The following is a 122,013-nucleotide window of genomic DNA, read 5'->3' on the forward strand; positions in this document are numbered from 1 at the left end:
CTCATTCTGCTGCCTCTAAGTTGTTTTCACCCTTGCGCTAAAAGTGTCTTACGTGGATTACGACCAACACCGCCCAACGGCAAGTCTCACTGGAGTATATTCCCAGTGCAGGCAGGCGTTTCACGGTCAACTTCTCTTTTTCTACAGAGGAGGGATATGTTTATCAGGGCGGTCCATCGCCTCGCTCTCAAATGCCATCCTTGCACGGTGAAGCCAACGAACGTCATCCATTAAAACATGATCGATGTCTTCATCTTTCACCCTAGCAACGAAAGCACGCAAGCTACACTGCGTGATGCGCGGCTCGACTCAAAAGTGAGACCCTGTTTTATGGTCCTAGTCATTCAAAGATAAACAAAAAATAGGTGAAAAGGTAGCAAACACTTCGATGAGTGCGGCGACCACCTCCCGCCGACAACGTGTACAGATGAAATAACTACCTCCGGTGTGGCCATTGAAAATAGACCGAACTCGTAACATTTGAGCTTTCCGATCTTTCTCCGCAGCGTCATCAAAGGCTTCGTGTCAGAGAGGTATTCGTAGCGCGGTATTCATAGCGTGTATGACAAGGTTTCTGCACGTAACCTGGTTTTGCACTGCCTCCGTGATCGGCCCACCTTTGACCAAGAGACAATGTCCAGTGATGGCGTAATCGCGTGACGGCACGTTATCTGACGTCATGTTGACCCCACAAGTTTTGGCGATCTTTGACGTCATGATGACGTCCTCTCGTGACGACTTCTTGCATCACTCGTGTTGACGCCGCCGACGCCGTCGGTCAAATTTCGCGTTTGATGAGGCATCGCCTTAATAGAGCAAATTATGGGCCCATGGCCAGTACAAAATTTTCCAAACAGTGCTGCACGCGCATTAGTGGAAGTTTTGAAGGAAACAGAAATATCACTAGGATACTAATTCTATAAAAATATTATTCGCATTGTTATAACCAGCCGGTACTATTGACTACATGTTTCTTGTATTTTCGGAGGCGGGGTAGATAGATGCTTTTGGCTTTTGCGTTTTTTGTTTTTTGGTTTTTGTTGGCTTACCTTGTTGCTGTCTATCTAGTATTATGACGGAAGAATGTTTACCTATCGCTGTTTCTTGGTTCTTTTTCGTTTTTTTTTTGCCCTTGCGCATGTTAGCATGATACCCACGTGGCGGCGATTGCACAGATCATTTGAGTCACCTTCTGTATGTTTTCTTTTCCTTTGTTCTTCCAATAAATCTGCCAGTTGCGAGTAAGCGTTCGTCTGTGAACTTCTTCTCCTTTGTCCCGTCTTTCGCGCTGCTCTTAAATATTATGGAAGACAGAAGAAAACAGAATAGGACAGGACAAGACGGAATAGAAGAGGACAGAAAATAGCAGTACGAAACAGGACAGGACAGGGCAGAACAAGACAGAAGAAAACAGAACAGGACAAGACAGAATAGAACAGAACAGAAGATAGCAGTACAGAACAGAACAGGACAGGACAGGACAGAACAAGACAGAATAGAACAGAACACAACTTACTCGAACGGAATGGATCAGCCCGCTGACCTATTTTAACGTTAGACAGAAATAAACGCGCGTACGAACGTTTGCATGCCAATTTCATCTTAATGGTATACCTTTGACGCCTTTGAACCAGGCAATATACCGTACGACCCGAGAGCAACTCAGGAAACCCCGGAAGACATTACATTACGGGTGTGCATATACCTATGCTCGGCAATGCGACGACAGGTCCAGGGAACAGAGTTTTTCTTCTTTTCCGATATGCTGATTACCACGCATTAACGACTACTCGTCCAGGCTTACGTCCGTCGGAGAGAGAGGCCGTTAATTTTTTTTTTAAATCCTCACTTGCCTTACTTTGCCTTCATATCGCCGCTTTACGGGTGACGGTCGTTAGCAGCTGCTATTTCGCACGATCGGCCCGTCCCGGACATAGTCCAAACTGGCACCGCCGAGCACTTAGAGCTAGGAGGAAGTGAGCATACTTGAGAAAACCACGAGATAAGCTATGTGCCTTATAACACTAGGAGGAGAAAAGAATTTTATTCTGTAAGGCTGTTATATACAGCAATATAAGGTAAGCCAAACTAAAACCGAATGTTCCAGATGAATTACCTCGCTGCATAGCACACGAAGAAGTTCGCCAATCAATTGCTACGGTACGAGCATTAAAAAGAGTTACATGTATTCAGTCGATGTCATTTTTTTTTCAAAGGGTGCAGTACATATTCCTTGTGTAGAAATATCTTGAATGTAAAAAGAGCATACAGCTTTGCAAAAAACGTATGCCCCTGTGCAGAGAACAACTCAAAAGCGTTGCACGGTACAAAAGGATGAGGGTAATGATGAGATGGAGAGGTTGCACCAAGGCACATCGGCGTCAATTCAGTGCCAACGAGAAGGAAGTCGGCGGCGTGCGTGTGCTGTGCACTGTCAGTTTCTATTTATTTTTAAACCAATTTCTTCAGCAATCTCATTAATTTCTTAATCAAGGCGCTGTCCGATTCATGGCCGATCCCCAAGGGTGGATTGCGCCAAGTGTCTGAGGAACAGCAACATCGACGACGACAACAACAACAACAACGAAGACAGATTCTGTTTGCTAAGCATGTTAATTCTGGCTCAATGCTTGAAACATGAAGATAGGACAGGGAAAGAGACAGATGAGCGCGAGGGAACTATTAGAAGCGTTTAACAATAGAGGGAAGGGGTCCGCATGTGACAGTGACTTATCAAGTGCGCTATATGGGGCTGAGTTATCTTTTTTTAATAGACAGCTTTCGTGCTAACGTCCCTGTTTCCGCATCTGCGCATGCTCGGAAGTTCTCTCGGTTTGCAGCCTTTGCTGTCAATAAACAGTCGGTAGTTTGGCGCTCATCTGCCTCTTTCCCTGTCCTATCTTCATGTTTCAAGCATTGCGCCAGAAAAAAATCGGCAGATCCCACGCATTGTGGGAATCGATGTAATGCGAAGCAGCCAGCAAAGAGCTGCATACTTCGTCTTCTTTGTCATTGAGGCTAATGAAGTCATTCATGTCGTGACATCTAGTTTGCCATATATCGCGAGATTGTCATACATGCATGCGTGTACATTCTGGTATATGCCATGCTAATGAAATATATAGGATGCGTGACCTGCTATTCCAGCGCACCATGAGCGTGGCACGTAAGTCATGCTGTACATGACATACGTGTCATGATTTTCATGTTAGCTCCTGTTATTTAGGTTCGTGACACAGTCACGTCGCGCGATACCAATTTTGGTATATATCAAGCTAGCGAAACGACCGCCAGCGCACCATGAGCGTGGCACGTAAATCATGCTGTGCATGACACGCATGTCATGATTTTCATGTTACACATGCTATTTGTGTTCGTCACACAGTCACGTCGCGAGATACTAATTTTGGTGTATATCAAGCTAGCGAAACTGCCGCCAGCGCACCATGAGCGTGGCACGTAAGTCATACTGTGCATGACATGCGTGTCATGATTTTCATGTTACCACCTGTTAATTGTGTTCGTCACACAGTCACGTCGCGCGATACCAATTTTGGTATATATCAAGCTAGCGAAACGACCGCCAGCGCACCATGAGCGTGGCGGTCATGGTGCGCTTGCGATTACCGCCAGCGCTCCATGAGCGTGGCACGTGAGTCATACTGTGCATGACATGCGTGTCATGATTTTCATGTTACCACCTGTTAATTGTATTCGTCACACAGTCACGTCGCGCGATACCAATTTTGGTATATATCAAACTAGCGAAACGACCGCCAGCGCACCATGAGCGTGGCACGTAAATCATGCTGTGCATGACATGTGTCATGATTTTCATGTTACACCTGTTATTTGTGTTCGTCACACAGTCACGTCGCGCGATACCAATTTTGGTATATATCAAGCTAGCGAAACTGCCGCCAGCGCACCATGAGCGTGGCACGTAAGTCATGCTGTGCATGACATGCGTGTCATGATTTTCATGTTACCACCTGTTAATTGTATTCGTCACACAGTCACGTCGCGCGATACCAATTTTGGTATATATCAAGCTAGCGAAACGACCGCCAGCGCACCATGAGCGTGGCACGCAAATCATGCTGTGCATGACATGCATGTCATGATTTTCATGTTACCACCTGTTAATTGTGTTCGTCACACAGTCACGTCGCGCGATACCAATTTTGGTATATATCAAGCTAGCGAAACTGCCGCCAGCGCACCATGAGCGTGGCACGTGAGTCATACTGTGCATGACATGCGTGTCATGATTTTCATGTTACCACCTGTTAATTGTATTCGTCACACAGTCACGTCGCGCGATACCAATTTTGGTATATATCAAGCTAGCGAAACGACCGCCAGCGCACCATGAGCGTGGCACGTAAATCATGCTGTGCATGACATGCATGTCATGATTTTCATGTTACCACCTGTTAATTGTGTTCGTCACACAGTCACGTCGCGCGATACCAATTTTCGTATATATCAAGCTAGCGAAACTGCCGCCAGCGCACCATGAGCGTGGCACGTAAGTCATACTGTGCATGACATGCGTGTCATGATTTTCATGTTACCACCTGTTAATTGTATTCGTCACACAGTCACGTCGCGCGATACCAATTTTGGTATATATCAAGCTAGCGAAACTGCCGCCAGCGCACCATGAGCGTGGCACGTAAGTCATACTGTGCATGACATGCGTGTCATGATTTTCATGTTACCACCTGTTAATTGTATTCGTCACACAGTCACGTCGCGCGATACCAATTATGGTATATATCAAGCTAGCGAAACGACCGCCAGCGCACCATGAGCGTGGCACGTAAATCATGCTGTGCATGACATGCATGTCATGATGTGCACGTTAGGACCTGCCACTTATGTTCGTCATACACTCTTGTCACGCCAAACCAATTTTGGTATATAGCAAACTAATGAAACGGCCGCAAGAGCACCAAAACAGTGGCATGCATATCATGTCGTTCATGACATGGATATCATGATTTTCATGTTATGACCTGCCATTTATGTTCGTCATAAAGTCATGTTTCGCCATACCAGTTTTGGTGTAAATCCAATTAACGAAACGGCCAGGAGAGCACAAAGTCGTAGGCGGCTAGATAGATAGATAGATAGATAGATAGATAGATAGATAGATAGATAGATAGATAGATAGATAGATAGATAGATAGATAGATAGATAGATAGATAGATAGATAGATAGATAGATAGATAGATAGATAGATAGATAGATAGATACGCCCAAAGTCGCAGAAGTTCGCTAAGAAATGCTTCGCATTTAATAACACGTTTGGCAAACTTAGGCACCAACGCGCCCAGGAAGAAATTTTTCTAGAGTGCATATTCTGTGCTGAGGCTGCCTCGTGTTAGTGGCCGTTTACCATGCGCCGTGCCGACGCCGTTTTGAACTCGCCTGTTGCATTTGGTGCAGGTGCCGGGTGGTTCTCTTTCTAGTCCTGGAGTTCCGCACCGGTACTTTACCATCTTTCCCAACCAAGACCGAGCACTTCGATCCCTCGCAAGCCCAACCTACGCCGGCATCTGTCGCGCGGGCTTCGTCGACGTGATCCTCCGATATCAAGCGGGACGACCGAATCTCGAAGACTGGCTGACAAAGCATGAGGGTGTTCGACAGCGAGACAAGTGAGATGACTTAACAAAATTCGTTGCTGGGCTAGTTGGTTCATAATCTTAAATACCGGATAGCTCGGACTAAACACTGGACATATAAATAGCCCTGATGCACAGGACAAGCGCTACTCGCCACTAAGCTTTATTATGAAAGGCTGCCCTACATATATACACACCCGCGTTATAATAAGATGGATATAATATGTATTTATCTCGATCTTCCGTAATCGATGATAGCTGTGTGTCTGTAACGGGCAGTGCGCCTTGCGCGTGCTAGCGCGGCTGTGAATACATGTTGGGAAGCTCTTCAAGGTAAAGATTACTTGCGAGTAGCGCTTGTCCTGTACACCGGTGTTCTTTCCCTGTCCTGTGCCGAATCCGCGCGATCCATTATTCAGATGGGACGACCAGGCTACTTAAGCTGACCAATGTCGTCTTTTACGTGACTGATTTGACCAACCAATGGTTCGGCAGCCGCGAAAACGATTTTAGCACATGTGCTGCTTTCAAAGAAGTTTCCCTTGCTTTGTTCTTCGGCGGTGTGCCAGCCTCGCGCCGCACACCACCTGCTGCTCAACTGCAGTCTTTTGAAATACAAACACACGAAAAACATACATAAATCAGATCACAACGGCAGTGGGGTAGCTGTTCGCCGCCGCCGCTATCGCGCGAAATAAGAAAAAATGAAATAAACAAACAGCTCCGCCGTTCGTAAGATAACAAATGTGTTTCATTTTCTTTTTATCGCTGAAGGCAATATTTTTTAATTGGAAGATCGTTTCCTCAATATAAAAAGTGTTGTCTTTTCTTCCTGTTGACTCGAAGTGCAGTTCCCTTGTTTTGACGTGATTGGTTGATGTAAAATAACTGTCATCACCACGTCGAACAAATTGAGATTTGGTGTCCCCATATTAACCTCAATTAACAGACTAATCTCATTTGTATGAGCCGATGGTAATGAATTCGTGCAAAAGTAATAATTAAAAAAAAACTCGCCGGGTCCCTTTTGCATCCGCCTCAGTCGACTCGAAGGCGAAAGCCACCTTCTTCTATTTTCCTTTAAGTCGGTGTATTGAACTTCCCGCGCTCCCATACGAAAGCTTTCTGCAACTAACGTGGTTTTGCAATGCCCCCCGGAACGGAGGCATCGTAAGCTTTCTGCATTGCCTCAGGGATCGGCCCACCTTTCACCAAGCAATGATGTCATGTGATGAGGTCACAGTGCCATCATGATGGTCTCACAAGCTTTAGCGATCTGTGACGTCATGAGGGCGTCATATTGCGACGTCATCACGTTATCATGATTTTTTGCATCATTCGTGTTGACGCCGCCCACGGGGGACGCCGGTCAATTTTCGCGTTTGATGAGGCTTCTAAGGCTTTCGCCTTAAAGGGAAGCTGAAACACTTGAAAAAAAAAGAGAGACTTTGAAGCGTATAAGGGTAGTTTGATCCCTGCTGAATTAAAAAAGCGATGTGAGGGTTCTCAAAAGTGAACGGAAATAGCACTTTTTCGCAAAAAAAAAAAAACAGAGGCTGTGGCCGCAGGGCTTCTTGAGATGTTGAGCGAATGCGGTGACGTCATCCTCGGTATGCCGCGTTATCTGCAACAGCAGCACTGCTGAAACGTGGCCTCCTCAATTAGCTCCGGCAACGGCACCTCACGAGTTATTCACGGAGGCCACAGTTGAAGATACGAGAGACGCTCGTTCACGTAGCGCTCGGTTGTTTGTCGTTATTCCAGATATCGCAATCCAGCTGCAGAACTTTCGGCTTCGCTATACTCACTTGAGCCTTCGTCACATAAACAGCGCTCTCGTAGTTTAGATCAGTGATCAGCGGGAGCCTTCCGCCGGAGGGCAGCACGGCTCTGCCAAAGGAACCGAAGATGACGTAGGTTTCCACGCCCCCACTGTCGGCGCGCTCGTGTGGGCGGAGCAAGACAAACTTTTCCTTCGCATATTCTAAAGCTCCGGCTGCAACAACGGCGGAAAAAATTAGGTCATCGTCGACAATAATGTCGATGCTTGCTAACCACGAAGATTTGTCGAATTCTAAAACCTCTTCAGCTTCCCTTTAATAACGCAGCTTTGGTAATGTAAAGAGCCGTGACGGACATGCGTCGAACGCTACGTCGAAAACACGTCACATTACACCTCGAGCATTTCAGACGTCAAATGTCAAGGAGTATGCAGTGACGTAGCAAAAGAAAAGGAATAGATCAAAAAATGACCCCTTTTTGTTTCCTTCTTTTCTGTGTGAGCAGACATTCATTCCTGGCGGCTGTGGCTTCGATATCATCCTTCTGACTCTACGCACATGCACAGTATCCCAAACACATTAGCCTTCTTTTTTATATTATTTTTCAATGGCCATAGGCGTTAACGCATCGCTAATGAATTCTACTGACCTCAATCGGCGGTCAATGGCAGCGAATTAAATCAAACCGCCTATGCGACACTTTCGAGAATTCGAGAAAGGTTGCTTGTCGTGTAAAAAGAAGAAAGGAAAGGAGTCGAGCATTTCGCGATACGAAAAGAAAACCGGCTGGTACTTTTTTTTCTGTTCTTCCCACAGCTACCGCTTCAAGTATGCCCAGGCGATGGGCGTAGCTTCCTCTCCTTTACATAAACAACACATCTGTTTTCCACCGCATTATAAGTAACCACCCGAAGCGCCACGCTTCACCTGGTCCGTTACCACGTTTAAAAAGACGTCTCAATATTCAGTAAGGCGAAAGCCTTATAGACCTTATGCAAAATTGCTGCCATCTATCGGAAGTTTGACGAAGCTACCCATTCGGCGCCATGTTGGAGGCTTGTGGCCGAATCGTATTGCTGTCGCTGTTATAACTTCTTGCTCGTATCTGCTTTGATAGTGGGCAATCGGGGCATAAAAACGTCAGAGGAGTGTGTAAGGGCCTGTACACGTTACCGGCATTTCCTAGCTATTACGTTGACGGTTATTACGTGTAAAGAACTGCCTCAAAGCGAGAAGAAAATACAAGTTTGACACCGCGAGTCACATGTAGACCTGTCGTCGTCGAGAATGAAACTTTGCGCTAGGTTACAAATTTGGTCTGTCTGTTTTCAATGTAGCGAATAAAGCGTTGTTAGCTATCTGAATATCATGTGTGTAGTGTAGGATGGTTGGGAGGAGGGTTTAGCTCGCGACACGACTAGGCGCAGCGATGACAGTAAGAAAGTGCTGTGGACCCAATTTAAAACGTATTTCGTAAGGGACCAGGGGCGTAGCCAGGGGGGGGGTGTGGTTGGAGGGGTTCAACCCCCCCCCCCCCCGAAATTTTTCAGTTTTGCCTGCGTATATATACACGCGCACATACAAACGCACGCACGAGCATACATAAAGTATGGTTGAACCCCCCCTCCCCCCCCGAAAAAAATTTCTGGCTACGCCCCTGTAAGGGACAGCCTATGTCGAGATGATGTGTTGTGCATCTAATTTTAAATTAAAGCCGTTGTCCTCTTTTTTATTTTTTAAATATAAAAATATTTCGCAGCTTTAGTCACCGACGTATGTTATGTATAAAATTACTGCACGATTAAAATGTAAGATATTTGCGCATCTCACGCACGTGAAAAGTGAACATGAAAAGTGTTGTGTCTCCAAGCAGTAGATGCCAATTAGCTGGTGTTTTATTAAATATCCTTCCGACATGTGTTCTTATATAACACGATACGCCAAAATCACGTGCACATCGTCGCTTTCGGGGCCTACTGGTGCCTTACAATGTCAACCCGTAGCGGCAAGGCAGTTTTGCGTCGCCGACTGAACGCCTGCGAAACCACCAGCAGTAGCGCACCCACGGTCGAATTCAGCACATCTCCCGGAATAGCATTTCTTTTAGTTTCATAAGAAAAGTGCCACGCACTTGAAGCACCTGTTAAAATTCCCTAGCACACAGGGGTGGATACAGGACTTTTCCGAAGGGTGATCAGCTTTTGGGAGCAACTGATGTGCTTTCTGGGGGTATAAATTAAACAAAAAGAAGTAAGGGCTGGGGGCGGTCAGGATATCCGGGCCACCCGTCTGAATCGGGCAGTGATACCACATTAAATGCTTGAAAAATACGCATAGTGAAGCAATACGCGCGCAAAGCATCCCACCAAACGCTACCTTGTTAAACTCCACAATCGAAAGCAAACCACAAACAACGAAAATCGGTCCGTTCGCTGAGAATCAATGACGCGCACGGGCTACCTGTCTAACATGTAATTGTTATCGTTATGCAATAAACAAGGCAATGTCAACAGCAGCGCAGGCATGCGCGAGTAGCCGCGATGCAGCTTTGAAGCTCGTGCACGAAGCGGGTTTGTCTGTGCCTGTAAGCACACGGCGCGAAAACTGTCTCGTTCCGGCATGACATGAAAGAGTGTTCTCTGATGAGTGCCGATGCTGTCACATACCGCATATATTAAGAACGGTGAGCGTAAACACGGCGTTAGTCATAAGCAGTACCCGTAGCAACGAAACAATCTGCTGATTCTCGTCGGCCGTGAGGAAACCTAATAACATGAAGGTTAGTTTCCTGCAAACCTTTTTTTCAGCACCGCGATTTCCTCAATCTGAGCAACACGGCACAAGAAAATATGGTGGCATTGCCGCTCCTATCAGCTGCCACACGTTGATACGCACGCTCTGCGTGTGCACATGCGGATCGCGCTTAGCCTTGAACATGGCGGAAATGCGCACGGCGGCCGCTAGATGGCAGCAATTTTGCATAAGGTCTATATATCTCGTATGTCCTGAAGTTTTAGAGATGTGGCGAGACTTGACGATACAACGCGAGACCGGCATCGACGTCAGTACGAATGACGCAAAAAAACAAAAAAAAAGAAAACGAGGCATTGAAAGTTGGTGAGAAGTCACGTGATACTGAAGCGAATGTGTGCGCGCAGTCGGCGTACCAAAAGTCACATGACCTCAATGTAGCATGACGCGACTAATGATGCCAGTCTGTGACGTCATCACGATGTCACAGATCAGCAAAATGTGTGGCGTGATTGTGCTGTCATGATGACAGCACACGGTGACGTCAGCGCACGGCGTTGTCGCTTGGCCAAAGGCAGGCCGATCACGGAGGCTTTGCAAAACCACGTGAGCTTTCAAGCTTTCAGTTTCTCAGATCACGGAGGCAGTGCAAAACAACGTTAGGTGCAGCTGCAGCAAGATTTCAAAAGGAGGGGGGGGGGGAAGGTTACTACAGTAGACTCACATGAAACAGAAAGATAAAAGGACATGGCTTTCGCCTTCCAGTCGCCTTGTGCAAATAAAGGACCGTGGGACTTTTTTCTGTCCTTCACAGCATCGCTAGGCGCTAACCGAAGAATGTGATGTTTACATCAGTAGCGAGTGTGGAAAGCTTGCGCGGTGGCAGACATGCCGAGTTGCAACACGCGCGAGGCGAACCGCATTTAATTTTCCAGGCGCGCGCGGCGCAAGCTAGGTCGTACGTTACACGTGGCCCACCGCACCAGCGTGGCGCAGCTCGCCAGGCGGAGCTACGGGCGGGTATTAATTAAGCGTCGGCGGCGCTGGAGCCGCTTTGAGCGCCGGCATTGTTGCGAAGGCACGGTGGCCGCCAGCGCTGTCGTCAAGGTCACCGAATCTACCAACTTGATCTCTCCGGCGACGACTCAGTTGGAAGGGGTTGAACACAACGCCGCACTGCATAGCAATGAAGCGACTCGCTCGCCAATGCAGATCACAGCCCACGCTGAGAGCCGTAGTCCTGAAACTTTGTCTACAACTTTTTTTAATCTTTTTGTGGTCTCCTAAAACGGAATGCCCACCGGCCGCAGCAAAGTCCGAACAACAGCGCAGCCATCGCGACGGCCTCCGTAGTATCGACGTATAATCTGATCGCGACAGATCATCACTCAGTCTCTGTTACCATTTCTTTTTCCGCACGAGGAAGGTGCGAAACGCGTTGCTATGCCACGCCGTCGACATGATGAACGGTTTCATGGGGAAGTCTCGGCAGCGTTGTCCTATATTATAGCGTTTACGCTGTCATTTCGCGACTCTGTATTCCTTTCATACAGAGCAGGCCTGCTGTTATTACGGATCACGTGACGCAGAGGCTTGGTTAGCAGCTTCGCGTGGCACAACGTGTGGCGCCGCATACGCTATGTATGCGAGTTTGTTATTCCATTCAGGTTTCACGCGAGCGCGTGGTAACGTTAGGTGACAAAAACATGGTGAAAGATGTGCTCGCTGAAAACGCCACGAATCGGGCTCCGCATTCCAAATCCTTTTCTGTGTGCAGCGTCGAACACATCGTCGAACGATACTCCAAGGTAAATTCCAAGGGCTATAAGGAGTTCGACTTGGTTCTACAGACCCGCCGCCGTGGTAAACTGGTTATATAGTGCTCGACTGCTGACCCAAAGGTCGCGGGGTCGAATCCCGCCAGCGGCGGCCGCATTTCGATTGAGGTAAAATGCTGGAAGCCCGAGTACTTAGATTTAGGTCAGTGGCGTACCAACTCGTTCGCGAGTGGGGGGGCTGGCGTCTGTCACTCTGTCCGCCTCCGCCGTATATATATATATATATATATATATATATATATATATATATATATATATATATATATATATATATATATATATATATATATATATATATATGTGTGTGTGTGTGTGTGTGTGTGTGTGTGTGTGTGTGTGTGTGTGTGTGTGTGTGTGTGTGTGTGTGTGTGTGTGTGTGTGTGTGTGTGTGTGTGTGTGTGTGTGTGTGTGTGCGCGCGTGTGTGTAGAGAGAGAGAGGGGGAAGTAGATTTTCTCTGAATTTGACGCGATTTTTTATATTCATAGAGATTATTAGATGATTTGCTTTTCAACACTGTTTTCAATTTTCAATCAAGGAAGAACCTGCACAAACAGATTGTGCAGGCTGGGCCGTCCTATACTGCGACTACACAGCAGTGTTTAATAACATTGTGGAAATATCACCAAAAAGTACAGCCACATTTAACCTGTAGTTCACCTGAGCATTCCATCTGCAAACTTCACAGGCTCAGTTTGGCGTTGTAAATACGATAAGTATGAAGAATCTGCTATGACTGTAGTACCTTACGTTCTCACTTATTAAACAAAACATATGGCTGACAAAGCAAGGTGCTTCGCAGAAGTCTTCAGGATAATCCGGGTGTCAATTTCTTTACTCTTAGAGCCCTCTAATATTAAGTCTTTCTAAAGAAGAAGATCAAGTTCAGTCGATAATTATTCATGGAAACCACATTGAGCTGGTTGTGCATAGTTATAAGATCATAAATGACTACGAATTTATATACTAGGTGTCGTTCCTTGCCCTCCTATTTTTCCCAGCTTGGGTGGGGGGTCGACGGGAAAGCGGTGAAGTGGCCCCTTTACTCCTCCCCTCCTCCTCATGTGTAAGCTCAAACTTTCTTTGAAAAAATGTGGGTGATTATAACGTTAAACCGCATTGTCTCCTTCCGTATAGGTCGTTACCTGTTAATGATTGGTCGAAATTTTCTGGGTGACGCTCACAGCACCTGCTCATAACACGACGCAACAAATGACACGCAAGTGATCCACCGCGTCATTATAAGTGAGGATGACTGCGTGAAGAAAAAATAATAATATACTATTTTTAATATGGTGTAATATTGGTAACTGGTTCTTTGCTATTCGTCAAAAAATTTCAGCGTGCCATGATATTGCCTCCTCGTTAGGCGGCGTCACGAGTATGCGAGAACTCGCGACGTTAAAATGAATTCTGCACAGTGGGCAGCGCATTACTGTGCTGAACAATATTTTTTTTTCGGAATAGCCACACAGTGTCTCCTTCTCAACGTAATTCAAGAAGGCTACCCACCAATCACATTGGCAGCGGCAACTTATAGCAGCGGGCGAGATGCATTCATATGTGTATAATAGATGCTTTCGTAGTAGTAAAACTATGTTGAGCTTTTATTGCGCGTATAAAACTTTCTGTGAACTCATCGTTGCTGAAATATATGTACAGAGGGAAATAAACATTATTAGGAACCGACACAATCCTTTGCAGGTGGGCAGCCTTCTTAGTCCAGAAAACCGTAGACGCTGATCCCCTCCCTGGTGAGCCCCGCCACGGTGGTCTAGTGGTTATGGCGCTCGACTGCTGACCCGAAGGTCGCGGGATCAAATCCCGGCCGCGGCGGCTGCATTTTCGATGGAGGCGAAAATGTTTGAGGCCCATGTACTTAGATTTAGGTGCACGTTAAAGAACCCCAGGTGGTCGAAATTTCCGGAGCCCTCCACTACGTTGTCCTTCACAATCCTATCGTGGTTTTTTTTTTTTTAACGTTAAACCCCAGATATTATTATTATTATACCTCCCTGGTGAGGTAGATCAAGTTACGGGGCAAACTTGAAAGCTGTGCGTCTCAATGTACTCGAGTCCACTGCCTTGTTACAAGCCGCCACGATCGCTGCAGGCTACCATATGATAACCCAAGTGAAGCAGGTTAATCGGAGACTAATGTGAGAATCTTTGTTAGCTCTCGTGGCTAGGCACGACTAAAATACTCGACACTTCTGCACACTCATCACTCACAGCAGCTTGAATATGGAGCAGTGGCGATGCTAATCATTTTCAAGGAAAGAAACTAAATTTCCTGAAAAAAAGAGAGCGTTTGATCGGGCTATAAAACGTTCACTGGTTCCCACCCGTATTTGCGTCGCCAGTTACGTAAATTTCAGGCCAGGCATAACAAAATAAAATCATGACAGATTGCTCTAATGCTATAGAGCCTCAGCTGAGCGATAGCCTCCTCTGCAATGCTCGAACGCAAGACGCGAAGGGGTGGAATAGGCAGCCCACACCGCAGAGAGCCTACAGTACGTGGTCATGACACACGGAGGACAGTCGTCACAGTTGAATCGGAGGACAAATTTTATAACATATTCACATTATTGCTGCGTTCAAGTGAAATTTTGCCTGACTTGTTAGTTTCCCAGTCTGCAGCCGACAATGACCACTGTCGAAAGTGGGGGGGCTCCGCCCCCTAACATTTCTCAGTGGGGCGGCTAGCGCCCCCCTTGCCCCCCCGGTAGATACGCCTATGATTTAGGTGCATGTCAAAGAAACCCCAGGTAGTCGAAATTTCCGGAGCCCTCCACTACGGCGTCTCTCGTAATCATATCGTGGTTCTGAAGCGTTAAACCTCCACAGTTATTATTATTATTATTATTATTATTACTAGGTGCCACAGAATTATTACAATGCGTCTTTCCCGCTGCGGGTTAAGACCATAGGAAGGTGTAGGCACCAGTGATAATGCAGCTCCATGCGCAGATCCAGGGGCAATATCCGGATGTCCTGATCAGCCCGCCCACCTTGAGGTACGTTTGCGCGGTGCCAGCCTGCGGCACGTGCGTGGCAAACTCAGGAAGTCGAAGGTTGATGTTTATTTGCTTCCATTAAAGAAACAAGGAGCAGCAGCAAAAGGTTACAAAGGCCTGACAAGGGGCTCCCGCTCCTGCTGGCATTCAGCAATAGCGGTACAAGTTAATACATAATACATTATACAGTTCATATCAAAATATGCCACATCTGCAGCATAGAAGTAAACACATGATAAAAAAAACAGAAAAAGAAACATATATACCCTAAATCAATGCTAGTCGGTAGCGTGAAATGCGAAAGAAATGCTTGGATTATACGCTCTAAGAACTGTGACTCTCTTTTTATAAATGTGAGAGTCATATCTGTAGCACTCCCTTTAGAGAGGCACGTTGAGCCTTTTAGGAGAGTTGTGGAACGCACGGCTTTTTAAAAGATAGTCAATGCACGACTCTCCTAAAGAGCGTCAACTTGCCTCTCTAAAGGGAGTGCTGCACATGTGACTTTCAGATGCATAATACCCCTGACACACGGCCACTCTAAAGTCCTTTAGAAAAGGGGACATCTTCCGGAAAGGCGTTCGAGCGCAGTGACACACGACAAAGGAGTAACTCCCTTCCAGAAACGATCCTTTTCGGAAAGGCAGATCGCGCATCTACTTTTCGGCCAGGAAGGGAGTGCTCTCGCACACAGTGTGCAGAATTTATGAATAAAAGAAAACATGTTGCAACACTAAGGTGCCTAGTGACTTTTTTTTTTTTTTGCGAGCGAAAATGTTTTAATTTTCAGCAGTAGAACGATTTGTCGAAAAGCGAACGTTTATACTTTATAGCTTTACATACTCTCAAACGCCTGCACCACATCACTAGAAAACCGCCATGCCACCATTCGCTGATTCATAACAGAACCACGAGGAAACACGCCTCGCCTTCGCACAGTGAAGAAAAAGTACAGCAAGAGCACGAACAGCAAAACAACTGTTCATAGTTGCCAGACGAAGTTAAGTTGCTGCTAAAAACGGAAAAAATGAACGGAAATTGCGAGTATGCGCGTTATAAGCCGCCAGACAATAAAAAAAAGTTTTCATGCTTTAATATCGCGAAATATGATGTACATGTGCATTTTTTGAATACATTTCCTATTTTGTTGCTTGCACAAACAGCGCCATTTTTTTCTACAGCGTTTTTCTGAGGAACCACTTAAAGCAGTTGTCCGGTGCCGTGTGTCATCGGCACAACTCCTTTCTGCAAATGGTCCCTTTAGGCGACAAAAGGGGTTTACCTCAAAGTACTTTACTATTGCCCGTGTGTCAGGGGTATAAAAAGAGAGTCAAAGGACACCTTTTTTTCTTGGAGTGCACAATAGTTAAACAGATTTACCTAGAATCTGTAGAAGGGATTTCCCGTGTCTGGTATATAAAATAACAAAGAAAACGCAAATGAATTGCATTATTCAATTCGAAAGGAATCATAACAGTAGGTCACGACACAAATTATAAGAAAAAGAAAAACTCACAGGGTTCCTTATGCATCCGCCTCAGTCGACTCGAAGGAAAAGGCCATCTTCTTCTTTTTCTTCTAAGTCGGTGTATTGAACCTCCCGCGCACCCATGGGAAAGCTTTCTGCAACTAACGTGGTTTTGCAATGCCTCCGGGATCGGAGGCATTGTAAGCTATCTGAACCTCACCTTGTTTTGCACTGCCTCCGAAATCAGCCCACCTTTCACCAAGCAGTGATGTCGTTTGATGACGTCCCTATGTGACGTCACAATCGTTGGCGATCTGTGATGTCATGATGGCGTCAGATGGTGGCGTCATCACGTGATGATGGTTTGTTGCCCCACTTATGTTGACGCCGCCGACGAGGGACGCCGACGCGGAACGCCGGTCAATTTTCGCGTTTGATGAGGCATCTAAGGCTTTCGCCTTAATATATACGCATCATGCATATTCTATTTCATGCTATACAACATACATTTTCACATATTTATTCGACAAAGCACTGAAATCAGGTAAACTTAGGTGATTTAAAAATTGAGGAACCTAGTAGTTTAAATACTGTCTATCATTAACTGTTCTGAACTTGAAAATTACCCTAGTTTCATTGCGTAGGGAATAATGACATTTTGATTCAGATTATTTTGGCGTAGGTAATACAGCTTCTTAGTGCTTATTTGTTGAAATAGCCTATAATAGTATACCTGGTTAGCTATCACAATAGTGTGTTTATTGATTAAATTATGCGTTCTTAAATATTGAAGTCTACCCCTGCTGTCGAAGCATCTAAGGACTTTTTTGTAATATTGTCACTCGTTCATGGCTTTTTAAGTATTTCGTCCCTCAAAAAACAAGCAAGCAATACGTAAGTCGACAAAAGAACTTCGTAGGTTTTAATGTGACGTTATAATGCTGAATCGGCTGCGAAACTTACTATAGGTATTATTGTGGTTATAGTGAAAGTCCGTGCCATCAGCATGTCAAAGTGAAGCCCAGAAAAATAAGCAACTCCCAAAGTGCGACTATGGGTAAGGCGCATCGGTATTTATACGTGTGGCAGCGAGGATTCCAGAATATATATGGCTTGTGGCCGCGTTAGTTCCTGAATAAACTGGACCATTCGCCTTGTGCGCACTATTTTATCAGAAGAACGAAAAATAATCGGGAAGGTTCAAGACATTCCGATGCGGCCTGTGCAAAGCGGTGGTTGCACGTGCAACAGGCCAGTTACACAAGAATAGAAAACTCGCGTGACCTTATCCAATAACATCCTACCTCTATGTAGAAAGACCACGTAAGTGATGACACTCAGAACATGCATTGGTTCATCGTCAATAGTTGTGTAAGTCACTCATGTTCTATTCATCGAAGCGAGTCTGCGTACACCAGATCACGTAAGTTTTTTTCTCGTATGCGGCGCAACAACCCCTGCTGTATTATTTCTTTTTCGTGCAACTTCAAAAACAAAAAGCAATAAAAGCTGGAGGAAAAAAGAGTCAAATTCGTCGTCCCATAGCTATCATTAAGCTTTATTTGTCTATCCACTACGTGCCTTCGTCTTCAGTGGAATTCACGTCGACTCCAAAGCCAAGTACATTCTAATGTCGTAAAACGACAGTGAACCGCCTTGCATGACAAGCAAAGTGAACTGCCCGTAATGCGCGTGCGGAAAAGCTAAGAGTAAACTCCCACGGTCCCTAATGCATTTGCCTAAGAACACTCGGAGGTGAAAGGCATCTTTTAACAGCGAAGTTGTTTAAGCCGGCCGTGAAAGCTTTGGTGTGTACAATGTGTACAAAAAACTATCATCATCATGAACTGGTACGCGCTCTCTTCATTCTCTTTATAGTGAAGCTGTGCTCCGTCGTGCAAAACTCCTCAGGAGTGGGTGAGTGAGTGAGTGAGTGAGTGAGTGAGTGAGTGAGTGAGTGAGTGAGTGAGTGAGTGAGTGAGTGAGTGAGTGAGTGAGTGAGTGAGTGAGTGAGTGAGTGAGTGAGTGAGTGAGTGAGTGAGTGAGTGAGTGAGTGAGTGAGTGAGTGAGTGAGTGAGTGAGTGAGTGAGTGAGTGAGTGAGTGAGTGAGTGAGTGAGTGAGTGAGCGAATGAGCTTGCTTATTTGATTATCCGGCGGACGAATATCCTAGCCCCGCGAGGAGAGGGTCATATGGGCCACTGGAATTGAGTAAGTCCCACTACCGAGTACGGCAGGTGCAAGCGTTAAACGAAAACACTGCTCGGCAAAGTGGAGCACGTGACACACGTGAAAGGGAGAGAGCGAAGAAAAGAGATAAAAAGAGAGAGAGAGAAAGAAAGAAAGAGAAAAAAAATGCTGAAGATTGCACTAAGTTGCACAAGGCTTGAAATATCGAAGATGAATGTTTCTGAAGTCTAACAAAACAGCCAATAACCTAGAAACAACCTAGCAAAAACTAGCTAAAGCCCAGCGACGACCTAGGAGCGACCGAGAAAACAACATAGCTAAGAGTCTAGCCGCTACCTAGAAGCAACCTAGTATGACCCAGCTGAAAGCCTAGCAACTACCTAGAAGTAACCTAGCGTCACCTAGCTAAAGCCAGGAAACAATCTAGAAGCAACCTAGAAACCACCTAGCATCACCTAGCTAAGACCTAGCAACAACCGAGGAGCAACATAGAAACAACCTAGCACAACCTAGCTAAAGCCTGGAAAAAACCTAGAACCAACCTAGAAACAACTTAGCATCATCTAGCTAAAACCTAGAAACAAGCTAGCATCGGCTAGGTAAAGCCTTGCAACAACCTAGAAGTAACCTAGAAACCACCTAGCATCACCTATAGCTAAAACCTAGCAACGACCTAGAAGCAACCTGGAAACAACTTAGCATTACCTAGCTAAAGCCTAGAAGCACCTAGAAGTAACGAGATTGGAACCTAGAAGCAACGAGATTAGACTTCGGAATCGTCCACCTTGCGCGACTTAGTGCAAGCTTCGCCATTTTTTTTTCTTGTTTTTCTCAGACGATTGTGTTGTGGTCAATTTCGGCGGCGATCACCCGTGGTAGCTTGGCAGGTAAGACGTCGCACTGCTAAGCTCGTGGTCGGGGGTTCGACTCCCGGCCACAGCGATCGGGTTTCAATGGGTTTCAAGAACACCGTGTACTGAGATTTAGGCGTACAATAAGGAAACCCAGATGGTCAAAGTTATTGCGGAGCCCCCCACTACAGCGCGTCTCTCAATCATATCGCGGTTTTGGCACGTAAAACACCAGAAATTATTAAGGCGATAATAGCCTTAGATGCCTCATAAAACGCGAAATGTGATCGTCGGCGTCAACACGAATGATGTAAAAGATCTTATTATGACGTTACCTTCGACTTCATCATGACGTCACAACTCGCCAAAATGTGACAATGACGTCATCACATCCCGACTTCGCTTGCGTCAAAGGCGGGCCGATCCTGGAGGCACTGCAAAACCACGCCAGGTGCAGAATTATTCCAATGCCTCCCATCCCGAAGACAGTGCAAAACCACGTTGGGTGCGGAAAGCTTTCGCAGCAGGAAAAAAAGAAACATGGCTTTTGCCTTCCAGTAAGTAGTATGAGGCAAATTCATTCAATTCACTGTGTGATTTTATTATTGTAATGTTCAGCGCCGTGCATGCCAAGCAAGATTACTTCTTCGTTCTTATTTACGTAGAGAAAAAACTGTTCAGGCAAACTTTCCTCCTAATTACAGTGCTTATATAGTCTTATGACTAATCGAGGTTCTTTAAAACTTTGACAGGAAACCATTTTCTTTTTCTTTTGAAACAAGGTTCCCTGGCGCCACGAAGCGCACGGTTGCGCACTGAATGCATGAGGCCCTCCGTAATTTTCACAGCCGATTTCGTTAACCATTATCTTGTTTTGAAGCGTGAGAAATGGTGCTCCATAGATGGGGATTTTCCTCTGAAGACCTTTGCAAACCATTTTTAACAGTGCAGCATTCTGAGAATTCAGTAATTCAATAAAAATATGAGCCCTTCCCACAGGGAAAATGGGGGGCAAGCGAATCCTGGCGTGGGCGTGACTAACCTTCGATTTTTCTTTCTTTCTTTCTTTCTTTCTTTCTTTCTTTCTTTCTTTCTTTCTTTCTTTCTTTCTTTCTTTCTTTCTTTCTTTCTTTCTTTCTTTCTTTCTTTCTTTCTTTCTTTCTTTCTTTCTTTCTTTCTTTCTTTCTTGCTGTTGCAGTGTACAATGCTCCCTCCCAGGGGCGTAGGCAGAAATTCTTTGCGGGGGGGGGGGAGGGAGGGGGCGCCTCCTTGATCTGAAGTGGAGGCCGGGCAGGCAGATGTGGCCGAGAGTTATATTGTGTTGTGTGTGCCGTGACATAAAAAAATTAAGTGTGTTTGTGGGGGAGGGGGGCACGGGCCTGGTGTGCCACCCCACGGCTACGCCACTGCTCCCTCCTAACTTTTTCCTTCCTCCATTGGACATTTGCCCGCGTGCGTGCAGCAGAGCAACACTTCTGTTGCTACAGCCAACAATGACGGTCATGCATGAAACAATGAAGTGCAAGGGTGAGAGGCAACAATGACGTGACCTCGATAAAAGATCAGATTGCCCTATCATAAAAGCGTGATCGCACACAAGCCCACGATCGAGATAGCATCAGCTATTGGAAAACGGTGCATGCTGATAAGCATGTGACTGGCGCGCCTTCAAGGGCCTCATTTTTGTACGCCCGCATTTGTGTACATTCGCCAGCGCCGGGTTTTTGGCGAATTATATGCCATCGCCAACGAAATCTATAAGTAGAAGCTTCGCTTAATAATAACAACTCGCGGAGTCCCTTGTGCATTCAAGCCGACTTGAAAGCGAGTGGCATCCGGTGTGGCTACATATATTTTGCCGTGCACTTTGTATCCGAACGCCGCTTTACCTTTCTTGTTTGTTAGTCACGCGAACGCCACTTGTTTTTTGTTTGTTTTTTTGTCTCGCGAACGGCACAGACGAAGTGAACGCGCAGTTGGTGTTCAAGGTAATACTCGCACCGGCTTTTCTTGCCAAGTCGAGTTCGTGTCACTAACCTCCTTGGTGTCACCTGTAACGGTGGTCTAGTAGTTATGGCGCTCGACTAGTGACACGAAGGTCGCGTGATCGAATACCGGCTGCGGCGACCGCATTTCAATGGAGGCGATAATGCTTGAGACCAGTGTACTTAGATTTAGGTGCACGTTAAACAATCCCAGGTGATCAAAATTTTGAGGGAGTAAAATACGTCCATAATAATGATAATATTATATTAATAATAATAATAATAATAATAATATTAATAATAATAATAATAATAATAAGAAGAAGAAGAAGAAGAAGAAGAAGAAGAATTGTTGTGCTTTTACGTCCCAAAATGACGATATGATTATGAGGAATACCGTTGTGGAGGGCTCCGAAAATTTCGACCACCTGGGGTTCTTTAGCGTGCAACTAAATATAAATGCACGGGCCTCTAGCATTGCTTCCATCGAAATGCGGCCGCCGCGGGCGGGATTCCATCCCACGACCTTACAAATACGTTGAGATTAGGGATATAATAAACTGATTTTAACAAATCGATACAGCCAGTCGATGGGATTCATAAAGGCGAGGTATCCTTACTCTACGGTGGGTTACTACTTCACATAAGTGACGTCCTTCATGTATTTGTTCGGGAACACGGTGACCTGTACGATGGCGATAGACTGTAGTAATTTAGATGAGTCTCCATTTCAGTGTTTTGCTTCATTAATACTTCAATATTTGTAAAGTGAAACACTTCGTTCGGAGCCGATAATCAATATTTTTTGGTGGTTCGGTTCGGGTTCAGGAACGCCCAGACAATATTGGTTCTTATTCGTGTTCACTTCAGGTTCGATTCGACACCTTACCCGCAACAATATTCCAATACAGTTTAACTCCACAATGTGGTCGCGGGATCGCATCCCAGCCGAGGCGGCAGCATTTCGATGGTGGCGAAATGCTGTAGGCCCGTGTGCTTAGATTTCGATCCACGTAAAGAAGCCGAGGTGCTCGAAATTTGCGGAGCCCTCCACTACGGTGTCTCTCATAATCATAGCGTTGCTTTGCGACTTAAAACGCCAACGATAATTAACTCCACGATCTGCAATGCCAGACAGACAATTGCGATTATTTACGCGACAGCGTTATAGAGCTCGTTTCGCAGAAATTCCCGTGTCCGCGCCGTTGGTTGTGAGCGAAAATTCGAGGTAGGAGCAAATAAATAATAAAAATCTTCGGTTCTAGTAGGAATCGAACCCAGGACTTTTGTGTGGCAAGCAGATGTTATACCAGAGCCACGCCAGTGCTTGGAACTGTTTCGAAGGAAAAGAAAGCCTATACTAATGTCATGTAGTGCGAGGCGTCTTCTCAACGCATGTGATATTGCGTGGAGAAGCATAGAATTCACGTAAAAACACGTGAATTGCGCAACTAGTGGTTAGATTAAAGGCCCAAGAATTAAAATTCGCACAGGCGTAAATATTCATCACCATCGGCAGCATCATCAACAAAGTGTGCAGTGGCGCAAGTGCGCGTGTTCCCTTACGGAAGCGTAGTGGGTACTTCGCTGATTCGCAAAAGAAAGAATTATGGCGCAGTGAACACTTCGCAACTGTACTCGCAGTAGGCATACTAGGATAGTTTGAAACGGCCAATTTTATGGGCACAGACGCTCCTTTACTCGCGGTTCGGTGTCAACTGAAAATCGAAGCCAGGATAGCAATTGAGAAGGCGATGCGCAAGGGGGCCCAATTGCGATATCGCGTTCTACTCTTGAAGGCGAAGCCCAAGCCTCCTTCAAGTTTTGTACAAATAAATAAACAGGTAAATAAATAAGTAACAATAAATTTGCAAATAAATAATTAAATAAATCTGAGCGTTTCGTTTTATTGCTGCAATCAGCAACTTCACAGCGGCGCGATGTCGCTGCCACAAAACGCCCGCTTTCCCGCCAACTCTCGCTTAACTTCGCATTGTTTCGAGCTTCCTCCGCAACTCGCTTTAGTCGCTCGGGACACGTCGCGTTAGAGTCGACATCAAGAACGCCAACTCTCCTCATTAAACACAGACAACACACGGCCGCACGTCTGTGGTAAGCATTCTTGCTTCTTGTTGTTTTTTTTTTCGTCCGTTTTACGACCGTCTAGAAAACAGCGGCTGAAGGTTACATTTTCTAGCGCCGGCGCTTCCCATGCCTCATTCCGCGACGCATGCAGGCGAAACTTAGGCGACAAGTTCCTAAGCTAGCAGGGGCGTAGACAGAAATTTTTTTCTGGGGGGGTTCAACCATACTTTATGTATGTTCGTGCGTGCGTTTGTATGTGCGCGTGTATATATGCGCAAGCAAAATTGAAAAATTTCGGGGGGGGGGGGTTCAACCCCCCCCAACCCCCCCTTGGCTACGCCCCTGTAAGCTAGTGTGCACTGCGAAAAGCAGAGCTATATCAACTCGAAACAATGACTGAGTTTAAACTAATAATTTATTCCTCGAGAACTTTCTTGTCTCTATTTTCATCGTCGCAGGTGTCTCCATATAAATGAATAAAAGAATGAAAGCCCTAGTTTATTATATTCCCTCTTTTTCTTTTAAATTTCAGTACCTGATGGTGAATATCTTTTCATTACAGCACCTGAACGCCACTGCGGCACCTTTTTTTAACTTGTATTGTAGCGCAATGGCTCAATGAAATTTCGTTAAACGTGGTACGTTGGGTCTCTGGCTTTCTGAGGCACAACGTAATTCATTTTCCCGACAAAGAATGTGGCATGCGCCCCAGTTGACAGCGTCAAAAATCTATGACGTCACGGCGAGTTGGTGCGGCAAACTCAAGACGAAACGATATGAAGCGAACAGATAACCAAGGAAAGCACTGGGGGTGTTATTTGCACTCCTAATTTCAGCTGCAGAAATTAGCCGTATTTGGCGTCCACATACTCGTGGTTTCCTCGAGAATCGCCAGCAACTTGAATGCACTTAGCAACAGCAACGAGCTGAATCAAATAAGACGCATGTCCTAAAATTCAGGCATTGACAGCACGGAGGCTGCGCAGAGACAACTTCACAAAAACTCACAGGGTCCCTTGCGCGCTCACCTAAGACGCTCGAAGGCGAAAGCAATCGTCTTCTTTTTATTGCGATAGCAATTATATGGACAGTCTCGGCTGAATTTTGCCGTCGCCGTCGTCCGTCATGCACCGTATATGTATAAGTATGTATATATATATATATATATATATATATATATATATAAAGCCCCAAAGAAAAATAATTCGGAAAAATGCTTCCGAAGCGCGGAATCGAACCAGGGACCTCTTGCTCCGCAGCGAGCGGCGCTATCCACTACGCCACGAAACGCAGATCCTCCACGTAGCTAACGGCGAGCGTTATATACACACCATTTACCGCTGGACGGACTCAGAGACGCTAGGCGCTTATAAGCGTTTCTTCATGACCAGCGAGATGGCGTTAGGAGCGCGACGGGTGGATTTAAATGTGGTCGGCGAGCGCGCTCGCTTCTTGTTATGTTTGCGCAGGGAGAACCTTGCCCTTCCGCTGTCTGCTCGCGCGGTTTTCTCGTGCTGAGGGGAAGAGGGATGTTTCACGCTTTCACCGTGATGTCCGCGCTCATGTTACGGAACGTACGAAAGTCACTCGAGCTCAAGGGACGCCGCTAAACGAACAAACAGAAGATGAGCGCGAACTATCAAGTGTCACAGCTCGACACTTGAAGCACTCTAGTTTCCTTCGCTGCTTCGGCCGCCTTTGCAACAGGAGCGCTGTTCAAACTGAGAGTATCCATTGGCGAGCCTCACTTCGTATAGCATTAGTTTCTTGCTATCGCATTCATTGCTTCGCCCTTGCGGCGAATCTGTGACTTTTTTCTTCTCAGTCGTTGTATTGATCCGGCCTTGCCACCCTCCGAAAGTGTTCTGCATCTAACGCGGTTTTGCACTGCCTCCGTGATTGGCCCACCCTAGACCAAGTTACGATGTCATGTGATGTCATCGTCATGTGACGCTACGTCACGATTACGGCATAGTGACGTCACAAATTCTGGCGATATGTGCCGTCATGATGACGTCATATGGTGACGTCATCGCGTGATATTTTTGCATCACTCGTGTTGACGCCGCGGACGGGGGACGCCGACGCGGGACGCCGGTCAGTTCTCGCGCTTGATGAGGGATCTAAGGCTTTCGTCTTAGTAAACGCTGAAGGAAATCGAAGACCATCAACAGCATTGGAAAGAGGAAAGCGCCCTCACCTCCGGACTCGATCACCGTACCATCTGACGATGACACCACGAGGCCATTGCACCGGGATCCACTACTTCGTAACGCAGGCAAAACTAAGCAAAAATTGGTGATTTCACCACCATCGCCGACCCTGCTCTGCATTCGACTGTTTAGGTTCCTTCACTTGCCAACTGCGAGCAAGTTTTCCGCCTTTCTTCTCATTAAACTTTCTTCTCCCGCTGATCGCGCAACTAAGAAATAAAATAGCCTGCCTGTACTTTCACCGGATTGTATGGAAATGGTGGTACGTGCGAAAAGTAATGTAGAACGAGATTAGAGAGGTGAGATGCCTGAAGTCGGAAAAGACGATGAAGCGCTGGCGCGGCGCGTGGCTTCGTTGGCGTCTTTCGATGTACGAAGTCGAATAGAGGAAGAAAAAAAATCGCCGCCCCAAGCACTCCGTGCGTATAGATGGTTAAACAGCGAAGCTGAAATGTGCAGCCCCGGTGTCCATCACTGGTCAATCCGGACGCTTCATTAAACTCTTTCTCAATTATTGGTTACGTGTATCCACAAATCCTAACTGGTGTTTGCCGTCCGTACGCTCCCTTCTTCAGTTTTAGTGGACCAGTGTTGAGTAGTGGGCCTTGCCCAACTTCTGTGGCGCGCACAGGATAGGAGTTCTTGAGCACATAGGAAGGGATGGATGTTGGTTTCACGTAACAATATAAAGAGTTATGGTGTAAAAAAGGAAGAAAAACTAAAAAAGAAAGGAAAAAGGAAGACGACTACTTATGGCACTTTTATTGCGCAGGGTCAGTAAAGGAGACCTATGGAAATACGTTTTCTTGGCTACACAATCTCATTAACGGCGGTGGAGTAAAAGTACAGCCTTGGGACGTTCTTTGCAGTTTTGAACAGCGAAGCTGCGGCGTCACCAGAACCGGCACGCGCGCTCTTCGTCCTCTTCTTCATCGTCGTCTTCATCTTCTTCTTTGCTCCCAAAACACAAGCGCCCATTTTGCCGGCGCGGGATTAGATAACTCGGATGGGCGAGTAGGGGTGGTAAAATCGATGAACGATTAATCGATTAATCGATTAAAGGTCCACAATTATTCGATTAATCTTCATCGATTTCCGCCTCTCGATTAATCGAATTAATCGATTAAAACTATTCGATTAATCGATTACGGCACCCTCCAATCCCGCCCCCTAACCTCGCCCCTTGGCCGAAGCGCATGACTGCGACGCGCGCTATCCTGAGACGCAGATGCCGTGCACATCGCCTCTCTTTCACTGCTTTCACTACAGCGCATATTTCTGCGCTAGCAGAACGAGCCCCGAGCTGGCGGCGGCCATACCCCGTAGAGAAAGATATGAACTCGCCCTGATCTCCGTCCCGTACGGCGTCCAACTCCAAGCATTCCCCCAAGCTTCAAGCCCAGGCAGGAGGAGGCTCCACCACATCGAGGCAGAAATGAACTTGCCCGCTTCTCTCCGGCTCAAAGTCTACTGCTGCTACTGCCACTACTGCCTTCACCTCCTCTCCCTTAAGCTGGTTGCCGTCGATCGCGCACCACGCGCACTTTTACGCAATTGCGTTGCACCAGTTGCACTGGAGGACGATCCGATGAACCAATTGCCTTCTCAGTTAAAGACATACTATAGTAACCCTGTAGTCGATCGCCGCACCAAAGCATGCGAACTGGCCTAGATCATGTGTTTGACGTTGCAATGGAGTATTTGCCAATTCCTGCAACGTCAGTAGCATTCGAGCGCCTTTTATCGCATGCTGGATGTATGGCGACCCAAAGGAGGTGTAGGTTGTCTCCCGAGCATCTCGGGCAACTGACATTTCTTCGCTCAGTAGAAAAATGCATGTGGTTCGGAGCAGCAACCCCATGAAACAAAACAAAAGGGGACTGTTGAGAAAGTAAGCAGCACGTGGATTCGCCAACTTTCAAAAGAGAAGTTTATTGTTTTCTGTAAATTTCATACGTGCCAGCGCATCGTCTTGTTGCTTATTTTGTTCGTGTTCGTTTTTGGCCGCGATGTTTCATCGTGTTGCTGCATAAAGGCATCTATCCTTACATTTGATAAACGAGTAGTTTTCGTCGCCTGTAGTGTCAGTCGCAACTTTCTTTGTATTTTATTCAACCCTCAGATTTTACTCGTTTCTTGTGTAAGTGCGGCATTGTAATATGCGCTGCTTATTTACTCACTGGTTCTTAGTGCCATTCTGTTATACTCTTTAGTAAATAAAATATTGTTTACCAATGAAAGAGAGAGAGAGAGAAAATATATTACAAGGCAGAGAGGGTGGCCTGAGCTAGCACGCCCCTGCCTTCTACTCTGCACATTGGAAAACGCAACGGGGGAAAACGAGTGATGAAGTACGGTGATGGGGAGAGGATTAGGTAATCCGTATATACATAATAAGACACGTTTGCTAGCGTAAAGAAGACAAGGACGCAAGTAACCATTTTTTATTATGCTATGTACCAACTAGCCCAACTGTCCGTCTTATAGGGTATATACCATTTTCATAATTGTTCAGCTAGCTTTCCTTCGATGCAGTTAGCCCAATTAATGGCAGCTAGTGACTTCTTCAAACAGAGTGTTCAAGAGCGGTTTGCTTGCGCTGGGACGCCGAAAATGTAGGCTCGGCTCTCTTGACACGAACACGCATAATAGACAAACGCCAGCACGTGCAACTACGACCTCGTCTCCACTTGAAGCACGAAAGTTGCTGCCATTAGTTGAGAGAAAATGTAGCGCACGAATGCGCACTCGCGAGTTGTGAAAAGGGTCTTATAGACCCTTTATGTAATCCGCAACTTCACGCGTCGGTTTACCGAACGTCTAGCATCCAGTGCATTACTATTGAAGAAGTGACCCTGTAGCCCTTTGTAATACTGCAGAGTCGCATATTTAGGGAGAAATACAGCTTTCAGCTAGAGGCCCTCATCTTCTGCTGTGACAAGAAAGAAGGACAGTCGCGAAATTTATGTTGTAATGCCTGATACACTAGATAGCGCTCACAGTTCAGGCTGTACGCACGATTGAAAAGGTGAAAAGGTGCTGTTTATTCTAGCCGGGAGGCAAGAACTCATGTCACTCTATTTCCCGCAGTTGCCTGTACCGATGCTCTGTTTGAGGCCAATATGTTTCTGTGCAATCTCTGCATGAGTGACCTCAAGGAAAATATCGCGTGAGTCCCCAATTATAGTATTATGTAGGGCTTCCACAATATCTAAACGACAAACCGAGAAAAGACGCCGTGCTTACGAGAGCGAGCATCTTATTTAATTCCTCTTCCTCCTCGTCTCTCTTTTTCCTTTCTCGAGATTTCCTCACCCTCCGCCACACTGCATGTTTCAGCTGCGACTTTTCAACCAGTGTGGTCCCCGAATTCGCCTCCGGTTTCGATGAGCTCGAGTAGGCAGGCTTCGAGAAAATACGACCTGCTGCCAAACAGTCCAGGGATGATGGCCACAGATGCTTGAATCCACGACATCAACCAACGACGACGGGCCCCTTGTGCCCAGTGTGCGAAAGTAGGAATTTTCGCACACTGGACACAAGGGGCCTGTTGGGGTCGAACTTCGTACGTTCGCCGAATACCTTCATATTGTTACCCGCCCCGCGGCCGGCGTGCCTGCGCCAACACGGAAGCGGTGGTACCGGATGGTGGAACGACGACTGTCTGCTGGTCACAAAGGACGCGAAGACCCACGTCTCCCGAAGGGGTCAATTATGGTGCCTTACAGGAGACCGTGGCCTAGCCGGGCTACAGGGACGGAAGGTACACTTGCGCCTTCGCTGTGACAGCCAAAGGCGGCGGCAGTGATGCACGGCCAATTGTATTGATGGCCCGTCAGCCCAGCATGGCAAGTACGTACCCGGAGGTGCTTTCCTACGACCCGTCAACGCATGAGGCCGAACATTCCGGAAACCGGGTTGAAAGGGAGCTGAGCGGTGGCGGCGAATCGACGAGTGGGCGAGAGGCGGTGGTTCCTGCGAGGAGGTGGCGAGGAGGAATCCGGGCCTGGTGTTTTCAGCGGCAGCCGACCGGGAGACAAGGAGAGAGTTACTCCTGCTTTCCGATTGGACTGTAGGAGTGTTTGAATGGGGAGACAGGGAATAAAAGCAGGGGTGCAGCGACAGTGGGGGGGAGAAGAGAAACGAATAAACGTCTCTATCCAGATGATGTCCGAGCGGTCGTTTCCTCAAGGTGCCAGCAGATGAAAGTTCTCGCCTTCGGCTTCCTTGGCGGCAGCAGCAAATGTCGCGCAACCAGCGAGGCGAGTGGAAGAAACAAAGAAGAACTTAACTGGCGCAGTCGAGCAGGATCTGCATGGCTGAACTGAGGAGGACAGCGGGGAGCGACATCGGCCGAGACTGACGACAACCACCTTCAACTGACTACCGCGCTGCGGGATCAACGAAGCAAGGCTAGTCCACCGGATTCCGAGGAGGAAGAGCGCACCGCAAGGCTACTGCAGGCGGGTACCTCTTGATTTTCTGTTGGGCGCAGGCGATGACAAAGCATTACAACTTGCGAGACAGAGAAAGGGACAACTCGGAAATGAACGGGGACGGGGCAGGAAACTTGCAGGCGTTGGGAGTCGCCGACAGCGGCTCGGGGGGTCATGGTAGTGGCACGTCAGATACGGCGTCGGAACAGCAGCTAACGCTGCTACAGCTTCAATTGAAAATTGCCGAGGCTAAGGAAAAGCCGGAGATCATTGAGGCGATCGAGGCAATTGGGGCAGGCGACGAGGAATGTTTAGAGGAACAGGAAAGGAAGCGCAGAAAAGAAATAGAGAAAGAGGAATGGAAGCGCAGGCAGGAAAAACTCGAAGAAAATAGGAGGAAGATGCAGGCATTAGACGAAGAGCTAGAAAGGTTGCACCGTGAGCTTGATGTACTGAAAAAAAGAGGCTTGACGTCTGTAGATGCAGCGCACAAACGGTGCGATGTAGCGGCGGTGCCGTTTGAGGCCAAAGATAAGGCTAGTGCTGGTGAAGGCATAGCTGAGGCCCTAACCCGTTCCGAGGAAAGAGAGCTCGCGGCCAAGTCAGGGTGTGAGGATTCCGTGGTGATGGTTTCCACCAGAAAGGAACCTCACAGCCCTGTAGACGATGTCAGGGAAGGCGCGCCAGCTAAGGAGGGAGTCGGGAGCCTAGAGGCTTTTCAGGTATCTCGCGAAGAGGAGTGCACAGGAGAGCTCATAGATGTAAGCCCTGCCGTTCTGAATGCCGAAAGTGACAGAGATTCCACTCTGAGAATCCAAAAGCCACAAGGGCTAACGGAGGATCTGAGTGGAGAGGACAATGCAGTTACGAACAGCTCACTGGTATGCGAGCTGCCTTGTATAGGAGTAAGTAGCGGCATTGTCCTAGAGAGCGTTGAGCTGTCCGCCAGTCTAGCGACTGAAATAGAGGATGAATTGCAAGGTAGTCATCAACATTGTGCGCGCGAGACAGGCGAAGCTTGTGACGATGTCGATGTGTGCCAGAGGCGGACTAAAGGCTCCCAAGTCGGCACAAAGAAACGTGCCAAAGGGAGAAAGCGTCCGAAGGACAAAGCGGCAAAGGTCGCGACGCGTTTGAGAAAAAGCTTCAAACGTCGGAGCGAAATTGCGAGAAAAGTGCCGTTGTCATCTCTGACGGGTATCTATCGCATGCGTCCGAGCAGCCGGAAAGATAAGAAAAGCGCAGCGCATCCTACGCGGAAGCGGCCGAATGTTGAATTGATAGGCAATCATCGAGACAGTACGCGCGTGACAGCTGACGAGCATGTCGATGCTGATGAGCATCGGAGGTGGATGGAAGGCTCCAAATTTTGCACCAAGAAGCGGGCAAAAAGGAGAAAGCGTCCGAAAAACAGAAATGCGGCCAAGATCGCGACGCGTTTGAAAAAGTGCTGCAGACGTCGGCGCGAAATTGCAAGAAGGGTGCGATTCTCATCGTTGACAGGTGTCTACCGCATGCGTCCAGGCCGCCGAAAGGAAAAGAAAAGAGCAGCGTATTGCGAGCGGAAGGGGTCGGAGGGCAAAACACCTCCCCGTTGTTTGTTTCGCGGAGCGTTGGCTCAGGTGCGAGTTCGCAAGGTCGGTGAGCTTCGCGAGGAAGGAGGAGGCGACAAAGGCGGGTCCGCTTCGAGGAACGTAGTGGGGTTCGACGAAGGAATGGTTAACTTTCATGTGTGTCTTACACCCCGCTTGACTAGAAAAGCGTTCTGGGCGCGACCACCGCGAGTGCGTCTGAAAAGTTGGTGAGGACAACTCTTAGCTTTTAATGGAAGGTCGACTCAGGATTTGTGGAAAAGGATTTTTTTGTTTGTTGATTTTAGTTAAGAGCTAGTTAGTTTACCTTGTTATTCCCGCGACTGTTGATAGTTTGAGGAACTAGTAATGAACTTTATTTTCGTTAGTGGCGTATGTTTTTTTTTTTTTGTTAACCGATATATGTGGTGCACTTAACTATCGGAAGGTTAGTGACACGCATTAGAGCTTGTCGAGGGCTTAAGAGATGAGCGCCTTGAATAGGGCTACGGCAGCTGACTGTGAAAAGAGTTTGTGGCGTTTCCGTTGCGTGTCATGCGTAGACGCAGGGGAACGTTAAGTCAGGGTGTCCCACGTGTCGGATAGCGGAAACATAGGAGTTAAGCTGGTAGCTTGCGGGAAAGATAGGCAAGGCTAGGCTTTGTGCGAGTTTCGGCTGAGCCACGCGAAAGTTGGTTTTGTTTGTTTGTTCTTTTCGCGTGTGTTCTGTGTGTGAGCGAATGAGGAAAGGTTATCGCGAGAATCGCTCGGTTGTTTGTAAGGGGTGCAACCGTAAGAGTAGAGCTAAGTTAGTCGTACATCCGCGGAGTGGAAGCTCGCAGTGGCACTAGTACGTGCAATTACGGATGTTTAAGAATTCGGTTCCTGATGTTCGTGCAACGTGACAGATTGCTCACGGGAACACGTCTAGCTTTAGCGAACTATCGACGACTGAGTCGTGGCCCTTTTGTGACGAAAGCCTCAAACCGATTCTTGTTTTCCTTGTTCGGCTGGAGCGTTATATTCTTGTTTGGCAGTTAAGTAGACTCACTGTGTGTGCGTTAATCGTGAGGCCTGGGTGTCTAAACGCTAATGCCGACGCAATGTCGCGGTTGGTGACTCCTAACGATGATGCATAAAAGGGACAGCGAGTTAAGGTGGGGTGCATGCTTTGTCAGCGCGTGCGTGCGACAGAGTCAATGGGGTACGAGTGACAGTGGTGCCTCACGTGTCGAGTCAGTGAACATGTGTGAATGTGCGGTTGTGTGTGTGTCGCATGTCATAGATACAGTGCAACACAGTTGGAGGGGAGGTGTTGGGGTCGAACTTCGTACGTTCGCCGAATACCTTCATATTGTTACCCGCCCCGCGGCCGGCGTGCCTGCGCCAACACGGAAGCGGTGGTACCGGATGGTGGAACGACGACTGTCTGCTGGTCACAAAGGACGCGAAGACCCACGTCTCCCGAAGGGGTCAATTATGGTGCCTTACAGGAGACCGTGGCCTAGCCGGGCTACAGGGACGGAAGGTACACTTGCGCCTTCGCTGTGACAGCCAAAGGCGGCGGCAGTGATGCACGGCCAATTGTATTGATGGCCCGTCAGCCCAGCATGGCAAGTACGTACCCGGAGGTGCTTTCCTACGACCCGTCAACGCATGAGGCCGAACATTCCGGAAACCGGGTTGAAAGGGAGCTGAGCGGTGGCGGCGAATCGACGAGTGGGCGAGAGGCGGTGGTTCCTGCGAGGAGGTGGCGAGGAGGAATCCGGGCCTGGTGTTTTCAGCGGCAGCCGACCGGGAGACAAGGAGAGAGTTACTCCTGCTTTCCGATTGGACTGTAGGAGTGTTTGAATGGGGAGACAGGGAATAAAAGCAGGGGTGCAGCGACAGTGGGGGGGAGAAGAGAAACGAATAAACGTCTCTATCCAGATGATGTCCGAGCGGTCGTTTCCTCAAGGTGCCAGCAGATGAAAGTTCTCGCCTTCGGCTTCCTTGGCGGCAGCAGCAAATGTCGCGCAACCAGCGAGGCGAGTGGAAGAAACAAAGAAGAACTTAACTGGGCCCGTCGTCGACACTTTCGAAAGTGGGAATTTTCGATCGTCAGCGCGTCTGATAAAAAGATTTGGGTCCATATCAAACACGAATGATGCCTCTCACGCAAAGAGATATCGGTTTTAAAGCACCCATAAAAACTGTCGATTAATCGATTAAAACATTCCACCGAAAGCAATTAATCGATTAAAGGCTAAAACAACTAGCGATTAACGATTAATCGATTAAAAATTTTAATCGACCATCCCTATGGGCGAGACGATGCCTGCAGAGAGTGAGAAAGAGAGCGAGAAAAACAAAGATAGAGAAAGAGAGACATTCTAGGGGGAAAATTTCTTCGTGAGATTCTAACCCTCGTACATACCATCTGAAGACGAGCGGCTAGCAGATCACAGCATAGCCTTGTACAGTACAGTTATAGCAACTTATAGCTACTAAACATCAGCGCTGCTATCAGCCTTATGTCGGCTGCTCGCGTTTATACTCACGTCTACGCACACATATTTCAACGCACTTGTGTTCATACGCCAGCTCAATATTTATTCTGACAAAAATTTGTGGAGGCACAAAGGAACGAGGACAAGAAATGACAGGACTCGTTCCTTTGTGCCTCCAAATTTTTGTCAGACCATGCACCAACTAGCCCAGAACGCGTTTTAGTCAATATTTATTGATCAGAGGCGCGAGTTACGGGTGGACAAGGTGCCTTGCCCCCCTCCCCCCTTGCAATCGCTTTCACGGGAAGTTCTTGATAAAAATATCTCGCGAGTTATCGCTTTCAATAAAAATGTCCTTACTGTATCGAAACCCCTAATCAATGGTATTTAAAAGTACGAGATCAAAAGGTGCCATGTAGAGTACCAATTATGTGACATATATGGCTGTTAAAGAGCACTGACACCATGTTCGAAATAGCTAAATATGCGCTTACGGACTCATGGGCCGACTCACTCAGGCTCAGGTCGAGCCGTGAGTCTGAGTCTGAGTGAGTCCGGCTGAGTAGGTGATATGTCGGTGAGTTTGAGTCCAAGGGAGTCTGGATGAAAAACAAATCCCCCCATCTCTCCGTAAAGGTAACTCTGAGTAGTATGCGAAGCAGCCATGAGTCGACTTAGATTTCTGCAAATGTTTTATTTTCTTCATCACTGTTCATGGTCCTTCTATTCGCGGTTCCCCTGATGTTGTTACTCGTCATATATGACTATAAGCTCAGGGGAAAGTTTTCCCTTGAGTATAACGGCCTTGTGGTCCGTAAAGTATAAAGTTAATGGCTCTTGCTGCAAAGGTTGCAGCTTGAAGTGTGAGAATGCGATGTCAACGCGCCCGTTTCGCTTCGGCTTCGCGAGCCCGCCGCTCCGGATCGGCTGGGGCACTGGCTACGTCGACGCGACGCCGGGGAGACAGGCCTCGTTCATAAGCTGCTTCGCATCTAAAAGGCAGTGGCTTAGCTCGGCTATGCCAGGATAGAGGTAGCGTTAGCTAAGGTTCAGCTGGTTATTCTTAGCATTCCTGGTTGTCAAGCTTCTCCGCTTTCCTCTGCGCATTCCTCTGGAATGCGCATACCGGCGAGGCGCGCGCGGCGGTGGCGGCGCGCCAGCTGTGCGCCGTGTGACGTCACTGCTCCTCGTGCATGCGCAGCACGGCTCTCGAACTGCCATGCGAAACTGCTCCGCCTCGGCCAGTGTAGCTAACGCTACAAAACGTTTTAGTGAGCCTGTGTCCGAGTGAGCCCTAAGGGCAAACTATACTTCATGAGCGAGTCTGAGTGAGCTCTGCATTTTTTTTGCCGACCTATGATAGCAAGGAAGTGGGAAAGGGAAATGAGGGAGAGGAGGACAGATGTGATGGTGATGAGGAGGGAAAGGAGGAGGGGAGAGTAAAACAGACCATAAAAAAGAGAGAGAACGAAAGGAATAAATAAAAAGATGGACAGAAAGAGAGAGAAAGATATAGAGAGCGAGGGAAAGAGATAGGAAGTGGAAGCGAGGAACACAGAGATCGAGAGAAAGAAATGGAACGTAGAGAAAGAAAGATAGAGAGACCGAGAAAGAGAAAGAAATAGAGATGGAGAGAGAGAAGTAGGGAGGTGAGGGTGAGGAGTAGGAAGGGAACGCCACGAGCTCCGCTGCAACCTCGGTCATCGCAGCACTAGTGCGGAGCTGCCCTACTTTTAATTCAAGTGTAGTAATTAGCAGATAGAGGGACAACGAATTAAAGTGAACGGGAGAAAGAAGAGTTGTCGCCTCAGGGACCGAACCCACAATCTCCGTGCGACGCGAGAAATTTAGGGGGACAAGAGATCGAAATGGACAAAAGATCTGCTTATCAAAAGTTTAGGGTTAAGCGAGGGGTGTTGATACACTTCCTCCTCGAAAGGCTTCTGCGCCCAACTACGTTGGGCGCAGAAGCCTGGGAGGAAGTGTATCAATACAATTGACTGAGAAAATAAGAGAATTTATTTATTTATTTATTTATTTATTTATTTATTTATTTATTTATTTATTTATTTATTTATTTATTTATTTATTTACTTCACTCGTCATTTTCTGGTCACTTGGACGCTTTATTCTCTGCTGATTTATCTTTCTCAGTTGTCTGAGGCATGCGTGGCAGCAGAAGCAGCAGACGTAGTAGGACGTCAGCAGAGCAGCAATCATCGAGTTGAACTTAACACATTCAAATGCCCGCATTTTAATTTAGCCGCGCATCCAGCGGCTGACCTTGAAAGCAGTGCCTGTGATTTTCCCACAGCTTAATCGTAAGGAAAAGGGGCTACGCGATTCGTCGGGTCATCAAGTACGGTGGATGCAGTGAGGGCGACCGTCGCCGCGGTTATTTATAGGCACTGCGGCCGATCGGGCCATGGGATACCCTGTTCTTCAAGAATCTGGCTCGTTGTTATTGTGGTCACCGTTGACCATGGTTTTCGCATACGCTCCCCGCAAATGGGAATGGCCAAGAACTGACGGAAGACTCGTAAAATGCAAGTAGGTATGCGAAAGAATGTTGCCTCCTATCTTTGTGTTTTGTTTTTTTTAACAGCCAAGCTATTTAAGCTATCGGTAACTTGTCCTCCATCGTGCAAAACTCCGTAGGTGGGTGTGCGCAGCGGGAATTGGGCAAGCCCCACCACCGAGTACATCAGGTGCGAGAGTTAAACGAAAACTCTGCTCGGCGAAGTGCAGTACCTGAAACACGTGAAAGAGAGAGAAAATAGAAAGAAAGAGAGAAAGAAATAACGAAAGAAAGAAAGAAAGAAAGAAAGAAAGAAAGAAAGAAAGAAAGAAAGAAAGAAAGAAAGAAAGAAAGAAAGAAAGAAAGAAAGAAAGAAAGAAAGGGGATAGAGGGAATAAAGATATGAAAGATAGAAACACAGTGAAAGACACAAACAGACACTAAAAAGAGATACAAAAAAAGAAAGAGAGAAAGAGAATAAAAAAATTTAAAATTATAAAATGAAGAGGAACAAGCAAGACCACCCAGCTGCGCTGTTCCTTCAGGCTTGGCACCACTATTTGCAAGTATTGCCATAATTTTTTCCTCATTTCGCCTGTAAGGTCGTTCGTCGGTTTAGGCGACATCTCAAGTTTGCCATCGCCGTGGCACAGGCATGCAAACTATATTAGAAAGGACCCTCTTTCGGTATTTTCGGTATGGAGGTAGGACACTTCATCACACTGAGGTGTGACAGCGTTATATGAGAGGAATGAATAGCGAAAAGACACAGGGTCCCTTATGCGTACGCCAAGACAACTCGAAGGCCAAATCCATCTAGCTTCTTCCTCTTTTGCTTCTCAGTCGATTGTATCTACGACAAACGGCAGACCTCAGCCATCACTGCTCTGCTGTAAAAGCCACAGTTGCCAGAGCCTGCTCGGTGTTTCTCATTGCATTCCGCGTTAGTTGTGCTTAACATCTGGGGAATTCTCAAATGTCGAGTCTGGCAGTTAATTCAACTAATGCGGCAAACCATTAGCAGCAGTAGCAGTTCGATGACGATGGAATCGCAACGACGGCGCTGGCATTAATACTATGGTAATATAGCGGTGACATACAGCTCTGGCACTACAACCTGCATACAACCCGAAAAATTATACAGCGCGGACACTAAGCCTCTGGCACTACACCTCTGGCTCTACCGCCCAGCTACTGCAATTCTAATGCTGTCATTATCTGGTTCTACTACTGTGATTCTACAACTTATTTTCCAGCTTTGGCACTGCTTCCTGGCCCAACGAGGAGCAGAGCACCCCGCCCCCTCATCACCACCACGATTTCGAATCATGGCCAAGCCCCTCACCGTCACATATTTCCGTTCCGGAAACAGCGGAGGCGTTTCCACCTACCGTGGATATGACGGCTACCTAGACCACGACGGCTTCGAAGAATATCCAATCGTGCAGTCTTATGGGAAACATGATTGTAATGTATGACATCCAGGCGACCTGCATACGTGTCGCTAAAAAGAAATACGGTTTAAGCAGAATTTGGGTAGGTGTTAAAAGATTTCTCGTGGTCTCTTAGGCACCAATCAAGAACACAACAGAAGACGACGGTTAACAGCGCCACTCTGAAAGTGAAACTGAAAAGCTGTTAAACCGAAAGAGAAAGCTCCCAGAAAACGACGAAATAGGTCCCCCTGTTGTGCGTACATCACCGTTGTCCGCCGTCCTTTGATTTTCAGCTTAGTTGTGCACCTAAGACTCCCAGTAGAAACGCTCCACCGCGCATACAGCACCTTACTCCTGTATACTCTAGACATATATGGTAGTCTGCAGCTTCGACGACGAAACCCGGAAGGCAAGGGCACCGCAATTTACGTGTCACCGAAGCGTGCAGTCGGGCATCTGACTTCCGCACACCTTGCGAAGGTCGTCTATACAGAACGAACACTGATCGGTAGGTCCGTGGGACAAGCACTTCCCGGCGCGTGCGAACTGCCACCAGCTAGCACCGTTATAAACGTAGATGCATCTGCAAGCATACGTCTCTCAGCAGAATACGCGAGAGGCGATTCCTCCTCCTCCTCCTCCTCCTCCTCCTCCGGTGATCGCGTAATAGTGGTAATCCTCGCGCGAGAAGACCGCGTTTCCGACAAGGGCGGCCGGGGGGAGAGGGCGAGGTACGACGTCGGCAGCGACGAGGAGGACGTCTTGAGCGCGCGTCGGCGCTAGCGGTCGATGACGTCCACGCCGATGGCCACCGGCTTTCATGGTTACGCCAGGCGGCGGGGTCCGCCTCTTCCCCTCTCAGTCCAGCGGCGGCGTGCTCTTGAAATCCAGAGGCACGGAGTAGAAGGCCAGGGTCAAGGCTGTCAGCAGTGGCGCTGTGCATCCTCCGGGCTCTTGCCGTGCCAGTCTGCTTCGCCGGCCGCCGCTGATCCGCCGCAGCTCCGCCAGGCTCTCCACGTCTCTCATCCTTCGCAGCCATGAACAAGTGAGTGTGGAACTGCTCGTACCGCGTGTGTGCCTGCCTGCGTGCGTGTTTTGTGTGTCGTTTGTGTGATGAGCACGGTGCCGCTCTCCTGGATGCCCAGCTGGACACAACCATTGGGATTTTTTCTCGCGACTTTTCTTTTTCTTCTTTACGTTCTTTTTCGCCTCTCTCTGGGGGGTAGTGAAGAGTTTGACGGAAGCTCGTCCGGTCAGGTTGCATGCTGCACATGTCGCACGTTGTGAACAAGGAGTCTTTACGGGTACCGAAACGTCAAAAAAATGTTCCTTTTTTTTACTTGGTCAGTGACCGTAATTCTATAGGGGGTGTTAGAAACTTCGATTTCTTTAGAGAAACCAAGCCGGTTCGGAGATGGGGAAAATTCTTTCGTTAGTGTTCCAGTCCCCGTGAGTAAGGGTTGGTCCTATGTCAAACCAACTGTACACTCGTAGTTCAGACTTGGTCCGTCGTGTCATTTTACAGCGCCGATGAAATGGAACTGAAACACGCGTGGCTTCTTGGAAGTACAGACCGGGAGTGTTGAATCGGCACCCAAAGGGGAACAGTAATCTCGGCCGCCAGTACTCTTCGGAAAGCTGCCACTTTTTCGGCGATCATTTTTTATATTATAATCTGGTGTTTTAGATGCAAAAACCCCGATATGTTGAGCAGGCACGCGTATATAGTGGGGGACTTCCAATTAATTTCACCATTTCGGTTTTTTCCAGAGCACCTCAATCTAAGAAAACGTTTTTGTTTTTTTCGGTAACGTGGACTCCCTTTTTCTTGTATTAGATATTCTTAGATTGACATTGTGCGTGAAAACGAACGCTATATCATGTGGAACGTCGTGTAACGAAAAAAAGAGAAGAGACAGCATACAGGGGCTCTCTTAGCGTGACCCTTTTCGTGTTTCGCTTCCTTCCTGAGTATACCGCTTATTTATTTACATATATTACCGCCCTATTTATGGCTACAGCAGGAACTGGAACGTTATATAATGCTAGTGAGACAACAAACAAAAAAAAATGCAAGACACTACTACTAATGGCAAAACAAACAAACACATCTGGAACCCTTTATCGGTGCGTTAATCAGAGTCGCTCGATCCTGTTAACCCCGAACAAAAACGATAGCACGGCATCACACGGGGACGTCCCCGGAAACTGCTTAAATCACGAAACACCGATGGCACAGTCGCGGTACGGAACGGTACGGGGATGACCGCGCATCTTCGAGGCCTTGGTGACCCACCGCGCGATGCGGACTCTCTTTCGGTCACCGGTTCTCGAGCTATCTAAAACTGAATCTCTGCAACGAAGCACTCCTAACCATCTTGACGGTCTTTACGAGCGCCGCGTAACAGGCAGCCGGTCTCACTTGATATAGAGAGGCAGTAAAGCAACTTTTCGTTTTTTCGATTCAGACAGGTGGGCTCAGATATGCAATAGTGTTCGAGCAGCATTCCGGTGGCTCTGGCGCTCGGTTTAGCTGGAAGTTAAGAACCGTGCAATGCGTAGGAAGCTTCCAGCACTCCAGTTCTTGTCTTTTACCGGTGAGCTTCCTCTTGTTTTAATTGCGACGGTGCTGTACTCAATAAAACTGGTTGCCGGGAGAGATGGTTCATAACATAGAAGGAAATAAAATGCGCAACTACTGTAGACAAAGACGAAGGGGCAACAAGGACAAGCGCAAACTTTCGAGTCTGTGCTCACTGATTTACCATACACGAGAGACCAGAATGACCTTCTCAAGACTTAACGAAATCAAAGAGACGCAAGAGTCGTTAAGAGGGAGGGAGAGGAAGAAAAGAGAGGAGGCAGGCAGCGAAGTTAATCCAGAAAAAAAAAATGTCATTAAAGCAGCGACACGCAATGAAAGCAGATTGGCTGCAAACCTGCGACGACTGCGTGAACGGGATGGCGATCGGAACGGAGCAGCCAGAACGAAGCGCGGCAGCTTGCAGAGACGTCGCCACGTACGGCGCAGTCGGGGCAGCCGTTTCAGAACGGACTGGAGCTACGCGCTTGACACTGTTGAAGAATATAGGCAGGGCTCTCTCCAGATATATCTTAGGGGTGGACGTTTCGAGGGGGGGGGGGGTGGATATTAAGCTTGAGAATTTCAATTTCTTAAACTTCCAGTTTTCAGTACACATCAACATTTCATTCCTGGTCCCGCATTTCAGGCATCTATGACGCACGTAGAAAACGGAAGCAAACGCGCTCGTGTTCTAGCGCTGGCACTGGAGTTGACGACCTTTGAAACCACTACTAGGCCACGTGTTAAGACTCATCTTTACATAACCAGGTGGCGGAAGGTACGGCTCGCTGGCAGTGCGCGCGCACAGTTGCTACTTATTTGTTCCTAAAGCTGTATTCCCACGACGGACGTGATCGCGGACGGATCAGTCACGTGACACGTGACGTGATTCGGATCTCTCCGCAGCCAGCATTCACACGACAGGGGAGAATTCACGCTACAAGCGAGAATTTCGGCATTGCTCCCCGAGGATCCCAACTGTGATTTGGGCCTCCGTCGTTTCACGAATCGCTCCGCGCGGACCGAAGCGGGGACGCGGGAACGGCTGACGTATGGTGACGTAGTACGCAATCCGCAGGCTCGAATCGCGATTTCGTCAGTCGTGTGAATACAGCTTTAGGCGTGCATTTCCAAAGGGTAAGTCGGAGCGGTGGGTGGTCTATCGAAAGCAGTGGGCGGTGAACCAGTGCGGTGGGCGCCATGTCTACCGCTCCGCGGGCACAGACTGGGAATCGAACCCGCGTCCTGGAGCTTATAGCGGCGGAACACATTACCCGCTATGCCACCGCGGCAGGTGTACGTGTAAGAAGGCAACGTAAAGAGGGGCCAAAAGAAACTGTGGCCCAAGCTTGCCAATTGGCCCTGCTGCTGTTTTAATTTTTTCAGTCAAGATCTCGCATAGCAGCAGACTTCTAGACCACTCGGTTTGTTACATTTGCAGTGACCACAGGACTTTAGCAACGCCGATGAGTGGAACAACACTTGCAAGAATACTACGCCACCTTTCAACAACTCGGTTGTATTTTTATAAATGAGATTTGTATACCCGAAATTACATAAATGGTAACCCATTAAAACATGCCGGACAAACTGCTGCACGTTTACTGCTCACGTACAACACTGGGCTAGTAGGTTCCAAGATATCCTCGCGTTTTATTTCAGGTGAACCTTTCCTCAATATAATGGGCTTGTTCACTTTCATATAATAATAGCTGGAGTTCTCCTTCCCAAAACCACGACATGATTATGAGGCACGCCGTAGTGGAGGGCTCCGGAAATTCAACCATCTGCTGTTCTTTAACGTGCACTGACATCGCACACTACACGGGCCTCTCTAGCATTTCGCCTCCATCGAAAATGCGACCGCCGCGGCCGGGATCGAACCCGCGGCCTTCGGGTCAGCAGCCGAGCACCATAAGCTCTGCTCCCCCGCGGCGGACTGTTCACCTCCAGAAGAGGGGAATTTGTCAGGTATCGTTTTTGAGGTGCCCGTCAGGAGTATGATTGTGATTTATTTGTTTCTCATCAACACTGACGAGTGTTTAAAGAAAAGGATAGAATAATAAGTTTTCTAGATTTTAGATAACCATACAGTTACATATTTTTGAATATATGTAACCCAATTGACTCTCGGCAAAGTAATAACGTTAGGGTAAAGCAAATATTCGTAAATTTAAAATATGGAATCGAAGAGTGCGCTATGAAATTCGGTGTTCAAATTGCACAGGTGTACTTGTAAACACAAATATTTTTCGGATAGCTTACAAATACATCAGTGTAGACAGCACCGCAATAACCAGGAAATCGACACATTAGTACGATGACTTTTACCTCTGCATGCTTAGTGCAGTCATAAAGCAGGTTTGACAACTGAAGTAGTGCAACTGATAACGTCGCTATTAAAGTGAGACACTTACCTGGTATGTGACAGTTGTTCGCGCTCTCTGGAAATTTCTGTGCACACGAAGAGCCTGCAGCTTATCTGCTCCTGGTGTTCCATTTGTGTTTACAATGCTGGAATGATCAATACCAGGATGTAAACAGAATTGTTGTTGATTGTGATAAACGATTGTTCGGCATTCGAAAACAGTCCGAAAAGTATTATATTTTCGATTCGATCAACTTCTACCACTATTCAATTTGGGTTTTATTCATTCTAAACATACTCACACACCCATGGATAATGTGATCACCTTGTTCCGTGAGTACATTGACGATGATGATGAGGGCCAGTTACGGCCAAAGAGCGCCAAAACAATGTATATTCTGTAAGCGATTATATATTTAATGACAATGGGTAAGTGCATGTGGATGCAAAGGGGCCTAAACACAGCGCTCTGAGAATGCCTAAAATATATATAACTGATAAAATCATGAGAGTAACGTGAAACATCCGTAATGATTATAAAATCTGTACGATGAAAACAAAATAATAAGGTGACCGTGAATACATTGAAAATCTCCTCTTTACGTATTAACTACACGTTAACGACGCCATTATTTTTATATCAGACTTATACTTCCTGATGGCAGTGCGCATGTAAAATACCTACCATCGGGTTAAAAAAAGGAAAAGAAAATGTCATTCCTACCATGTGCTTCATTGCATTCAAAGCTCGCGAAGCCAGCAATCGCGAATCATTTTCTCGTCAATTCGCTTTCCAAATCGCGTTCTCGCGTGATGCCCGTAATCTTTGAAAAGCAGCAACCGCGCATCTGTAGGACTCGGGGTACTTTTTAACTACCTACTCGTCTCAGCGGCGGAATACTCCTCGAGAAAGTTGAGACAACCGATCGAACATTAAGTGCCATGGCAGTGATGCATATAGAGCGGAGGTGCAGTTGTGCCTTATACAGGAAATCTTCATCATGTGAGTTCAGTGAAGCGGCCTGAAAGGTATACGAGTGAGTGCACGCTTTGTCCACGTCCCTTAAGTATTCCATTAGGAGTTTGCCCGGAAACATACACGTTCTCTAAGTTGTAGCACAAGATTGAGCGCGGAAGCACCAGTCTCATTTCATGTCCTATGCGAACAATACGTGGCGTGACACACTCCGTCCTGACGCACTGAATGATATTAAAGAAATATTGGGCAAATAATTGGGACCCTTAAAAACAATACAACGACAGCTTAAATCAAAACTTAAACCAACATATAGGAACGAGAAACAAACTGTAATCATCGCGATTGTGGACAAATTGCTCCTGGAATGATGTGTCTCGAACCGAGGCCCACGTCAAGGCCTCACGGCCTTTAGACCCGGCATCTTAGTTTCTAACAAAGGGAAATAACACGATTATATATAAAGGATATTTGATTGATTGATTGATTGATTGATTGATTGATTGATTGATTGATTGATTGATTGATTGATTGATTGATTGATTGATCAAGCGATCGGTTATCCTATTTATTTATTTATTTATTTATTTATTTATTTATTTATTTCATCGTCTGTGCAGAGCGCAATCATCACAGTCAGTGGGGCGGACGCGCCGCCACCCGCGCCGAAGCCGCGCCAAAAATGACTCCCGCCGATTCGTGTACTTACAAGGCCACACACCGAGCACCTTTGTCTTCACAAGATATATTTACATCGCGGTGAAAAGTCAACCGACCGCGCCACAACGGAGCGACGCGCCGCGGTGTCGCTGGAACAAAAATGGGCGCGCGCGCGCGCGCCATCATCAGCTGACGTGCGCCACTGTAGGGCAGCGGCGAGAGGAAGAGGTATTCGCGCCTGCGCAATCGCGAGCAACTCACGCTCTCGCAACACGCGCATCGAATGGCGCGAGAAGCGACACTTTCGCTACAGTGGCTGTACTTTCGCTTCTATTGCCCATGATGCTGACCCTCCTGCTCTCCATGTCGCCGCTTCGCGCTTGTTCGCTCTCCCCTCATATACGGCCGCCATAAATCACCCCACCACCCGGCAGGACGAGCGCTTAACTGCGATTGTGGTCATAAAACCTCCATTCTGCATACCTCCATCGCGCCGCAGCGTGTCCGCCTTCGTGTATATATACTTTTGCTTCGCGTATTTCTTTTATCGTCCGTATGGCTTCCGTCGATTTCGCCCCCGCCGAGGAGATGGTTGATAACATTCCAGATTCGAGCACCTGCTTGTGAATTCTTCTTTTTCTTTTGTATTTTTTTTCTTTTCCTCCTCCCATTTGAGTAATTCTCGTGCAATAAAGAACAACGAAAGAATAAAGAGAATAGATGCTAAATGGCCCGTGGCGCTTTTCTTTTTTTCGGAGCGAACAGCCTCACGATATCCGAAGGCAGAAAAAAAGAAGCCCATTAAGGAAATCCCTCTCAGTTTTTTGCGCATTCATGCGAGAGATTTCCTTCGCGTAAAAAAGAAAATAAAGAAAGTAACACGGAAAGATGCGAAACACTATAATCCACCCGCGAAGAGGCATGCAGTAATCGTTTTCTTGTCTCGCCGAGACTTCTTCATCTTCCGCGGAGTAGATCGCATTTTTAGCTCTCCGACATGATGTTCGTGTCATCTACAGGATGTTGAGACTATGTAATTCAAGGGAAGCCCTGGATATTCTCTAAACGACTGTTCCATCCATTTCACTGGCGTAGTCAGGGGCGGGGGGGTTCGAACCCCCTCCCTCCCGAAACTCCTCACCCGAAAACAAACGCACGCATGAACATACATAAAGTGTAGTTGAACCCCCCCCCCCCCTCCGAAAAAAATTTCTGGCTGCGCTACTGATTCACTTACTTAGAAACTTCTTAGAGATGGCCGCTATTATATCAGTAATGTTCCCTGAAGAATGGAGCGTAAAAGCTAAGTAAAAGGGTTCGTTTTTAATAGTAATTTGAAAATTACGCCCATTCTATTAAACAATACGTACTGGACATAGTATCCACTGTGGAGTGGTGAAGTAGTGTTCATAAAGTTACCATGATGTACGTATTGCCTAGATTATAATCTGGACGGTAAGATGCAGCTTTTTTTTTTTCGCTTATCTTGGTATATATTAGAGATCCTGCGTTGTCGCTTTGAATACTCTGTCACGCAATGTTGAAATATTGGAATAATAACTTTTCAAGATATTTTCTACTTTGTGAGTGTAACAGTAACTGCCAGCGTGTTTGAATAATATGTTTGGATTTCATAGACTGACGCTAAAAAGCAACGCTAGAAAGAGCTCCGCCTCAGTCCCTACCTCGGCACTTAAGCCTTGCTGCGAGTCGCCGTCACTTCGCCAAAGTCACTGTTCATCGAACAGGTCAAATTCAACACAATTCAAATACATGCAACTCTTGAGACTTGTTCAAGCCTTTTAGTGGTTCGTATGTTTATTTCCCACGAGTGGTACTGCCAGTGCTAGTGGCCCACGGTCCTTGCAAACACCTGTATTTCTCGAGAGCATCTGCGGTAATCTGGTTGACATTACCATTACCATCATCATCATTCTCTCTATGAACATTCAGACACTTTACAAGCCCATCAGGAACCACAAGTGCAGCTCAATAGTAAACTTGAAATAAGCTAGCAATGTTCATAAAATAATAAGACTGGTGTGTCCTCGTAGTGGTAAGGCTGTTAATATATTTGTGGATACGTAAGATGTTGATACCGATGGATGAAATCGGCTACTCACTTACGCATGGTTGGTACGGAAACATGTCGCACGTACCACAACAGTAAAGATCATTTTGCACAGCACCTGGAGTAGCATGTCAGGCGAATAGCCAGGCATACATCTCCAGCTTTTCATTAAAATATTTCTCTCTCTCTAAGTTTATATATTATAATGTGACTCGCTGTGAATCTCACATACTTTTACATACGCATTTTCGGAAAGTAAAACTACTCACGGAAAATACGACCAGCCGAAGTTCGTTTTCGAGACTGTAAAATGTCGACCAGCTCACCACTTTGCTACATTATTATTGATGAAGTACGCGTACATACACTGACACAAGATAGAAGCGTAAACGATAGAAGTACTCAGTATAACTGTTGCATACAATACAAGCGCAGTACAAATACACACACTGTTGTACGAGTTGAAGAACGCATACATTAAACGGACATACGATTTGGGTTTATCAATGCACAAGCATTACGTGACATTCTCAAGGACCGAAGGCTCGATCTAGCGAATTTCGAAACTTTTCCTTCGCTAAAACTGCGCCCAAGTTCGAGAGATTACAACGCTGAAATTCATTACGCCCTGCTGACTTAACGGTGCCTCGCCTTGGGTGCAATATTCATAAACGGGAAGTTACACCCTACTTTTAGCCACAGCTGCAGTCAGACATTTCTTTGTGAACTTAACGCGAATGGAGTTTATAACAGAGGCTTTTGCAGTCTAAGCTGATTAAAACCGGATATTCAGTGTCAATGTGGTTTTAATGTGTTGATGTCTTGCAAAACCGTGATACAGGATTATTCGATATTAAGCGCCTCGAATCAAGAGTCCGTGGTCACGCCCTTACGTACACACTACACGGCACACGAAATGTTGCCAAGTCAAGGCTGCTGGTGGCGAGAAATTAGATAAAACAAGGCGCGGAAGTATCGAGCGTCTATGGTTGGAGCTCTCGCATACAGTACAAGGCCATTTTATTTGAATAACAAAAGGAGTCAACGAGGTGTTCGAGATAGTAATGATAATAAGTAGAACAAATTAATAATGCGAAGGCCAAGAGCAGCGGGGTGATCATAGGATCGGCCGTGTAGCTCACGCCCACGGAATGCATTAACGATCGAGTGATTCCTGAAAGCCGCGTGTTGTAGCCAAATCCTGTTTATGCAGTATATCCTATAATACATTCAGGCTCGACTTTCAGCGTGACGTGTCGGAATATGTTTTAATGGCTACTGCTAGGTGTTGCCCTCACTGAATACATTCTTCGTTAGAGCTGGCACGCTGAACCCTCATCGTACGCGTACATTTGGTAGACCCAAATGAAGGCATTTCGCTGTTGCGCAAATGCCGGACAGAGGCGAGAATATGTGTGTCAGTATTTCAACAGCCCCGGAGCTGGGCGCTGTCTTTAACGGAAATTGTGTGACCTTGGCCTTTCAATTTCTTTCATTTATTTGGGTTTTTCCCAAATGCCCGCGAAGGGGGCAGAAGGAGAATGTCTATCTTCTGAATTGGCCCACTCTTCGTGAGGCACTTCACCGGGATATAAGACAGAAACAGAGAAATATACAATGAATATATACAAACAAATAAATGAGGAACATTGCAACAATCGGGGCATGTGAAATAAGTTTTTAGAAAATACGATTAAATGAGCAAAACTTGGCACATATTCAAGTATACGCAAATACAAATCTGACATGGAAGACAATAACTTAATACACTTAAAAAGTGCGACACAGGATTCTGCAGGTATTTCGAAGCAAGCATTAAATATTGAGCGGTCTTTTTTTCCGTTACTTGTCGTCCTCAGACGAAAACCAACGAACTGGGCGCATGCTTAGCAGCACGGAAGCTTGGGCGAGTTTGTAAGACATCATTGTAAGACAATCGTCTGTCCTTGTTTTTTGGCGCTTTGAAGTTGTTCCATGATGGGCGCATGCGCCAGAAACAACAAATTCATAGGACTCGTGTGTGCGCCTGGTTGACTAGTTTTCATTGCGCCATTTGTCAACTTGCTCAGAACTTAGCATCTTACTACGGTTACTTGACGAGCAAATTTTAAAGCACTGACAAGGCTTGCGGTGAACGCGGCGCGGTTTTTCTTTTTCTTTTGTTGTTCTTTTTCACCGAATCAATACCCGGCTGCTTCCTGCGAGCTATTGGGTGTCGCATTTTCTTTTCAATACGTTTACTTTCTCTTAACCTTAATCACTGACAGGGCCTCAACCGCAAACATTTTAAAACAATGACTGAAGCGTATTGAGTCTTTTTTTCCTAACTTCTACTTTTAATAAAAAAAAGTAATAAACCTGCCTATATATCGAGGCAAACCTTAAAGTGACGCTGCGCGCTGTTGATTTAAAGAACCCACCTTTTAAATGCGAAGCATTTCTTAGCGAACCTCTGGCACTTTGAGCGTTTCTATCTACGTATCTATCTATCTATATATCTAGCCGCCTACGTCTGGGTGCTCTCATAATCGCCTCCTTAGCTTGGTGTAGACCAAAATTTGCATGGGAGGGTAATTGGATTTGACGAATATGACTGCCGGGTCATGACATGAATAACGTTAAAATCCTGTCGCGTACGTCTTCAAACCCTTTCCACTAGTCACGTGTGGCACATACCCGTTTACTACGGGCCGCGGTGTACGGGTATGCGCCACAGGTGATTGACAGTTTATATCTACCTAGGAACGGCGAGAACATTGGTAACTTACATGCTAGAGCGTTAAGAAAAACCAACATCGGCAGCGTTGACTCAACGAATGGAAAGACTGAAAATTCAGATCGCAGCAGGAATCGAACCCAAGCATTCTGCGTGGCAATCAGGTATTCTACCACTGAGCCACGCCAGGTCTATAAACTGGTTTGCTAAAACAGCCTACCCAGGCGTAAAGCGGTGACAGTCAACTGTGGTTGTGGTGCTGGCTATCTAATTTTACAAAAAAGCAATGAACACTACATGATACTCCTACGATGGCTACTCCTACGATACAGGCGTCATATCAGATCAACGTCTGTAGTTCCAGTGTTGGCTCCGCTTTTGTAGCAGTCTAATAAAGATTACGTTTGTATTCTATGATTCAGCAAGCTATATTGAAGCATTGCTCGAGCCCGGAGGAATACATTAACGAAAGTTACATATGATATCCACATCACCGCACCGTAAAGTGCACTTCGTCCACCAGAACGACGCAGTGGCTTCTTTATTTCTAACGAGGCTGGGCGATGGCCTCATGCTGACCGAGGATGATGCCAGAATAATTGACAGCCGCATTCTAGACTAGGCTGCGTAGGCCACATACGCCCAGGTAGTCTACGAATAGGACAAACACCATCCATTGATGTTGGTCTACGTAGCACTATCCAGGCCTACCAGCCTCGACGGCCTATACCTCACCAACGCGAAGGGTGGCTTCAAGTTCCGACATGTCGCCGGCTCTGTCGACAGACAATTTGTCGATGAAATGACCGAGGCATCCACGAATTCCAACAACTCTACTATACCATATACTTCACCACACATGGACCCCTCGTCACCACGATCACGACCGGATCCTATAACAAGTCATGACCAGCTGCTGGTGCTCACTGATCCCGGTGATGACGCCCTTGTTCAAGAACTGTGAAGAACTTCTTGCACGCATGCACACCGGTTCGTAAAACGTGCGTGAGTTCTCGGGACACGTATAAGCACTACACATCAGCTTACCGCTTCTGATGTTGGTAATACCCACGTTGCCAGTGGCAGCGTTACCCAACCGTAAACAACTGGTTATATAACACATATGCGGTTCTTCAACATATATATGTGTGCGTATAAAATTTATGCAAGTCTTTAGCGTCATTTTGTAACGTGCCGCTCAGTAAAAAAGTTACGCCACAGTCACCTACCCGCCGCATGCTTCGCATAACATCGACTCCCACGGTGCGTGGGATCTGCCGAATTTTTTTTTCATTAAAGCGATTTCCCTTCGCCTAACGCCATGTTGTGGACTGAGGCCACACTTGCCTCAGCTCTTGGGTGACAGTCAGCCAGTCACATGCTTCACCTGTAGACTCAGTGCTCATTGAGAGCCCTAATCTACCATCTCGAGGCCAGCGAGAGACGTCGCTGTTGTTTTTCGGAGGCTGAAGGAACCGGCGATATCCCCGCCGAGTGGAGACATGAGAAATTGATTTCATCTTACTGAGGCTTAATTAATTTTTCGTGTGAAATAAAGAAACGACATCTTTGAATAGAAACGTAATGTGGGCCTACAGATGACCACGTCTAACGCCACACAGCTTTTTGTTCTTCCAACGCCCCGTGTATATTACACAATAAGAATGTATAATTTGCCGATTTGCTTCGGCAATGTTCAAGCCCCCCGATATAGTTTTCCGCTCCCTATAATGCTACAAGCCGGTAACTCGTAGTTCGGGTCAGCAATACAACTTTTTTTGTTAAAAAAGATCAATATTGCTTACTTTTATACTCTATCTCACCACTACCGCTCAGCACTACCAAGGCTACAGGATGTAAGCAAGCCACCCGCTTGCGCAGCAAAACATAGTTCCAGATATAATTGCCTTACAATTGGCAGGGTTGAGACATCTGCGCTTTCTTGGCACGTGTTACGTCACATCGATGCGTGATACGTTTATTCTTCTTCGCACTGAAGTCGTGTGCCTTTAATTGCTGCATTAGTAACCGCCGGTAACTGCGGTTACAAATCAACATGGCAGCACCCATGCAGACGCGACCGCCCGCTTCGACCCGAACTTGCGCTTGCTGTACTCCCACTGTGCTGGAAGCACCAAATAAATGGGGAAATGAGCCATCGCTTTGTGCCATGTAATGCTGATGACAAAGCATGTGGCACATTTTGCCGTTATTTGCGAGATCAGCTGTTTGTTTAGCCACGCCTGCTAAGCCTAACGCGCCGAGAATTTGATAGCGGGTCTTGAAAACAGCGGAACACAGTCGCGAATACATTGCTGTCGAAGCGTCAGCACATTCATCTGAAGCAAATGCAGGCGTCAGTTCGTAACTTACGGGTCACACCGCGTGCTATGAAGGCTCGATAAAATTGGAAGTGGAAGGCACCAGCTGAGGTGGGTGCAACCATTTTTTTTTTCAGCGTTGCTCTGTGTTCGCTTTACTCGCCCTACGCGTGCGAGCAGACGCCAGGCCGACGCTGAGCAGAAGACGCGATTCGGATGAATAATGTGGAGGGGCTAATCGCCCTTCCTATTGGCTAAGGGTCTCTGTAGCCTTCACAGTGCTGAAGGGAACTTCTGAGATGGAGTATAGTTCACAACAGGAAGAATAGCCAATGTGGCTGCGACGCTATGTAGGAATCGAAATGACAAAAAAAGACACGTTGGAATTAGAAAGCGGTTTCAGCTATAGTGGGACGACATTGACTGGCCCACCGCCTAGTCACCTATAGCTGTTAGCTAACTATCGACACTCAACGATGTCGCTTGGATGTCCCGACTGCTCCCACACACACGAAGTTTGGATTCGCAGTGTCATGCAGCGTACTACACGCGTTGTTAATTCGTATTCATTCCCAGACTTCACTGTGTGCGACGTGAACGAAGTTATTAATATGACTATTTATTGATTGCAAGGATTTGTACAATCATCATTATCGTCCTCATACATCATCTTAAATTCGGACCGCCCCCCCTCCCCTCCTTCTTGAAAGATTTTGGATGATCGCCTGGCTATCAGCGTCATGTCGACGAAGGTGGTTGTTGTCGAGCGAATAATGTTGTTCACTATGGTATATTACAGTATCGTGGAGGGCATGCAAGACAAGGCGTTGCAGTGGTGTCGCGTCTAAGCTAGCTGCAAATCTGGCGCGAGAGCCTTTCTCGTGATGAAGAAGTCAGCGACGAGTGGCAACGTGTGGGCGACGTGTCGTGATCCGGTTGTATCACGTGCTCATGCACACGGACCAATGAGAAGCGGACCCCGGTGGTGCTTGAAAGTGCTAGTGTGCAAGTAGGGCGTGGCCAGAAAGGTGTGGTGGCAGGCATGGCGACGGGAAGACGGTAGACGGTTGCCAGCCCTCATTGAGATCGGACGCAGCTGAGGTATTCCCAACGTTCTGGAGCCAGGCAGCCAGGCAGACAACCGGGCATCCTTTAGCATGAGCGCGGTCCAAGGCCATTGGACATTCCGCACCTACCAAAGCCCAGCCTGCTGAGGTCGAGGGCGGCTGTTTGGAAACGCCCACTGAACTTCCGGTTCGGTTGTGTATAGGTGCCTGGACTACTCACTAGACAGACCTGTCCCAGGGCTGAGCAGCCAGCGTCGCCCTCGTCTCCGCTATTCACGCCGTCACAAGCCTGTCTCCACCAGCCGGAATCAACAGCCGGAGAACAGACTTCACAGCAACTTCCAGCCGAAGCCGTCATGCATGGACCATTAGCACCGTGAGAACGCCTCTATGTTACTGACTTGTACGCGTTAGTGTTTACGGTGTAGCCTTCAAGGGCAGCTTTTGGTAAACTGAAAAGCGATGCTTAAGGGTTAAGGCCGCCTCATTTGTTTGTGGAGTTTGTTTTCGGGTGCTGGTAGACTTCGGAACTTTCCATAGAGGGTGAGGCCGCGTCATTCGTTTCCGAGTTTGTTTTCAACTGTCCTATATCGTTTTTCTTCTAACGTGCCTGTAAGTACACCTTTCACGAGATCTGCTATGGAACTTTTGTATCGCTCGTCCTTTTCTCAACACGAAGCATGTCTGCAAGCGTGACTAACCCCTTGATGCGCAATGTTCACATAAGTGGACGCAACTTGTATTTTTGCCAGTTCTTTGTACTAGTGACCAAGAAAGAGCAGGATACATTGCGCATAGGATGAACTTAACCTTCTGCATAGTCAATATGTCTAGACTTAGCCTTAGTGTGCGGCGTATTACTGCAGCAAGCACTTTGGTGAAGGCATTGCAGTGTCGGACAGGTTGTTCGACGCGCCACATTCCAGGAACAATGTGAAAAGTTTGACATTCCTTAGCTCGAAATGAATACAGCCTAAGATTTGGTTCTTTTTATACAAAAACAGAACATCCCTGACTGCAGAATACATAGGTGTTTACTAGCTAATTACTATTAACTACCGAAACTCGCACAAAACAATATATTTATTTCTTTTTTCGGGATGTAATATCGAGTGTCCTGGACTTGTGCTGCGCGAATTTGACACATTTGCAGACAGTCCATCATAATCCGTGCCTAAAGGGGGCTAACGTCCGCCTAACAACCACCCCGACGTTAAGTGGCGTCCGCGAGAGGATTATGCTGACAGACTCGTGACAGCCTCACTTTGCTGGCATTCGCTAATGGAGTGATAGATTTCAAGCTATCTCCTTTCAGCAACCAACGTCCGAAACATCCACGAGCGTGAGAAACAACAGTGATGGTAGCCAAGCATGACGCAATCCGCGTTAGCTGATCCCAGCCTTCACTGAAGCGCGAGACGGACTAGACATCTATATTCAATGCTTACGGCGTGTCACATTTGCTCAGGAATGGCCAAAGGAGTAATAAGCTCTCTCTCTCTGTCATTACGCTCTAAACCGTTTAAGCCCTTAGCGTTGTTGGACGTATATCAGTTGAAGGCGCAACAGAACTTGTGGAGAGGCAGTAGACATCACTCCTGCGGCCTTCGTAGACGGCGAAGGGGTGCAGGTGTAAGTTCTGGAATGCGACACCCGATAATGATGAGGAGGACACAGTATGTAGATCGGCTGCCAGAGTATTTCGACCACTGGCAAGAAATCGCGAAAATGACACGGACTAGTGATGGACAATACTGGAACATATGGTTTTTGGGCAGTTTTGGGCAGGACTAGAGAAAAAAAGTTTTTAAAGAAGGTGGTTCTTGGAAACGAATTGAAAGCGCACTGCTTTTTTTTTTTTCAGTGAAGACCATCACAGAGCTCAGGACTGTTGGTCTATAGTTCAAAAGAGCCCGCAGCAATTACCTGCAGAAAATGCAGGAAAAGCTGCACACTTAGCAATAGTTTGCCTTAATAAGGGAAAAAGCCACAGCTAGGCTTCGTGTTCATCGTCAAATAACTGCCAGTCTGGCCGACAAAGAAGATACTGACCCAGGAAAGGTAGACGGTACTGACCATGAACATTTCGCGAAAGCCACCCAGAAGCAGTGCTACAGCCAGAAAACCTAAAACAAATTAACAATGCGCCAATGTATTCATGTTGCTTCCGTCAGACAATAAGTTATTCCTTAAATAAAAAGGACATTTTATAGTACGAAACGCCGAATACTACCCATCCAACTTAAGCACCCCAGCTGCAAATCACTTTGTTATAAGCGCTAGGAGACGCAAACTAGGACGCAGTTTTACCCCAAAGCTGCATTGGCCATTAGCTCAAGCAAGTCCAAAAAGCACCTTGAATCAGGAAGACGTGAAAGCGGCCAGTGAAGTGAGTTGCAGCAGCAGTGACGAGCAAAGAAATCGCTGGCGTAGCTAGGGGATGCCTTGTCGGATGTCCAAGGGAAGCCGGACCTCCTGAACTGCCGATTCAGTCACCACTGATTCACCGATAGACGTTTGATAGCACCTCATTCCAACAGCGATTGAGAAGGCTACTGAAGACGAAGTGCACGAGACATTGAAGCAAGCCATCATACGGCAATCTGAGTTGTCGTACCAGTCTCGAATCGTGGTTACAGAAAGGAAAGATGGAACTGTGTGACTTTGAGTTGATTTCAGAAAATTTAACAAACGTGTGCTTATGGACAAAGAGCCGCGGGAGCACATAATATTTGGTGGGTGGAGGAAGTTGTCCATTTGAGGATCATAAGAATACGCGTGCATCCGTAGGGGCACATATGTATGCTAGGTCTAGCCCTGATGTGAAGTATACAAGGAAATATAAATATATTCGGTTGAGTATGGGGTGTTTATAAAGTAGTACAAAGACGATTTTGAGTCATCGCAAAAAAGACATTTCTGGTTTCCTTGTCATGGAGAGTTAAAGCTGTCCACACATCAAAGCCATGAAACACAAAAAAAAAATTATTTGAATTTGAGGTTTTCGTCACCCACCATCTGCAAGCCAGCTCCATCGCAATGAACATTATCATGACGAGTCAACGCATTCCACTGGGTTTGCAAACTCTGCGCCCTGCATGCGACCGAAATCGCTGTCGGAGTCACTTGACGACAGTCCGCTCATCTTCGTTTACGTGCACCATGTGTTATTGACAGCAGACAACAGAGTTGTTACTAGTACATCACGAGTTGCCGTACCCACGTGCATAGGCGTGCGCAGGGTTCCCCTACGGTGGAAGGGGGGGGGGGGGGATGGCGGAGGTTCATCGTGGCGCCCCCCTCCCTATGAAGTCAATGTATGGGGCAGACTTTGCGCCCCCCTCTTCTTAGGTGTCTAGGGGGGGAGGCCGTCCCCCTGCCTCCCCCCCCCCCCACCCTCTGCGCACGCCTACGCCCACATGATTTATACCTACGTCAAACTGTGTTTAGACGTCAGTGCGAAAGTGCCGCCTCGATATCGAAACCGAAAGTGGTTTTTTGAGATATAGGTATTAAAAATATGCTCCATGCGTTCCGAGGTACGACGATACTCTTTTCAGGCTTCTCAACACCCGTGTTTCTAATTAGAACAATAATACGAAATTTTTCAAATTTCGTGTCACTACTCCTTTGAATTGGAGTTCTGTGTGCGTTAGAGAACCCAGTGTTGCAACGTTATACCCTAAGTTTTGATACTCGTATTGATTATTTCACAGCGCGAGTTTATTGCTTCAGCATACTGACATTTATATTGCCAGTACATATTCAGCACTATATGTCGTATATTTGTGGAAGGAACGAACTTAGGCACGTATCCTTAAGCCTGAACGGGCTGGCAAAGAAAAGTCCGCTTTAAAACCGAATCACGTCTCTGCTACAGTTGAGTCGGTCGACCTTCGCATATTTCGTACTGAAACTCGTGTCCTTGGATTGCTATTATTATGTCGGCCTGCCTGTTAGCCTCTTTGTTTCTTTTTTTATCTTCTTCGTTAAAGTGGATAAAAAATTCTGTTACAACCTCCACCGCGGTGTAGCTCTCCACCCTAAATACAGACGGAACCTATTCCAGCACCACCCGTTTAGTTTTCCAGCAGCATTATTTCGCTACAAAGAAGCGAAGAATTCCACAGACGAATCGTTGCGACGTCAAGCAGCAGCCGCGCAATACATGTTCCTCTATAATGTTAGTTTTTTTTGCCAGGCATAATCCAGGCTGGATCCGTTTCTACATTAAGCTTGCGGGGTGCGGCCGGCATACTGATGGGAGTCCTCGTGTGGCGACACCGCCAACGAAGCTACATAAACCGAAGGAAAAATTTTTAAAAAGTCAGGAATGCGAAGTCGAAGGTTAGCGGAGGAGGAGATCGCTGAAAAGGCTATTTTTGATGACGCTGTCGCACCACACCTGGTGTCGCCGACTTTTGATACCTTATACGATGAGCATTGTGCCGGAACAGTCGTTGATTTATTTGGAAACAAAAAACCAAACGCGCGAAATATCTTTCTAAAAATCTCGGCGTGCCGTACTCTTTTTCTCTTTTATTTTTTAGACCTTGAGAAAGAGGTCTGCTGTGCGTTCGTTTTTCTACTATAAAATGCAGGCGCCCAGCGAAATTGCAGTGACGACTGCTATAGGGTAGGCAGAAAATGAAGAGGTCAAATAAACCGTGGTTTGACTTGGCTCCTTCTGTAATAAAATGTACGCAGAGCTTTTGAAGATTGGCAAACGTTTGAATCTAGTTTAATCACCAGCCTTTCGGTCACGCCTTTCGGCCTTAATATTCCTTAGGTGCAGAGGTATTAAAACCAAGGCTTTCCTGGTTAGGTCATATCACGTTATCTGATGATTATTTGCAGAATAAATTCGTCATCATCATATTCACTGCAGGGCGAAGGCCTCCCGCAATGTTCTCCAGTTTAACCTATTGTGTACGAGCTGATTCCACGGTATCCCTGCGAACTTCATTATGTCGTCACGCCATCTAACTATCTGCCTTCCTCGACTGCGTTTCCCATCCCTTGGTAACCATTCTGTTGTTATTACTGTCCACCGTTTGTCTATCCTATACATTACGTGGCCTGCCGATGTCCATTTCTTTCTCTTGATGCCAACTAGGATATCAGTAACCCCTGTTTGTTCCCTGACCCGTTAAATTATTGCTGGTCAAATGAAAGCTAAGAGAAAACAGGGGTCACCATTGCACGAAATCCACAGTTACATGCAGTTCATCAAGTTACAGGGAAGCGCCGGGACGAGCTTAAACGACTTGCGTTAAGGTCTAACTAGCGTTAATATATTCGCGGCGTTACCAGTAGACCACAGTGATCCGACGACACGTAACAGTAACGGAAAGAAAAGAAATCGTTCCGGGAAAACGTCGAAAGGAACGGTAACTGACGTAAGTAACTGAGGATTTTTGCTGAGAATCCGCCTTGGAACAAATATCTCAACGGGGAACACGCGTTGTCCTCCTTGGAATAAAAGAATTTCACAACGGCACAGCGAACGGCACAGTGACAGTCTGCTAGGCAAGGACATTTTAGAAAATTGATGTCAGGACTGCAAAATCTTAGCGCAAGCGGACGAAACGGTGCTTTTCAAGTATTTGCTTTTCACAGAGATGACAAACGGTGACAGCATAAGGTGAAGTCATCAATCCTAACCGCAGAATGTCAAACGGGATTGAACGTCACAACAGCTCTGAGAAGATTAATGTTTTGAGAGGCACTCGACAGCGCAATCTAGGGGATGAAAAGGACATCGATTTTACGTGTTGCCAGTGAAATTTGTCTTAATTTCTCTACATCCTATGGGGGTTTTTTTTCATTTTTCACGATTTTCGACGTTGTTGTGGCCTCGGTAGCTGGCTCCCAACCCACAAGAGGGATTGCCCGAGCTGGAGTTATTGAAAATTGCACGGAACAAAAGGAGTATTCGAGATGGCATGTACCTCAGTCTCTTCACGGCAAACATGCTATGACAGACGACAGCTGGAACAAAAAGAAATAGCGATAAATATAGCTACGTTGCGCAACTTTACTTGTAAAAGGTATCGATAGGGCTTACTTCAACGAAAAAAATCGATCGATCGACAGATGGATCAAAAGTCACACGGCCTCTCATTTATTTTCCATAGACTACTCGAAGGAGAAGGCCATCGCCTTTTTCTTCACGGTCGATTGTATTATCGACTGCCACGCAAAACTCCTGGACTGCATTCCGGCTCGAACCCCTGATTTTTATTTTGTGCATCCATCGCGATTATTCACTCAGGGACAACGCTCACTTTTCGCTCACAACCAAAGTCGCCGACACCGACATCAGAATCTCCGGGACGCGGGCTTGTTAGCGTAAAAAGTTCAGCAACACTTCCGTTGCATTGCATATCGGATGTGCAAGAGACCATGTTCTCAAGAACTCTTCGGTTAAGGGCTTGACATCCAAGCGCCTTAATGCTGTCCGAAGGACAATACTTTGATCGTCGTACGCTGGGCACTTACGCGGGTAGTTGCTTCTACACCCCAAGTGTAGCAGTTGGCAATATCCGGCATTCGAATAAGAAATGCGTATAGACGTTCGTAAAAGCAGCTCCTATTCGGAGACGGCATCGTGACACTCATTCCAGACGAGAAAGTCCTGGTAATAGTTGCACATTATGTATGTGCATATGGCATACAGCCACCGGTCAACAGATTCTGACGTATGCCTTCAGTGTAAGGCCACTGAGGTGCCGAGCTGCATACGTTCTCGACAGAGAAATCGAGGTGCATTCCTGGCCTTCTATGTGTGCTTCGTAATCAACTATAAACCACTTGCCGATGTTATACTCTGCTTCATACATTAGGTGCAACACTGCAGATGTTAGGAAGACTTCTTGCACTGCCATAGACTACTGAATGCGTCTGATAGACGACTGATAGACGACTGAATGGGTTCGCACCAAGAAATGGTTCGAGGTTTGACTGCCCAAAATGTGATTCCTTTTGCCTTTTTTGGCTGAGTTGTGCATTAAGATGTTTTGTGCCTTAGAAACGAACTGCTATACGGCTATCAATATGTTGTTTCACATCCCTTAGCGTTTCGTTGTTTTCGATTTCTGGTCTTTTATCTGTTGCCGGTCGCGACGCCTCCAGCGCAGGCTCGTGCTCGGCCCGCACGAGAATTTACAACCACGATAGAGCACACCACGAGACCCGCGGAGTTATGCATTTTGCGGACCGAACTTCTTGCATAGCTTCAACAGCGTTGTACCTGATGTGTGAAGCGGAGTATACATAGGAGACAGACGAAGAATTCACCGACGATTACGATACTGCCTAATGCGAATTCTGAGCGCAGCTTCGCGTTGGGGCAACGCCAATTGTGTTTGAAGTTGTGGCAATCTGTAGTTGGAGCAATGCAACATTATTTACATATTGCCACAGAAACTGCCAGCGCTCGAGTGCTACGCACACCAATCTGTGCATTGCAGGCGTCGAGAACAAAGCGAAACGCTGACAGCCCGTTACGGCAAGCGAAGCCAGTCGCAGTGCACGTGCCAGCCCTGCATGCGCACCAGCTCCCACCGAGGGGCCACAGCGCGTGACGGAGAAAGAAAGCGAGGTTAGAGGCCAGTCGCTCATGATATCGACAGACTGCGTGTTCGCTCTCTTTCGTCCTCGTTCGCTCTATCGGTTACGCCAACGGCGACGCCGCTCAACGCCGGAATGCGCGCCTAAGAGCTGCGCTATAAAAGAACAATGCATGTGATTTTGATAAAATGTATTTGACGGTGGGTGATCGCGGTGAGACGCAGCTCGCCCTTTCACCGTCTACACCCCATAGACATCAGCCGTAACCAGTTGGCTTCCGGCGGCGACCGGGGCTTGCGCGAGAAATGTTCGGCCAAGGGCGTAGAGGCACCAGTAGGCAAGAAAGAAATAATCAATTGTTTCCGGTGTTCCACACACAAAAAAAGAGAACTACCTCCCAGACGTATGCCGATCTGAGCAACTGCTGCATCTAAGACTGCGAAGCTGCATAAACGAGTTCTGACGCCCAATTCACATGAACTCCTATAGGAGCTTGTTGGTTTTTTGCCTGGGATGATTCATTACAAGCTCGCTGATCGCGAGGCCGCTTCGTGGCTCCCGCACAGTGTGTTTCTAGACTGTGGCGCCAGATTTCACTGCGGCTGCCGTACAGTCTCAATGCTAAACTCGAACGTACAGCCGGTGAAACGTTAACTGAGAAACGGTAACCAAGGGTAACAGGATAAAGAAAGTTATGCAATGTAGTAGTTCATTTTGGCACATCCAAATTAACGATTGGATTACAGTCACTGATGATTGTGTTTCTTGGCAGAAGGTTGTGTAGTATGCTTTAGGGAGCTCGACCTCTCAGATTATGCCGAAATCCAGATTAGGTGCAAATCAGCATTCCAGGTAGAGGCGCACGGTTGCCTCCCTCGGATTTATAATGTCGCAACGTTTAGAACGTGGCTTGTTGACTTAAACGTTCAAGTGGATTACTTACGTCAAGCTTGTCCTAGGTCATCGTGAGCTTGGTCCTACAATCTACACATAATCTACAGTAAGGACTCGCACGTAATAAATCTGCGCCGCATATTACGCAATCACTACTACCGATCTTCACATAATTTGTGGTAAAACACGGTCATAAAAACCTCGATCAGTTGCCTCATGTACGAATAAGCCGTAATTGGCTGCTTCCCATCAGCCCCACTTTACACCTCCCCCTCCCCCAGCTACACTCATCTTAAACGCAGATTAGTGCTAGTGCGCAGATTCTCTGTCCTCGCATTTAATCTAATCACAGGGCTGAGCATTCCGTTATTGACGCGGAACACGGTACAACACACGTGACACCGACTACACGAGTGAGCTATAAGGAATGCCATGCATACCGAACGGTATATATATTTTGCAACGGAAATAAGTGGGCCCCTTAACCACATGCCACGTCGATACCGCTACATTTCACTGCGACTACATACTACAGCCTCGCAAATTGCCGGGGAGTAATTTTGCGGCGCCGCTTTATAAAAGCCTGGCGACGCGAGCGAGCGAGCACACATTACCGAGACCAGGATGTAGTACTGGCCGACTTGAAACTTAACCCCCTCTTCTCTACACCGTAATGGTCGTTTTATATAATTCCGCCGTCGAAACGTGGCACATTGCGACGACGAAGGAACTTTCCGTTGCCCATTGGCACGCCTCGTTTATGGCTTGCAGTACCTTTTTCTTTTTTTGTACCCGTGAGAAGGTGTATTAAACGGATTCTCAGCCGGTGACAAGGGCTAAAAAAGCCAAAAATAAAATCCAGCGCTGTCGAGTCATTGCTATTGCTAAAGGGGGTGTAGCACCTGCTACAGTGAAAGGCAGAAAAAAATGCCGCGCCCCGTTCACAGTATTTGTATGCTCCACACTTTCGCTTCGCATTCCTGGTTTCTCTTTCTTTCTTTCTTTCTTTCTTTCTTTCTTTCTTTCTTTCTTTCTTTCTTTCTTTCTTTCTTTCTTTCTTTCTTTCTTTCTTTCTTTCTTTCTTTCTTTCTTTCTTTCTTTCTTTCTTTCTTTCCCCTGTTTCGATTGCACGACTTACATATCCTTGTGCACAGTGAAGATGCTGCAAACGCGCATCATCAGTATGCCATACGACTCCTGTGAGACCACAAGCACAGGTGGAGCCGACTTATAGCCCGCGCTGCCCTACGGACTTCGCACGCGTCGACTCCGCGCGTTTCTTTAGCGCCGTGAAGGCTCCGGTGGCTTCGTCCAAACGCAGCGACAGGAGGCGATCAGCAGATGGCTCATATAGCTTTGTACCGGTTGCGCTCTCGTCTACACGCGTGACACCTCCGGAACAAGCGGTAAACTCAAGTCCAAAACTAAACGTTCGCACACCAAAGGCGTGCAAGCAGGCTAATCAGAACTAGCATCCGTCATATGTAGACCAATCCGCCCCTATTGCACCGATAACGTCACGTACGAAAGAGTCACCTAAAAAGGCCTGAAAGACGAGTGCTTTTCTTCTTCTTTTTTTTTATTTAATACTTATCATGAGCTTGTTTGTTGCTCCTGTGAAGTGTAACGTCTGAACACGCACCACGCGGGGGAAAAAAAGCTTATTCGGCCGCCCCTTCCATTTCTTAAGGAGGGACTGTATGTATGTGTGTATGCATGTATATAGGTCGCCGCCCTCTCAGGGTCTCCCCTCCAATGAAGAGAGACTTTAAGCCCTGCCTCTATGGCGTCCTTGCATTTCGCCACTTATTAATTTTCGGGGTATAGAAGACATGGTGACTGCGGCAGAAGTATTCCCCGCAACTTCCTTTGTAACTTTCTTTGTAAGTGAGCGTCCGGTATCAGTTAGCGGAAGCGCATTCTATGAAGTTCTCGCCTCTCTATGCGTTAAAACTCTAACGCTTAAAATCCCGTACGAGAGGAGGCTGAGTGACACATAAGAGGCCGTGAGGTTAACCAATACCGAGCCCACTTATAGTAACCCTGCGTTGGGGATGTGCAAAGTGAAGCAAAAGATCAACAGAAGCAGATAGAACTTGGAGGACCATTGGGCTCGCCTTCAAGAGTAGAACGCGATAGCGTATAATCGGGCCCCGCTCGCATCGCCTTCTCAATCGCTGGCCTGACTTCGCTTGTCGGTGGACGCCTCAACCGCGCCGCCAGAAAGGAACGTCTGTGCGCGAAGTATTCGCCCCTTTAAACTCTCCTAGAATGCATGCCTGCTGAAAGTTAAATTGCGCAGTGCGTGCTACACTATAATTCATCATTCTGCTAATTAGCGAAGCACCCACAATGCGTCCGTAAGGCAATACGCGAACCTACGCAGCTGAATGCTTTGTCGATGCTGTTGCTGATGATTAATTATGCCTGAGCGCTTTGTAATGAATGGGCCTTTAAACCACCCACTCGTTGCGCAATTCACATGGTGTAACGACTGCTGCTATCCTACGCTTATGACACGCAATATTACGTGACCTGATGCGACCCTTCTCATTGCATGACGCCCGTGCAGGTTTTTTTTTTCTTTTCTTACCTCTTCTTTCTTTTCGCGCGGCTCTGTCGTAGAACGCTTGCTTGCCACCCAGAAGGCCTGAGTTCGATTCCGGCTCGGACCAATGATTTCTGTTATTTGCGTCCATCGCGATTTTTAGCTCGCGGCCAACGTCACTTGTTCGCTCACAATCAACGGCGCCGACGCCGACGCCGGCACCGTAACTTCTGCGACAGGGACTGAAAGGTAGCAGTTGACTTCAAGAAAAAATTTGTATGCCTGCCTTGTTGCAATTAAAGTTCCTTTCCCCTCACGAATGCCAGAGTCTAATCAAACTTGCATAATCATATTTCTTCTTGTTCTTTCGTCTTTCTTTCCATGTTTTTTTTCTCTCTATATCTGTTTGTTACCAAGTTGTTTTTCCCCTCTCTACTCGTTTTGTTTCTTTATTTTTACATGTACATTTCATACCTGTTCAGAAACGCGTTTTTCTGGCGCTTTCGCTGCTCTTCCTCTTCACGTTTTCTTTTTAACTCGACAGCGTTAAAGAGCTCGTTTCGCAGAAATTCCGGTGTCGGCGTCGGCGTTGTTTGTTGTGAGCGAAACGTCGGCGTTGTCGGTGAGCGAAAAAGCAAGATAGATGCAAATAAATTAAGTGATAAAATCTTCGTCTCGAGTGCGAATCGAACCCAGGCTGTCTGCGTGGCAAGCCACACGGCCACGTCAGTGAAGTTCGTGTATACCTATACACGAATGTGATGCGTGGCTGAAGCATAGTTTCACCAGGCGTCAAACCTTATGAATTGCGCAACGAGTGGGTCGTTTAAAGGCCTACCCATTACAAAGCGCTCAGGCATAATTAATCATCATCGTCGTCAGCCACAGAATCAACAAAGTGGGCAGATGCGCAGGTGCGCGTGTTGTCTTACGGACGCGCAAGCAATTGTGGCGTAGTGGGCACTTCGCAACTCTGCTTGCAGTAGGCAATCCATAGGGTAGTTTTAGAAGGCCTATGTAACGCACACATACGTTTGTTTCCTTGCGGTACGACTGAGGTGTCCACTAAGAAGCGATGCCTGGCTAGCTATTGAGAAGGCGATGCGCACGGGGCCCGATTGTGCTATCGCGTTCTCCTCTTGAAGTCGAGGCTCAAGCGTTCTCAAAGTTTTCTTTCTTTGTTTGGCCTACGCCCCGCCACGGTGGTCTAGTGGTTATGGCGCTCGACTGCCGACCCGAAGGTCGCGGGATCGAATCCCGGCCACGGCGGCTGCATTTTCGATGGAGGCGAAAATGTTTGAGGCCCGTGTACTTTGATTTAGGTGCACGTTACAGAAGCCCAGGTGGTCGAAATTTCCGGAGCCCTCCACTACGTTGTCCTTCACAATCCTATCGTGGTTTTTTTTTAACGTTAAACCCCAGATATTATTATTACTTATTGTTTTGTCTACACATAGATCTATCGCGTTCTGCTGGATTCAGCGTTTTGTAAATGCACACCCTAGTCTGTCTTTAAGGCACGTGTCCGCGCTTGGTGTTCCCGCGCCTGTGTTCTTGCGTGTCTCACACGGACAGCGCGACTTATACAAACGTGTCAGTTCAGCAAACAATGCTCTACCTGCACGCACGCAATGCTCCTCCTTTTACGCGCTTTATGCAAATACGCATGTTTTCCAAATAAGGACGAGGGTTTCCTAACCAGAACAATGGGCTTTAAACGCGCATCGCCGCGACGTTCCTACGGGGGTCACGTCACGTAGCAGACTCTCGATATCCTTAAACACACAACCGCCCCTGAAACACTCCAGCCTTCATAGCCCGAACGAGTGTTACAACTTATTCCGCTTAAATTATACCCTACGCGCAATTACGAGCTCTCGCAATATTTAATATGAATTTGTTCACGGGACGCGGTCGCAATCTCCGCTGGTATTAGTAATCCAATTAGCGGGACGCAATTCCGTCTACGGCGCCAAGTTTTTGGCGTTGGGGCGTCGATTTATGGTGCCTCTCTTTAGCCGTGTACATACTCACACCCCCTGCAGCTGCTAGCGCGTGCAGCCAAAAGACGTGACCGTTGGATTACGTCACGAAAAGTGCGGCCGGAACTTGCGCGCGGCCTTTGGTGACGGGTTCAAGGATAAGCGGCCAGCAACAGTCGGACCAGGAAGCCGGGATCGAACAATTGGTTCGAGGCCATCATTACGCGGCGCGCGCGACGGCGAGGAGACGAGGAAGATCACTTGCCCCTCGCTTACTCCAAGTCTCCCTTGATCGTCTCTAACGGCTCTCCACCCCCCCAACCTCATTTCGTTTTATGTTTGTTCTTTTTGTAGTGAAACTCTTACGTGTTTGGGAAAATGAGCGTGCCACATACAAGCAAGATCCGGCAAAACGGATGGAAAATCGCTCCCCTCTTGCCCAACGTTACGACAGAACGTCTGCGAGTATACGAAACCGTGATGACCCGCGGTATATAGTTGCACATGTCGTTACTGATGATACTATAGACAGCTTACGTAAGACACATGGGCGCCGCCATCTTGGGCTGTTAAACGAATGTTTTCTTATTTCAACAGCGGAGTTGTTTAAAGAGACACTAAAGAGCAAAAGGATTTTTCTCGCATTAGTAAAGTAGTCTTCCACGATACCAAAAACACCGCGCTTTCTGCGCAAAGACGCTTAATAAGCGAGAAAACGCGCGAAAAGAAAATACAGGTGGCGACGCCACCTTGAAATTCCCGCACCATTTGCCGTGACGTCACATATTTTTGACGGCGCCTGATTGGGCCTACGTAGTTCTTAATCGCTTAAATCGAAGTACATTGTCCTCTGAGGGGGCCAGAGACTTGAAATAACGAGTTTGTGGAAATTTCGTCGAGCCAGTGGCGCCAAAATACGTTAAATGCTATTTGAAGTCTTTTACGTCACGAATTACAAATTTCGACGCGAAATGTAAAAATGAAACTTTGAACTTGGTTTTCTCCTCTAATAATAAACCTATGGTGGTGAAATAAACTACACATGAGTTCTCCGAGCACACTTGATCAATCTAAACCAATTCATTGTTTCTCTTTAGTGTCCCTTTAAGTTTGGCAGAACTTGGGGATCGTCCGCGCAAAACTCGGCGGTTATGCGCCACAGAAAGCGGGTATGTGCCAAGCAGCTCCTAGCATAGAATAGCCATGGATAATATAGTATAGCGTGGGGGTTGGAAAGGGAACTGTAGGTGAGGAGGGGCGATGTGAGGGTGACGAAGAGGGAAAGGAGGAGGGCAGAGGGTGAACCATATAGCATAGCCACGAATAGTCTAGCTTAGCAAGGGGGTGGGAAAGGGTGAGGAGAAGTGATGTGCGGGGGAGGAGGAAGGGAAGGCTCCCGGTTCCGCTGTTTCCTCACTTTTCGCACCATTGGTGCGTAGCTGCTAAAATCTTTTAACGCGATAGCGTTAAAGAGCTCGTATCGCAGAAATTCCGCCGTCGGTGTCGGCCCCGTTGGTTGTGAGCGAAAAATCATCATCTTGTCCGTGACCGAAAAATCGAAAAAGCTGCAAATAAAATAAATAATAAAAACGTCGGGTCGGAGTGAGAATCGAACCCAGGCCGTCTGCGTGGCAAGCAGGTGCTCTACCACACATCCACGCTCCTGCTTGGAACTGCACTGAAAGCAACTGTCATGCTTCGCAAACAAACGCGTCCTGTATGCAGGTGTCACAGTACGAGATGTAATATCGCAGTAATATTGCGTGGTACAAGCGTGCATTGCCATCGAGCGTCACACCATGTCAACATCATAGCGACTTGGTGGTTTAAGACAGCCACCCATTACAAAACGCGCACACATTACTGCGCGTATTCCCTTAAGACCATGTAGTGGGTGCATCCTCGAAAAAGTTTCTCGCGCATAATTTCTCCTGGTTTGAAGCATGCTACCCATTACATAAGGCACACACCTTAGAAAACGCATTCTGTTAAACACTCGTAGTGTTCGAAGTGCGCATAGGGGTAGGATATCGCTATCGCGTTCAACTCTTAAACGCGAAGCTTAAGCGTCCCCCAATTTTTTTCTGAACTCAGTATGGCGCTGCTGGAAATTCCAGTTTTTTTTTTCTTTCTTGCTTTTTTTTTATCGCGACGAGAATTAGTGAGGTCACGAAACGTCGAATGCACCGACCCAACCGTTTTCATGCGTATACGTCTACCGCAGCACTGTTCGTTCAATTGTTAAAAGTAGAAAACGGCAAGGTTAACAGCCCAACTATGGCGGCACCGAAGCCCATCCGCAATATGGTCTATACTCGCCGCATTCCTTAAGAAAGAGAAGCCTCTCAGCTTCTTAATCTCTCTCTGTTATTACGATAACTTCAATACCTTTCCTGTCGGCCCATCGGTTGCGTATTCGAATCCGCTTTCTTCGTCCACAAAAACGCACCCGTTTATTTTATTTTTTTGGGGGGGGGCGGGGGGGGCGGGGGGGGGGGAACCTTGCGGTGCAATATCCACCCTCCCCTTCCAACTGCGCCGCATTCCAATGCTTGCTTCTGGCTTTTCGGCATGCCTCTTCTTTCTTCGCCATTTTTTTTTTCCCTTGAACGGGGGTAAGGCTGTAGTTTCGCCAGGCTATCCAAAGCATCTATTCGGAATCGTTTCTCGATGAAAGGGTGCATCAAAGCCTTGGTCGGAACCGGGAAAGGGGAAAGAGGGTTCAGAAAGGCTGTTTCGGTCGTCCGGCAGCCCACGTGACTCCGTTTAAGTGTATAGCGCGCCACGAAAGAGAAACTACGTGCAACCGTCCATCCCCGCTTATTAAGTTTGTCTGCGTTCGTTTGTTTTGTTTTGTCTTGCTTTTATTCGGTATCGATTGCACGCGTACCCGATACCCGATTCCCAACGATGACGCGAGACGACATCGCGGAGTGATTTCTGGGATCGCCCTCGTAGCCGTGATGACGCAACCCCTGTTACCCCACCGAGTAAGGGGGAGGGGGTGGTCATTCATGGCATCACCGGCGGTTTTTTAATATAGTTTATACCTCGATAGGGTATGCCGGCACAGTAGAAGGTCGCCGCAGCGCCTGCAACGCGTTCGCTTTCTTTATTATTTCGGGAAAAGCACCGGTTCCCTAGCCCGAAAATAACATAAACCATATATCAGTGGCCGCTCGCCGAGAGAGACAGCCGTCAATTTGGCCACACACCGACGCATGCCCAGACGCTGGCGCAATTACAGCGCGCGCAGAGGTGGTGGTCGTCCAAGAAGAAAAAGGAGAAGCCCTGGTTTTCCTCACGACCTCGTTGATTATGCGACGCGGCACGCACTCCGCGGAGCCTCGGGCGCTCCGTCCTTATACCTGCGGCCACCACCACTTGCCGTCGGCGTGCCGCGCGTAGTTCTCGCTCTTCACGTGTGGGGAGAGAGATGGGGAGAGAGCCTCGTTTCGAAACGAAGAAGCCGGCAATGTCTTTTCCGTGGATGGCCTGCGCGGCGCTGCTTTCGCTGTTGATGCGGTGGCATTCGTGATATTCTCCTTCATTACCAACAAAACTTTTTTAAGGTCCCTGACATTCTTTTGCTTGGTGCTTCGTAATGTTTCATCTCATTTTGCAGCAGTGGACGTGTGCATTTTCAGCCTCTCTCTTAGCTGCTTTTAGGGGCGAAGCTCCTTAAGGCGGCACCCGTTCGTCCCTCGTAGTTGTCGCGTTGTCGTAGTCGTAGTGCGTAACCAGTCGTAACGCTAGTACCAGATCTTGACCTCCAAGGTGATGCCGGTGGGAGATTTTTCCTGTGCGTTGTTGAACAATAAAAAATTCGCAGCGTGCGCGTTAACTAAAAGCCGAATTCTTCTGTCTTTCATTCCCCATTAGCAGCCATTGGCATGTTCCAGTAGGAAACGTTACTAGAAGTAGAAGTGTAAGTGTTAGCTAAAAGCCGACTTCTTCTGTCTCTCATTCCCATTAGCAGCCATTGTTTACCTCCAAGGTAGTGCCTGGTGAGATTTCTCCTGTGCGTGATTAAACAATAAAAATTTTGTTCAAAACGCCGTTGATTGATGAAATAAACCAACGAAAGACGCCAGATGTTTTCTAAAAGCAAAACGAAAGAACGCCAGATGTTTCTAAAGCAAAACGAAAAGACGCCAGCTGCTTAAGGAAAGACGCCAGATGTTTTCTAAAGCAATGGTTTTCTAAACAATGAAAATTCGCAGCGTACATGTAAAATTAAAGTGAGCTGCAAGTCGTCATAACTCATCGAACCTTTAGTACAAACGCGCCCGATCTCACGTCGGTGATGATGTACTGGGCAGAATTCACGGAAGATTCACGGTTTACCGATGAACCTCCGCAGCTTCGCCCAATCATCATCATTCACTCCGTGGATATGCTGTGATTTTTTAAACCTTGCGTTTCGTTAAGTGCTAACGGTTCTTTAGCAATTTTGCTGACTTTTAATTATTTATTTTCCCTTTAGCATGAACAAATTGTCTGTTAAGCATTTGTTCGTATATTTGCATTTTCCACCTATCTTACTGCGATCTCTATGAATTGTGCCTACTGCTAGTAATTTTTTTTTTTTGGGGGGGGGGGGTACTCACCCGTGCTCCACTCTTCGGACCCTTGGGCATGTTAAATACTGAATATTTTGTTTAACTGACTGACTGACTGACTGACTGACTGACTGACTGACTGACTGACTGACTGACTGACTGACTGACTGACTGATTGATTGATTGATTGATTGATTGATTGATTGATTGATTGATTGATTGATTGATTGATTGATTGATTGAACGAATCCGGCAGCGCTGCTGCATTTCATGGACGCCATATTTGTGCTCGTCGTGGGCGGTACGCTACTGTCATTTTGATGGCGGCGAAGCTGCTCGGTTCCGATTGAAATATTGATTCTAAGCAAGCGGCACTGAAGCTTTCGTTATGTACGATACAGTACTCGGCACTCTCCCCGAAACTGCCATAACTTGAATTTATAGCACACAGTTGTGTGCATTCCGCTAGTCCAAGATCGAATAAGTTGGTCCCAAAGGGATTCAAGTAGCACATTTCCTTTTCCACGCGCTTCTACACTGTCATTGGCCAGGCGCAATCACGTGGAACTACAAATTCCTGCAGTGAAGCCACCATACGTGTTTCGTACTATCACATTTCTCATGGCCGATCACACGTGCATGTCATTTATTTCAAATCATTACATGCAAATTATTCAAGTCATATCTTTTCATTCCTGTCTCATCGTGCAGGTCATCCGTGTAAGGCCATGCTATGACATACACGTGGCTCTGGTCACGTCACCGCTCTCATATGCGATGTCATGCGTGCCATGCCATGTCATTCGTGTCGTACGCATGCGGGCAAATCATGCGTGCATGCAAGTCATTAACGATCCGTCATCTTGTCCACATTTTGTCACTTACGTAATGTAGTTGTCACTCACGTCATAGCGTTTCATGCTTTGAACAACCCCGAAAGTAGCTCCCGCGCGTACGAGAGCTGGCTAAACCGCATCATATTATACCGCAAGATGGCGCGCCTTTCCGTAACACCAGCTCAGTTCGGGAGAACTGAGCTAGCGTTACTAAACTAAATGAACTGAAATTTCCCACGTCACCGATTACCGGAACCGCAGCGCATGGTGAATGATCACGCGATGGCCAAAATTCGGCATTGCTCATGCAAACGTTCATTCAATTGCAGAACTGGAACGGCATGCAATGCAGCCGTTTTCCTCCAATAACTGGCACGGCGTTGCTCCGCCTCTGTCGTTTCTTTTTTTTCTTTTGTTTTGTTTTTTTATCACCCCCGCCTTATTCAGCGAACAGTCTAGCGCTCTCTGCCAACTACTGCGCTGGTAACGGGTGGCGCCGAGAGCGGTCGTTGATAAGAAAAAAAAAATTACAATTACGCGAAAAGAACGGCTTCCGTCCTTCCCGCCTTCGAGGCGTTCGCGTAGAACGTATTAAGCTGGAAATTAATTTGCATCTGTCCGCTCGTCTGAGAAGAAAACATCCGCACAATGGGCATCAGGTGCCCGCTGGCTCAGCGCCAGAAGAAGGGTCGCTCGATGTGCACAGCTCGCGCAACCTGATAAGCCCACCTGATAAAAAACTGCATTGACCAAAACGTATCTCGAGGCTACAAATTGTGCGAACCTTACGCATTCGGTAATAAAGGACGAAGGAATGCGGTGCTATTTCCTCGATAAGTTGTCACGTAAAGCACAGACGCAATAGCGTCATCGTGTGGCGATGTCGCGTACCGACTGCGATAGACTTTTCGGGACAGAGTTTAAAACGAAAGGGACGATTCCTACATGCTCGTCAATGTTATACTGCAAACGTTAAGTTCCACTCTTGAAATGGCGTATTTTTATTATAATATAATAATTGTTGGGGTTTAACGTCCCAAAACCACGATTTGATCATGAGAGACGCCGTAGTGGAGGGCTCCGGAAATTTCGACCACCTGGTGTTCTTTACGTGCACCTAAATCTAAGTACACGGGCCTGAAGCATATTCGCCTCCATCGAAAATACGGCCGCCGCGGCCGGCATTCGATCCCGCGACCAGCGGGTCAGCAGTCGAGCACCATAACCACTAGACCACCGTTGAGGATACGCGTATTTTTATTTTATTTTATTTTTATTGGACGGCTGTCGACGCAGTATTTACGAGACTACATCCCTCCCAAAACGCGTCCACCTCGGTGGTACAGTGGTTACAGGGCTCGACTGCTCAGACAAAGGTCGCGGGTTCGGTCCCGGCCGCGGCGGTCGCATTTCGACAGAGACGAAATGCGAGAGGCCCGCGTGCTGTGCGATGTCAGTGCACGTTAAAAAACACCGCATAGTGGAAATTTCCGGAGCCCTCCACTATATACGCCGTGCCTCATAGTCATATCGTGGTTGTGTCACGCAAAACCACAGATATTAATATTATTATCCCTTGAGAACGCTCACAACGATATACTATAATCCGCGTGACATTTTCAACGCCCCATCTATGTAACGCAACGTCTGTGCGTGTGTGTGTGTGGGTGGGTGGGTAGGTTTGTGTGCGCGCGATCTTTCAACTACAGAGGGTACGTGGTTGTATGTTATTTAAGGTCATATGCAACTTAACCAATATACAAGCATCGGATACGTTTTGAATTCCAACATTTCGCTGATTTCTAAACTGCCATCTCCTCTGTACCGCAGGTGGCTCCTGCTGCTGCTGGTCGCAGAGGTGGCGGTCGTGCGGTGGGCCGACACGGACCGCTCCTCGAATGCCCGGATGTTGCGGCTCATGGCGCAGGAGGCGGCCAAGAAGATCGAAAAGAGGGAGGCCGCCACACCGCCCCCGCATCACCACGGTACGTCGAACGATAGCATACAGTAAAGCTGATAAGTATAGGGCTAGTCGATTTCCGTTTAAGTTCAGTGGCTCAGAAAACAAACACAGGCTAACGAAGTAAGAGACGAAGGCTCCGTTTTCAGCTACAGAAGGGAGTGTTAAAACCTTAAAGTACAAAAAAAATTAATGCCATTTCCACGCCTGTGAAATCTGAGTAAACCGGAGAGCTGACAAGCAAGCGCCACCACCTGGACAACGCAGATTGAGTTCTTCCTTTCTTCGTCATCTTGTTGTTGTTCTCTCTTTTTTTCTTTATCTCTTTCTATATTGCCATCTATCCTCATTTCCCTCCCCTTAACCCTCACATCACTCCTCCTCACTCTCACTTCCCTTTCCCATCCTCTAGCTATACTATACCATGCATGGCTATGTTATGCTAGAGCTGCTTGGCACATACCCGCATTCTGTGGCGCATTACCCGTTGAGTTTTGCGTGTACGATGCACGGCGCTACTCCAAGCTTAAAAAGATCCGCTGTAAACACGCAATCCAAAAACAGTTGAAACACACGTGACTACGCTTGCGAACCGCAAATGACTTTACAGAGGTACCGTGTTTTCCTTTCTGTTAGTGGTACTGAGCGCATGAATGTCGAGTCAGGCGTATGTTGTTGGCCAGTGAGCACGCTGTCTAACGAGCGGAGAGTACTGATGAACATGGGGATCGTTGAGAACCCAGTTTTCCTCATCAGTGACATCAAATTGGGGTGACGTAGCTGTTTTTGACTGCGACCTCTCTCTCTCTCTTTTAACCATGCACGTGGCTGTCCGTTGCTAATATGAGAATAACCCAGGGGTTTTGTGAGATCATAATAACTAAGTTGGACTGTATGCCATGTTCGTTTCAACGCTTCACTCTTGTCTCTTCTATTCTTTTTTTATTGTCATTATGGAGGTGCACCTAAGAAAAGGAAGATTAGGTTCGAAGCGAATGAAAAAGCATCTGATTATACGTGGCGCTTTAACGCGAGAGCGTTAAAGAGCTCGTTTCTCAGAAATTCCAGTGCAGGCGTCGGCGTCGACGTCGTTGGTTGTGAGTGAAAAATTATCACCTTGTCCGTGACCGAAAAATCGAGAATGACGCAAATAAAATAAATAATTAAAACATTTGGTTGAGTGAGAAACGAACCCAGGACGCCTGCGTGGCAAGCGGGTGTTCTACCACAGAGCCAAGCTATTCCTTGGAATTGCTTCGAAAAAAAACACTATATGAATGTCATGTTGTGCAATGAGTCTCCTTAACGCATGTAATATTGCGTGGCAGAAGCGTAGAATCGCGCCAGGCGTCAAAATATGTTAATTGCGCAACGAGTGGGTGCTTTAAAGGCCCACCCAATACAAAGCGCTCAGGACATATTTAATCGTCGTCAGCTGCAAAAGCATCAACAAAGTGAGCAGCAGCGTAGCTTCGCGTGTTGCCTTACGGACGCGTAGTGGGCCCTTCGCTGATTCGCAAAATGAATTATTATGGCGTAGTGGGCACTTAACAGCTGTACTTGCAGTAGGCATTATAGGATACTTTGAAACGGCCAGTTTTACGGGCACAGTCGTTCATTTTCTTACGGCACGGTTGAGGCATGCACCGAGAACCGAAGTCGGGCTAGCAGTTAAGGCGATGCGCACGGGGCCCGATTACGCTATCGCGTTCTACTCTTGAAGGCGACCAAGTTTTTGTGGCACAAGAACTAGCGGTGGCCGAAGAACGGCAAGACTACGTTTAAATTATTAATATAGTCACGAGTGCACAAAAGATGTCATTCCAATGCCCAGTGAAATAAAGAAAAATTCAAGAATAACGAGGCTAAAGAATGCACGTGAGTGGAGAAGAAAACACCATATACTAACGCAGGAATAGTTACGAAGAATTATCATGTCACGTTGTTCCGAAGTGAAATACACGCTTACTATGCAGCTAATTTTCTTTTTCGAAGTTCTTTTGGACAGTGCAGGATCAGGAAGGGCGTTCCATGCTTAACTGGCACCGCACAGCCACGTTCTCATAGATGATTCCCAAAAAGTTATAAATGTGTTTCGGCAAGGAATCGGAACAAGTGATTCCTAGCTTAGTTTGACACCGTCTAATTTCAATCAATCAATCAATCAATCGTTTTTTATTTCAAGTTCTTATTACATGAAAGTACACAACACTGATTAGACCCATAGCCACTGGCTAGTAGGGGGTCTAAATAAATATGTATTTAAAGGAACAGATTGTGTTACAAAGCAGATATTTTATAGGTACACTTCAATCATAAGAAAAAAAAAAGAAAAAATGGAGCAAAATATAAAACGGGAACATATTTGTGATAGGTAGATTGCAGTATCGTGCAATATGTTGCATGCGTGTAAGAGATTGTATGTGCAATACAACAAATATAAATACAGAGAAGTATGTAAAGCATGTCAAGTATGATTTTGGTTTACATATAACCAATATATAACTCAGCACAGATTACAACAAAGTGTGTGTTAGTGTTCCTGTTCATTTTTCTGCAGAAAGTATTTTTTAAGCGCACAGGAAAATCTTTTGCTTTCTTTTATTTCACACGGTATATCATTCCAGATCTTAACCCCAGAAAATTGTAGCAATCGTTTTCCATAAACATTATTTGTAGGCGGAAGATTGAAATTATGTAGTGTGGCACGTCTGGTAAGGCGGGAAGAGGATGAAAATACTGATATATGAAAGGGCAGATTATAAGAAATGACATTATGGACGGTAAGCGCAATTTTTTGCTGTCGTAAATTATCAAATGGTATGATTTCCATGTTATAAAACAATGGCGCGGTGTGTTCATCATATCTAGCATTGTTTATTATTCGAAGTGCTCGCTTTTGTAGTATACGTAAGGGTTCTAGGTACGTTTTAAAAGTCCATCCCCATGAATCTATGCAATATGATAGGTGACAATGAAAAAAGCGAAATAGAGAATTCGGAGGATACTAGTTTTAAAATAATTTCTAGCGGTTAATAACGTACTGCATCCAGATCCTAGTTTAGCGCATAAAGAGTTAATATGGCTTTGCCAGTTTAAATGGCTATCGAAAATTACACCCAGATATTTGAAATCTTTCGTTTGCTCAAGCACGCAGTTGTTTATTGTAATGTAAATAGACTCATTGCTTATATCCCGATAACGGGAGTGGAAAATAGTGTATTTAGTTTTTGTAGCATTAAGTGTCAGTTTGTTCGCTGAAAACCACTGACAAATATTTTTTAGTTCTGAATTACTTTTATGCTCTAGATCCCTCATATTGTCGGCAGTAACAATAACGGCTGTATCATCAGCGTACATTAGCATCTCCGCCGATGTCAATATGCTTGGTAGATCGTTTACGTAAAGTGAAAAGAGTAATGGTCCCAGAACGGAGCCTTGCGGTACCCCTGTGTGTATATTTAACAGGGTGGAGGTGAGATCACGCATAATGACCATTTGTTGACGTCCGCTCATGTAACTAGAAAACAAGTCAAAAATTTTGCCGCGGAAACCGTAGTGTTGTAATTTCATTAGTAATATATCATGGTCAACCGTATCAAATGCTTTCTTTAAATCAAGAAAAACTACTGCTACAAGGAGATTATTATTTAGTGCTTCGTTAATCTTTTGTGATAAAGATAGTACAGCAGTGGAGGTGGAGTGGTGGGACCTGAATCCATGTTGCTCGGCGCATATTGCATGATATTTTTCTAGAAATACGCGCATCCGTTTTGCTAGAATTCTTTCAAAGATGTTATTTATTATGCTTAAAACAGATATAGGCCTATAACTTGAAGGGTCAGAGCGATCACCATCCTTGTACACCGGTACTACTTTAGCATTTTTCAGACAGGATGGGTATGTTGACGTACGCAAGGAGTGGTTATATATATGGCATAAGATAGGGCCCAAGACGTCAATATTGTCTTTTACTAACCGCGCTGTAATCCCATCTGTCCCGCTGGCTTTATTGGTGGCTAAATTAGTAGTAGTGCTTTGAATTTCTTCGAGGCTAATGTTGTGTACCGCAAACGTATTCGGCAATGACGGCGAAAAACATTGAGCAGTGTAGGAAGAAAACTGCATTGCTAAGGTCGGACCAATTTTAGTGAAATACTGATTAAAGTTATCTAGAGTTTGTGCATCAATAGTATCAGGTAGCACGCGTTGTCGTGGTTGATTGCCAACAACTTCGTTTACAATCTCCCAAGTTTTTTTAGAGTTGCCCTGAGCTTGTTCTATTAGGCGAGAGTAATATTCCTTCTTTCGCTGTCTCGTGAGGAGCACGGACTTATTTCTGAAAATTTTGAACTGGCCAAGGTAATATTTATTATTTTTATGCTTCTTCCATTTATGGTACCAGAAATCTTTCGTCTTCAGCAAGTCAAGGATTTCTTGTGTCATCCAAGGGCATAGCGGGGTCTTATATGAGCGCGCAGATACGTTTGAGCGGCTATCTTCAACGGCTCTGATAAGGAATTTTATTACGTTTTGGAGTTCAACATTGACGTCATCGTTATATAAGCTGTCGGGGTCAATGGCGAGAATGATACTTCGTAGTAAATTGTAATCTATTTTGCCCTTTGTTGTGATACGTGGTGTGCTGCTTTTTCGTGTGTCATTTATGGAAACAAAAACAGGAAGGTGATCTGATATCGGTTCATCATAAACGCCAGCATTAATTTCAGATGTTATGTTTGTCAAAACATGGTCAATTGTTTTTGCTGATGTACTAGTTACCCTCGTAGGTATGTCTATCAGGTTACGAAAACTGAATGAATTCAGTAATTGTGCGTAACCGGTATACTTAGAGTTATGGGTGTCAATATTCATGTCCCCAACGATTACAACCGGGTTGTTGTAATTCGCCGACAGATTAAAAAAAGTTTCTTCCATCTTGTCTAAAAATCGGTCAATGTTAGAATTCGGCGGTCGATAAACGACGCCGATTATACCAAAAGAGTGTAATCTAACAAAAAGAGCTTCTATATCAGGAGAACTGCAATTCAGTGATGATAGTTCCGTGAAAGCGTAGCCACTTTTCATTAAAAAGGCGACGCCGCCGCCACGCGAACAGGAGTCACGCTGATGCGATAGGGTTACATATCCGGGAACATGCACTGTCTCTCCTTTCTTTAACCACGTTTCCGTGATCGCCAGTACATCAAAAGTGTGTACATGTTTTGATAGAAAAGCAATGAGCATGTTCACGTTTTTTCTTATACTGCGGATATTGCAGTGGAAAATATTAGTACGCCTATCACTGAGTAGTTGATCTACTTGAGGTATCGTGACTGCCATTTTATAACGAAAGGCACTTACGGAAGGCTATGCACAGGAGTATCTATACTAGTTTCCCGAGGTCATCTTCACAGGAGATGTGAATGACCTTCGAGTTCTCCGATTTCCTTGCCAATACCTTTCCTTCAGAAACCCAAACGAATCTCCAGTTTTTGTCTTTTTTCCTCTGTATGGTCTTACTTAGTAAAACCTTATTCTCGAGACACAAGTGTTCGTTCACGAACACGGGTGCATTTGTCGTGAAACCAAGCATCGTTGTGTTCAGCCTGTTCTTCCTTGCCGATTTTAGGACCTTATCACGCTTAGACCGCGACACAAACTTTACTACGACATTTGGTACATTGTTTACCTTTGTTGGTACTCTGTGCACTACATCCACATCTTGACTGGTCAGCTCAACACGCAGACAGTCAGCAATTTTTCCTACAACATTTTCTAGGTTTTCGTTTTCGGCAAATGGGATACCTTTCAGTTCAATATTATTGCGCCTCGAATATTGCTGTAGGTCGATCAGCTGTTTTCTTGTGTCACATAGCTCTTTTTTTATTTGTGCGTTTTCTTTTTGGCACTCGAGGTTACGGTTTTTTGCATCATTGAGGTCCTTGCGCAGCGATTTTATTTCGGTTTTTAGTTCATCAAAACTGTCACTTGTAAAGTTTACAGATGCCCTGAGAGATGTTAACTCAGCCTTTATAGCGTTGTTCATGGGACTGACATTTTCCACATGAGTCTTGATATCAGAAAGAGCATCAAGGAACTTAGTAGTCATCTCAAGCAGTACCTTTCCCAAATCTTTAACAGTACTGGGTGCTTTTTCGCCCAAAGCGTTGGCAAAATCTGTCAGGGCATCAAGTTTTTTTTCCATCCTGTCGTCTGGTACACACTTCGTTTAAAATTGGTTCAATAGCATCAATAAGGCAGGTTACATAAAGTAATTCAGGTTCAGAGCAAATCGGGAGCCGCAAATGGAAAAATTGTGCTTGCGCGCACTAGTGAAAAAAGAAATCCCACCTGCAGTGTGCAGAATAATCGGTTAGACAGTCGTCCAAAGGCGGCTGCCCGATCTGCTCTGAGTGATGACAGTCGGTGCTCGCTTGCTTATATAGCCGACGAAGGCGTCACCATGCGCCCCGCGGTGCTGTAGCCGACACCACGTGGTATGAGCAGTCGGTACGTGCAAGAATCCAGGTAGTGATGCGCCGGCGCGTTGTCCACTTGTCGGCCCTTGTTCACCGTAAATACGATGAGCCAGGTAATCGCTGCCGTTCTTACGCCTGCAGTGTGCAGAATAATCGGTTAGACAGTCGTCCAAAGGCGGCTGCCCGATCTGCTCTGAGAATTGATGAGATGCACTTTGTAAGAACATTTTGCTGTCTTTAGAATGCAAAGTAATCTCTCACTAATATGACCGATTAAAGGAACACAGCCATACACACGGCGATGACCGCTTAGCATCCGCTCGTTTTAATCAATTAACAATGTAACGAAGCACGACATAATATGCGGCGCAATCTGCTAAGCATACGGCCAAATAAACTGCTCAAATGTTTATTACCAGTTAAAAGTAACTGCTCAAACTGCTCAATCGTGTCGCTGCGACACTGCGGGTCGTGTGTGTTGCGTTCTTTCGTCCCTCGTCCCTGAAGTTTGCGCTGTAGTAGCATCGAGGGATTACCAACTAGCTCAAACATGCACAATGCTATATTGACTAGCTGAAGTCCAATAATTAACTTGCCCCTAAATTATTAACGTTTACGAGGGTTTCTCCGTTCCACGTATCATCGAAAAGCTACTGCTGCAGCGGGGAATCGAACCTGCGCGTTATTGTACTAACAGCCCAAAAACAAGGCTACTGCGCCACTGCAACGGGTGACAAACGACTGAACAATTATTTGCGCTCGCTGTTGTTATTTTAACCCGCATTACTTGCAACTTCTTGTCGAGTTACGCATGTATGTGTCCGTTTTTTTTCTTATATTGCTATTTTTAAATAGTTGTGTTTGAATACATTTATCTTCTCCGGTTAATGAGACTGCCCCCCTTTGTAACACCCAGAAACCTGGAGGGCGAGTTTAACAAAGCGAAAATAATTTAAAAGCAAGGCGTGGGTTTTTGAATATTTGGGTGGACATATTCAGACCAGCAGAGCGAACATAATACCAGATGAAAGAAGGGACAAACAGTGCGGCACGTTCGTCTGCTCTCTTCTTTTTTTTGTTACTTTGCCATTCAAGTTTTACAGAGCCAACTGACAGCTTGCCGAGATGGTAATGATTCCCACTGGATGCGCGACCAACACGCTGACGACGGAGGGAACAGGCGACACAAGCGCAGCTTCGCATTTGAGATATTAGTCTAAAGAAGGCAAATCATGGAACTATAGGTGATCCCATGAACGCCTTGTTCTGTCCATGGTCTGCGCAGTTCGAATGAGGGGCGGTTCGTACCAAGGCAGGCACCCAGCGGGCTGTCCGGGAGCGCAGATGCGTCACGTGACCAGCAGAGGATCGACGGCCAGGTCACGTAGGAGGGCTCGTGCGGCCAGGCTCTTCGAGGAGACCACCCGGCTGCTCATACCGAGGTGAGCAACCGCCAGTGACGTCACAAGTAGGATAACCAAACAAAGACTTAACCCTTCCAGGCGCCACCGGCAATCTAAGAGAAAAAGAGTCTTTTTACTCTTTTTTGCTGCACATGTGACTCTCACATAAGTGAGAGTCACATGTGCAGACAAGATGACTCTCTTTATGAGAGTCGTGGGACGCGCGAATTTCCGAAAGAGACTTAGCGTGTCTTTTTAAAGAGTGTTATTACATCCCAAGACTACTAAAGAGAGCCAAAGTGCCTCTCTAAGGAGAGTTATACATGTGAGTCACATGTGCAGCAAAAAAAGAGTCAAAGGCGTCCTTGTTCTTAGAGTGTATGAGGAACTGTCTGTAGATGCGTCAGATTTACACATTATTTCAAGGCACTCGATATTCTGTTTTAACAAAAATAATTTTGTAATACGTTGGTTTGTGAGTGTTATAGTAATTGATCCTAATTAAATGTAATTGAATATCTATTTACCCTCCAGTCATTCATGCTCTGTTTTGGCATGCATAGAATGAAATGTCAGGCTAGAAATACAGTGCAAATTCGTTTTCGGTTATGTTCATTCTGAGGAAAGAAAAATTATACTTTTCTCGTGGCCCGCGGGATGCGGCGCTTCGAACTATTCGTCGAACATGGTAGTGCCTTCAGGAGAGTGAATACAATCAACAGTACACTGCAAAATGAAGTTTAATGAAGGGACATTTATTACGCAGGAGGTTCAGTTCATCAAAAGGTCAATGTATGTTGCGCTTTACTAGCCAGACACAATTAGCAAGAACAGGTACTGCAGACAATTGTGTACAAAGCGTCTCAAAGGATTAATCTGGCAGTGCCTTTATTCGGTGCAGTCTCTCTTGAAAGGAGAAACACGCGCTTGGTATATGTTTGCCGATAATTAGTAATATTCTTCAGTACATACCACATGAATTATGGTCATACAGAGCAAAAAAAAATTGGAGGTGACGCTATTCTTTAGGTGTCTGGTAGTGGGATTCGCACGTGGGCATTAGCGTGCCCTCGTGAATTCCTTGGGGTAACTTTGTGCTTCGTTGCACTGCTGAAGCAGATCTCGGAGGCCTCGCAGAAAGAAGCGCCTGGTCGAGATCTGCTCCGCTAGCTGTCGCAACGATCGCAGCTGCTCGCAAGAAAACCGTCGGCTCTTTCAATGAACTCATTCAATTAATTTTCATCAACTATCCTGACAGTTTAATTGGTACTTAAGTAAACCTATCCTCCGGTATCATATGTATCCACTATAACTGTTAACCTGAACCAGAACCGTCGAATTTGTACCAGTTTTATTTTTTTAGAGACTTTCTGAATATTCGGAAAACCGGAAGTGCGTGCTTGACCGGAAGTACTTGGAAGAGAAACAAGGCTGCCAATCGGTGCTCGTGCTACTAAAGAGAAAAAGAAAATAGATGAGGACTAGCAAAGGAAGCGGTCATTGTTTGTCCAGTTCCCTTTTGTGTATAATTTATTGCGCTAAGTTAGCATAGCTTATACGGTATGTATAGTCAAGTCGAGTCAAGTTTATTTTTCGTTCTATAGTACACAAAGAAAAGACTGAGAAAACAAAAAACTGCGTATAAAACAGCTTGGCTAGTTCATAGCACCCCCCCCCCCTCCCCGAAGAAGGACAAAAAAAACAAGCAAAAGTCGTACTGGTAACAGCACCACGGCAAACGACATGACAATATGACACTTCATGGCCAAAAAGTATGAACCCACTAGCCGAGCTACAGGCGCCACTGTGTCATACATAATAGACAGCCATGTTGTGCAAGAGGGTACCCTTCGGGATTGCGAGGGGTCTGGTATTGCTACTACCCCAAAAGATGGCACGCGAAAGCTTCGCAAAAAGCTCGTTTTCATTGAATAGAGCAGGTCAGGTGAAACTGTGATAAAATTTCAAGTAATTAGTGGACAGGTTGGTCCTGTTTGCCATAACACAAGTGGCACACACCCACGACAGCGTGGAAATGAATTGTTTCTAAAGGCCTTTAAAGATTTCTAAAGGCCTCTAAAGGCCTTCGAAAATTTGGCACGTAGGGGCAGCACTCCAACTCTTTCCGTAAGGTCTTACTTACGACGTTCCGCTTTTCTTTCACCATCACTAGCTTTGTGTACTGAATATACATTTATTTGCAAAATTCCTTCAACGCTGTAGGGGCATTACTGCAGCGGGGGGGGGGGGGGGGTGAACATACAAAGTTGACATAGTTCAACTACATCTCGATGATAGAATGCGAAAACAGAATACATAGCAGTAATAACACATAACAATAATAGCATACTACAACACATTTAGTAGAATGACAAACAGATGAAAACGTTATAATACACGTCACAAGTCACAACGATGGAAAAAGGCCACTGTTATCGGTCAAGTTTATCTTCAGGGAGTTGATTCCATTCTCTATTATCTTTTTTAAGAAGGAGTAAGCAACATTAGTGGTTCTGAAGCAGTTTTTTTTTGTATCTTATGCGTCTGTTGACAACGTTTAGAACGGCATATTGGTACCAGTAGGTACTCCGATGCTCAAGAATTTGTCATTCTATGAAATTCTAGCTCGGCCTGCGCGTAAACTTATTTGGCTCACTCCATGTACAACGCATGTTTCTAACACCATTACCCCTCTATGAGGCGTAAAAATCTCTTACGTGCGTTCGGCAAATGGCAGGCGCATTGCTCAAGTGGCGTTAGTCGTTTACAAAGGTAACGTTCTCAATCCCGCGAGCGCATTCGTATTGCCACGCGCGATGGTTTTTTCTATTTTGAAGTGACCGGCCTGTTACACGTGTAACCGCCGCTGGATGCAAGCCGCGCCGCAATGTAGGAAACTTCTCGATTGTTTCAGGCTGTTCGTTAATATTATGTGCACGTAGCGCGTAGCCGAGTTTATTATAAATCTAACGCGAGCACCATCAAGAGCGCCGGAAGGTTCGATCAGGCGTGAATAAAAGCCGACGCATTTCCAACAATCAGATTACCGACGACCGACGATTGTGCTCGACGCTATCGTTGCAGAGATTGTCACTTCTTTTTCCAGGCACAAGTTCATTCAACAAAGAGTTCCATCTTTACAGTCTGATTACCAGTCTGATTACCACCTTCCTTGCCGTCAGAACCACGTGACAGTACGTCGAGCGTGCATGTCGTTTACAAAATCGAAGAAGACTGTTTAGGTAGGCTTCGCTGCAAAAATGATAACTGGAGCCTGCTTCTCCTCAAAATTGTTTTTGCTGCGGTGAAGCCAACGCTAGCAGTGTTATACTTTTTTTTTTTAACGAGTCACGCATGGACAGGTTCTGAAGCCAGTGCAAGCTGTCACTGCGAAAAACACGTCAACTGACCTTGATTAAGCTAAATTTTGTCTCGCCCGAAGCTTCTGCACGACACAGGGCTAGATTGATGAAATTGTTACTGTTTTGACGACTAGAACTGTAACGTCTATGCTCTCGCCGTCGTCACCATCACCATCGTCATCATTCTATATTCAGTACCCCCATCATGTGCTTGTCAAGGCGCGAAAGCTTAGGGCCGAACTTTCTGCCACAGTTTTAATGAATCATCTCTGTCACTTGTCTCGTCTTGGTTTTGAGCGTCATTTGCCACTATGAAGCAGTCTTGGAAAGTGACAAATTAATGGTTACACGTTACTACTAACCAGTTACATTTCTTTTCAGATCACCTGTAAGTGCAACTCACTAATTAACCATTTCAATAATGCGCAACTGTAATACTAATGCATTTCACACGCACCGGCAACGTTACTTGGTTCAGTTACTAAAGTGTGTATGGATGCATCTAAGAATCACGTTTTGGCGATGACAGAAAAAGCAAGAGAAATTGGAGAAGTATATCATTGATACAAATTTAAGTTAAATGTGTAGTTTCTTTTTGCGATAATTCAATTACTGATTTCACAGCAATAGTAAAATAATGACTTGTTGGCACTAAGTTTACAAGTAATTTGTTAAAACTATAATCCATATGCATGGTTTCCGGATCAAGTTAATTCATCGTGGCGTCAAATCCGCTAAGCAAATGAAATTACTCAGACTCAAACACGAACACAGCACAGGCTGTGAAATGAGTATGATTTCCGCAAAAAAAAAAATTAAGTCAGAAAGCTTGTCCCCACGTGATAAACGAAGCCTGTTTATATGTCTGTTTTTGTTCAGTAAGTATGCGCACATGATATTCTGCCCTGTGTTCGTGTTTGAGTCTTCCTTCCTAAAAAAATCTGTTTCTCGCGCGTTATACGTCAATACGTTTTAACCATTCCAGGCTCATATTAGAGCTAAGCTGCTTACCTCCAGCCCATGCGTTCCCAGGGAGTGTGTTCTCGCCGGCTCGCGTCCTTATATATGTACACACCTTATATAGACACAAATGATTATATATAAAAAATGGAGACGGCATTGTCTTGCAGCGCAGCTGTAGTGTGACGTAGAGAACCGCGAGAAACTGGAGATGGCGAGACGGCGCATGCGCGCCAGAGAGAAAAGCTAAGAAAGCGGAGATGAAGAACATCGCCGCCTGCAGTCGCCCACGCCGAAGAAACGACCGTAGAGGTGTCTGCAGCAGAAACGCGAATACAGCTGCGCTGGTAATCCGTTGCCATGCAAATATCGCAGCCCCAGATTTTTTTCACAGCGAAGTTGTCTTAGTTGCCGTCGTGGAGTAGTAGTAGTAGCAGTAGGAGGAGGAGGAGGAGGAGGAGGAGGCTTCTCGGACGTCACGGGACCAGAGGGGGAGGGAATAAAGAAATGAATTAAACTAAATGATCATGATGACGCTAAATGACGGTGAGGATGAGGTTGGAAATGTCTAAGCGCGCGTATTTCAAACCTAGCGGCGGATTTACGTGACCACGTCATCTCGCCAGACAATCACACATACTCGCGCGTTTACAGCTCCGCCATTCGACGGTTTTCACGGCGTTTTGAACTGGCTGAAATTGTTTTTCCTAAGCACTACCCCACAGAGGACCACGCACCATACACTCACTTGTAGCAGTTCTTGAAGCGACAGCTGATATCTCTCCCACAGTAGCGTAGTTAGTATACCTGAACCACCTGAACGCGTTGCTACGTTTTCAAGTGCCAACTGGACTCCACCGAAGAGAGGCCACCCTGCTATGCCGGTTATGGCTATGAGTGGCTTTCATAAAGTCATTTTCTTTTCTTGTAGGAATGGCCGACAACGATTTTTGTGACGTAGGTGGTATCGAGGAAACTTTGCAGCACATCTTCTGCCTCGCTACGCTGCGCAGAGACGATCACTCGCAAGCGCTCTCGCTCTCGTTGAGCGCAGACCGACGTCTCTAGCAACTATCATCGAATATCATCTCAAAATGTTATCGATAATCAACGAAGCCATTGTTAACTTTTTTTTAAGAGGACAATAGACTTGCACGGGCGGCTGTAGAGTGATAGCGATGCCGTATACCGCACAAGTCTGCCAGACTACCACGTTTTGTTTGTGCTCCCCCGTTCTCTCCCTTTCTTTACTGTTCTAACTTTCAACCTCCCCTTCACTGTGCAGGGTAGTACACCTATTATTCTAAACTGGTTAACATCCCTGCATTTCCTCGCTCTCTTGTTTTCCTTCCTTCCAAACAGCCTCCAATTTTTTTTTCTGCTCCGGGAAACTAAACCACTAACATTGTTACTCTTCGCTGCTAACGTACTTATGTACTGAGATGTAGAAATGCTTAAATGCGCGGTCGTCGTATTTTGCCCTCACAGAGTCGCCGGTGGCCTGAACGGTCTGCAGTCGCTGCAGCCACTGGTAGGCGGCGACACCCTGTTGCTGGCCGCTCAGAGAGACTGCAACGCGGACTTGGTCCGAGTGTGTGACCCGGCCACGCCGTACCGTCGTTCGGACGGCGCCTGCAACAACCTGGCTAATCCGCGCTGGGGCATGGCTGGAACGTGCATGACGCGACTGCTGACGCCCGCCTACAACGACGGTATGTAGTACGTATATGCACGGTGAAATAAGGTGGTACCCGCAAGGGCATGCCGTCTGTGCTGTGTTTCTGGGGCTCTGCAATAATAGTTCCGATGTGTGCAATACGCAAGAGCATCACCTCCGAGATTTGTGTCTAATGTAAATTCTGGGATTCTTACGTGCCAAAACCGTGATACGATGATGAGGCACGCCGTAGTTGAGGGCGCCGAAAATTTCGACCATCTGGGAGATTTGTGTCTGTTAATTCAAAGCAAGGCGCTGGGTTTGGGCACCATATACTCCGGGCAGAAATATTTTTCCCCTGGCAACAAGAGGTGGAACAAGTAGTTAGCCGATAAATGTTAGTGTAGGTTGTGTAACACTGCTGGTTGAAGAAGAAGAAAGTAGCCTTGAATAGAGTTGACGCATGCAGACGCCGAGTTGAAGTGTACCATCTACTTTAATATTTTCTAACAAAAGTGAGTGTTTTCGTCGTAATCTGAAACTATAGAAATCTATTACTAATGTATGATGCTTATGTCTCGTCTTAACTTATGTACAATTCCTCGCACATATGTACTTTTTTTTAAGAAGGGCTGAGAGCTAAACGGACCAGATTTCTTGCGAACGAAATATAGCAGCGCACAGGAGATGTAGGATGTTGCAGAACATAACGAAGGCGCTGACTCGCAACTAATGTACTTATAGCGAGATCAACTTACCAAATACAGAGACAAAACTAATTTGTCACGAGAGAAAAGAAATGAACGCGAGTGCAAACTGAGCAGCGTGTCAATTTCATGTTTTGAATATGCTTTGAGCGCCCTTACTAAAAGTCACTTATGCGGTAACTGCAGCTTTCGGCAAGTCCTTACAGTCAGCGTGAAAGCGTCAGCTAGTTGGTTTCCAGCTTCAATACGACTGTGATCTTCGATGAAGCCTCCTCAATCGTGCCCATAGTTGACGTCGCGGAATGCCCGTCTTCAGCTGGTTTCGTTACGGCAATGAAGGCTCACCTATCGATTTCTTAACAACAGATGAAAAGGTTTATCTTGTTGCTTTTCCTGCTTATGTTGCTTTATGTATGTTTCGTGACCTGACAAGAACACCGCACCGGTGCCGTTGTAAATGGCACTAATCCATGCATACTTTTATTCGCAAGCGTTCATACACAAATACGTATAGCAACTGTAGCACGTATTGATGCATCTTGTACCACCCTTCCCCCACCTACTCATGCTTACGGCTTGTTAATGTTAGCAAAAGGAGCTCGATGTGGCCGAGTTGCTGTAGCATACACGTCTGTTGTAAGTGTTCCTTATGGTCCTCGTGTTTTTGAGCATCGTTTTCTCATTCAGTAATGTTAGCAATATTGTGGAAATAAATAAATATAGTATAGCATAATATGGCACAGTATAGTATGACATGGTATCGTACTTTATCGTATATTACAGTGAAGAATAGTATAGCATGGTATGGTGTGGTATGGTAAGGTACAGTAGTAAAAGTGTCAGTTTCGCCGCAAGGACGAAGCAATGAATGTGATAGAAATATATTGGAATGTCACACGAAGGACAGTAAAACAGCTCGAAACTTTAAAACTCAAGCACAAAGGACGCATGAAAATAACACACACAGGACGAGCGCAAACTAATAACAACTGTCACAGCTCGACACTGGTTGCGCGCTATTCAAGCACAAGGAAGGACGCACGAAAGGAACGCACAGGTAGAGTGACCTAGTATTTTAGGTCACTCTAGCACAAGTATACACAGGACGAGAGCGAACAACTGTCACGGCTGTTTCTTCTTTGTGTTTGAGCAGCGCGCTTCAAGTGTCGACTATGCACAACCCAACGCTGTTAGCTTGCTTTTTTGTTTTTTCCTTTTTTTTTTGAACACCGCGGCGCGTGGAGTGACCCTTCTGTGTCTCCTGAAGCGCGGTGGCGTTCAACGCATTATTACGCCGACCAACCGCCTTATCACCACCGTCTTTTTGCTGTCGTGGCCATTTCGTTAACTTAATATATAACAAAATTTGCACAGCATGACATTAGCGTAAGGTTTAGTCTTACCGCCGTATCGTGGGCCTTACGACGTGGAAGCCGCCTGCGTTAGCCTAAGGGTTGATCTTCAGGACCCGAATAAATTTCATCATACCATGACATTAGCGTATGAAGAACAAAATTACAGGTCACAACATGAAAATCATGACACGCAGGTCACGTAAATCATGATCTAACCGCCTGCGTGTCCGTGCTCTCGTGGCCGTGTGGTATACCAAAATATGCATACCACGACATGAGTGTATGGCGAACATGAATTACATGTCATGACAAGAATATCGTTACTTGCGTGTCTTGTAAGCCGCCTGCTTCGAGCAACGTCTATTACCACAGCACGTTGGAATCGGCGGCTCGGAGGCGTTGTTTTAACGTTAGACGCCTGGAGCCTCCAGTCTGCGTTTCCTGCCGCGCGGTGGCGTTCGACGCATTGTTTTCTCGGCGTTCCACATCGCGAGTGGTTACAAAAATGGGCCACGTTTAGCGCGCATCTCAAGGGCAGTTTTAAAACTGAAAGAAAGCCTAGTAACGTTGGGGGCAACGACCTTTAAAGCGCGCACTTCGCGCCATCCAGCGGGTGAACACGCTGAAGCACCTCCGAGCTTTGCGTACCGCCAGCGGTAAGTGATGTATATAAATAGCTTGCCGTTAGTATGATGGAAGACGCATGGCGCGTTGTAAAGTTACCTAATGCTGTGCGCTGCGGAGTTGCTTCGACACATATTGTCGGAGCAACTCAGCAATATGCGTCGAATTGCTTCGAGTTGTCGATGAATTCACCCTCGCGCTGCCAACTGATAGCTTCCTGGTTAGCTCAATTGGTAAAGCGACCGCCCCGGAAAGGCATTGGTTCCGGGTTCGAACCTCGGACCAGGATGAATTTTTCGGCGACTAAGAAGCTTTCTTTCTGATAAATTCGTTTGGATTTCCTTGTGGCTTCGTGCTACAAACGGGTGGTTGTCTATTTTACCTTTCTTAACCCTTCCGCCACTTTGCGGGATTCCGCAGAACTGATTTACAATTGCGGTATGGTATAGTATGGTATCGTATAGTATAGTAAAAAACGAGGTGTGATAGCCAGAAGAGCGTCGCATATTGGACGCAGAATTTGTCGCCATCCCGCAGCATGTTAAAATGTGATTGAACACCACAGCCGCACTAGAGGGAAACGCAAAGCGCGTCGCGCCGCCCCGGTAGCCCGGCCGCGATTTTTTTCGGGGCGAGCGCGTGAGCGGGAAACGCAGTGTTACAGCCATGGTGAGGCAAGCGCGCGTCGCAGAGCTATGTTTGGTGTGGATTAGCGTGTTGCTATGAGAGACGCCGACGCTGACGCTTTTACGACGCTTGGGCAAAGGTCGCCACCTCGCGGTGTGTTAAGGCATTGACAAAATTCAACCATGGCCTCCGAGATTAGCCGGCGGCGCGGCGCGCCGCCGGCTAATCTCGGAGGCCATGATTCAACTTCTATTGAAAACGCGGCGAATGGGGCGGACGCGTAAACGCGTTGCAGGTGCTAGTCGCGGAGGCCACAACAATGACGAATTACTTTACCTTACCACTCCGAGAGGTCAACACCACCCCGCCGACCAGGAGAGTGGTAGATATAAAAGGCGCGTTCGTAAAGCCTCCAGAGTCTGTGACCGTGGTGCAGTGGATAGCGTAACCGGCATCTGTTGTTGCGGACCGAGCGGTCGTGGGTTCGATGCCCGTTGAGGGTAGGTTTTTTTCTTTGCCATCTGATTGTGTATATTTTTTCGACGTCATTTCCGTGACGGAAATACGTCACTGAAGTCTTGGTGGACCCCGGCATAAAACACTTTCGTGTTAATATAGCATAGCATGGTACAGTAGGTTATAGTAGGGTTTGGTGACGTACGCTGTCGTATAGAATAGTATGGAAGGGTTTTGTATGCTATGGCATACGATGGAGTACGTTATGGTTATGTATGGCATGTAGTATGGTATAGTACAGACACGCGCTTGCCCCATGATGTGTGTGTTTCGCAGGAGTGAGCAGCCCTCGGCTGGCCAAGAGCGGCCAGGAACTGCCCAACGCGCGGCTCATCTCGTCCCTGGTGCACCCTGACCGGCGACTGCCCAGCCCACACTTCTCGCACATGCTCATGCAGCTGGGACAGTTCATCGACCACGACTTGGCGCTGGCGCCGCTCGAGGCGGACCCCGGAGAGATCAGGAACCTGGGAAGTACGTACACGCCGTTACGTCACCTTCAGCCGTAAAAGAATGGCTCAGCTAAGTGCTACAGACGAAAGACGGGAAATGGTCAAAGTGCCAGCTAACGTTTCCATTCGAAAGAAGGCCTTACCCATATCTCGTATGTGTGGGTCATTTCAGAAGGAGATTTTGCGTGAAAATTCGAACAACTTATTGACACCTATCTACAGAATTACTAAAATCTGGCCGCTAATTCTGAAATAGAGTTTTTGTTTCAGAGCTATGTTTCAACACATGGTGACCGCATGGGGGTGCCTCACGAAAGAGTGCTTGAGACGGGTCGTGTCTGTGTAGGTCATGAACGTACTTATTAAGGGAAAAAGAATAAATATGGGACGAATTCCGTCATGTGCGGGCCGGGCCGCTAGCGAAAGGTCCGCTGGCCGCGTGTTTGAGACCCCCACTCTGAACTATAAGTACTAGTCTCGAGGCAGTATGCGCATTCCTTTATCTATAGACATAAAAAGAGACTCTTCGTACACGGAAACAACTTTGAAACAAGCTTTTTCGCTTCGGCGTGTCAGACAAGCACGTGTCCGGAAGCTTCTTGGGGCCGCGTGCTTGCTGTTGTTATAGCGATCGCTAAACTGTCTACATATTTATTTATTTATTTATTTATTTATTTATTTATTTATTTATTTATTTATTTATTTATTTATTTATTTATTTTATTTTTACATACTTCAGCCTCAATGAGGCTAATGCAGGAGTGGGAAAAGAGAAAGAACACAATAACAGCAAATCTACATTCATGAACAGGCTTCCAGAAATTCTTCGAGTGGTAAGCAACGCACACATAACATGAAGCGAGCGACGCACACATATAACATGAAGCCAGCAAGATCGCGGCAACGATAGATCGCTTGCTTCAAGCTCAACCTGCTCTGAGGGGCAGACGATGACGTCATTTAAAGGATTCCGCCACATTTGCTCAGGACCCGACAGTAGCTCTCTTCTGCAGTATAGTTTTCGGGGTTTTCTTTTTAAGCTAATATAGTGTAGAGCTCCTTGAACTGCAGAAATTAGCACCATTAGCCTTTGCACGTCTGCAAGCGTTCACGAAATCTCCTTCAAGCCTTGGTACCATGATCGTTCGTCTGGCCCTTTCTCTTAATAGCTCACTTAAGTCCGTCTTAAAAGTGTTCGTTTCATTGCAACCTCCATTCATCTGGCATTTTGTAGCGAAAACAATCCTGAGAAGAGCGTTTGTTCACCGCACCTTCCCTGCATTTAAGGATGTTTGCGCGCATTCTCGGAACGCCCCGTGTATTTGTAAACGGGAAAAACGGCACAAAAGGAGACAAAGCACTAGCGAAGGAGCACACATGACGAGCGCTGTCCTGTGGTGTGCTTCGTCTCCTTTCGCGTTTTTTTTTTTGGGGGGGGGGGGGGCAGTCCGACGGGCCGAGGACGCCGCCAGGACCCAAGGGCTCCTGGCTGACGCCTAGGCGTGGGACCCGAAACCACCGAAGCCGCTGGATTCTTTACAATAAAGTTTCACCCTCCTCCCCTTTACAAATGTGTAACCAACTAGCCCAACGAACCACATCCCGTATACATTGTTGGCTGGACGAACAGCGTCGCCTTGAACACAGTATCTACTACAACTCTCCCTCCTCCTTTTTATACCAAAGTCGTGCCCACGAACATTCTGAACACCAGGCACGCATTATTCGCTCGACGAGAAAACCAGACGGAGGACGATATGCTCTACCGGAAGACGTACGGACAAGCAGAGCACCCCGGCCATCTTGTGCGCTTATCCGCTAATCCGACTACGTTCACTCACACGGACGTCTGGCGTTCACGGAAGTAAACGTTCCACTCGCGCACCAACCAAGCCGCGCTGCGAAACGAAAACAAACGGGACACGCGGCCAGGCCGGGCTTAATTTAATAGAGCGATACGGCCGCTTCAGAAACGGCGTCGCATCCTTTGCTTTTCGTGCCTGAACAGCGAGATGTTGGGAAGAAAAGGAGAAAGGGAGGGTCGGAATGTTGTTGAGGAGGAGGGCAGAGTGAGAGGACCTGCCGTATATTGCCAGAGCGCGGTCCTTGAGCATCGGCCCGCGGAACATTCCCGAGGGTGCTATCTCACTCTATTCAATTAGGGCTCTCACACAGGCTGCTTTCGATACTCTTTCTTTTTTTTCTGTTTCTAATTTTCCCGTCTATTTATTTTGCGGCTCTCCTTCGTTCGCGTACCACACGTGTATTGCCGAGTAGATACGCCGGAGATGATGAAGCGCGCTCAGTGAATCTTATCTGAAGACGGTGAACTAGCGTGCACAGCGGTTGTGGTTAGGATAGTATTTTCTTAACGCAACTAGTTCGAGATAAACATCTACGTGTTTACGGAAGAACAGGTGTCGGTAACTTTTGACTAAACCACAACTTTACTGCTTGTACCCCCGGCTCTATTCTAACACAGCTCTGTACACCCAAAAGAAAGTATGTAGAACGCGTGGTGTTTGAAAAAAATAAAGTCATTCTTAATGGAGGTGAAAAAAAGCGAAACGCGTGAGTGCGCCGGAAAGTTCGCAGCGTCAGGATTGGAGTGCACGGGTCTTTATTTATAGGTAAATTCATAACAGGATAAGCATATCGGCTTTATCGTGAAAAGTCAGGAAAGTGTGCGGACCACGGCCATGCCATGAAATGCAGAGAAAGACGTCCAGTGAGTGCTCATCGTAATGTTTCAGCGGGCGCGAGCCCAAAAGACTGCTTATAACTGGCAAAGCTGTTCCTCTTGGTTATATTCTTTCCCTTCGATAATCAACCTCATGGTCCTCTTGCCTTCAAGTCCATTAAGTATAATTCCGTGTATTCTATTCCCAGTAATATGGGTGACCATATGCATTGGACTCTGCCCATACAGACATCCTTTGTAGGCTTGCAAGCATTGTGTGCACATTGCTTTTGGTTATGTCTTCTTGATTATTACTTTTAGCAAATGGCTTGTCTATGCATCGGTCGCCTTTGTCTGCACCAGGGTGTCGGAACGGAACGAAGACCGAAAACGAAAAACGAAAAAAACGATATTTTGGACCGGAACGAAAACGTAACCGAAACTTTATCTATTATTTCGTTCCGGAGTGAAAACGAAATTTTTTCAATCGTTTTTCAGTTCACGAGAAAACTTCGCAATCCGGAGCAACTGAGCTCGCACAATGTGAGCACATCTTATGGTACGGTATTAGCGCGTACCTCTGGCAGGAATTCCAAAGCAAAGATATGTTGAAATTGTGCGAAAAACGAAAACAGTGGCAACCAGAGATGTTTATATTAATGCAAGTGGATTTTTGCGCGCCTGTCACGCAGGCCAGCGTAGAGAGGGCATTGTCGGCGCCGAAGTTTGTTACAGCGAAAGCTGTTATGAGATCACAACAGCTGATTTTGGCGCCATAATTGTCCACCGACGCCGGTGTTCATGACCGCTAACGCGTGATATAAAAAAATAAATGAGAAACAAATTTCTAGGATCGGATGGCATTTCAACCAGTGCCCATTGCGTGGCAGTCGGGTCTTCCACAACAGTGCCACGCTACTGCTTCTATATGCTTGCGAGGAGCGCTTGACAAGCGTGAGTGCTGACGAGCAGTGCGGCCCAGTGTTCCGTATGCGATGCGAAGGCACAAATAGGTGCCCGAGCGGTGCACTGTTCCAACTAATAGCAGCAGATCTAGAGGGTCTCATTCCTCATTAACCAAATCTTATTTTTCTCCATATTCACAACCGCTCCAGACGCGTGCCAAAACTGCTTAGTTTTCTTGAATACTACTTTTGTCAGCATAAACATAGGCTACGTCGTCATTTTACCATTAACACATTTAAGCATAAACAATATTAAAACACCACCATTCGTTCAAACACGCTGACCATGCAAATACTATAGGTAGCGGGAGAACTGCACCTGTGGGAATTAGTAGGGTGGTTGTACTATACACGAGATATGTAACCAAGCTACTATCCCTCGATCTCGGTAACCTGTTTTGCGTACTCTTGCAGTTCTTAATGCATCTGATGACATCAGCTTTATGGGGCGTTCATTCTTAACTCGATAAAACTATCAAGATGCCTTGCTTACGTGGAGGAATTACATTGATGGAATTGAACTGCCCGGCCATTCCCAGAGTCCGAATGCGCCAAGTTTTTTTCATTCCGAGGAATTGAAAGGAATGGAATTGCGGCAAGTTCTAATTTCCCGCAATGGAATTGAAATGGAATGGAGGCGCCCATTCCGCCACACTGCTTCCCACCCACTGCAAAGTGCTCAGCCATAATTCTTTATCATCATCAGTCACAGCGCAAAGTGCACATAATGCCTTACATATGTGTAGCGTGTACAACGAGAGTCCGAAGAATGAAGAAAAATGGCATAGTGGGAACTTCTCTACTTCAGAAGAATTGGGATGATTTATGGCGTAGTGGGTACCTTGCATGTGTACTTGTATTATTGCCCCAAGAGACTCTCCAGCGGGCTCTACAAAGTCCGCTCTTCCAGCTTTCGTTGTCACTGTGCTGCGTGTGTCGCGCAGGCCTGGCGATCTCTTTATCAGAACAGCGGTCTCGCACATCAGAGAGTACACTCAATGACGTGCTGCGTCTGAGATCGTACTCACTCCCTTGACACAAAGCACTGAGCCCCCTGAAAAATTCGTATTTGTCTTTTGAGAAAATAAATACTATGACTTTGAAATTAATACTGGTTTGTGCTAGTTGGTAGAAATCGTGGTACAGTTACTTCCGCTCCTCTGAAGAACGTATTTTACCCTTGTCCCACTTTCCTAAGAGCAGGGCAAGTAACTACATCACAAATCCAATGTTCGTAATGATTACCTTAACTTCAAATTTTTCCATAAAAAATACCGTTACGAACCGTTACGGAACATTTTTTTTTTTCGTTCCGGAACAGAAACGGAACGGAACTTTTTGCGGTGGAACGAAACTAAAACCGAAACGAAAAACATTTCGTTCCGACACCCTGGTCTGCACAACGCTGTTAGTCTTGCCATAAGCCCAGAAATTCGTAATAAGCAAGCAACACGCATCTTCATAACCTCCCCCCTCCCCCTGTACTTTCCTGTGCGTCGTCTCCCTTAATTAAACCCCATAATTTCATGTGATTTCAGATCCGAACAACCCGATCGACTGCTGCAGCCCCGACCGCTGGGTGCTTCCCGAGTGTTACTCCATCGCTGTGCCAGAGGGCGACACCTTCTTCGGTCCACTAGGACAGACCTGCCTCAACCTGCCCCGCTCGGCGCCCTGCTCCTGCCAGCTGGGTATGACGTCATGATCACGTGATTGCAACATATATATGCTTCACAGTGGACCACATTTTTTCTCGGTTTAGTTGCACACTGCTCATCTCGTTGCTTTTACGCTCTGTCTTTGCTTGTGTATGTTCTCTCGAATAGACAAGTAAGGCACAACGTACAAGGGCCATATTCTTTCATTTTGGTTTCCTTCCTGTATATATGTATATTTTTTCTTTTTTTAAATTTCGAAAGCTTGCCCTAAGGCTTAGTGCAAAAACGTGTCAAACATACACGAACAAATTTGATTTGTGCACAATATGTAGGAGTGAACGCTGAATCGAACGATTAAGGTCGGTTGGTCGGCCTGTATTTTCAACAGTGACCCAGACTAAATTTCGCTGCACGAACAGGAAACGCTCATCCATTCATTGTTCGTATTCTTGTTTCTTTGTATATTGTGGTTTTCTTTATTTCGATATTCATTCATTATTTGATTATACTACACGATTGGCGCCTTAAAAGTGTTATTTATTCATGTCTGTAAACGCGAATATGCTGCTTATATGTGCTCAACGTGTACGTTAAGAGCTTAAAAACATCAACGGCTAAATAGGGGTGCATGATTGTGCCGACAGCACTTAGGCATTTTCTATACACTTATTTAGTTCTCACATACCATGTTCTGTCACATACCATGACTCTCAGTCAACAGTGAACAAGACAACAAGTGTTACCCGGTCAACAAACGTAAATAAACATCTTACACGCTCGTTATACCGTTTAATGTGTACGGTGAGCTGAAGCGAGCATCCTATTCGACAGGTCCTCGTGAACAGCAGGATTCGCTGACGTCATACCTGGACGGATCGCACATCTACGGAAGCAGCGAAGAGGACACCAACCGGCTCCGACAGTTTCAATCCGGTAAATGCTGTTCTAAGTAGAGGTGCTTTTAACGTGAAAGCTTTCGAATCGTATCGGTAAAGCATATTCGACGAAAACAAGCTATAGAATGTACAATCGTGAACCGGTTCCCGCTTCTAAATAATACAAAGTCATAAAGTCAGTTTGGCAATAGGATAAAACCATTGACGTCACTTGTTACCATCCTGTGAATCGATGAAACGAAGGAAAATTGATTGTATCTGGTGTACCGTGATAGAGATACGACGAAAATGTAACTGCGCATCACCACAAACAAAGAAGATGCAAGGAAAACCCCAGTGTGATTGCTGGGGCTAGTTGGTTCGAGAGAGAGAGAGAGAGGTTTATTTATTGAAAGGCAGTGAGGTCGGCCTGAGCGATAGCATGCTCTAGCCTGCTACTTTAGTGTGCGCTGATGGAATGTATTGCAAGGAGAACTCTACCAAATTAATCCAACAGGCAGTTAGATCCAGGAAAGCATGTGTAGGGAACGTTAATTGTTGTCTCTAACTATAGTGTGGTAATGATGACGTAAATTGAGATTAGTTAAAGTGAACGAAAATCGCCCTTTCCGTCCACGGTATCCGAACCCAAAACCTCCTAATTATGCGTCGTAGATAACTGGCAGAGCATCGGACGAGTAATTCGAAGGTTGGGGGTTCGGATCCCAGGTTGTGTCCAACAAAAAAACGAGCCCCTCGAAGCAAAAAAAAATATTCCCCTTCTTTCGTTGAAGAGCTCAGACAGGCACGAGCTAACAGGACCAACCGCTCTGTCCAGTTAACCCGTTCTGTACGAGTTCTCCTCATTATGGATTCATTCGTTAGGGGGGTTGACTAGGTCGCACCTGGTATTTAAACGGTGCCTTCTCCCACAGGTCTCCTACGGGCGCAGTCGCTGGAAGGCGAAGAGCTTCTGCCGCAGAGCTTCTTCCCAATAGAAGACCGGTGCAGCAACTTGGAGACCGGCGAGATCTGCTTCCGAGGCGGTAAGCGATAAGACTCGCTTCTTCGTCACTGGGTGAGCAACACAGTGTCGCGATAACTCATCGATATCTGAACGTGGTGAAGCGACTGCACGGGGGGGACAGAGGGAGGGCGGGCCGTTATTTAACGAAATTCGCGGTGAATATTGTAGATATGATCGCATCTGCTCTGCATAAGAAAGATTGTTAAATTAGGTAGCTAATCGACAGCAAGGTGCTAGGAGGAGGAGGAGAGAAAAAAAGCGTCAAGCAGAGCCAATTCAGGTTTTCGTTTGCGTACATGAGAGAGCATGGATTGTTTAAGATTGAATAATATAATGTTGGTCTTATAGCGGTATATAACCTACATTAGCAGGCACTAGCCAACGCGCAATATCATTTACCCAGCATATGGTAACACCAGCCGACGTTTACCAATCGTTTACACATATTCAGCAGACATAGGGCATATCACTTAGCCAACATTGGTAAAATATTCAGGCAGAGTCGACTGAGAATGTTGTGCATGCGTGATTCGGCAAAAAAAACATAACACATAAAAACACATAACAAGGCAAGGAAATATATGAACATAGTTCGGAGCTGCGCCACAAAAGTTGTGGCCTTGAGTTCTTTATACGGAGCTACTCAATTAAGCTGTAGTCTTGAATGAAAGGACTGAAAATAGGGGAGTGCGAATATTCGAAAAGCTCGAATAACGAATCGAATAGCGTTCTATTCGATTCGAGTACTCGAATCGAATAGCACTTATTCAAAATACCGAATATTTCTCGAATAATAACCACACCGTTGAAAAAAAAAAGAAACCTCAAAGGAACGAAACGTTGGAAGAGAGAAGGATAACATTTCTTGTCTTAATCGTCGAATTACCGAAATGCCTGCAGCTCAAGGTTTTACGAGACTGCCGACGCTATGTTGATTAGAGGATGAAGGCATGTCGCGGAAGCGACATGGTCATCAATCCACTGTCTTTATTATGACATCCATGATGCTGTTGGCTCACGAATATTGTTTAATATTTATACATATATCAGTTTTATTTAAGCTGTTGTCAAAGTACCACCTTGAATACTGTAATCTCTTTTGTAAATCAACCTGCAATTACAAAACGAGCTTGCCTTAGTTTACAAAATTGTGGTATTTTTTGCCGGTTAAAAGTAATCGTAATGTTCCTTTGTTAAAGCTAGTGAATATTTCGTTCAAGTAAAATGTTGTGGAATTCTTGGTTTGTTACGAAAATGGTTGCCTTACTATCAAAAACTATTCGAATAGTATTCGATTCGTATTCGTATTCAATTCGATGTCATCGCTATTCGATTCGTATTCGATTCGGTTCAAAAATTCACTAATCGCACGCCCCTAACTGAAAATGACAAAATTTCTGAAGCGTGAAAGTTAAAGTAAATCAATATATTACTGAGACAGTAGGGAAGCTTCCCATACTCTTTGCGTCGTATAGTTGACTCATACACGTCTGATAAAGCTTTGACTGAAGACTTGCGACCTCACTTCAAGAAGCGGAACAGTGCTGACTGAGTCGCTCTGCGCATGCGCAGGTGACGAGCGCGTGAACGAGCATCCGGCGCTGACGAGCATGCACACGGTGTGGCTCCGGCACCACAACCGTGTCGCCCGCCGCCTGCAGCAGCTCAACACTCACTGGGACGACGATAGGCTCTTCCACGAGACACGGTACGAGCGCATGCGCGCTTGGTGCTCGCTATCTGAGATGTCGCGACAACGGCTAAAGCTATAGAGCTGGTAGAGCTTCATATTGAAAGTGCTAGAGGGAACTCTAGTGCTGCAATCGGTTAGACATTATGGCAATGATAAGTATAGGCCAGATTATTTCTACTCGTACTTTCGCACCCACGTGTAGAATAAGCCTGCGTAATCTTGACCCCAGCTATCATGAGTCGGCGCGGCCAGCGCTAGGGGCTGCGGTCTTGGTTACGTCATGACTCATGGCGAGCGAACACTCCAGGTCAGCACAGCCACCATGAGATAAGGACAGGCTAATTGTTATCGTGATCGTCCGTTCCATCCATGTGATCAGCAGCTCTCCACCAAAAATGGCTGCCCCTGGAAGCGATGAAAATTCTGGTCTATAGTACGCGTAGTACGCGTACTATAGTGACACTATACTTATCATTGTCAAACATTCGAGGCACAACATAGTACGTATGACACTGATAAATATAGTATCATTATGTCAATGATTATAACTATAGTACGCATAATACGTATAGTACATATAGTGGCATGTAAGTATAGTACCTATCTTGTTTAAAGCGACGCATCTGTCTTTAATTGCTTAACAACTTTTCTAAACGCAGACGCCAAAAACAAACAAATAAATAGACATTGTTTTGCCAAGGCGTCCAAGTTAACCTCGAAGATACTTTACTAGGTAGCCCTAGAGCAGAAACTCGAGCACATGCAGCAGGCTGTTCCTTAGCGCCCTGACTGTTGCTGTTGTGCGTCATGTGAGATCACGGAGAGTCCATTCGCACTTCAACAGCGTGGGGTCGCGTGACGTGAGCAGAAACGTCACTAGCTGTCGACCCTGGCTCTGGCAGTAGTGGTGCCGGCCGGATAGCGAGAACAGCTAAGTGGTACGGTGTCAGTTGCTGCCTACGCCCCAACCACCCGAGTGATACGGACCAACCAGTGAAACTGGCAAAATAGCGATACTTACGCGACACTGGGCACAACCCTGCCTCTCGTTCATACCTTACGGCGGAGCAATATGTGACGTTTCTGCTCAGGTCACGTGATCCCGAGCTGTTGGCTTCCAAATAGACTATCCCGTAAGACCATGAACCCATTGGCATTCAGGACTGTCTGGTCACTTTCTATCGTTTCTGTCTTTTAGACATGTTCATACCCCAGCCTCTTTGCTAGACCAGTATCCAGATGCAAGTTGTGATGCGACCAGCAGATCCATTTTCTTGAATGCGTTGGCAACATGTAACGATAAACAGAAAAAAGTGCCGATTTCGAAAAGCTTTACGTTCGCAAGCGACCCTTGCAATTGGTCAGCCGACTTCCCCAATAACAGGTCCAGCATCACGATCGGCTGAAATATTTCTCCTAAGAGTTATTCGGTGTGCTCTTGAGAATACAAACCCAGTTTAACTGAACTGACACTGGGTCGTGCGCAGGCGCATCTTGAATGCCCAGTGGCAGCACATCGTGTACGCCGAGTGGCTGCCGCCCATCCTGGGACCAGAGGCGATGGTGCGTTACCAGTTGGTGCCCACGGGCCGCAGTCGCTACGCGCCTGACGTGGACGCCACCATACTCAACGAGTTCGCCGCCGCAGCCTTCCGCCTGGGACACACGCTCATCGACGGCGTCTTCCAGAGGTACTACCATGCTGTAGATCTAGGGACGTTATTTTTGTATCATCTGCGGGATAAGAGATGGATGGGTGGATGGAAAATCTTTATTAAAGGGACACTAAAGGCAAATAACAATTTATGTCAGAGTGAAAGCTCAATGTATGACAACTTCTAAAACGGCAATATTATCAACAGCAGTGCCCTACTTACCGAGAAATTAAGCTAAATGTATCACGCGATGAGCGCCACGAGTGGGACATTTTGGAAGTGATCCCGATGACGTATGAGAGTCTGCCTACAATAAATCACTAGTAATCAAACTAGCAGCAATAAAAAAGAACCTTCCATGCATCAAAAGACGTAATAAAATGTTGTTTGTTCATTTCCGTTTGATTCATGGAAAAAAGAACCTCTGTGGCGTTGCCATGGGGAATGGCGCGCGTGGTTCAAAGGTTCCGTTTTGGCCGAACTGCGCTTCGCCCGGCGCCCTGCTTCGCTCACGCGGTCGCGTCTCAGTGGTAGTTTCGGGATCGCGTACTGCCGCGTTTGTTTTGCGCGCTCGTGAAAGTCGCTGACAGAAAGTTCGACAGAATGCCGCATGCAACGACGCCGGCAGTACGAGCCCTCAGCAACATACCGCGTTCATCGGGGCTGAAGTCGCTGAATTGGAGCCCGGCGTCGCGAGCCAATGTCTCGTTGTCAAGTTCTCCGTCCACACCCATTGCGGCGATTGCGGCAAGCTTCGATGGCTTCGATGGCCGTTGTTGCTGCTGTGGGTCCCGCTACTTTCGCTCTGCTGCTACTAGTGTCGGCGCCCGCGCAGTAAAGGCGGGCAACGTTGGGCACGGCAGCAGTGACGTATGAAAGTCTGATTTCAGGCGGGTGATTTGAAGTGCGCTAACGCGATGCGGACCACTAAAACGTGATTTTATTTCAAAATAAGCACTTCCTTGGAATAAAAATAGCACTACGAGGTTTCTGGATCGCTGTTTCAACAATCAACGTCGACTTAATATTTATTTGCCTTTAGTGTCCCTTTAAGGTCCATCGAAATGCGCTCTAGCAGTAGCGGCCCGCTCCCTAGTCGGAACAGAAAGGCCAAGTCTCTCTGCTGCGTCGCGGGCCCGTTGGACTGCCCATGGCTGTTCTTCAAATCTGAGGCTACTAATGGTAGCCTCCCATTTTGACGGCGACGAAGATGCATTCGACGAAGAGTAAAGCGGCGCACCGCCAGAGCGTATGTTCTAAGTTGGCTATACCCGCGTGTAATGAACACGTTCATTATGCGTGTAAACAATCCGCTAGAATGGATGGGTGGTCTATTGTTGGAGCTGAAGCGTTTGTAAACAACCCAGAACAATAGAAATAAGATAGCCGAAGAGACAATTACAGCAACATGATCGCTCATGGTGTGTGCAGCGAGTTTTAGAACTGCGTACGTTGCGTCCGTAACGGCGTTCCTTCGTACGTAACCCCGGTACGCAGTGCTAAAGCATGCTGCTCTTTTCGTCTGCCATCTTTCTTGCACTCTAGGATCTTCGCAAAGAAAAAGATGTACAAACAAATATATAACGGAAGTCAGACTCTCTAGGCAGCCTTCTTTTTTATTTTAAACAACCGCTTTCTCACAATGTGTTTTCCATCTGTCGGCCCCCTAATTTACTTTAACCTACGATGCAGCTTATCTTGGCACTATTACCGGATCATAACGGCCGGGTTTTCATTTCCTTCTTCTTTCTTTAATGCGGGAGCCTTCGTTGCGTATGCATCCACTCAATGTGATCTGGCTGGCTGGCTGTTATATGTCTACGCTGTATGGCTCAGCTTCCCGACGACTTCTGGGGCTAACCAGCTGGGATTTATGTTTTGTATTTGCTCTGATCCGTACTAGCCGTGGCACCCAATTGCAGAGAGGGGAGGAGCTTGGCTGTTAGTCTACCTTTGAAACACACCTGCTTAAAGCAATATTTGCTCCAGCAAATATTTGACGCGGTGCAGACGCATTTCTGTTTACGCCGTTTAAAGTGCTCACATCAAGTGTACTCGTGCCAATTTTGTCGACTTGCAACATGCAACGAATAATCGCGCTAGCTAGGTTCCTGAGTTTTGGAACTCGACCGCGCATTATAACGTCACTTTGTTGAATCACTAGAAAAAAAAAACTTCAAGAAGGGGAAGATGGAAGCTTGCGATGAAAAAAGAATCCGTAAACAGTGGACGGGTGCTCGAGCGGACGTTTCGACAAGTGGAATTGTCTTGATCAAGGCTGGAACTGATTTTAGTTCCAGCCTTGAGGAAGACAAGTCCACTTGTCGAAACGTCGGCTCGAGCACCCGCCCACCGTTTACGCATTTTTTCATAGAAAAAAAGACTTGTTTTTCTAGTGAACATACGACCTGTCCTATTTTTCTCCTTTCATCATGTCTATATGTATGCGCAGGATTGACATCGATGGCCAGCGTAGTCCATTTGAGTTGCAGGACTTCTACTTTTTCCCCTTCTACTTGTACCACGGAGACATGGACAACATCATCCGGGGCCTGCTTCGGCATCCGGGGCAACACTACGACAGGTAATGCAGTCTTTGCTGTTGTTTCGTTACGAACGGAATTTTCAAAACGAACTTTTAATATCTGAACACTCCTGGTTCTCTACTGAAAGTGTCCTTACAAAGATTTGTGCAGTACGTATGTTGCGATACAGTACATATACTGACACTGCAATCGCCTATCGTTATTGGAGTATCACAAAAAACGAAATATCTACAATTCGGCTCACACGGAACTTATACTACCCCTAAAAAAATACGAAAGAGATGAACTACCGTATACATGGACTGTTGAACAAAGCTCTTCGTATTCCTACGCCGCAGTAGTTCTGGATTCCAGCTGTCTTTCTTTCACAAAACTCCATCCACCTGGCAGGCTTCTCCAGTTCTAACGAATTCGGCATCCGTACAGCCGCACTATATGTGTGTACATGTCCTAAATGCAGCAGCGACATTCACGTAGGTACTTGATCTCCGGAAGAAAAAAAGGACCTTGAGATCAAGTCAATCAACAAAGTTCGCGGATTTTAGTTAAACTTTGCAGAAATACCCGGTGGACTTGTGGAGACTGTCGCAATGGCCGCCAAGCTGAGACCTTCAGTGGACATCCGTGTTTTTGCATCACTGACCGGCTTTCCATTTTACACGCAACTCACAAGGATTTGGCAAACTAGTCCACGAGTCAACTTAGTCTGACGTAGCATGAATCGTAAGTGACAGCCTGAATGAGTCCGAGGAGGAGGAATGAACTTTATTAGGAGAAACCAGCAGGTTTAAGTGGCCGGGCCTAGGCCTCCCATGAGGGGACGTGAAGGGCCTGAGTCCGAAAGAGAGCGGAATTTCAGTTAGTGTCAATCCAGGTGAGACCGGCTACGTAGCATCCGTGCAAGTCTGAGTCTAAATGGTCCCTAAGAAAACGTAAGAAGTCTCGGTGAGCAAAGTTTATTTTTCCGACCTATGTCACTGACACGACCTGGCTACCGACCTCTATCGCACTGTGCTAATGAAAGCCTCGATCGCACGTGCAGCTTCATCACCGAGGGCGTCACCCACCACCTGTACCGGCTCCGCAACGACTCGTACGGGCTGGACCTGGTCGCGCTGAACCTGCAGCGCGGTCGCGAGCACGGTCTGCGGCCGTACGTGGACTACCTGCAGTACTGCACGGGCTACCAGGCCACCACTTTCGAGGACCTGCTCCAGTACACGCCCGCGCACATCGTGCAGCTGTACAGCACACTATACGAGTGAGTATAGAAACAGTCCGCGACGGCTGTTAGACAATAGGAGCGGGAAAGGAACAGCCAAAGAGTGACCGGGTTCAGCAGATCATGGGCAAATAGTTTGCGAGGTAGGCATAAGATCGCACTTATTTTTAAGTATGCATCTGTAGAGTTAAGTAGTCCTCGTCGGTGAAGGTACATGCATAGATTGTGTGTACACGGCTTGGATTTGACAGTTCTCTGAAATAATGACAGTGAAAAAGGTGCAGCTCAAAGAGTCAAGACCGCTTATAATCAACGCGGCTTCATTTCACTTCGCACTGCACAGCTTTTCGCTGGATCTTTATAAGGCACAGCACGTCTGACGGTATGTTGGAAGTACCCTGGTGCGTCAGCAATGAAAAATAATAAATGACTGCTTTCTTGTTTTTAAGTTGTAGTTGTGGCCAATAGTTAACCGATATACATTCTTTCAGCCAGTGCAATTCGATTGAATGAAAACTTGTGAAATTACTGACTGTACACAAGATAAAAACTTATTTACCATGTACGATACCTCAATGATGACTCACGGTGACTCAGTTATACGATGACTCAATAGAAATTTTCGTAAAATATCTTCCTATCGTGATGTAACAAGACGCGAATCAAACGGGAGACCCGGAAAAGAAAGCCTAGAAAGACAGCCTTGGCTTACTATCAGCCGAGTCTGAAGCCCCGTCAAGAAGAGCATGAAAATTTGATGCAAAGTTTTGACAGTACAACATAATTTGTTACAGAATGGGCAGCCCCCATCTCTACACAACGGCCCATATGTGTATACATCTGCATGCGTATGCCCATACTAGCTGCATGTAGCTGCCTGTTTCAACAGATCGATCGGACTATCTTCCCACGTTGTTATCTAGCTATATATTTCTGTGCCTGTACTGTCTATCTATAATTATCTGAATCTCCCGCAGTGACGTGACGGACATCGACCTCTTCACGGGTGGCATCACGGAGAGCAGCGTCCAGGGCGGCCTGGTCGGTCCCACGTTCGCCTGCATACTGGGACAGCAGTTCCGTCGGCTCAAGTTTGGCGATCGATTCTACTACGAGCACGAGGGACAGGCCGGATCCTTCGCACCAGGTGAGCAGGATGCCCTCTCCCAGCTGTGCGGACACTCGAGGGGGGTATCCATAAAAGTCCAAGTGCGAAATGTATCGCGTGCCTATACTCACTTGTAAACCAATAAAATATGTCAACTCCGCCCAAAGCCATTGCTGACCCTCCCACATATAATTTGCATAATTGCTTCGTCCAACAGCGCTGACTTATTCTCGCGACATTAATCACTTCTTGAATTTCCCATACAGACACACGTTTGTGCCACTAGTTTTAGGTCGCAAAACTGAACGTCCTGATAAATTTCGTCAAGGATCTGAGATCGCTGCTCAGCCAAACGTAATGTTTTAGGTAGCAGAGACGAACCCTTAACTCTTAATGTGCGTAGTATTTACATCAGCCGAGAAAAAGCAGGCGAAAACCAGCTAGCACGACTGTCTTTCGCAGGTGAAGGGCAGGCTCGCCGCGGTTTTGTGGGCGGAGCTCACGTTTTTAACACGAAAGTGTTTTATGCCGGGGTCCACCACGGCTCCACTGACGTATTTCCGTCACGAATATGACGTTGTAAAATATAAAGACTAACAGATGGCAAAGAAAAAAAGTTCCGTCACAGGGAGTCGAACTTACGACCCCTCGCTCCGCAGCGCAGGACGCGAAACTATTAGGCCACAGGCGGCACCTTCTTCGCCATGCTAACGGCGAGAAATTTATATACACCATTTGCCGGTGGCGGTACTCAGAGATCGGGGGTACATCAGCGTGTTTTCGTTATCAATAGCGAGATGGCGCGAAGGGCTCGAAGAGCGCGCTTTAAAGGTCGACGCCCCACGTGTCGCGATGAGTGCGCGCCTCTACAGGGCGTGGTCGCTCGTGCGCGCGCTTATCTCGTGATGACGGTGGTGGGTACGTCTTGTGCTCTCACCGCAAGTTTGCGTTGAGAGCACGAAGGTCACTTCGCTCACTGCAGCGACCGCTTTTGCGAAAGGAGCGCGCTGCTCACACAAAAATAAGTTACAGCTGTGACAGTTCGCGCTCATCCTGTGTATGTTCGTTTCGTGCGTCCTTTCTGCTTGAGCAGCGCGTTGCAAGTTTCGAGCTGCTTGCTGTTCTTCGCGTGACATTACAATTTGTTGCTGTAGCATTCATTCCATCGCCCTCGGGGCGAAAGAATGCCCAACAAACGCTCAACTACGCCTGTGAAGACACGTTTTACTTTCGTGTTATGCTGATTCCTATGACAGAGGGATCAGCCACGTTTTTTTTGTTAGGTTGTAATAGAGTGTAGAAGTAATGATGGTGGCTGTTTACGTAAGGTGATACAACGGAGAGGAAAATGGCGCTGTTCTCTGCTAACCTCACAACACCATCGCTCAACATCCAGAGAATAAGGGAGTGAAATAGTGAACAGAAAGACGTTGGGATGGTATAGGTAAGGTAAAGAAGCTTAAGCCGTATACTTTGAAGAAGTCGTGGGAACCGCAAGGACCAGATGGGCCGGTGATTGCTATATACTAGGCATGTGCGAATATTCTAGCACTTCGAATATTCGAACGAATATTACAGTATTCGAATTCGCTTCGACATTAATTTTAATTATTCGAAATTTCGAAGTTTTCGAAACGATCGAATGGACATACACAGGGCGTCCCAGCTGTCACGCAGCACGATTTAGAAAAGGAGGAACGTCGTTACGCGAAGAACAACTAGTACTCACCTCAAAAATACTCAAATTTGTATGTGTATTTTTGAATCAATAATTATTATGCCTAAGGGCAGACTTTCGAAAATATAAAAAGTACTCACCTAATCATTAAAATGTCAATGAGGCATATGTAGGCATGTTCTAATTACATCTAACTGCGCTATTTTCAACAACGTAGTGATAGAAAACAACGTAGAGGAAATTGTGAGACATAAAATGCGCGCTTGTAAAGCCTCCAGAGTGTGTGACCGTGGCACAGTGTATAGCGGTAGATATCAACGCACCCAGTGTCGAAGACGTCGCATACCTTACACTATATATACAACGTACCAAGCCGCTCAATATGGCTGCAACCATAACAGCGCTGTTTTCTTTATTCTCTCACAGAGCAACTTCAGGAGATCCGAAAGACGACGCTGGCACACATACTCTGCGACAACTGCTACTCCCTGACCACGGTCCAGACCAGGACTATGTTCCGTCCCGACCTGACAGAGTGAGTGCGCATGCGCGAGTTCAGACGCAGAGTGATGTATCTTCTTCATCTTATGTATCGCTATATCGCTAACAATTAACTTGAAACTTGAGAGCGAAACTGAAGCTAAACACTATAAGTGAGGTTCTTAAAAGCATTTTTCGTGCAAGACGAATTCGTGCGCGCAAGGCAAGCCAAAAGGATGGCGTAATCCTCCTGACCAAGGCCTTTACCTCTCGGAAGCCGCAGAAGTAGCAGCTCACATGCATCGATACTAACTTAACAAATGTTATACAACAGTTAATACGATAAAAAATATGAAACATTGCACTTTTTTAAATAGGTATCAGTTGTTTTCCAGGCAATAATTAATGTAACACAGCAAAAAATACATTCTCCTGCAACCATAACTTATATTTTTAAATATACCATTGATAACCTTACTATTAGCATCCAATATGTTAAATCTCCATTAATATTCATTCATAGGCTGATAATGTATACGGAGATGCGCTCTCGCTTTTAAAAGGTGAAGTGAACAGGTTTCTAAATAACCTAATAAAAGACACCTTGTACATGGATTAAACAGGATGACCATGGTTGATCATTATTGCTTTGTTTGTCTTTTTAAAACAATTTCGCTGTAAGCCTGTAACGTCGAAGTGAGAAGCCGAATGTCAACCCAAGTGTCGATGTCCGTTAATGCTAAAGCATCTTAGCGCTGCGAAGTAAGACACTGTGCATCACCTAACATGTTATCTCATGCATTTCACTGCATCGTAGAGCAAGCGCCTTATTTGTGGAGAAGTTCTGGATAGGTTAAGCATTCTGCGTTTACTTTAACAAAAAACAAAAAACGAAGGAATCAAGAGAAACGGATCAAAGCCTTTTTGTTTATTTTATACACGGACATGCGAAGCCAAGAGATAATGAAGTCGAAGGAAGGCATACGGGGTGTTACTTGCGGAATTTAATTGAGGTGTCCTTGTTCAGAAAGCGAGATAAGCAGAAAGTCGACGAAAAAACAACTTGCCGCTGGTTGTAACCGAACCCACAACCTTCTCATACGCGTACGATGCACTCGTAAGTTGCGCCACGGCGGCGGCCGTTCTTAAATCTCGTCGGTGGCCTGTAAATCAGGCTTTCCACGGTCTATCTTTCTCATGCGAAAAAGCCAGCTTTACGAGGGCAAGAAAATCTTTTTTTTTTTACTTTTTTAAAGACCGAAAGCTCTACTAAGCTACGTCTCCCAAGGTCATTCATCGTATCGCAGTGACATTGAGCCGCCGAAGCGCGAGCTGCGGGCGCGCGAATGTGGCAGGCGTGACGTCACGCCACGTGATCCGCTGCGGAGAGGCGTCGCAGCTGCGCTCGCTCGGAGCCTCGGCGCTGCGGTACCACGTGACTAGGCGGAGGTTTAACGCTGCTTCTCCGGCGCTTGGTAGCGCACTGCTCAGCCTTGCTATGGATAGCGCGCCGGCTTGGCCGTCTGTGCGTGCGCTTCAGCGCAAGCGACAGGCTGAATCAAATCATCCAGTAGATATATATGTACACGGAAAGCTGCGGAATCTCAAGCAAAGGTAAAGTTCCTGCTCAAACACCGGATTAAAGGGACGCCAGATTAGCAGGTTCTAGTGAAGCTTACCAAGTGCGGAAGCATGCCAAGATCGAAGCTACTGCAGCTTCCGCCGTCATTCAGCGACACGAACACCGAAGAGAAGAAGAGACCTAACTTTAATGAAACTGTGTGCATAGTGTTTGCAAAACAAAGCCAAACATACCTTCCGCTCGTGATAACTAGGTTTGGAAGAGCTAAACCTCAGCCATTTGTTTATCGCGATAGCGATTATATGGACATTCCAGAGGCATTTTTGCCGTCGCCGTCGCCGTGACGTTCCGTATAAAGTCCAAATCCATAACATCGCCCTGCGCGTCCTATGTTCCAGGTGCGCGTGAAAGCACGCGAGCCCTGCCGACGAACAACGCTCAAACTGCGAACTTTGATCAAAAGGGCGTGGTCGAGCGCGCTTTATCTCGACAGACATCAGTAGGCAGCTCGTACCCTTGTATACGTGCTGTGCTCTCAGCGCCTACTTCGCGTTGAAAGGACAGACAGCTAGAAAACCATTTCAATCCCTGGAGTGTCTGCATTCTCTTACGCCAGCGTTTTGTAATGTTACACCAGATCGGATGCTGAAGCAGCTAGCTGCTACCCTTACTTCGTGTAACAACAATTCGTTAATGCATTCATTGCTTCGCCTTTGCGGCGAAACTGTGATTTTTTGTTCTTAGGGTCTACCATATAATGTAGGCAATTTAATCCTCTCTCTTTGTCCTCTTGTCGTCTACCTTGTGCGCAGCAACCCGGAGGTGCCCTGTGAGAGCATACCTCGACCGGACCTGTCTTACTGGCAATACCCCTGATGTCCACCACCACATCCGCGACGCACAAAAGAAACCCGTCTAGTCATCCGGGCCATCGGTGTTTCGCGCGGCGGCCACTTCCGGTCATGCCGGCCCCGCGGTTGCTGCGTAGCAGAGTCAATGCCACCTCGTGATTGAAACCCAGTGCGCCTGTTGGAGGATCGAGTTGGCGTTGCTACCCGACAGCCACGAAATGTCGGCACTCTTGAAAGTGCTGCGCCATATAGTTCTTGCATTGTGCCATACCGAGTAACCAACAGTATCACTCCGATGTGCGATTGACTTTGACGTGCATTCGAACAGGGTGTGTTCTTAGGATGTAGGAAGGTTAGCCATACACAAATCTCCACGTAGAGATACTGAAAGAAATGTAGAAAAAAGTAGTATCCTTTTATTAGTACGAGTTTGAAAACTTCATTAGCTAATGCAAACTGGACGTGTATTTTTAAGTACAGTTTAAAGAACAGCGTAATTTCATTTAATGCACCTGTTGAGGCCTCTACCCGATCCAGTTTCCAATCTGAGGGATGCCATAGGTGTACACGGAGGGCACACCCTTTTGTCCAAGTTCGAGTGACATAAGAGACCACTCACACGCAATATGGATGACCGGTATCTGAAGTGCCAAGAATGGCCGTAAGTGTGGCATCTACGCTATAACGTCTCAACTGTGTATAATTCAGTACCAAATGAAATAGTGTTAGAACAGAAGGCGGACGCAACACAGATTTAGTTTGATCTTGTTTAAATGCGTTTAGAATCCTTGCACATCATCATACATCTTTATCTAACGTAAATGAAAAGTAAATCCTCTACAGTAACTTCGGTGCTGAGCTATATAACCCACGTCATGTGAGTTCGGACATCTGGGTGGGGACCTCTCCGGCTTCTTAAGTTGTATCCGACTATAAGTAAAATAACCTGCAGGTTTCTAAAAGGGAGGCCTCTAGCATTTACAAGCATAATTGTTTCGAAAAGACCGGAAAGTTGTGCCAACCCTCGCAAAGCAGCGTGACCGCTGGAAGTTCATTCAGGGAAAAATGGGATGATACGCGCTACGATGCAGAATTCATCTCAAATGCTGCTTTCCTTTTTCTTTCTCTTTGTCGTCGATGCACCGCTAATACCGATCGCGTGGTGGCTGGAGATGGTGATATGGGCAACACGCGACAGATGCCCAAGCAAAATAGAAGCGCCTCGGGAGTTATCAGCTGATGCCCTTAGCGCGCTACTTTTAAACAGCAGAGTAATATGGTTAACTAAGACCACAATCCAGGAGCGAATGTTTTTACAAGAAAAAAAATTCAGTACAATGCATTGAAGTGAGTCCCGCGATAACACCATACATTAGACAAAATGCATTCTTGTAATCTAAACAAGATCAATACAAACCACAAGTGTACCATACTGTGCACAAAAAGTTCAAATGCATTTTATGCCCTGCGTAGTCTTTTTAGATCAACTCCTTACTAACACTGTTACATCAGTATTTTCGCTTTTTTCATCCAGCCATAAATAATGGCTCCAAGAATTTAACAATGCTGCACACAACAATACTATTTCACAGTCATCTGTTTCATCTACCATATGTTCTAGAAGTATAGAACGACCTCGCTATTTACTGCTTCATCATTAAAACACCACGAACCTAACACGAAATTTAACACATGCTTCCAACTCCTATTAGATAGATCAAAACACAGAGGATCATATTCCGCAAGCGGAGAAGCTATTACATCTTAGAATAATGCTCAAGTAAATATAGCTGACGCAGCTAAGGCACGTCGTTTCACGCACACGTGTAGCGGCAATGAAGACATCCTTGTTCTAGCAACACTAGCCTGTGCGGCAAGCCACTTCCGGTGCAGAGTTCATCTGGCAACATTAATGATGCTTAACTCATGAGCAGCTTCTATAGACACTAGTGCATGGCACGGAATTTAACCACACCGAGTGAGCTCTGCTTCAAAAGAAAGACACTTCAAAAGAAAGACAGAACATAACACGCGAGCACTGTTACCTCGCACATTACACATCGCGATTAGTCATTAACGCAAATACATTACTGTTACAGCCAAACAAACTCAATACACTCAGATATGGACACAGCGAGCACGTATATAACAAATTACTGGATACAACGAAAGAAATCTAAAGTGCTTCTGGGAAGTATCGGCACTTATCGAAGAGTTGCTCAGAAGGAATATCAAATATATGTAGAATGTTTGATTCGAGTTTGAGCAAATGTCAGCTGAATAAACCTACTTCCAGGAGCCTTTCTTCAACACACAACGGAAGACGTTTACCTCTGTCGTCTTCGTATTATCCGAATATTATGCCGTGGAAAACAAACCTGAAGCAAGCTAATATTCACGTCTCCTGCCACACTCATCCATAGAAGTCTCACAGGGTTTTTCCTGAGGTCTAAAGTGCTAATTGCCGTCCAGGACAGAATGATGTCAGCAGATACACGACTAAGGTAGTTTCTGCTCATATAGAAATAAAAAAAAAAAGAATTTATTTATTGCTCATGTGCGGTTTAGGAGACACCGCGAAATAAATATATGAATGCTGCTTTGTGTATGCTTTAGACCATGCTATGAGTGTAGTTTTTGCCTTACAAGTAAAGCAGTACATCTCTATATGTGTATGTGAATGAAGGTGTTGTCCGTGACGGTTTAGTGATGCCAGGCACTTAATGGCTCCCGAAAATGAGCCAGGAATGACTGACCGTATGTGAAAAAAAAATAGCAGTGCATGTACTCATTCAAATATGATCATCAAATGCTGAATAAATCAACTTTTTAAAAATATCATTGTCCGTTGTTGACGTTCCTGTTGCTGCTGTCTCTTAATCGAATAGCGTTAGCAGCAAGGGGAGTGTGTAAATTGATAAGCGAGACAAGGCCAAAGCCGAGATGGCACGAGCATTCCCGCGGTGGCGCCACCTGACGACAAGGAAACGCGGGGCCAGGAGGATACGACTCCTTTTCTCTTGGGTTGGACTTTGGAGCGGGTCGCGCGCGATGAGGAGCTCCGCTGAGACATTCCCGCGGACACCTTCCAGTTTTTCCGAAAGCGCCTGCGTTGGTGAGGCCTGACCCGCGAAAGACATAGGAATTATAGTAGACTTTAGCGCAAAAATCGGGGATAAAGATAGGACCACACGAACACAGCGCAACTAGGACACAGCACAGCATGGGCGTGCGGAGGGGGGTGCAAGGGGGGGCGGCTGCCCCCCCCCTGGAATTTCGGATAATATCTTTCTATGCAGTAGCAATAAGCTGCACACGTTCGTTAGCACACAAAAGGTCCGCATATCAGTGTGAAACGGCCTTCAGGGTTGCCAGCCAACTTTGCACGTTATTACATATTATTGACTAACCTTGCCGGTCGTCACGATAGTGAACCCCCCCCCCCCCCATGGATGCACCCCCCTGGAAAAATTTCTGCGGACGCCCTTGCAGCACAGTGCAACATTCGGTTTCCGACAGGGTCAAACACTGCTCGCTCGTTGTCCTGCCATGACGAGTTGAACATCGTCGATTCTGCATTGTGTTTCATTGGCATGCTATCATTTGTATAATTCGGCTCGTGGGCTTGCTATCTAAAAGGTGCGCAAATAAATACATTGTTGTTGTTTAGCACTACGGCACTATACTGCGTCCTTTGTTCCTCGAACGCGAGAAACCCCACATTTGGCGCCCAACGTGGGGTTCTTGGAACATCGCATGACAGTATTTTTTTTTCCTCGGTTCGAGACAGCTTTTCTTTGAACTGGGCTAGATTAAGGCGCCTAGCGTGGATTTTGACCGCGAGTGTCGCGGCGCACTTGTTTGAATTTGTCCAGCGCTGTGATATGTTCCTCTTTCTTGGTCCGCGTCATGGTTGAGCTGTGTTTTCAATATGTTCAAGAACTACTGTCACCAACTGGCCCAGTTTTGAATTCTTCTACAGCTAGCATACTAAGCACGACGGCGTATATCACAGCATGCACGCACACGAAAAAAGAGACAGAGCAGAAAAACAGCGCTCTTTTTCTATACTCTGTCCCTTTTTTCCTATGTTCACGCTTTGTTATACGCCGCCATGAACCAAAACCAACTCGCCCAAGCTTCTCTTGTTTACTAAACGACCTTTTTGATTCGCTAGAGTGGTGGCTTGGGCGAGTTGGTGCAACATACGATGCCCCCTTCAAAGCATTGCTTTCCTGCAGCGTTCCGTCAGTCTTCGGATGCTGCATGCGCATGTCAGGGAAATGGAAGAATTAAGCAACGGTTTCCAGGTTTTTTTTAAGTAAAACTGCATCAAAAAGAATGGGTATATACCCTTCTCAGGGCTGCTTACGTCAATCATCCCAGACAATGGAGTCGTCAGGCGCCTTCCACATAACTCCTTAAAGGGCATGAACATCGTTGTGGTCCGACGTGGATCACACATGCAAGGGCTCCGCGCCTAATTTCGCTGTATACATGTGTCAATCATGTCGCATAACGACACCGCGGCGCACCAGCAGCATAAATAGAGGCTCACCGAACGGCACCAGAACAAAGAAAGACACATGCATGGTGTGGCCATACGCGGCCCTGACTGTGTATATGTAGTGTCAATGTCATAGCCGGCACTGACACTACATTGCTGTTTTGTGTCGGGATGGAGCCTCGTGGCGCTACACAGCAATGCCTACACAGCGCTTCGTTGAAGTTAATTATTCTATCTGCGGAAAACGTCGCAATAAAATGCAAGCAGCAGTGGCCATGGAGTAAACTAAAACTAGCACATTAGGAAGTATTCTGGGGCGCGTTTTCGATGCAGACGCAACGTTTCCAGACAACGGAAAGCGCTGGCGTAGCACAAAACTAAAGGCGGGTTTGGCGAATGCTACGTCACAAGTCCTCAGGATGCGGGCAGTTTCAATTGCGTTAGTGGTATGCGGACCACTAAAACGTGATTTTCTTTAAAACTAAGCATTTCCTTGGCACGAAACAAGCACTGTTGTGGTATTTCAAATGTACACGCAGACTTCATACTTGCCTTTAGCGTCCCATTAAGTCTTTTCTACAATGGTTTTTAACCGTTCTCACCATGAAATTGTCATTCAGCCGCTGCCCACCCTGTGATGTATTTCTTGGAAAAGTACAACGGCAAAATTTTCTACAACCCCAGGGGAATCATGACTCGGCGCAATACCTCCCAACCTATCCCCTGTCAGGTGACCAAAACAGACGTACACCCCGCAGTACCTCCCAGCCTTTTCCTTTTTTATTTTGCGATAGCAATTATATATGGCTACTGCCGGCGCATTTATGCCGTCGCCGTCGGCGCCGCCGTGAGGTTCCGCACAAAGTCCAAATCGATAACATCGCCCCGTGCGTCCTATGTTCTATGTGCGAGTGAAAGCGTGCGAGGACAGCCGACAAGCGCGGCTCAGGTGGAAAGGAAACGCGCCAGCCGTCTTTCGTCGTGCGAGGTGTCCATGGAGGGCGGGGTGTCCCGGAGGGGGTCTGCGTGGCTGCGGCACTTTGCTCGGACGGGCGCGGTCGAGCGAACTATCTTGACAGGGATCAGCAGAAGGCTCATACGTGCTGCGAGAAGGCTCGTACGTGCTGTTCTCGCCACTCTGTTTGCGATGAAGCGATAGCATGAAGGTCGCTGCGCTCGCTGCCGCGCTTCCTTACACCGGCGTTTCGTTGAGTTACGCGAGGTCAGATTTTAAGGGAGTTGGCTACTAGACTTGCTTCGGATCACATTCCAATTTATTGCTATCTCATTCATTGCCTCGCCCTTGCGGCGAAACTGACTTTTATAAGTGCGTCACTTCAGGGGCCCGGCATGTCCTCCATGTGGCGTGATCACGCTCAAAATCAGGTGGTCAATACATGCTTAAAACAATGCTATCAATGCTCAAAACCGGGTTACAATAAACGACCGGGGTCTGAAGTAATATAATTAACAGAAATAATCAAGGAGCAATCGTAATAATTAACTTAAAATCGCTAAAAACGCTTCAGAAACATGCGGCCGACTTCCGCACCGCGCAAGAGAGGGTGTCACCGCCTCGCTGAGCGCACGACTGCTCCCCCCACGGGCGCTTCTCCGGCGCTACATCTGAAGGGAGAAAAACCTGACGGAACTCGCTGCAGACGACACGTATCTCAACTGCTGTAACAATCAGGAAGTCGATAAAGCACGGCACAAAGTAGTGCGCATGTCGTACATTTAGTTTGCGAATCTAACTAAGATTCTACTCGTGCCGGGGAATTCCGACATGCTTACCTCAAACATTTACGTCATCGACGGTTTGGTAAACGGAGTATTGGGAACTTACGAACGGGAATCGCTGGGTGCCCGTGCTACGCACTTGATTTCATTGTAGTGGAACTGTATTTAGCACAGTATTTGGAACCACACTGACCGCTACCCAAGAACGACATTGTTTTGTGGCCCTGCCTTACTAAACGACACAGGTTCAGAACCTCTTTTTGTAGACCAACCTCTCTACCTCAGTAGCCCTTTTCTCTTCTTTCTTGTTTTCCTCCATTGAGCCCATTCTTGCTCTTCTCCTCCTTCACTTTCGAGGTTGAGGGAGAGTGAGCAAAGTGTACAACAACACCCTGCTAAGGAAGGCACTTGCTCCCCTGATCAAGGCAAGTCCCCTTGTCGAAACATTGGCTCCAGCGACATTCCTTGTTCAATGATTTAGAAATATGACTGCACGTTGTGTTATGAACACAGGAACATTGCATGAACTAGGACTGGGAAGGAAATTTAATACCCAGGTCACACGGACAAATTTGTCATTTTGGGTGAGTGTACTTATGCCCCCAGAATGTCACTTTGGCGGCACGCTGCTACACGAGAAAGGGAAGCGTACTTTGGAAATTATGGTAATGCCGACGGGTACTTAAGTAGCACAAGAGATATGACTCACCCAGTCGTCGCGGTGGCCTCTCCCCCCCCCTCCCCACCCCTTCTCCCCTCTTTTGGAGAGGGCACGAAGCATATACACACGCTAGCTAAGGAAATCAGTTCCAGCCTTGAAGAAGACAAGTCCACTTGTTGAAACGTTGGCTCGAGCACCCACCCCCTGTTTTACGGATTTTTTCACAAGAGATATTTGTTATTTCAGGCAATATTTGTTAAGTAACAGTGTGGGCTATTAGCTGCCCTCAAAATAAACTTTGGGTACAAACACGGCACATACGGCCATTGCACGGCGCGTGCTGGGCATGCCTTGGCAGCCATCGCTGTAAACCGCCCGAGAGCGAAAATAGCAAAGTAGTTCATTGTGGTATACACTGGCGTAAATCACAGGGGGTTCAGGGCAACCCCCATGTGTCCAGGCTAGGGGGGGGGGGGCACCCCTTGCTTTGTCCCCCGTTGAGATTTATCTTTCAAATGCCATATATTTGAAATTGCTTGAGAGTTGAGTATAGTGCGATCAACATTTTTGTTAATGCCTGTTTACTTTGTAGTGTGTATAGGCCTGTGTTCAATACCCTTCAGCTATGCGAGACTTAACGTGAGTGTTTGGCCGAGTTGGTAGTTCATCGTGAAGAAAATTTTAACAGCGTGGGAATAAACACGAATGCACGAAAAGAGAGCCGACACGGAAAAGCGCTGCCGTGTCACTATAGAAATCGCAACTGCCGCTTGACCGCTTTCTTAGAAGACTCAATAGAAAAATGCAAATACATGAGCTGGGAACCCATGCTCGTTTTTTAAAAATTTTATTTCAAAGCACGATTTTAATATTTATATAAATAGAAATAAAAACAAAATGGCCGCCATGGCAAGATGTGTGTCCCCCCTTGTGATTTAACTGGATTTATGCCACTGGTGATATAGCATGTTTTAATGCATAACAATATTCCTAATAATGAAAATGATAGTTTAAAAAATATTACGGAATCAGCTTGAGATAATACCGTATAAACGCGTGTAAGGGCCGCACATTTTTTTCAAGAAATGAGGGCCAATTTTCAGGGTGCGGCCCATACACGCGACATTTTTTTTTAAAGTAAAAACGCACCAGTTAGCGAACGAAGAGCGTTTATTGCAGTATACGACATTTCTTGCGACATACGTGCTCAATCGTCGTCACTCGGCGAGTCCTCAGACTTGGAGTCCGAGATGAGATGGTGTGCTGCGAAGCGCCGTCACCCCACAAGCAGTCATCTTCCGTGCCATCCAAGCTGTTAGATATCCCGGCGACTTTAAAACTTCGGGACACAATGTCCGTCGACACCGAGCTTCACGCAGATAGGATCCACCCAAGTACAGTCGCCAAGGCTAGTCCCTTCACACGCAGCATGTCCGTTGTGAGTGCAAGACCATCATTCCGCACTTCAGTCACATAGCGGAGCAAGTCCTCTTCCAAATCGGGAAACTTGCACTGCTCTCCTCGGAAAGCGCGCTTACTGCTGTTGGTGTTTCGCAAGGCTTCTTTTTGAGCACACCAACGTCGAATTTTCTGCCGGCGGCACGTTTCCCATGCTCGAGAGCATACTCGATCACCTTCAACTTATAGCCAGCAGTGTAGCTATTCAGGTACTTGCCCATCTTGCCAAAACGTGAACGCCGTGTAGAAAACAAGCTAGCACGAAGGTCATCGAACAGTGCAGAAAACTACAGCAAATGGCTGGCTGAACTGCAAAAACTGCAAAAAACCGAACAACGCATAGAGTTAATATACTGACTCTAGAGGAAAAGCTGGGCCGCGAGACCTATAACCACAAGAACGCTGACATCTTGGAACGTTGTCATTCTTGCCATCACATATCAATCCTAAAGAAGCATCTGCACAATCAAAAACTTGCGGATATTGTTTTGTGTTTATTTTGAATACGTCTACGAAAGAATACGACGGCTATTTATGCAATTTACTGCGCGCGAAAAGGAGCGTTTGCAGGCTTGTTAACTAGATGGCACCACCATATCAACACTCGCGAGTACGCGAGTGTGTGCCTGCGGCCGATTGCGCCGGTTTGCGCGTCGTGTTAAAGCCCCTGGAACTTCGTTCGCGTCGTGTATCTCGTAGTTGTCATAGTGTCCCGTTGTGTGCGTTTTCTGTCGCCGCATACCACTCGACTTCATGTGACAGCCCTTTTTTCTTTCGAGCTGGGAACTTCAGTGCATCAGTGCAAACCAGGACGGACGGCAAAGAAGAGGAGAGGCAAGCCGTGAAAGTTATGTACGAACTAGTCGCAACCGATTTTTTAAATACTTTTTAACGGCGATAAAGCTTCGTGGGCCGTGTAACTTTAGTTTCGATTGAAGGTTTCGGGAGATGTCTCACTCACATTCGCCGCTGCATGCTGCAATCGACATTTTTCTGCTTTACGGCTCTCTGCGCTGAAGTACGGCAGCAATGAGCTGAAAAAGAACGTGGATACAGGTATCTCGCCATTGCAAGTCGAATCAGCGCGCGACCCCGGCCTACGGACTTTGCTTCGAGCTGCGAATCTGTCGAGTGACCTTTGTGCCAGCGAACGGAGAAACTTTGGTAGGGAGTGCCTAGTAAAAACCATGCACAAACAGGTGGAAATTTTAACTGTTATCAACCCGACCAGCTGCACAGACAACTGTACACTAACACACGGCTTCACGCATCAAAACACAGCTGATGTTCTCTGAACAGCGCGTAGCTGGCTTAGGTTGGTAGATTAAAACTGATTACTACCGTCAAATATAGCAAGCGTCTCAGGGTCTGGCAACGCTGGCAACGATCGTTTTGTTCCATCATGGCGGAACCCATGCGGTTATAGGTTTCAATGCATGGGCCCTATGGGGAGCTTTTCCTCTAGTGTCAGTATATTAACTCTATGGAACAACGCGAACGCCATGCCAAAGTTGGTGGTGCTAATGCCGATATGGATAGCGCCGATAGCACGTTTATGTATAGAGATGTGAGAAGCTAAAGATAAAATCATGCTTTAACCTTTAGTTGGCGGGTCTATGAATACTAATAAAAAAGTTAAAAATTTTAGCCCACTTCACGAACATCTTAACATGAATAAAATCCAAAAATATATACTCTGGTGACGATGATGATGGTTGCGTTTCCTTGCGCCATCTATCGATTACGCCTAGAAGCTTACGCGCGCGCGCATTTTGAATACGTATTGGTTGATGAAAGTGTGGGTGCGGCCCTTACGCGGATTTTTTTTTTTTTTTAAATATGCACTTCAAAAAAACGGGATGCGGCCCTTACACGGGTGCGGCCCTTACACGCGTTTATACGGTAACTTACTTTTTCTCGAGCCACTGCTACCGAGGCTAGACACTCCGTCGAAGTGAAGTGAGTTTGGTGAACACAATTGCAACAACTTTCCGTGGCAGCACAGCCAAGGCTACGGAACCGAAGCACTCACTTTTTACTATGCTGCTGCGTATGAAGTCTGAGAATGGCAACTTTTGTAGACTGTGTAGCATAAAGGGAAAC

The 122,013-nt window shown here is 46.6% G+C and overlaps 1 protein-coding gene across 1 annotated transcript; it reads left to right on the forward strand.

Annotated features, from left to right (window-relative positions):
* The first annotated feature begins 39,155 nt into the window (after nt 1–39,155).
* On the forward strand, nt 39,156–114,713 carry LOC119372527 (peroxidase). The gene is made up of 15 exons (XM_037643007.2): nt 39,156–39,307; nt 73,250–73,404; nt 81,147–81,303; nt 87,075–87,298; nt 91,349–91,546; nt 96,708–96,860; nt 97,659–97,760; nt 98,638–98,748; nt 100,302–100,437; nt 101,910–102,113; nt 104,530–104,661; nt 105,666–105,884; nt 106,823–106,992; nt 109,058–109,166; nt 111,506–114,713. Exons 1-15 carry the CDS (start codon nt 39,300–39,302, stop codon nt 111,567–111,569), a joined length of 2,142 nt encoding a protein of 713 aa, XP_037498935.1. The 5' UTR covers nt 39,156–39,299; the 3' UTR covers nt 111,570–114,713.
* The last annotated feature ends 7,300 nt before the right edge of the window (nt 114,714–122,013 follow it).

This window comes from Rhipicephalus sanguineus, chromosome 10 (genome assembly GCF_013339695.2).
Source record: "Rhipicephalus sanguineus isolate Rsan-2018 chromosome 10, BIME_Rsan_1.4, whole genome shotgun sequence".
NCBI lineage: Eukaryota > Metazoa > Arthropoda > Arachnida > Ixodida > Ixodidae > Rhipicephalus > Rhipicephalus sanguineus.

What these genes read in the sequence shown, in the direction of transcription:
- LOC119372527 (XM_037643007.2), top strand. An exon ending in CTGTACAGCACACTATACGA is followed by an intron (nt 105,885 to 106,822) that starts GTGAGTATAGAA and finishes AATCTCCCGCAG; the next exon opens with TGACGTGACGGACATCGACC. An exon ending in TTCCGTCCCGACCTGACAGA is followed by an intron (nt 109,167 to 111,505) that starts GTGAGTGCGCAT and finishes CCTTGTGCGCAG; the next exon opens with CAACCCGGAGGTGCCCTGTG.